Consider the following 119,449-nt stretch of genomic DNA (forward strand, 5'->3'; position numbering starts at 1 on the left):
TGGGGCTCGGCTGAAGCTCGTAGTGACTCAACGCGCGCCTTCTTGGCTACGCGTTTTTTCCTCTTCATTTGGCGGAAAAGCTTCTGGTTGTCTATTTTCTCCACCTCCATGGGACCTGTAGCAAAACACGACATCAGCAACCCGAAGTAAACATATGAACAGAAAGCCGAAGTGAAGGAAAACCTACCCGGGCTCAAGCTCGCCTGGACGAGCTTCTCCTCAGAAGTGAAGTCTTTATAATTCAATCTGAGCTGAGCCAGTGACTGGAGAGCCTTCTTGGTCTTCTCGTCAAGGATGACGCCATGGTCTTGAATGGCTATCCTCCAATCGGTGGGGAAGGGCCACCCCGTACTACTCCGAACTACGAAGTAGTCCCGCTTCCAAGCTGGGACTTTGCTCGGGAGCTTGTGCATGAGTTTGAAACCCGGGCGGGGGGACAAGTAATAGGATCGCCTATGCCCAGGGAGAACGCCCGAAGCGCTCTTCTTTACAACCAAAATTGTGCTAAGGATATCTAAATCTATAGAGAGGGAGCGATCGAAGCAAAGAGAGATGGACCCCACCACATTCCGTATGGAGTTTGGGTGGAGTTGGTCCAAGGTGATGTTAAAGTGTATCAACACCTCAACGATCAGAGGGTGAAGAGGAAGTCGGAGACCGGCTATCAGTTATTCCCTAAAGATCACGATCTCGTTTGGACCATGCTCCAATGGGAAGGTGCCGGTGGGAAGGCTATATGAGAATTCTTTAGGGAGGCGGAACCTGTATATGAGGTCCTGAAGCCTCTCCGAAGTCATTATAAAAGGGCCAAATTGGTCCGGCTCCCAACCTCGGTGGGAGGTGGACGCCAGGTGACCCGAAGCCACCCGTACTTCGGGTGGCTGGGCAGTAGAGGAGCCACCCCGAGCCGAGGTACCCACCTCGGGCTCGTCGATAAGGCTATCTACACTAGACGGCGACATAGTGAACGAAAGGGATTAAACAAATTGAAAAGGAGGGAGGAAGCTCGGGAGGACTCACCAAAAGAAACGCAATCGGACTAGGAGAGCAGGACGAACTGGAAGACCTGAGCTAAGAGACCTTCGATGCGAGCTCAAACACTAACGGCAAGAGCTTTGTGGCGAAGAAAATGGCCAAAGGGCCCCCTATTTATAGCCACAGCTGTGGGTTTCTCGAGGCGAAAGCGATTTAGCGCGTTTTTGACGTCCGCGAAGTCCAAATCGCGTGAGATCCGTGCGTAAACCAGACGCTACTCGAGTCTTTTCTGATTGAACTGGACACCAGACCGGCCCAGCTGGACGGAGCGCGCGACAAAGCAGCATGAAAACCGATGCCAAATCCACCCGGCACATCATGATCTCCCCGCGCTGGGTCATTGCCGCCAGCACAAGGATTCAGGGGCAATTGATGGAGGGTGATTTGGCCCGACCTTGCAGCACGGGTGCACATGGGCGTGACCTTGCTCAAACAGTGACTCAGCATGACAGTGCAATGAGCGTGAGCATAACTCGGAGGGAAAGTCCCACCGAGTTCAGCTCGACAACTCGGCGAGTAAACTACTCGCCGGGAGCCGCCTTACCCGCACCTCCTCCCTAGAGTCAAGGCACTTCGGGGGGTCCCAGGTTCGGGGTGCCTCGACCCCTTTTAAGACTCGAGCTCCTCCCAATGGACCTCGGGCCACTCCTAGGCAAGAATGCACCGATCCTTCTCAGGACACCCCGAGGCACAGACACCTCGAGGCAGCAAGCTCGGCATAACCGGCTACAGGCGGCCTGTCACTCAAAGGACAGCCCGGCTCAAGGTAATTCGCGGGAGGGTAGTTCGGTATACCACATGAGGGCTTCCTGCTCGACCGCCGTACCCAACAAATCTGTGGATAGCAGGCTTGTCCCTCTCGCCGCGCCTGCCACCTTTAGAAAGGTGTCCCGTACCTGACAGACGCGTACCCTGCAGCGACGGCCCCGCGTGTGCCACCTCAGCTTGCCTGTAACGGCTGTGGCAGACTAACAGTGGCGGTTATACCTACCTTGTCAGAAGTCAGAGGGCCTGAAGCAAGGGGATTCAGTTATAAGGGGCTTATTCTCAAGGAACAAGGTATCTTCGAATCACCTGCGTAACCTTTCACTCTTAGCCTTTGTTCTCCTTTTGCTTCTTGCACACAATACTAACTTAAGCATCGAAGTGTTCCCGCCGGGAAACCCCCCAGGAGTTCTTCCTCTTTCCTCTCGTCTCAGGCACCTCTCAGGAGCCACGCGAGTGACAACTAGGAGTGACCGGATTGCGCTACATCAGGTATATATTGATTAAGAACATTAGATTGATATCAAGCAAGTTTAATGGTGGATTTGGCAAATTTTTGGGTGTGGGTTCGTGTTAGGATTAATTTGGATGCTTTAGTGATGATGATGCGACCTAATCAGAGAATCTAAGGTTATAGGACTTAGAATTTCTCTTTTATAGGTTCGTTTGCTCTAGATTATTGGAAAGGTATTGCATAAGTTTTAACAGTCGATCTTGGGGGTTTTATTGTGAGATCTAGCATGTGACTATATTTCCACTTCCTTGATGTAAGGGTATTCTCTAATCATCTTCACAAGAATGTTTATGGTCAAATTTTATTAGTCCAAGCAAATTGAGCATTTGATAAGGCATCAAACAAGGATTACAGTGTCGATATCAGGTATTGTATCAAACAATTCAAATACAGATACGAATATGTATACATTTTGGAAATGTATGGATACAAATGAAAAAAAATATGGATACGCTAGGGAACTACATACAAATTTCACAAACACATTAATAGCAAAATAGTCACAAATAGTATGTAAATACATATAAAATGTATATTTCAATGGTCTATACGAAGAAATATATTACAATTAATATATCAAGATACATAGATGTCATATAATTTTATTAATTTATAGTGCATCAATCAAGAGTTCCAAGACACTAAACTCATGCACATATTATATAGTAATTATTAGATCAATTATTTTTTATTTTACTATTTAAATTCTTTAATATTAAAAAAATCAACTAAATATTAAATTCTCAAATGCAAATTAAAACATCAATTAATAATTTATAAAAATATAATCTTAACTTAATGTGTATTAAATTTGTTAATTTTTTCAAGATATATACTGATGAGGGCGGATTTGGCCCTCCAATGATATTGTGGCACATGGCACCTCGGAACAACTAGGTGACACCCGGAACCACTTTGGCAACAACTTGCCTTATCCAAGTTGAGGGTGTCCCACCTGGCAGCCCAGGCGTGACCTAGCCCTGGCGCGAGCTGGCAGCCTAGCACAAGCACGACCTGGCGGCGTGGCACAGGCACCGACCTAGCAGCCTGGCGGCCTGGCACAGGCACCGACCTGGCAGTCTGGCACATGCGCCGACCTGGCGACTTGCAAGACGTGCTCGCCGACGAATTCGGCATGCATATCCAAACACTCCCACGACCCTTGGAAGTTGGCCCACATGCCGAACGATCTGGAGGGTGGTCAATGTGCATGGCGGTTACCTCCAGGAATCTCATACCAGTTAGACACGACCTCCCGGAGATCTCGGGAGGCGGTACATGAGCAAGGCCTATATAAAGGCACCAACCCCAATGACAAGGGGCAAGTGAGCAAGCAAGCAAGTAAGCAAGTTCTATCTGTCAGACTTTGTGATTTTTAGCTCGCTGTCTACTATGAGAGTACAAACTTAAGCATCGGAGTGACCTCGTCGGGTTAGCCACCCCGGGTCATCTGTGATTTGGTTCCTTGCAGGTCTCCAAAGAGCAACAAAGATCATCAATCCAGCTCGCCACCAGGCAGCTCGGCACCTGGTCAGCCTAGCACCTCACAGGCAGCTAGGCACCTAGGCAACTCGCCACCTGGTCAGCTCGGCACCTCACAAGCAGCTCGCCACTAGGTTAGCCCGACACCTCACAGGTAGCTCGGCATCTGGTCAGCCCGGCACCTCACAAGCGGCTCGGCACCTAGGCAGCTCGGCACCTCACAAGCAGTTCGGCACTATAGTCAGCTTGCCACCTAGCCTGCCCAGCGTGACTCAGCTCGGCAGCCAAAGTTCTCCACTTCGGCCTAACTCATCGGCCTCTTGGAAGCAGACCAAATGACGAGGTACTTAGCCAAAATATTGATACATAACCAAAAATTGATTCTTCAATTGGCGCCGTTTGTGGGAAATGTTACAAAATGCTAAGTTCTCATCCTCCGAAAGGCAAAGTCCTCTTCTTCCAGAAAGCTAAGTTCTACTAAAACCTCTCACTTTCTAGTTTCCATTTTTTATGAACTCAAAGATTATGCAGGAAGTTGATGGCCAACAGACTAAGTAGCTCTATCAACTTTATTTCAACTATGATAAAGCCTCATCAGTCCTCTTCGCGAGGTACCCTCTACCAAGATGAGCTCTTCGTGGCTTCCGCGGGAGTAGGCGGCCAACAGACTGCATGGACGCCCCTGTTGGTCGAGCCTTCCAAGGCTCCCGTGCGAGCTGGTGACCTAAAGTTAGTAGTGCTGCCCCCGTAGGTCAAGCTCCTAGTAGCTTCTTGTAGGAGTGGGTAACCAACGTCACTAACGAGGCTGATGCAGCGCAGGCGTAGCCCAGGTGCAACCTGGGACAGGTATTAGACAGTTTTTGTATGCCCTTAGCTTCAATCCGATTTGATGTACTTTTGTTATTTAGTGGAAATAAATAAAGTACATGTTTGATTCATGTTGTTTGGTTTAATTCTGTGTAAGACCCTAAAACTGGACACTTATAGAGACTTGTGTTAGTTTTAAAGATTCACAACCGTTGGATAAATCTGGGGAGATTTATCCTGCCAAGGCTGATGCTGGTGTGCCACCAAGTGTTGGGATGGCCTGTCTCAGCCACCAGGGTAAGACCCGAGGCACATGCAGTATGGGATTGCTTGAATCCTTGAACCGGACCAGATTTCCAGTGTTGCCCTGGACCTTGGAGACAGATGGGCAAAACTGGAAAGTTACACCTGACCCCTAGACTCGATTATGACATTTCACTAGGTGTCGGATCGGACTGTCTTTGATATGCCAATCAGTGAGATCCTTAGATGGGGATCAAAACCTGGGTATGTTGGGACAGTCTGAGAATTCATCTGAGTGGGTGATCATAGTGACAGGATCAGCCCCTTTGTCGGACAAAGGGTAATGATCGGGAATGCACTCTCCCTGATGGAAACCAAACTGCCGGTAGTTGATTTCAATCGTTGGAATTTTGTTTTCCAAAATTAATATATTTATATATATATATGTACGGTTTCAAATTGTTTGCAAATGGTTTTAATTCCCGGGATCCATGTGAGTGGAGAGTGCGGCACTGTTCCTTGCAGCCGAGGGAGAGGTCCTCTCTTGTCGGGCAGTGCTTGATCATTAAAGGCCGAGAGGTTAAGTGTAAGACCATTTAGGGTAGTACCTGATGGGCTAATCTTGCACCTGCCCACAGTCCCTGGGTTTTTATAAGATGGCTTGGCCCAGGGACCACTTAATGTAAGTGTTGGGCCCATAGGGTCCATATGATGGGCTCAGGGGTTTACTGAGTCTTTTAGTGAATTCGGCTGGGCCGAACCCATGTGGCTGGTGTGTAGATCAATGCTTGGGTCCCACGCCATACAAAGAAGCCCAACTGGGTAGCAGATTGGAAAGTAATTAAACACTGAACACTTAATGGGCCAAAAGCCCATTTCGAGGTGGGCTGATATGATCACCCATCTATGGGGCGAATCTGAGATTAATGTTAGTAAAAGGATTGGGCCTTTAACCCTATCCACTCTTGGAGACCAAATTCAAATTAGATTTGAGTCTGGTAACCTCCTGATAAGATCAGGAGTAAGCTAACTTTATCTGCAGATAGGATTAAGATAGTCCCCTATCCAAATACTGATTTGGATTGGGATAACTCCTCATTTAGGAGGTTTCTTAATCAAGAAGAAAGGAGGAGAAACCCTAAGAGAGAAATATCAGATTTCGAACCACCCTTTTGACAACAAGGGGATACCTCCTGTGAATTGAGATTAGATCTCATTCATACTCCAGAGAGAAAGAAAAGCAGTTCAGCCTTTTCGCCCTTGGAGTTCTCCTCCTGCCGCCGCCATCTACCTCTGCAAGATTCGATCTTTGCAGAAATAGGAAGTCAAGAAACCTGTTCTTGACATCAGTCTTGCAAGAAAGACTGAAAAAGACTCAGTGTTTAGTGTTTCCAGAGGGTTCTTGCGAAGGATCCAGTGTGTAGGACGGATCTTGGTGCATTCTTTGGGCGTGAACACCAACTTTGGGAGATACTGCTTCTCCGGATCAGGTATATTCCTCCCTTTTATCTTTTCGTACAGATCTGGTTTGATTATGGTTCAAGTAAGATCTTTGAATATTGTATTCTAAATCTAGGGAATATGATTCCCAGTTGGGAGAAGGTAGGAAATTTTTGAAATTCGCCGCAACCTTTATGGCGTCCATTAGATGGATCATACCATTCTTTCAACAAGCGCCGCCCTGGCGTGGCCTAGCCTTGGTGCGACCAACGACTTGGCCCAGGTGCAAACTGGCAAGCTGATAAAAGACTTCGGCTCCACATAAGACCTAGTCACCTCTTCGACGTGGGCAAAATCAAAGATCAAGGAGAGTGGACTACGAATCGCTCCCAGAGCCTAAGGGCTAAAATACCACATAAGACCTAGTCGCCTCTTCGGCATGGGCGAGATCAAGGAGAGTGGACTACGAGTCGCTCCCATAGCCTAAGGGCCAAAATACCAAACTAGCGAAGACTTCCTCATCGAATTATTCATTCTGGGCCAAAAGGAGAAATCTACTCCCTTCGCCGAGTTACTTTCAGCTCGGGAGTGGGGGGGGGGCCAAATGATGAGGGCGGATTTGGCCCTCTAATGATATTGTGACACATGGCACCTTAGAACAACTAGGTGACACCCGGAACCATTTTGGCAACAACTTGCCTTAGCCAAGTTGATGGTGTCCCACTTGGCAACCCAGACGCGGCCTGGCACAGGCGCGACCTAGCACAGGCGTGACCTAGCGGCCTAGCCCTGGCACGAGCTGGCAGCATAGCACAGGCGCGACCTAGCGGCCTAGCCCTGGCACAAGCTGGCAGCATAGCACAGGCACGACCTGGTGACCTGGCACAGGCACCGACCTGGCGGCCTAGCCCAGGCACGACTTGGCAGCCTGGCACAAGCGTGACTTGGCGGCCTGGCACAGGCACCGACCTGGCGACTTGCAAGACGTGCTCGCCGACGAATTCGGCATGCATATCCAAACACTCCCATGACCCTTGGAAGTTGGCCCACATGTCGAACAATCTGGAGGGTGGTCAACATGCATGGCGGTTACCTCCAGGAATCTTAGACCAGTTAGACACAACCTCCCGGAGATCTTAGGAGCGGTACATGAGCAAGGCATATATAAAGGCACCAACCCCAATGACAAGGGGCAAGTGAGCAAGCGCTCACACTAAAACACAACGCTCTAGAAATTTTCTCCTTTTTTTTGAATTTTTTATTTTTTAATTCCATGTCACTTTTTAAACAACCAATGAGATGCTTTCTTTCCCCATAAAAAATTACCTAAAATCTCTCGCTCTCTCTCTCTCTCTTGTTCCCAAGAACCTAAATAATGACCTCTCCTAAAATATCTCCCAAACTACCTCCCCCACTATCCCTCACTTTCTCCTAAATTATCTCTAATCCCTATTTAATTATTTATATACGAAATTATCTATAATTCCTATTTATATCCTAAATTTTCTCTAATTCTTGTTTCTCTCCTAAATTATCTCTAATTCCTATTTATCCACTCCTCTATTTTTTATTTATATCTATATAAAGAAAGTTTGAATTAAAAATTTAAAAGTTCTTTAAATATTCTAACGAAATTATATAGTAACTTTAAAATATTTATTAAAAACATAAAAAATAATTATAATATAATTAATTAATAATATTTATAATATAAATAATTTCATATTTTTACAAAATTCACCATTAAATTATGTACTAACAATATAAATTGTGGTTTTTCGGTTATTCAATTTAAATGTTATTCAAATAATAAAAAAATTAACATTAAAAAATAAAATATTATTAAAAAATTTCAGTAACTAAATATCTTAAATAACAATTATTAAAAATAGATAAATAATTATATAACAAAATATTTAATATTATGTAATAACTTTGAATTAAATAAAATTCAAGGAAAAATATTTTAAATTTTTTATACATTATTTAAATATTTAAATAACTTAATATTTTAACTAACGAAATATTTAACTTAAGTAGATTTTAAATAGTTAAAATAATTAGATTATGTAATAAATAAAAAAAATCTTAAAACTAGAAAAAATTATAACATAACATTCAAATTAATAACAACTTAATATTTTACAAAATTAATAACGAAATTATGTAATAATAGTATAAATTATAATTTTATAGATTCTTAAATTCAAAAAATAATTAATATTTTAAATTTAAAATAGTGATATTATTTAAGTAGCTAATTTCATTTATATCAATTAATAATTTTAGAAAATAACTTTTAGAGAATTTAATATTTTTTAATAAGAATTTTAAAATCTTATCTATATTTATTATATATTTATATATGCTAAAATTAATATTTATTATATTTTCAATAAGTATTTATTTTTTATGATAAATTTATTTTCAATAATTTTGTATAAATCTATTTTTGTTTTGTTATTTAACTGAAAATTTTGAAAAATTATTGGAGATTAAACTACTGCTATTTAACTTTTTAAATTTAATCTGTTGTGCTTATTGTACTTTTTGTTATAATAATGTTTCTTAGAGATTCAACTATTATTTGAGATTATACTATTTATTGATTAATTTAATATATTTTTTAGTATTTTTATTAATTATTTATTGTATTTTTATTATCAATATGTTTTCAATAATTATTGGAGATTAAATTATTGTTATTTATTAGAGATTAGACTATTAATTTAACTAAAATTAGTAGTGTTCATAGGTTGATTTAGTTTGGCTATAGGCTGTTTGGCCAACCAAATCAACTTGGTCAGGTTGGGGTGTTGGTCACTCGAAATCAACTGGCCATTATTGAAAACCAATTAACTTGGGTTATATTGTTTTGGGTCAATTTTCAGTTTGGTCGGTTGGTTCAAAAGATTTAAATTTAAATTTTTAAAATTATAGTGGTTGGTTGGTTAAAAATATGGGAATTTTCCTAATTTCTCATATTAAATAGATATATTAAAATATAAAATATTAATATATATATCTATGTACGGTCGTTCGATTTTGGCCAATTTACAAATGGCCAAAGCAAAATTTATCTAACTTGGTTAGGTTGGGGAATTGTTGAACCAAAGCCAATTGGAAATACTAGAAAAACGACCAACTTGAGTTGAGTTGGTTGGATTGGTCGGTTTCATAAGTTTGATGAACAACCCTAGCTAAAATCAATTATAGTTATTGTTGTATTGTAAAAAAAATTATTAAAAATAGTATATAAAATATAAGCGAAAATCTATAATGCGGGAAAGATATGGTATCAGAAGAGTTTTGACTAATCAAAATCCACTCATGAATTTTGATAAATAACACTTGATTGGCCATCACATTTATGATACCAATTAATTGGTAAAAAAATTTTCAGATATCATATCTTTCCCATATCATAGTCAAACACAAAAATATAAATAATTATTAATTTTTTAAAAAGTAAGAAAATATAAAATAATTGTATACTTTTATGTGTTTATATTATTTAGCTTTCGTTTTAACAAATCCCGTGCATTGCACTGATTCCCACTTGTAGATTGATAAAAAGGCATTTGGTTTACTTCATTCTTTTTAGTCCTGAGCGTTAGGGGTGCTCACGGTTCAGGTAACTGAACTGTAGGCCATTTTTGTGAATCAAACCGGTAGTACCATTTTTTGGAAAACTGGTAATCGGAACCGAATCGAAACCAGTTGGTTCGGTTCGCCGGTTTTTCAGTTTTTTAGTTTTTATAATATTTATTATAAAAATATATAATAAAAAATTATAAATATATATAAAATATTATATTTTAAATAATAAATAATATGTAGAAAAAAATTGCCGTCTATGGGAATTGAACCCACGACCACTTGGTTAAAAGCCATGCTCTCTACCGGTTGAGTTAAGAAGGCTCATGGTTATGTATAAAAATGTATATATTATGTTCTGTAACATGGACCAACTTATGCTATCTTCAAGATGAGGGTACGTTAATAGGGTGAGCAAAAAAACAAAGAAATCGAATCTAAAAATCGGTTAATTGAATGAATCGGTTTGGTTTCAATTCAATGCTTTTAAAAAATTGAATGAATCGGTTTTGCTCGCCCTATCAACGTACCCTCAGCCGGTAGAGCGCATGGCTTTTTAACCATGTGGTCGTAGATTCGATTCCCACAGACGGCGATTTTTTTCTACTTAATTGCGGCCAAACGTGATACATTTGGATTACTTTTTTTGAAATCAACGTTTGGCCGGTAGAGCGGATGGCTTTTAACCATGTGGTGTGGAGAGTTCGGTTCCCAATTTTTTTATCCATCCGATCGCAAATCTGCATTTTGTAATCGTCTGTTCACCTCGCGTTGTGGGCCATTTTCCGTGAACAAGCTTCTCTAAAGTCTAATCCAATCCATGGTCATGGATGCTACTCTACAAATCAACCGGTGTTCCCCTGAGCAGGACAGACTCCACTGCCCATCTATGAAAGACGCCATCACAACTCACAAATCAGAATATCCAGCAGCTTTTTAAGTGTTCTTCTTCTTCTTCTTCTTCTTCTTCTTCTTCGAAGGCCAACGCCGAACAGGGAAGAACTGAAGAACTCAAATACCCAGAAAATAAATTTGAAAGGAGACGCAAGAATGTTGGAGAGGCTAGTCCTCTTCCCTTCCCGTTCTTGCTTAGTTTCTTCTACGAAGCAGGATATCCCTTCTTTTCATCTTCTCTCTTCAGTCTCTTCCTCCTCTTTTTGCAGAAAGGCTCTGCTCTCCTCTCCCTTTCGACAACCCAAGAAGCAGACAACCTGGACGGCTCTCTGCGCAAGCTATGAAGTTGGTGGAGGCTACCCAGATGAGGATGTTTCCTTGAAAACCAGAGCACGTGAACAAGGAGACCAGAAATGGGACCCTTCAGACTACGAGGCCCTCCTTAAAGGAGGCGAACAGGTCGCTTCTGTGCTAGAGGAAATGGTCAAATTGGTAAGTTTAATTCCTTTCTTTTCTGGGTAATAAGTTTTATTCAGTTCATACAGTTTCTTTTCTACGTCCATTTTCGAGCATTGACTGGATATCTTGATATAAGGCCTATATAAACAGATAAACCAACGGAAAAAACAAAGCCAAAAGGAGGGAAGGACTTCTTAATGCTTAAGACTGTAGCCGTGTAGTATTTCATTTTAGTTAAAGATTATATTTATGCGGCCTATATGAGTGCAACAATGTAATTCTGTTGAAGACATTTCTGTGTTTTAGAAATACTTAAGATTCCCAATTTTGAGTTCTTTTGATTGGGTAACTTGAAAAAAATTATATGTAATGATACATGTATGTGAATTTTTCAATTTTGGGAGGTTTAAATGTTTATGTTGGACTAACATTCCATTTCTACTGATAAAAAAAATCCATTTCTTGAATCTAGACCTACATGTAGTGATGCACAGCAATGTAAATTTTAAGTTCTCATTTTGTTTTCATGAAAATCTTCAAGGTTTCTTCAAGAAAAGAATGCTGATCTTTGAGAAAAGAGTTAGGAAACGATGTCAAAACTAAATAAATTTCATATCATTTTACACAGAATTTGAAATGAGTCCATTCATGTGTTGTTACTTAAAGTTCATTTGATAATAGTCTTGATTTCTGTTCTATTGACTTTTGTGAGTAAGATAGTTTTGGATTTGAAGAAATGGACTAGTACTCATGTAAGCATGCCATGATTATCATGTAATTGTTTAATATATGTCATGCAGTTGGAGGATATGAACATGGATGAGGCATCAGAGGAGATGGCGGTGGAGTTAGCTGCACAAGGAGTCATTGGGAAGAGAGTTGATGAGATGGAGAGTGGGTTTATGATGGCTCTTGATTACATGATCCAACTTGCTGAAAAGGATGAAGATGATCAAGTACAAATTTAACCCTTTGTTTTGACTATTAAACTTTTTTATTCTTGTTATGTTGATTTTATTTCTAGCTGCTTACTGGAACAACAATAATGATTTTGTATCTGAATTCGTTTGATAGCATCTTTGGGAGGACCAAATTCGACTTCAAACTTTATTTGTGGATTTGCATGTCCTGTAATGCCAATAGTACCGAGATTGCTAATGAATTCTTGAAGAGATTCCCTTCTGCATTTACTGCACAAAATTAAAATTCTAGATGTGTTTTGAGTCTTTAGAGAGATCAACAGGGACAAATTAAATCATTGAATTTATTCTTCCTATTTGGCTTGTATTGTCCATTAAATTGCGATCAATGATTATTGCAAGCAGGCAAGAAGAGTGGGTGGAGAAATAAATTATAATATTTTTGAAGGTCATGGGTAATTTTATACTAGACATGAGAATATCCATGTCAATGTCTTCATTTGTTGTATTATGACATTAAGTATAATGTAAAAACTGATAATAAAAGGATATGCATCACATCTTGGTCTTTTACTTGGGTCACATTGTTACTCTAAAGGACCGCAGAGATTTCTGGTTTCCAGTCCTAGTTGTTTTCTTTTTTCTGTTAATCAAAATATAAATCCAGTACAAACATTGTTGTTTCTTTATTCATTTTTATTTGTTTCCATCCAGCGCAAGTCTCTTTTGGAGGTTATCAAGCAGACAGTGTTATCCCATCTTACAAAAAAGTGTCCTCCACATGTGAGTCTGTTTGGTTTCACTCTTAAGAACTAATAATATTTTTGGTCCAAGGGAAGTTGGAACTTATGATCATATACTTAAACATCAATTGTTATTGTTATGGATTTTGGATTTTAGGTACAAGTGATTGGTCTACTTTGTAGAACTCCTCAGAAAGAAAGCCGGCATGAGTTATTGCGTCGAGTGGCTGCAGGTGGTGGTGTTTTTAAAAGTGAGAATGGCACAAAAGTTCATCTTCCAGGGGCAAATCTAAATGATATAGCCAACCAGGCTGATGATCTACTAGAGGTAAATACTCGACAAAAACTAATGTGCTTCCCTTCTATCATTTGGATCTGGACATTAGGATTTATACTTATCTTTTTGAAGGCTATATCTATCCATTCATTCCAAGATTAGTGAAATAGCCACCTCTGAATATTTTTGAGCTTTATCTTATTAGGGATTTATTTTGGGCAATAGAAATTTGACTGTGACATTTAGCTTATAGAGTGGTAGGTCAAGACTCAAGAAGTAGAATCAAGAAAATGAATCCATGAAATAAAGTTCAAAAACTAGAATCAAGATCAATAATTTAAGAAGCAAGGAGTGATATTTAAAACTCTAACCTTTCTTTTAATGAAGAAAAATAAGAGCATGAATCTTGGCAGATTAAGAGCTATACATGATGTGGCTACTAAGTTTTCAGCTTCATGGTAGTGAAGAGGAATGTTACCTTGTGTGGCCTGAAGCAATCTCCCAGAGTGGTTCAATAGATTTAACAAATTGGTTTAGCTGGTGGGGTATAGGTGCTGCAAGGCTGATCATAAACTCTATGTGAAGAGAAAGCAAGACAACATTGTAGCCTTAATTGTGTACATGGATGATATTGTCATCAAAAGTAATTAGTCTGAAATTAAGCAGCTAAAGAATTTTCTAGTCATCCAATTTGAAGTCAAAGATCTAGGTCTATTGAAGTATTTCCTTGAAAATGAGGTGGCCAAGTCTCATAGGGGTATCTTTATTTTTGTACAGAAAATACATCTTATTATCTCTTATCTTCAAGGTCATTTGACAGTTGGGGTTCAAGCCCTCAAATTCTCCTATGGATCTTAATTGTAAGCCCTCAAATTCTCCCATTGATCTTAATTGTTAGCCCTCAAATTATCCTATGGGTTCAAGCCCTCAAATTCTCCTATGGATCTTAATTGTGCTTGTGCCTGGCCCAATCTGGACCCCATGCCTGAAATATAAGCCTGGGTTGGACCAGGTTTTGGGCTTATGTTTTTAAATGCAAAATATTAAATACATATTATATCAAGGTTCAAAGTATCAACACGATACATCCTGTATCAGGTGTATCATATCGTAATGCCAACCTGTCGATATGCCTTTTTTAAGACTAATCACAAAAGTATCTGTTTTAAATGTTAAATGATGCTTAAACCTTTCCATCCCTATTTTTGAAACAAAAACTAAAAAAATGATATGCGTGTAGTACAAAGTACTGATGCACCCCTTCTGCCGTATCGGGGTGTACGAATACTTTGAGCCTTGTATGATATAAAACATTAAATATATAATATTTCAAACATTACTGTACTTTTTTATGTATTTAATATAACATTTCAAATTCTTTTTCATAAGTAAAATATAATGAACGTTTTAGTCCTTTTTGAATTTTTTTTTCATTGTACTTCTTGAAGCTTTTTTTTATATCATACACCATCATCATTAGCATCATCATCACCTGTGCTTTATCCCAACTATATGGGGTTGGCTACATAAATCCTATTTCACCAATCCATTCTATTTAAAGCCATAGCCATTGTTAAATTATTAGTGCTTAAATCATTCCTTACTACTTCTACCCAGTCCTTTTTGGTCTACCCCTAGCTCTTCTATCCCCTTCCATTTGTAACAAATCACTTCTTCTAATTGGAGCTGTTGGTGGTCTTCTATGCATGTGACCAAACCATTTTAGTCTACTCTCTCTCATTTTACCACTTATTGTTAGGTTTTTGTGGATGGTTTCATTTTTGATCCTTTCTAGTTTTTCCACTCATCCACCTTAGCATTCACATTTGTGCCACATTGATTTTCTGAACATGTTGGTTTCTTGATTTCTCAACACTTTGCACCGTATACAACTCAATTACAATTTCCAAATGATATCATTTTGTTTTTTAAAGGGAAGGAAGGGGAGTTGCTGAACTTAAAGAGACTAGTGCTACAGTTTGAAAAGAAGTCCAATCTTAAAGTGAACTGGGGCAAAAGTTGTGTTGCAGGAGTTAATTTAGGGGGAGAGGAGGTGGATTCCCTAGCGAGATTATTGGGGTGTGAAGTGGGGGATTGGCCATTACAATATTTGGGGCTATCACTAGGAGGGAACCCAATGGTTGATAGCTTTTGGTACCTTGTGATTGAAAGCTTTTCTAAGAGGTTAGCAACTTGGAAAAGGAATTACATCTCTTTAGGGGGTAGGATAACCTTAATTAAGTCAACCTTGGCCAACCTGTAAGGTTGCCAATCTATTTCCTTTCTACCTTTAGAGTACCAGTGAAAGTAGCAAATTGGCTAGAAAGATAATGAGGTACTTCTTGTGGGAACTAGGGGACACTAAGAAGGATCACCTAGTGAAGTGGGAGGTGGTTTCTAGGAGGAGGGATGATGGAGGCCTAGGATTAGGAAATATAAGATTAAGAAAACAAAAGAAAAGTGATCTCATCAGTGTTTGTTAATAATTCTTGGGATTTGGGCTTGAGAAGAGTTCTAAGGGATTCAAAAATGGGGATGGTTGATGTAATCATTCATGGAGAGTGGGAGACGAGAGAGAGAGAGAGAGAAAGAGAAGAAAAGGGAGATACGATTGAGAGGGGAAAAAGATCCTGCTGACTGCCGCTAGTTCTCTATTTATATTAACTTAATAAAAAATAATAGAAATTACAAGTATGCTTCTGGCGGCACACCCTAGAACCAAACTAATAAGAAAAAAAAAGGACAAGTAACTAATTGATAGTATCTTAAGAAGTCAGCCTACTAACAACAACTATAAAGTAACAATTAAATAAACCTTACAACATTCCCCCTCAAGTTGGGCCGAATGTGTCTATCATGCCCAGCTTGTCACATAACTCATTGTGCCGCGAGTATGGAAGCCCCTTTGTGAGGACATCAGCAAGTTGTTCCTTGGAGTTGACATAAGGGATGCAAATTTCCCTTTTTTTCCAATTTTTCCCTTATGAAGTGTTTGTCCACCTCAATGTGCTTGGTCCTCTCATGTAGGACAGGGTTGCTGGCGATGTTTATTGCAACCTTGTTGTCACAGTAAAGAGACATAGGACTATGAACAACAACTCCAAGCTCCCCTAGAAGATTCTTTAGCCAAAGGACTTCAGCCACCCCATGTGCCATAGCTCTATATTCAGCTTCAGCGCTTGACCTTGCTACCACACTTTGTTTTTTGCTCTTCCGAGTTACTAGATTTCCTCCCACAAATGTGCAATACCCACTTGTGGACTTTCTGTCATCCACAGCTCCTGCCCAATCAACATCTGTAAAGACTTCCACCTTTAGGTGATTGTGTTTACTGAATAGTAGACCTGTTTCGGGATATTTCTTCAAGTATTTAAGAACTCTCTCTGCTGCCTCCATGTGTGGTTTCTTAGGAGAGTGCATTAACTAGCTTAGGACCCCAACGGAATAGGCAATGTCTAGACGGGTCATGGACAAATAAATCAGCTTTCTCACTAACCTTTGGAACTGTTTCACCTCTTTCAGAGGTTCACCAACATAGTCACTTAACTTGTGGTCAACATCCATGGGAGTATCTGCCGGCCTTGCATCTAATTTGCCTGTATCCTGTAATAGATCAAGGGTGTATTTCCTTTGAGAGATAAAGATACCCTTTTCTGAGCGGGCAACTTCAATTCCAAGGAAATACTTCAGGGGACCTAGATCTTTCACTTCAAATTTAGATGCAAGGAATTGTTTCAATTTTTGTATCTCTGAGTTCCAACTTCCTGTAATGATGATATCATCCACATAACCAAGAGTCCCTGGCGTTGGTTAAGTTAGATAGGTTTCTTATATCTCCGGGATGGGAGAATGCTTTTAACCTCTCAAAACAAGTGGCTCTCCCAAGACCAGTTTCGGATCATACTCCTATTCAGTTGGTGTGTGGTAAACAAGGTCCTAAAAAGCCCCTTTCAAGATGGAAAATGTGTGGTTTGAAGAGGAAGAGTTGGTTCCCCTTTTGAGTTCTAAATGGAATGATCTCTAGCTAGAAGGTACGAGTCCTTTCAAATTTGCAAAAAAGATCAAATCAGTTAAGGAGACCCTGAAATCTTGGAGGTTGGAAGAAAGGAAGAGTAGATTGGAAGAACAATTGACCATTGACAATCTGGCTTTTAAGGATGAATTAAAGTGGAGGCAAAGGGCCAAGGTTAAATGGCTCAAAGAAGGGGACATGAATTCTAGTTTTTTCCATAAGATGGCAAGTGCAAGAAATAGATTCAATCAGCTCGAGAGATTGGAATTTGAGGACCAGGTGGGAGAGAATGGGGCTGAGATGAAAAATGTTGCCAACAAATATTTCTCAGTTTTGTTTAAGGAAAGTTGGGCTAGAATGCCATTCCCGGTTGATCTTGCTTTTAGGAGGATTTCTGAGTCCCAGCATAGAGACTTGGAAGGCCCCTTCTCAGAGGTTGAAATATGGCAAGTGATTAAGAATATGGAAGTTGATAAATCCCCAGGGCCGGATGGTCTTACTAGTCTCTTTTATAAGAAATGCTGGGAGGTGGTGAAAGAGGATTTGATGAAAGTGTTTCAAGATTTCCACCAAACTGCAGCCCTGGAAAGAAATCTAAATTCCACTTTCATTTCCTTAATTCCTAAAGTGGAAGGGACCACTAACATCAAAGATTTTGGACCTATCAGTTTGCTGAATAGCTTTTATAAAATTCTGGCAAAGGTCCTAGCAGAAATATTGAAAACAGTTCTGAGTACTGTGATTGAAAAAATCAGTTTGCGTTTGTGCCGGGTAGACAAATGCTAGACAGCGTACTGGTGGCAAATGAGTTGATAGACTCAAGGAAAAGGGAAGGTAAATCAAGACTGGTTTGCAAATTGGATTTGGAGAAGTCTTACGACCATGTCAACTGGAAATGCTTGGATCTTGTTTTGGAGAAGATGAACTTTGGACAGAAATGGAGAAACTGGATTAAAGTATGTGTTTCTTCTCCCAAATTTGCAGTTCTAGTAAATGGAGAATTGGCTGACTTCTTTAAGAGCTCTAGAGGTCTCAGGAAAGGGGACCTCCATTCAAAGTTGTTGAGCAGGAGACCAAGAAGAAGAAGAAAAGAAGGAGAAAAGAAGAAGAAAGAAGGAGAAGAGGAAGAAGAATAAGAGGCAACTGAGTTAAAGCCTCAACAAAACTTAGTTTCAGTCGAGTGAAGCTTTCTATTTATACTGTTCTGGCCATACATAACAAAAAGTATACAGAATTACGAAAATACCCCTACGGGTACTAAGCTTGTGTACAGTACATATAATACACCTGTTAACACTCCCCCTCAAGTTGGAGCATAGATATCAATCATGCCCAACTTGTCACAGAGACCTTGATGTTTGGAATAGTTTAGCCCTTTTGTAAATAAGTCTGGAAGTTGGTCTTCAAAGCTGATGTATGGAGTGCATACTTCGCCTGTGATGATTTTCTCTCTGATAAAATGCTTGTCAACTTCAATGTGCTTTGTTCTATCATGTAGTACCGGGTTGGCAGCAATACTGATAGCTGCCTTGTTGTCACAGAGTAGAGTCATGGGTTTACCAACTGGAAAACCCAACTCTCCCAATAGATTCTTTATCCACATACCTTCGGCTACTCCGTGTGCCATTGCACGGTACTCAGCTTCAGCACTGGATCTAGCTACCACAGTTTGCTTCTTACTCCTCCAAGTAACCAGGTTCCCTCCTACAAAGGTGCAGTAACCACTAGTAGACCTTCTGTCACTTTGAGATCCAGCCCAATCCGCATCTGTGTAAATTTCAACCCTCAAGTGTCCATGTTTCTGGAATAATAAACCAGCACCCGGGAACTTCTTAAGATATCGTAGTACTCTCTCTGCTGCTTCAAGGTGGGTGGACCTAGGTGCATGCATGAACTGACTGAGGACACCAACAACATATGCTATGTCTGGACGAGTCATAGAGAGGTACAACAATCTCCCTACAAGCCTCTGAAATTGCTTCACATCCTTAAGTGGTTCACCTTGACTGTCACTTAACTTATGGTTGGGATCAATGGGAGAGTCAGCTGGTTTAACCCCAATCTTTCCAGTGTCCTTAAGAAAATCTAGGACATATTTCCTTTGAGAGATGAAAATACCCCTTTTTGATCGGGCAACCTCAATCCCAAGGAAGTATTTGGCGGGACCTAGATCTTTCACCTCGAACTGAGTGGCAAGGAAGCCCTTCAAACTTTGAATTTTGTCCTTCCAGTCACCAGTAACAATTATGTCATCCACGTATACTATTAGGGCAGCCATTTTACCTTCTACTCTTTTTACAAACAGTGTGTGATTTGACTGACATTGCTTGTATCCCCTCTTCTGAACTGCAGTATGAAATCTGTTGAACCAAGCCCTTGGTGATTGCTTCAGCCCATATAAAGACTTCTTCAACTTGCACACCTTTTGTTCACTTCCTTGAGCCAAAAATCCGGGGGGTTGAGCCATATAAACCTCCTCTTCAAGGTCACCATTCAAGAAGGCATTCTTGATGTCGAGCTGATGTAGATCCCAATTCAGATTTGCAGCAAGATGAAAGAAGGGTATGATCCATCTAATGGACGCCATAAACGTTGCGGAATGGGTGGGCGAATTTCAAAAATTTTCCTACCTTCTCCCAACTGGGAATCACATTCCCTAAATTTAGAATACAATATTCAAGGATCCTACTTGAACCATAATCGAACCATATCTGAACCAAAAGCAAAAGGGAGGAATATACCTGATCCGGAGAAGCAGTATCTCCCAAAGTTGGTGTTCATGCCCAAAGAAGAAACAAAGATCCGCTCCTGCTGAAGATGACACAGCTGTGGGTGGAACGGAACCAGCAGAGTGCGTCCTACACACTGGATCCTTCGCAAGAATCCTCTGGAAACTCTGAACACCGAATCTTCTTTAGTCTTTTCTGCAAGACTGATGTCAAGAACTGATTTCTTGACTTCTTTCCTCTACAAAGATCGAATCTTGTGAGAAGCAATGGCGGCGGCGGCTGGAGGAGAACTCCAAGGATGAAGATAGAAGAATTGCTTCTCTTCTCTCTGGAGTATGAATGAGATCTAATCTCTATTCGCAGGAAGCTTTCTTTCCTTACCCTTGGTTCGAAATCTGATATATTTCTCTTAGGGTTTCTCCTCTTTTTCTTCTTGATTAAGAAACCTCCTAATTAGGAGTTATCCCAATACAAATCAGTATTTTGGATAGGGGATTATCTTAATCCTATCTGTAGATTAAGTTAGCTTACTCCTGATCTTATCAGGAGGTTACCAGATTCAAATCTGATTTGAATTTGGTCTCCCAGAGTGGATAAGGTTAAAGGCCCAATCCTTTTACTAACATTAATCTCAGATTCGCCCCATAGATGGGTGATCATATCAGACCAGCTCGAAATGGGCTTTTGGCCCATTAAGTGTTCAGTGTTTAACTAGTTTCCAATCTGCTGCCCAGTTGAGCTTCTTTGTATGGCGTGGAACCCAAGCATTGATCTAGACACTAGCCACATGGGTTCGGCCCAGTCGAATTCACTGAAAAACTCAGCAAACCTCTGAGCCCATCACATGGACCCTATGGGCCCAACACTTACATTAAGTGGTCCCTGGGCCAAGCCATCTTATAAAATCCCAGGGACTGTGGGCAGGTGCAAGATTAGCCCATCAGGTACTATCCTAAATGGTCTTACACTTAACCTCTCAGCCCTTAATGATTAAGCACTGCCCGACAAGAGAGGACCTCTCCCTCGGCTGTAAGGAACAGTGCCGCACTCTCTACTCACATGGATCCCGGGAATTAAAACCATTTGCAAACATTTCAAAACCGTACATATACATATATATATATATATATTAATTTTGCAAAACAAAATTCCAACGATTGAAATCAACTGCCGGCAGTTTGGTTTCCATCAGAGAGAGTGCCTTTCCCGATCATTACCCTTGTCCGACAAAGGGGCTGATCCTGTCACTATGATCACCCACTCAGATGAATTCTCGGACTGTCCCAACATACCTAGGTTTTGATCCCCGCTAAGGATCTCACTGATTGACATATCAAAGGCAGCCCGATCCGACACCTAGTGAAGTATCATAATCGAGTCTAGGGGTCAGGTGTAATTTTGTAGTTTTGCCCATCTATCTCCAAGGTCCAGGGCAATACTGGAAATCTGGTCCGGTTCAAGGATTCAAGTAATCCCATACTGCATGTGCCTTGGGTCTTACCCTGGTGGCCGAGACAGGCCATCCCAACACTTGGTGGCACACCAGTATCAACCTTGGCAGGATAAATCTGCCCAGACTTATCCAATGGCTGTGAACATTTAAAACTAACACGAGTCTCTAAGTGTCCAGTTTTAGGGTCTTACACAGAATTATACCAAACAACATGAATCAAACATGCACTTTAATTTATTTCCACTAAATAACAAAAGTACATCAAATTGGATTGAAGCTAAGGGCATACAAAACTGTCTAACACAAGAGAGAAGAGGACTCTAATAGAGTTCATTTTGGCAACAGGTGCAAAGGTTTCTGCATAATCAACCCCATATACTTGAGTGAAACCCTTTGCTACTAAACGAGCTTTATACCTCTCCACGGTTCCATCAGCCCCATTCTTAACAGTGAACACCCATTTACATCCAACTGGATCCTTTCCCTTAGGGAGATCAACAAGTTCCCATGTGCCATTCTTATGAAGAGCATCAATTTCTTCCTTCATGGTCTTCATCCATTCTGGTATTGAGAGAGCTTTTGCCACATTCTTGGGAATAGGGATACTGTCAATGGAGGTAAGAAAAGCACGAAATGAAGGTGAGATGTTCTCATAGGAAACAAAGTTGGAAATGGGGTGTTTGGTGGTGCATGACCTAACACCTTTCTTGTGGGCAATGGGAAAGTCAAGATCATTAGCAACAGGGAGGTTGGGAGTCAAGTTACCTGAGTGAGTATGATCTTCCCCCAAGGAATCTGATGGCATTTGAGGTACGACTTCTGGATTCCCCTCAGCTCTTGAACCTGAGTGGCCTTTACGACGACGAGAAAAAACACGGAAAGGTGGAGGGTCAGAAGGAGGAAGGGGAGAAGGAGAAGGAGTAGGAAGAGGAGGAAGTTGAACCAGTTTCTCCTCATATCTACACTCCCCCTGAGGAGAAACAGGAAAGAAGGGCTCATCCTCAAAGAAGGTAACATCCATGGAGACATAGAATTTTCGTGAAATAGGATCAAAGCAACGATACCCTTTCTGAGAGAATGAGTAGCCAAGAAATATACATGAGATAGCACGAGAGTCCAATTTTCCCCGGGTGGGGGAAAGGTTTTGGACAAAACACCGACTCCAAAAAACACGGGGAGGAATAGAAAGAAGAGGGGCCTTAGGAAAGAGAAGTTGATGTGGAGCTTTGTACTCTAACCAACAAGAGGGCATTCGGTTAATGAGGTATGTAGAACAAAGGACGGCCTCAAGCCAAAAACGTTTGGGAACATTCATGTGGAGTAGTAAACCCCGTGCCACTTCAAGAATGTGACGGTTCTTCCGTTCAGCCACACCATTTTGTTGTGGCATGCGGGCACAAGAGCTCCGGTGAAGAGAGCCATGTGAAGCAAAGAACTCCGTGAGGTCACTATGAAAAAACTCTTTTGCATTGTCTGATTGAAATATTTGAATTTCAGTCTGAAATTGGGTGAAGACCATCCGCTGAAAATCTTGGATAATTTTTGGTACTTCCTCATGGGTTCGCATTGGATATACCCAAGTGTATTTGGAATAATTGTCAATGAAGGTAATAAAGTATTTGTAGCCACTCTCAGAAGGTAAAGTAACAGGGCCCCACACATCCGAATGCACAATGTGAAAAGGAAACTCAGATTTACTATTTCTTTGAGGAAATTGAGTTCTACAATGCTTGCTTAATTGACACGTTTGACAAGAAAAATTGGAAACAGACACGGACTTACATATTTATGGGAAAACAACTTTCAATGACTCAAAAGACAAGTGACCCAAATGACAATGCCATAAATACATTTTACTCTTTTTGAACTGACTCATAGACTCTGTAACAAGAAGACCAACCGTATTCTCCAACATATAGAGTCCATCAACCATACGACCTCTACCAATCGTCCTCCCTGAGGCCAGATCCCGAATCACACAATAGGAAGGGAAAAAAGTCACGGAACAGTTTAAGGAATTTGTAACACTACTGACTGAAAACAAATTCATAGGAAATTTTGGAACATGAAGAACATTTGAAAGAGTAAGGCCAAGGGGAAGAGAGAGAGTTCCTTGACCAGCTATGGGAGAGTATGATCCATCCGCTAGTCTCACTTTATCTCTTCCGGAAAGGGGGTGATACGTTTGGAAGAAAGAGGACATACCAGTCATGTGCTTTGACGCTCCAGAATCAATGATCCATGGAGAGTCGAGGTCGTGAGAAGCAACATGGAAAGCTGCGGCAGGATTACCTGATGTGGATGTAAAGGAGGTGGTGGGAGGATCATCCATCTGGCGAATTGTTCTACCATAAAGCTCCAAATGGTCATGGAAGGAGTTGACAATATCCTCTCTTGGGTCGGATCCAGAGTAGTTATGTTGGCCATGTGGTGGTTGAGTCACAGTGGAGGTGGGGGGCTGATTCTCCCGAGTAACCATATTGGCCATGTGGTGTTTCTTGGTACCTTGCTGCCCGGGTCTTCTAATACCATATGATCCTTGCTTCTTAGGTAAATCCTGAGCCCACTTCGGTTTCCCATGGAGATCCCAACAAGTATCTTTGGTGTGCCGGGGCTTCTGACAATTAGTGCACCACAAATTTTCCTTATCTTCTGCTTTCTTCTGGAGATCCCCTCTCTTGAAAGAAGGTTCACCACTAGTAGAGGGACCCCCCTTTGCCGCCAACACAATTGCATCCCCTCTGGTGTTGTTCATCAAGTTCCTTCTGCTCTCTTCAGACTGGACAAGAGCATAGACCTCCTGAATTGAAGGAAGATCCTTAGAACTTAGAATTTGTACTCTGATGGGTTCATAGATAGGATTGAGACCATGTAAAAAGGCAAACACCCTTTGCTGTGAGACACGTTTCTTATACAATTTTGCATCTTCCTCACACTTCCACTCAATGTTTTGGTAATGGTCCAGCTCCTTCCAAACAGTTGTCAGATCAGAGTAATAAACTGATAAACTCCTCTCCCCCTGTTTACAAGTAGATGAAGCTGCTTGCAGTTGATAAATTTTGGCATAGTGTCGAAGTTCAGAATAGGTAGACTTTGCCTTATCCCATATCTCATTTGCAGTTTCAGCCCACATGAAGTTCTTCCTTATTTGCGGTTGCATGGAGATCAAAAGCCATGACATAACCATACTATTCTCCTGATCCCATTTATCATGTTCTGCATTTCCAGAAGGTGGTTCTTTGATTCTTCCATTATGTAGCCAACTTTTCCCCTTGCAGTTATGTATAGTTTGATCCCCCTTGACCACTCTAGATAGTTTAACCCGTCAAGAGGAACAACAGCCATAGGGAAGGATAGATCATTGTTCCCACTCATTCCATTCAGCATTGTGGAGATTCCGGATGTAGCTGAATCTTCACTACTCATGATTCTCAGTTCAGAAATACACAAAACCAAAGCACAGTCTTACAGAGCTGCAACAGTCCACAATAGGACACTTGCTGATTTTCGGCCCCACAGAGAACCAAGCACAAACACTGCAACTGCAGTACTAGGGTTTATCACCTACACTGTGTAGGAGTCCACAGAACACTATACGAACTGCAAATGCAGTGTAACAAGGTCTGGAAGACCTACAGTTCACAACTTTGATACAGCTTCTCAGCCCAAAAAAAGGTCACAGTAGGAGCAGCAATACGAGTGGTGATTCACCACACCTAATCGGCTGATATCCACTTTCCAGGGCAGCCGAACAGTCACTCAAGTTCTAGGGTTCATCAACAGCCCCTTAGAGTGCAAACTAGGGCAACATACAATCGGAGGAAGGGGAACAGTCCCTACTCAGATTCTGGAACATTAACAGTCGTGCAAGAAGCCATAAACAGGAAGAGGAAAAAAAAAATCTCAGTACCAGCAATAGGTAGCGCAGTCATCAGTCATGAACTTGAACTTCCCTTCAGGTCAGATTGTGCTAGGCAGTTCAGTCATGAACTTGAACTCCCCTTCAGGTCAGAGCCTTCCTTCGAACATCTGGGATGGATTTCTACAGTCCTCTTAGCCGTAGCAACTCAGTTACCAGCAAAAATACATGTAGCCGTACCTTTTTTCTGTGCTGGGAAGTTGAACAGTCAGCATACTTGTAGCAGAGCCCTACTCGGCAGTGGAGACTAACCGCAGCACAGAAAAAACTTCCTCTTCCTTGTCTTCGAGCATCAGTACTATAACTCCTTCGCAGCAGAGGAGAGAGACCTCAGCTAGTTGTTTTCTAGGCATGGATGAACCTGCTCTGATACCATGTTGAGCAGGAGACCAAGAAGAAGAAGAAAAGAAGAAGGAGAAAAGAAGAAGAAAGAAGAAGGAGAAGAGGAAGAAGAATAAGAGGCAACTGAGTTAAAGCCTCAACAAAACTTAGCTTCAGTCGAGTGAAGCTTTCTATTTATACTGTTCTGGCCGTACATAACAAAATGTATACAGAATTACGAAAATACTCCTGCGGGTACTAAGCCTGTGTACAGTACATATAATACACCTGTTAACAAAAGTGAATGCTCTGCTTTGGGCTGTAGGATTTGGATAGAAACCTATCTAAACAGAATCTGGCCAGAAGAGGAATTCTGATTCTGAACATGCTATGTGAGCTTTGTGGTCAAGCTGAAGAGGATAATAATCATCTTTTTATATACTGCCCTATATCAGCTGCATTATGGGATCATTTCCTCTCCTATGAAGATCTTTCCTGGGTCATGCCAAAACAGGTGTTGGACCTGTTATGGAGCTGGAATCTGCAAGGTTTCTCTAAGCTGGCTAGAAGTGTGTGGTGGACTATCCCCGCAGCTGTGATCAGTTCCATCTGGATGGAGAGAAACATAAGAATGTTTCAAAACAAAGCAAAGGATGTAGACTGTCTCATCTCCTGTGCTGTGGGAAAATTAGTGTCATGGACTGCAGGTATGAAAGGCTTCCAACCTAGGGTATTTGGAGCTCAGTTGAGGTCCAGAAGTGTATTTGAATTGTAATGAAAGCTGGGAGATTGTTCTCAGTTTTTTTGCTCCTTTTATGGGGCTTATTTGTATGCTCTGTTCCAGTTAATAAATTTACCTTACCTTTTTGAAAAAAAAAATGATAGATTGAGGAAGATGCCACCCGTAGAATTAGAGTAGAATGGGCAAAATCGAGGGGTACATCTAGAGTCTATGTGTGAATACTGCTCAGGTTAAAAGGGGAATTCTATAAAAGAAAAGAAAAAACAGAAGAGAAGAAGAACATTAAAGAAGATGGGTGTGAACATCGGAAAATATCCGGCTGTTCACTTCATGGTTGAGCAGAAGGAGTTGCCACCCATCAAAATATATAACAGGGAGTGATGGACCTCCTAGATTTATATTTCATAAATAAATTTGAAATTAATAGTGACTCCGTACCATTTGACCTGAGTAGAAATCTGCTGAGCTAAAAAATATGAAAGAAAAAAGTAGTTTCTTGAAGAGAGAAGGAAGAGAAGAAGAGATCTTGAAAAGAAAGAGAGAAATAATCTAGCCGCCCCCTTCACTTAATATTTATTTAAAAAATATAAGAGGAGTACAAAGACTACTATTCCCTTATAGGGTGGCAAAACATAAAACAACATATAAAATACTCAAATAAATAATAAAATTTGGACTCACATAACTGCTGTAGTCCCCACTTCCTATCGAACAACTAACATAAAACATCTACTCTTAAAACAACACAAAACTGACTAATCTTCAATACTCCCCCTCAAGTTGGGAGTAAATGTCACACATTCCCAACTTGCGTAGATCATGTTCTAGCTTGTTCTTTGCAACCCCTTCAGTGGGAATATCAGCCAACTGCAACTCTGAAGAGACATAAGGCAGGCAAACTTCTCCAGTTGTTACCCTTTCTCTTATGAAATGCCTATCAACTTTAATGTGTTTTGTCCTGTCATGCTGAATTGGATTGTGGGCAATATTGATTGCTGCCTAATTGTCACAGTATAGCATCATAGGTTCCTCTGCTTTTATCCCAATCTTGCTCAATAGGGATTTAATGCAAAGTAGTTCTGAGACACCATGAGCCATGGATCTATACTCAGCCTCTGCACTTGACCTAGTCACAACTACTTGTTTTTTACTCTTCCATGAGATCAAGTTTCCACCTACAAAGGTGCATACTCCTGATGTAGATCTCCTGTCATCTAAACAACCTGCCCAATTTGCACCTGTATAGGATTCTAGCTTCAGATTTTCATGGTTTGAGAAGAGGATACCTCTGCCAGGGTGCTTCTTCAAGTATGCAAGTATTCTCTCAATAGCTTCCCAATGCTGAACCTGAGGTACATGCATGTACTGACTCACAACACTGACGACATAGGAAATATCTGGTCGTGTCATACACAAATATAATAGTCGGCCCACCATTCTTTGATATCTCTCCACATCTTTTACCAACTCACCGTCCACAACATTAATTCTATGATTTGGATCAATAGAAGTGTCGGTTGGTTCGGTTCCCAACTTTCCAATCTCCCGCAGTAGGTCAAGTACATACTTTCTCTGAGGAATGAAGATCCCATGCTTGAACCTTGCAACCTCAATCCCCAAGAAGTATTTGAGCTCACCAAGATCTTTGATCTCAAGTTCTTGCTGTAATAATTTTTTGAGAGCATCAATCTCCTTCAGATCATTTCTTGTAACCACTATATCATCCACATACACAATTAGAATTGAAACAAGAGCATCTCTCCTCTTCACAAAGAGGGTGTGATCAGACTGGGTTTGTATGTACCCAAATCGGGTAAGTGCCCCTCTGAACTTGTTAAACCAAGTCCTAGGTGACTGTTTTAGGCCATACAATGATTTTTTGAGTTTACACACCTTTTCTTTACCAACATTTTCAAAAAAACCTACTAGAATGTCCATATATACTTCATCCTGCAAATCACCATTGAGGAATGCATTTTTAACATCAAGCTAAAACAGGGGCCATGAATAGGTGGCTGCTAGAGACAAAAGGATACGGACTGAACTCATCTTAGCCACCGGTGCAAAGGTTTCTAGATAATCAATGCCATAGGTCTGAGTATACCCTTTTGCAACCAACCTTGCCTTGTACCTCTTTATCCTGCCATCGGCCCTGTACTTCACAGTGAACACCCGTCTACATCCGACTATCTCCTTGTCCGGTGGAAGATCAACTATTTCCCAAGTTTGGTTTTTAACCAATGCTTCCATCTCTTCTTGCATGGCTGTTTTCCACTCAGGTTTGGAGAGAGCCTCAGTAACATTCTTGGGTATAGACATAGAATCCAGGGAAGAAAGGAAAGCTCGGTAAGAAGGTGATAAGACATTGTAGCAGAGATGGTGTGAAATGCAATGGGCTGTACACTTTCTCTTCCCTTTGCAAAGTGCAATGGGAAGATCAAGGTCAGTGGGATCAGCTGCAACAATAGTGTTAGGTATAGGAACATTATCATTAGAAAAAATAAAAGGCTCAGGCTCAAGGGGAATACCTGGAACTGTATCTGCTGAATCTTGAGCCTCGGAAGGACTGATGGAGAGTGGTGCGGGTTGAGCATGTGTGGAGTCAACCATCGTCTGCCGGTGTTGATATTTCTGTGAGGCTGCCCATAGTGGCTCAGGTAATGGAACTGATGGAGGTGCTGATAGTAAAATTGGGGGCACAAAGGAAAAAGGAAGAGGAACAAACTGTGAGTTCTCCCCAAGACTCTCCCTCTAAGGAGAACCACTCAAGAAAAAGGTGTGTTGAGCAAGAGAAGAGAGGAAGAGAGGAGAGGCAAGAGGACTGAAAGCCCCAAAAAGAATACTGTAAGCGTGTGCAGTAGTTATTGTTTATACTAGTCTGGTCGTACAACATAAAGTATGAAGAAAATTACAAAAGTACCCCTGCGGTACTAAACTTGTGTACAACAACATCTGCCAACACTCCCCCTCAAGTTAGAGCATAGATATTAATCATGCCCAACTTGTCATAGAGATCATGATGTCTGGAATGGTTTAGCCCTTTTGTAAAGATGTCTGCAAGTTAGTTCTCAGAGTTGACATATGGAGTACATACTTCGCCTTTGATGACCTTCTCTCTGATAAAATGCTTGCCAACTTCGATGTGTTTTGTTCTATCATGTAGCACTGGGTTAGCAGCAATGCTTATAGCTGCTTCGTTATCACAAAATAGAGTCATAGGTTTGTCCACTAGGAAACCCAACTCACTCAACAGATTCTTTATCCACATACCTTCAGCAACTCCGTGGGCCATTACACGATATTCAGCTTCAACACTGGATCTAGCCACCACGTTTTGCTTTTTACTCCTCCATGTAACAAGGTTCCCTCCTATAAAGGTGCAGTAGCCACTAGTAGACTTTCTGTCACTTTGAGATCCAACCTAATCTGCATCTGTATAAACTTCAACTTTCAAATGCATGTGCCTTTGAAATAACAAGCCAGCACCAGGAAACTTCTTTAGATATCGGAGAATTTTCTCTGCTGCTTCAAGATGAGTGGACCTAGGTGCATGCATGAATTGACTGAGGACACCAACAACATATGCAATGCCTGGACGGGTCATAGAGAGATATAACAATCTCCCTACAAGCCTTTGAAATTGTTTCACATCTTTAAGAGGTTCACCCTGGCTATCACTTAATTTATGGTTGGGGTCAATGGGAGAGTCAGCTGGCTTTACCCCCATCTTTCCAATGTCCTGAAGCAAATCTAGGACATATTTCCTTTGAGAGATAAATATACCCTTTTTTGATCGAGCAACTTCAATTCCAAGGAAGTATTTGGCAGGTCCTAGATCCTTCACTTCAAACTGAGTGGCAAGGAAACCCTTCAACCTTTGAATTTCATCCTTCCAGTCACCAGTAACAATTATGTCATCCACATATACTATTAAGGCAGCCATTTTACCTTCTCCCCTTTTCACAAATAGTGTGTGATCTGATTGACATTGCTTGTATCCTTTCTGCTGAACCGCAGCATGGAATCTGCTGAACCAAGCTCTTGGTGATAGTTTTAGCTCGTATAAAGACTTCTTCAACTTGCACACTTTCTGTTCATTGCCTTGAGCCAGAAAACCAGGGGGTTGAATCATATAAACTTTCTCTTCAAGGTCACCATTCAAGAAAGCATTCTTAATGTCAAGCTGATGTAGATCCCAATCCAGATTAGCAGCAAGAGAGAAGAGAACTCTAATGGAGTTCATCTTGGCAACAGGGGCAAAAGTTTCTGCATAATCAACTCCATACACTTGAGTAAACCCCTTTTCCACTAAGCGAGCTTTATACCTCTCCACCGTTCCATCAGCCCCATGCTTGACAGTGAACACCCATTTACATCCAATTAGATCCTTTCCCTTAGGAAGATCAACAAGTTCCCACGTGCCATTTTTATGAAGGGCATTAATTTCTTCCTTCATGGCATTTGTCCATTCAGGTACTGAAAGAGCTTCTGCCACATTCTTGGGGATAGGGACACTGTCAATAGAGGTAAGGAAAGCACGGAATGAGGGTGAAATGTTCTATAGGAAACAAAGTTGGAAATGGGATGTTAGTGGTGCACAATCTAACACCTTTCTTGTGAGTAATAGGAAGGTCGAGGTCATTAGCAGCAGAGGAATCAATTTCAATAGAATCAGGAACATCATTGGGAGCTGAGTTACCTGAGTGGGTATGATCCTCCCCCGAGGATTTTGGTGGCACTGGAGGTACAGCTTCTGGATTCTCCACAGCTCTTGAATTTGGTTGGCCTTTGCGACGACGAGAAAAAACACGAAAAGGCGGAGGATCTAGAAGAGAAGGGAGCTAAACCAGTTTCTCCTCATGCCTACACTCCCCCTGAGGAGAAACAAGAAAAAAATGCTCATCTTCAAAGAAAGAAACATCCATGGAGACATATAATTTCCGAGAAACAGGATCAAAACAACGGTACCCCTTTTGAGTGAAGGAGTAACCAAGAAATATGCAAGGGATAGCACGAGAATCCAATTTCCCACGGGTGGGAGACAGATTTTGGACAAAGCACCGATAACCAAATACACGAGGAGGAATAGAAAGAAGGGGGGCCTTAGGAAAGAGAAGCTGATGTGGGGCTTTGTACTCTAACCAACGAGAGGGCATACGGTTAATGAGGTAGGTAGAACAAAGAACAACCTCAAACCAAAAACGTTTGGGGACATTCATATTAAGTAGTAAACCCCGAGCCACTTCAAGGAGATGTCGGTTCTTCTGTTCAGCCACACCATTTTGTTGTGGTGTGCGGGCACAAGAGCTACGGTGAAGTGAACCACGCGAAGCAAAGAACTCCGTGAGATCACTATGAAAAAACTCCTTTGCATTGTCTGACTGAAAAAATTGGAGATCAGTCTGAAATTGAGTGAAGACCATCCGATGAAAATCTTGGATAATTTTTGGTACTTCCTCCTTGGTTCGCATCGGATATACCCAAGTATATCTCGAATAATCATCAATGAGGGTAATGAAATACTTGTAGCCACTCTCAGATGGTAAAGTAACAGGGCCCCATACATCAGAATGAACAATGTGAAGAAAATTCAGATTTATTATTTTTTTGAAGAAAACGAGTTCTACAATGTTTACTTAGCTGTCACGTTTGACAAGAGAAATCGGAAACAAACATTGACTTACACAGTTCTGGAAATACAACTTTCAAAGACTCAAAAGACAAATGACCAAGACGACAATGGCATAAATAAACTTTACTCTTACAGGACTGACTCATAGACTTTGTAACATGAAGACCAACCTTATTCTCCAGCATATAAAGTCCATCAACCATACGTCCCCTACCAATCGTTCTCCCCGAGGCTAGATCCTAAATCACACAATGAGAAGGGAAAAAAGTCACGGAGCAGTTTAAGGAATTAGTAACACTACTAACAGAGAACAAATTAATGGAAAATTTTGGAACATGAAGAACATCAGAAAGGGTAAGACCAAGAGGAAGAGAGAGGGTTCCTTGACCAGCTATGGAAGTGTATGATCCATCAGCTAGTCTCACCTTATCTCTTCCAGAAAGAAGGTGATAGGTTTGAAAGTTAGAGGACGTACCAGTCATGTGTTTTGACGCTCCAGAATCAATGATCCATGGAGAGTCAAGGTTGTGAAAAACAACATGGAAAGCTGTGGCAGGGTTACCCTTTAGACAGTGTATGCCCTTAGCTACAATCAGATTGATGTACATTATGGCATTTATTGTAAATGAATAAAGTACATATTTGGTTCATGGTATTGTGGTGTGTTTCTGTGTAATACCCTTAAACTGGACACTTATGAGACTCGTGTTAGTTTAGAATGTTCACAACCGTTGGATAAGTCTGGGGAGATTTATCCACTAAGGCTGACACTGGTGTGCCGTCAAGTGTTGGGGTGGCCTGCCTCAACTGCCAGGGTGAGACCCGAGGTACATGCAGTGTAGGTTTATTTGAAACCTTGAACTGGACCAGATTTCTAGTATTGCTCTGGACCTTGGTGATTAGTGGGCAAAACTGGAAAGTTACACCTGACCCCTAGACTCGATTATGATACTGCACTAGGTGTTGGATTGGGCTGTCTTTGATCTGCCAATCAGTGAGATCCTTAGTGGGGGTCAAAACCTGGGTATGTTGGGACAGTCCGAGAATTCATCTGAGTGGGTGATCATAGTGACAGGATCAGCCCCTTTGTCGGACAAAGGTAATGATCGGGGATGCACTCTCTCTGATGGAAACCAAGACTGTCGGCAGCCGATTTCAATCGTTGAAATTTGTTTTGCAAACTATGTTTTATATACAGACATATATGGTTTCAAAATGTTTGCAAAATGTTTTAATTCCCGGGATCCATGTGAGTAGAGAGTGCAACATTGTTCCTTGCAGCCGAGGAAGAGGTCCTCTCTTGTCGGGCAGTGTATGATCATTATGGGTTGAGAGGTTAAGTGTAAGACTATTGAAGGTAATACCTGATGGGCTAATCTTGCATCTGCCCACAGTCCCTGGGTTTTTATAAGGTGGCTTGGCCCAGGGACCACTTAGTGTAATTGTTGGGCCCATTAGGAATCCATGTGATGGGCTTCAGGGGGTTCACTGTCTTAACAGTGTATTCGGCCAGGCCTTGTAATAAAGGCTGGGCTGAACCCATGTGGCTGATGTGTAGATCAATGTTTGGGTCCCATGCCATACAAAGAAGCCCAACTGGGACCCACGCATACAAAGGCCCATTAGGAATCCATGTGATGGGCTTCAGGGGGTTCACTGTCTTAACAATGTATTCGGCCAGGCCTTGTAACAAAGGCTGGGCTGAACCCATGTGGCTGATGTGTAGATCAATGTTTGGGTCCCATGCCATACAAAGAAGCCCAACTAGGCAGTAGCTTGGAAGCATACTGAGCACTAAGACTTTATGGGCCTAAAGCCCATTTCGAACTGGGCTGATTTGATCAGTTAAATTAAGGGGCGGATTTGAGATTAGATTAGTAGATAGGATAGGGTCTTAACCCTATACACTCAGAGAGTCTAGATCTAAATGAGATTTAGATCTGGAAACCTCCTAATAAGATTTGGAGAGGGCTGATCTAATCTGCAGATTAGATAAGGGTCTATCCGTATCATTTAAAGGGAATTCAGATCCAAATATGATTTGGATCAACAACTCCTAATGGGATTAGGAGCTGATCCCTTTAAGATTATAAAAGGAGGGGGCGACAACATCATTAACACATCCTCATTTTCAGAGCAAGAGTTACAGAAGAGAGAACATAGCATCCAGTGAGACTGCGCTATTTTCTCCTTGCCGCCTCCTTCCTATCGCCGCCATAACTGCCAGTTCGATCTCCCCTTTAAGCAGGAGCGATCAAGATTAGATCTTGATATCAGCCTTTGGGGAAAGGCTGATTTGAAGTTGTGCTCATAGCTTCCAGCGAATTCTTGTGAAGGGTTCGGTTCGTTGGACGGACACTGCTGATTTTGCTCCAACATTCAGTGTCTCATCTTCAGTAGTAGTAGTCTTTGGAGTTTTTCTTTGGGCGTGAACACCTTCGTTGGGAGATACTCTTTTTTCGTATCAGGTATATCCCTCTTCTGCTTCTGGTTTCAGATTTGGTTCGATTTAGGGTTCAAGATTGATCCTTGAAAATGCAGATTTTCTAAAACAGGGAATGTGATTCCCAGATGAGGGGAGAGGAAATTTTTGAAATTTCGCCCAACTTTCCTGCAGGGTTCGGCCATCCATATGATGGATCTCTCGTTCCTTCATACCTGACGTAGATGCAAATGAGGTCGAGGGAGGAGCATCCATCTGACGAATTGCTCTACCATAGAGCTCTAAATGGTCACGGAAGGAATTCATAATATCCTCCTTCGGGTCAGATCTAGAGAGATGTGTCTAAGTCACAGTAGGAATGGGGGGCTGATTTGTCCCGAGTAACCATGTTGGCCATGTGGTATTTCTTTGTACGTTGCTGTCCGGACCTTTTATTCACATTTGAACCTTGCTTCTTAGTCAGATCTTGAGCCCATTTTGGTTTCCCATGAAGATCCCAGCAGGTATCTTTGGTGTGTCGGGGTTTCTGGCAATGAGTGCACCACAATTTGTCCTTATCTTCTGTTTTTTTCTAGAGATCTCCTTTCCTGGAAGAAGATCCCACACTAGTAGAGACACCCCCTTTTGCTGCCAACACAACTGCATCCCCACCAGGGCTGTTCATCAAATTCCTTCTGCTCTCTTCAGATTGTACAAGAGCATAGACTTCCTGAACTGATGGAAGATCCTTAGAACTGAGAATCTGTACTCTGATAGATTCATACATAGGATTTAGACCATGTAAGAAGGCAAACACTCTTTGCTGGGAGACAAGTTTCTTGTACATTTTGGCATCCTCATCACACTTCCAATCCACATTCTGGTAATGATCCAACTCCTTCCAGACAGAAGTCAAGTTAGAGTAATATACTAATAAATATCTCTCCCCCTGTCTACAAGTAGATGATGTTGCCTGCAGTTGATAGATCTTGGCATAGTGTCGCAGTTCTGAATATGTAGATTTTGCTTGTTCCCAGATCTCATTTGCAGTTTCAGCCCACATGAAATTCTTCCTTATTTGAGGTTGCATGGAGACCAAGAGACAAGACATAACCATACTGTTCTCCTGATTCCATCTATCATATTTAGCATTCCAGAGGGTGGTTCTTTGTTTCTTCCATTAATATAGCCTATTTTCCCCCTTGCAGTGATGTATAACTTGATCCTTCTTGACCACTCTAAGTAATTTAAACCATCAAGAGGGACAACAGCCATAGGAAAGGATAGGTCACCACCCCCACTCATTCCATTCAGCATTGAGGAAACTCTAGATGTGGATGAATCTTCACTACTCATGATTTCAGGTTTAAGAAAACACAACACCCAAAGAAGGAGCATTGCCTCACAGAGCTGTTACAGAAACAGGTCCTTATGACCTTTAGTCTACAAAAGAAAAAACACTTGCTATTGTAGCATACAAACAGGTCCTTCTGACCTACGGTTTCACAGGGAGCCAAGAACAAACACTGTTGCTGTAGCACTTGAACAAGTCTGTATGACCTACGATTTTGTAGGACTCCAAAAGACAAACACTGCAGTTGCAGTACATAACCAGGTCTGTATGACCTACGGTTTTACAGAGATCATATGACCCCCCACAGAATGGAAGATACAAGGTGAAGTTCACCACACACCTAATCGGCAGACTTGGTATAGTACCAACTTCAGGGCAGCCGAACAGTCAATGAGATCAAAGAAAAAAAGGGCTACTTCAGTCCATCAACAGGGTAGCTGAACAACAGTAATACAAAAAAAGGAAACACCATAGTCGGATCTTAGGGCATCAACAGTCCATCAAAGGGTGCAAAGAAAATACAAAAAAAACTCCAGTTGAATACCAGGGCACCCGAACAGTAGATGAACAATACCTTCTTGAACATCAGATGATAGCCTCTCTGTAAAGCAGAACTTTCTCTACGAACATCAGATGATAGCCTCTCTACAGCCGAACAGACAATGGATACGACATCTGGGCTGGAAGATGAAAAGTCTCTATAACTAGAACTCTTTTCTGCGCTGGTAGGTGAAAAGTCAGGCAAGCATCTTCTTGCTTAAGGTCGAACAGCAGATGGATATAGCTTCTGAGAGATGAAGAGACTAACTGCTCGACATTGGAGGATGAACCCAACAGATTTGCTTGACACCACCCTTTAGGCCTGGATGACTTGCTCTGATACCATGTTGAGCAAGAGAAGAGAGGAGGAAGAGAGGAGAGGCGAGAGGACTAAAAGCCCCAAAAAGAATACTGCAGGCATGTGCAGTAGTTATTATTTATACTAGTCTGGTCGTACAACATAAAGTATGAAGAAAATTACAAAAGTACCCCTATGGTACTAAACTTGTGTACAACATCTGCCAACAAGGTGGATTCAAAAAAGGTAACAACCATAGTGACAAATCTGCTCCTCGACACAAAGTCATAACAACAATACCCCTTTTGGTTTTGAGCATACCCAAGGAAAACACATTCTTGGCCTTAGGATCCAATTTCTTACGATGGAGGCCCAGAATGTGAACAAAGGAAACAACAAAAAACCCTCAAGGGTATGTGAAACATCTACCCATTTGGAAAAAGAAGGCTGAATGGCACCTTAAACCCCAAAGTTCATGAAGGAACACGGTTAATCAAGTGTATGGATGTAAGAACTGCACCTCCCTAGAAATGGATAGGAACTAAAGCACACACCATAAGACTTCTTGCCACCTCCACAATGTGTCTATTTTTTCTCTCTACTACTCCATTCTGTTGCGGTGTATATGCACAACTGCTCTGATGAATTATACCATGTTCCAAAAAATGTGGTCAAATCCTTCTCAAAATACTCTCTGGCATTATTTGATCTGAGGGCCTTAGTTCTCACTCCAAATTGTGTGAGAACCATCTGGTGGAACTGTCATGCCAAGTTAGGAACCTCATCACAAGACCTCATCACAGGATCTCATCAAATATGTCCAAGAGTACCGTGTATAATCATCCACAAACAAGAGGAAATAATGATAGTCGCCCATGGAAGGAATATGATATTGTCCCCATACATCAGTGTGAACAACATCAAAAGCAAAAGCACTTCTTTTATTACTTGGTTTAAAAGAATATCTACAAAGTTTTCCCAACTAACAACTTTCATACTCCAAGGTATATAACTGGACAAACTCAAACAACTTTGCAAAAAGAAATTTTAAAGAACTAAAAGAAAGATGCCCCGACCGATTATGCCAAAGCATAATCTGACTCACTGACTTTGATCCACTACTATTGCTATTGCTAACATGGTGGCTCTGATGTCTCAGAATCTCATCCAGAAGGTAGACTCCATTCACCTCACGACCACTCTCAATCATCTTCTTTGACTCCAAATCCTGCAAAACACAATTACCAGGAAGGAAGGTCATTGAACAATTCAATTTTTTTGTCAAAGAACTAACAGAAAGTAGGTTGGTATGAAGTCTAGGGACATGTAAGACGGAAGATAAAGTAATGTCATTGGCCACTCTAACTGTCCCCTTCCCAGCAATGGGAATATGTGTACCGTTTGCTGTAGAGACTCAGTCTCTACCAGAGCATAACTGATAAGAACTGAAAAGGGTAGGTACACTAGTCATGCGCTTAGATGCTCCTGAGTCTATAATCCAGGGATGTCCCTCCTTACCTGAAGTGGATGCAAAATTTGCAGTTGTATATGAACTACCTGTATGAGCAAAAGAGGTGGTGTAGTTGGCTCTTGCACTCTGTTGTCCATCTGAAAGGCTAGAACTAGTTGTATCTTTCTTACTTATAAGCTGTCCAAACCTCTCCAATTCTGTTCTAATTGCTTCTACTGCAATGGATTCCCAATCAGTTTGGGAAAGGGGGCTGAAGAATCTTCTGTAGTGGCCACATTTGCATTTCCCTTCTTATTCTTGATCCGAGCAGGCATGAGATGTGGATGGAGCTTCCAACAAGTGTCTTGGTATGCTTAGGTTTCTTACAATAATCACACAAAGTCCTTATCCTCCCTCCTAGTCTCACTGCTCCCCCTGTCTCCATTCGGCTTAGGTTTGGTTGTACACTTGTACTAACCATAGCCGACTGATCAATCCCGAGCTGTCTCAACATGACACTTATCCTGCTCTCCTCTCCAGAAACAAAGGCATAAGCTTGAGAGAGTGTCACACTCTCCCTAGAAAGGATGTGCTACCTAGCAATGTCGAATTCAGGGTTCAGTCCTGCCAAGAACTCAAAAACCCTATTTTTCTCTACCGGTTTCTGATAGGTTGCTGCATCATTTACACTTTCCCATACCACCGTTTCTAAGTGATCTATCTCCTACCAAAGGGTTTTCAGCATTGAAAAATACATGGCAAGGGGTTTATCTCCCTGTTTTATACTAATCACCTGATTCCTTAACTGATAGGCTCTAACTACATTCTGCTTTTGAGAATAGGTTTCAGTCACTCCATCCCAAATCTCCTTTGCAGTATTAGCCCATAGAAATTTTTTTCCAATGTGAGGTAACATAGAATTACAAAGCTAGGACATTACCATGTAATTCTCCTACACCCATCGAGAAGAATCTATATCAGGTTTCGTCTCCTCCACAATGATGTACCCTAATTTTCCATGGGCACCAATAGTCATCTTGGCTGATTGTGTCCATTCTAAATAATTTGTACCATCAAGCTTTACTGTAGTAATGATTCCAGACTCAAAAATATCACTACTACCTCCAACACCCAGTCCCATGGTACCGGTGGATTTCATCTCAGTACTCCAACTCTCCATCTTCAAATAGGTCAACAATAAGAAAAACTAGGTTGGAGAGCTTCCAAAAACAATTCGATTTCACACACACAGAAACAAACCCTTCCGGAAGAAGAAAACCCTATCTAGAGAGAACTCTCTCCTCCCAGTGCCTTCCAACAGAGAGAAGAGTGAATCGGCCACTCTAGGAGGCCTAGAAAACTCCAAAAACTGAACCGTCCTCTACAGAAAAACAAAAGAAATCTAACAATGCTTGAGCGCCCAAGATTAGATAAAAAATAAAGAGTCCAACTTTTCTAGGACTCTTCCCCGTACTCCAGTTCTTCCTGATTTTGATGCCAAAACGAAGATCACTTTCCTGACGACTAGATCCCACCAAAAAATCCAAGAACTGGGCAATCTATAGAAGATCGATTAGCCCTTTATTACTTCATGTAGTCGGCCGATCTAGGGCTGCATGAGAATGCCTCAAGAACCCTAGCCGAAGCAATAATACCAAGTAGAAATCTACTGAATTAAAAAATATGACAGAAAAAAAGTAGTTTCTTGAAGAGAGAAGGAAGAGAGAAGAAGAAGAAGAGATCTTGGAAAGAAAGAGAGCAATAATCTGGCCGCCCCCTTCACTTAATATTTATATTAAAAATATAAGAGGAGTACAATGACTACTATGCTCTTATAGGGCGGCAAAACAGAAAACAACATATAAAAGACTCAAATAAATAATAAAATTTGGACCCACATAACTGCTATGGTCCCCACTTCCTATCTAACAACTAACATAAAACATCTACTATTAAAACAACACAAAACTGACTAATCTTTAACAACCTGGATAAGGTAGATAAATCTGGGTAAGTTGAGAGAGGGAGAGGGAAGGGGTCAGGCACCCCTTTCTCTTGTCAGTATGAATACTGGATTTCCTTCTTTACTTCAAATCCAAATTAGAGACCTTCTGTACAACCAGACCAATCCCCTTTTGGATGTAGGAGCTTGAGCAAAAGGGTGAGAAATTGCTCCCTCACCCCTTTCTATCAGAACCCTCACCTTCGGACTCAGCTGAATGGTCTGAAGAGAGAGGAAGCACAAACCTCTCAGCTTATTAGAGAATGAGCATATTCTCGTATTTGAACTTGAATGTAAAACAGAATAACAAGATTAAGCTAGCAAAGAAAAAACGATATAGAGAATCAAAGAAAAACAAAGAAACAAATAGACAAATAGACAAATAACCGAAGCAAAACTAGGATTATATTCTAAATATTGAGTTGTGTTTGGATAGGAACTTAGGGATATGAGGTAATCAGTTTTGACCTCTTGTGACCTTGAATGAAATAACGATGCTGCTGTTGGTATTTGTTGAACTGGCAAACTTGAATGCTTTGGTTTAGACGATTAATCAGTTTTATGATGTTTTTTTGAGTAGATGTTTTATGTTAATTGTTAGATAGGAGGTGGGGACCACAATAATTATGTGAGTCCAAATTTTATTATGTTTTTAAGCGTTATATATGCTGTTTTATGTTTTGCCACCCTATAAGGGCATAGTTGTCTTTGTACTATTCTATTATTTTTAGTATAAATAATAAGTGAAGGGGGCGGCAAAATTATTTGCTTTCTTTTCTTTTCAACTTCTCTTTTCTCCTTCTCTCTTCAAGAAACTACTTTTCTTTCATATTTTTTAATTCAGTAGATTCCTACTTGGTATCAGAGCATCAACTAGGGTTTCTTGAAGCATTCTCGTGCAGCCCTAGATCAGCCGATTGCATGAAGTAGTAAAGGGCTGATCGATCTGCTATAGCTTGCCCAGTTCTTGGATTTTTTGATAGGATCTAGTCATCTGGAAGGTGATCTACTGTTCGACATCAAAATCAGGAAGAACTGGAGTACGAGGAAGAGTTCCAGAAAAGTTGGACTCTTTGTTTTTGATCTGATCATGGGCGCCCAGGTATTGTTAGTTTTCTTTTGATTTTCTGAAGAGGGTGGTTTGGTTTCTAGAATTTTCTGAGCCTCCCAGAGTGATCGATTCACTTTTCTCTCTGTTGGGAGGCATGGGGAGGAGAGATTTCTCTCCAGCTAGGGTTTTCTTCTTCCGGAAGGGTTGGTTTCTGTGTGTGATATTAAATTATTTTTTGAAGGTCTCCAATCTATTTTTTCTTATTGTTGAACTGTTTGAAGTAAAATGGAGAGTTGGAATATCGAGATGAAATCTACTGGTACTGTGGGACTGGGTGTTGGAGGTAGTAGTGATATTTTTGGGTATGGGATCAGTACTACAGTAAAACTTGATGGTACAAATTATTTGGAGTGGGCACAATTAGTTAAGATGGCTATTGGTGCTCGCGGAAAATTAGGGTATTTCATTGGGGAGGAGAAGAAACCTGATACAGACTCTTCCTGATGGGTGCAGGAGAATTACATGGTAATGTCTGGCTGTGTAATTCTATGTTACCTCATATTGCAAAAAAATTCCTATGGGCTAATACTGCTAAGGAGATTTGGGATGGAGTGACTGAAACCTATTCTCAGAAGCAGAATGAAGTCAAAGCCTATCAGTTAAGAAATCAGGTGATAAGTATGAACCAGGGAGAAAAACCTCTTGTTGTGTATTTCTCCATGCTGGAAACCCTATGGCAGGAAATAGATCACTTAGAAACTATGGTATGGGGAAGTGTAAATGATGCAGCAACTTATCACAGACTAGTAGAGAGGAATAGGGTTTTTGGCAAGGCTGAACCCTGAATTTGACATTACTAGGCAACTTATTCTTTCTAGGGAAGGTGTGACACTCTCTCAGGCCTATGCCTTTGTCTCTGGAGAGGAGAGTAGGGGGAATGTAATGCTGAGATAGCCTAAGATTGACTAGTCGGCTATGGTTAGTACAATAAAACCTAAGCCGAATGGAGACAGGGGGAGTAGTGAGATTAGAAGGGAAGATAAGAAGGACTTGGTGTGTGATTATTGCAAGAAGGCTAAGCATACCAGGGACACTTGTTAGAAGTTTCATCCAAATCGTATGCCTGATTGGATAAGAAACAAGAAGGGAAATGCAAATATAGCCACTACAGGAGACTCTTCAGCCCCTCTTTCCCAATCTGATTGAGAATCCATTGTAGTAGCAGTATTGAGAATAGAATTGGAGAGGTTTGGACAACTTATGAGTAAGAAAGATTCACCTAGCTCTAGCCTTCCAGATGGACAACAGAATGCGGGAGACAACTACACCACTTCTTTTGCACATACGGGTTATTCATATGCAACTACAATTCTTGCATCCACTTCAGGTAAGGAGGGACCTCACTGGATTATAGACTCAGGAGCATCTGAGCACATGACTAATGCCCCTACCCTTTTCAGTTCCTATCAGTTATGCTCTGGTAGAGATAGAGTCTCTACAGCAGATGATTCACATATGCCCATTGCTGGGAAGGGGATAGTTAGAGTGACTAATGATATAACTCCGTCTTCTGTTTTACATGTCCCTAGACTTCATACCAACCTACTGTCTGTTAGTTCTTTGACAAAAAAATTGAATTGTTCCGTGACCTTTATTCTTGGTAATTGTGTTTTGCAGGATCTGAAGTCAAAGAAGATGATTGGGAGTGGTCATGAGGTGAATGGAATCTACCTTCTGGATGAGATTCCGAGACATCGGGGCCATCATGTTAGCAGCAGTAGTAGTAGTGGGTCAGAGTCAGTGAACTAGATTATGCTTTGGCACAATCGCTTGGGACATCTTTCTTTTAGTTCTTTGAAATGTCTTTTCCCAAAGTTGGTTGAGTCTATTCAGTTATCTACTTTGAGTGTGAGAGTTGTAAGATAGGAAAGCATTGTAGACAGTCTTTTAAATCAAGTAATAAAAGAAGTACTTTTGCTTTTAATATTGTTTTCACTGATGTATGGGGGTCATATCATATCCCTTCCTTGGGGGGATTCCGTTACTTTCTCTTGTTTGTGGATGATTATACACGACATTCTTGGATATATTTGATGAGGTTCCTAACTTGGTACGACAGTTCCACCAAATGGTTATCACACAATTTGGAGTGAGAAGTAAGGCTTTTAGATCAGATAATGCCAGAGAGTACTTTGAAAAGGACCTGGCCATGTATCTTTTAGAACATGGTGTAGATCATCAGAGTAGTTGTGCATATACACCGCAACAGAATGGAGTTGCTGAGAGGAAAAATAGACACATTGTGGAGGTGGCAAGGAGTCTTATGGTGTGTGCTTCAATTCCTGTGCAGTTCTGGGGAGATCAGTTCTTACAGCCATGCATTTGATTAACCGTGTTCCTTCACGGACTTTGGGGTTTAAGGTGCCATTTAGTCTTCTTTTTCCAGATAGGGAGATATTTCATATACCTCCGAGGGTTTTTGGCTGTGTTTCCTTTGTTTCACATTCTTGGCCCTCATCGCAAGAAATTGGATCGTAAGACCAAGAAATGTGTTTTTCTTGGGTATGCTCACAATCAAAAGGGGTATTGTTGTTATGACCCAGTGGCGAGGAGCAGATTTGTCACTATGGATATTATTACTTCTTTGAATCCACCTCTTCTCGAGTGGTTCTCCTCTAGGGGAGAGTTTTGGGGAGGAGAACTCGCAGTCTGTTCCTCTTCCTGTTTCTTTGGTGCCTCCATCAGTTCAGCCAACACCTCCATTAGTTCAGCCAGCACCTGCACCTCTAGTTTCATTACTTGAGCCACTACGGACAACCTCACAGAAATATCAACGTTGACAGATGATGGTTGACTCCACACATCCTCAACCCATACCACTCTCTGTCAGTCCTTCTGAAACTTCAGATTCGGCAGATAAAGTTCCAGGTATTCCTCTTGAGCCTATTATGTTTTCTGATGATAATGTTCCTGTCCCTAACACCATTGTTGCAGCTGATCCTACTGACCTTGATCTTTCCATTGCACTTCGTAAGGGGAAGAGAAAGTGTACAGGCCAGTACATTTCACACCATCTTTCCTACATTGCCTTATCACCCTCCTATCGTGCTTTTCTTTCTTCCCTGGATTCTGTGGCTATACCCAGGAATGTTACTGAAGCTCTCTCCAAACCTGAGTAGAAACCAACCATGCAAGATGATATGGATGCTTTGGTCAAAAACCAAACTTGGGAAATAGTTGATCTCCCCCCAGACAAAGAGACAATTAGATGTAAATGGGTGGTATTCACAGTGAAGTGTAAGGCCGATGGCAAGATAGAGAGGTACAAGGTAAGGTTGGTAGCAAAAGGGTATACTCAGACCTATGGTGTTGATTATCTGGAAACCTTTGCACTAGTAGTTGAGATGAGTTCAGTTCGTATCCTTTTATCTCTAGCAGCCACCTATTCATGGCTCTTGTTCCAGCTTGATGCCAAAATTGCCTTTTTCATTGGTGATTTACAAGAGGTATATATGGACATTCCAACAGGCTTTTATGAAAATGTTGGTAAAGGAAAGGTGTGCAGACTCAAAAAATCTCTGTATGGATTGAAACAGTCACCTAGTGCTTGGTTTGACAGGTTCAGAGGGGCACTCATCCATTTTGGATACACACAAACACAGTCTGATCACTCCTTCTTTGTGAAGAGAAGAGATGCTCTGGTGTCAATTCTGATTGTGTATGTAGATGATATAGTGGTGACAGGAAATGATCTGGAGGAGATTGGTGATCTCAAAAAATCATTGTAGTAAGAATTTGAGATCAAAGATTTTGGTGAGCTTAAATACTTCTTGGGGATTGAAGTTGCAAGATCCAAATATGGGATCTTCATTTCATAGAGAAAGTATGTACTTGACCTACTGCAGGAGACTGGGAAGTTGGGGACCAAACCAGCAGATACTCTTATTGATCCAAATCACAGAATTAATGGTGTGGATGATGAGTTGGTAAAGGATGGGGGGAGATATCAAAGAATGGTGGGCCGACTGCTGTATTTATGTATGACACGACCAGATATTTCTTATGCTGTCAGTGTTTTGAGTCAGTACATGCATGCACCTTGGGTTCAGCACTAAAAAGCTATTGAGAGAATACTTGCATATCTGAAAAAACACCCTGGCAAAGGCATTCTTTTCTCAAATCGTGAGAATCTGAAGCTAGAATCCTATATAGATGCAGACTGGGCAGGTTGCTTAGATGACAAGAGGTTTACGTCAGGAGTGTGTACCTTTGTAGGTGGAAACTTGATCTCCTGGAAGAGTAAGAAGCAAGCGGTTGTAGCAAGGTCAAGTGCAGAGGCTGAGTATAGATTCATGCCTCATGGTGTCTCAGAACTTCTTTGGGTTAGATCTCTTTCGAGTGAGATTGTGGTGAAAGCAGAGGAACCTATGATGTTATACTGTGACAATCCGACTGCAATCAATATTGCCTACAATCAAATTCAGCATGATAGGACAAAACACATTGAAGTTGATAGACACTTTATAATCCTACGTTGTACCAACGGCAGAGAACCAGAAGCGAGTAGATTGTTTCTCCTTCAGCACATGAGCCTCCTGCACTTCCAGTCACAGAAGAGACAATAGGTACTGATACAACCCCTTTGGAGTCATCCTTTCCAGACCTTGATATCCCTATTGCTATTAGGAAAGGAAAAAGGAAGTGTACTGCACATTGCATTTCCAAACACCTTTCTTATAGTTTGCTCTTTCCTTCATATTTTGCCTACCTATCTTCTGTTGCTTTTAACCCAATTCCTAGGTTTGTATCAGAAGCTTTTACTATTCTAGAATGGAGGGATGCTATGAGAACATAATTGATTTCCTACATAAGAATGACACTTGAGAAGTAGTTGATTTGCTTGAAGGGAAGGATCCAATAGGTTGTAAGTAGGTTTTTACTATCAAATATCATGTTGATGGCACCATTGAAAGGTACAAGGCTAGGATGGTTGCAAAAGGTTATACATAGACATATGGGATTGATTATCTTGAGACCTTTGCTCCTGTTGCAAAGATGACTTTTGTGAGAGTTCTGCTATCTCTAGCTGCACACTCAGATTGGCCACTTTATCAGTTGGATGTAAAGAATGCATTTCTAAATGGAGAGTTAAATGAGGAGGTCTATATGCCTCTTCCTGCAGGGATGTACGAAACAGATATGAAAGTGAAGGTCTGCAGGCTGAAGAGATTTCTTTATGGACTCAAACAATCCCCTAGAGCATGGTTTGAAAGGTTTAGGGCTGCTCTTGTTAGCTTTGGCTATGTACAGACACAATCTGATCATACCCTCTTTGTGAAGAGGAGAGGATCCTTGGCCGTTTACCTGATTGTGTATGTCTATGATATTGTTGTGACTGGTAATGATGTATCAGGGATTAATGATCTTGAATCTTTCCTTCATACAGAGTTTGAGATCAAAGACCTAGGGGAATTGAGATACTTTCTTGGCATAGAAGTTGCTAGATCCAAAGATGGGATCCTTATCTCTCAGAGAAAGTATGTACTTGATTTGCTCTCTGAAATAGGGAAGATGGGTGCTAGACCAATTGCTACTCCTATTGATACAAGTCATGAACTCTCTACTTTAGATGGAATATTGTTGAAAGATAAGGGAGTCTTCCAAAGACTACTTGGAAAACTTCTCTATCTATTCATGATTCGGCTAGACATTGCATATGTTGTCAGTTGCATTAGTCAGTTTATGCATGCTCCCAGGGATGCTCACATGGCAGCAGCAGAGCGGATTCTATGTTATTTGAAGGGTTCCCTTGGAAAGGGAATTCTATTTGTTAAGCATGGCCATATGAAACTTGAAGCCTACACAGATGCTGATTGGGCCATAAACATTGATGACAGAAGATCTACCTTTGGGTACTGTAGCTTGTGGCAGGTAATATTGTCTCTTGGAGAAGCAAGAAACAATCGGTTGTTGCCCGATCTTTAGCCGAAGCTGAATACAGATCCATGGCTCATGGAGTTTCTGAACTACTATGGCTTAGATCCTTGATGAAGGAATTGGGTATTGAGCATGATAAGCCAATGATATTATATTGTGATAATCAGGTTCCCTTCAACATTGCTCACAATCCAGTGCAACCTGACAGAACTAAACATATTGAAGTTGACAGACACTTCATTCGAGAAAGAGTGGCTTTTGGAGAGGTGTGTCTACCTTTCATCACTTCTGAAGGACAGTTAGCTGATTTTCTCACCAAGGGCATTCCCAAGGCTAAACTTTAGCATGATACTAGCAAGCTTTGGATGATTGACATCTATGCTCAGCTTGAGGGGGAGTGTAGAGAAGATGGGCCGAATGGCCCATAGGCTGTTTATCCTTTTTTATTTTTATGTTCTTTGCTGTAATGGGTCTAAATCTGGGCTTTATTCTTTCTGCCCAACTAGGGACCTCTTTGTAAATTATTAAAGTTTAACTTAATGAAATGGAATTAGGGGTGTAAGAGAGAAGGTTATGTTCTAAAATCTTTCTATCTGAACCCTAGTTGCCGCCACCTTCTTCTTCTTCTTCTTCTTCTTCTTCTTCTTCTCTCTTGTTGAAACCTGATTTCTGCTACTTCCTTTTGATTTTCTGCAACTTTTTAAACAGTCATTTCTTTTCAAAAGGTTGTTTTTCTTCTAACCGAAAATCAGTTGGAGGTCGAAGTTCGCCGGACAGAAGCTTTGTACAACAACATGAAACCAGCTGGATCCTGCTTTAAATCGCCTCATCTCTCTCTCAAACTCTCTTGCTCTCCTTCACAAACCCTCTCTCTGTTCGTTCTCTATCTCAAACCTTTTTCAAAACTCTCTTAGTTTCTTCCACTCTTTTATCTTTGTGAACTCTTCTCTCCTCTCAGCGAGAGACCCCTCTCTCTCTCTTTCTCTCTGGATCAAGAGACTCTCTACCTGAGAGTCTCTCTCTGCTCTTAGCTCGACGACAAGAGAGCCCCCTACATTTTTCTTCACTTGTCCCTCCCTTTTCCTCTGTTTTCTCTCCACTTCTAAAGACGCCCTCTCTCAACTATTCAATAATCTCTCCCGCAATCTCCCCTTCAACCTTTTTCTCTTCAAACTCCTCTTCTCCGCCTCTTTCAAAAGAATGAAAGACCCCCAAAAATACTTTTGCCGATTCAATTTGGGTCCTCTCTCCGCTTCTCCTCTGATTTCCTTTCTTGGGAATGGAGCCTCCTATTTATAATGGGAAGGAGGGGAAGGTTTTGCCAATTCTCAAGATAGAAGAGGAGTTTTAGCAAGTTTGGGTTTAAAGGGATAGGAGGGTTCAATTATTTGGGGTCCAAAGGATAATTTTGTAATTTTTGGGAATAATTTGGTCATTTGGGATAAAAGGATAATTTAGTGATTTGGGTTCAGAGGGCAAATTGGTATTTGGGGTCCAAAGGGGTAGGCTTAGAGAGCTATTAAGGTAATTTGAGGAATGAAGGGGCATTTTGGTAATTTTAGGTTTAAAGGGTATTTTGGTAATTTATGAATGGATATTTTAGGGAATGAAGGGTATTTTGGTCATTTGACATGATGGGTACTTTTGGGAGTTTGGAAGGAGGGATGTTTTGGTAATTTTGGAAGAAGGGGGTATTTTGGGAATTTGGAAGAAGGGGTATTTTGAGAACCTTGGAAGAGGGGGTATTTTGGGAGTTTGATCTTAGGGGCATTTTGGTAATTTGGTCAAGGGAAATTTGTGTAATTTGGTATAAAGGTAATATGGGAGGAGGGGTATTTTGGTAATTTGGTAGGGGGGGCATTTTGGTGAGATCAATAGTGGATTTTGAGGATTTGGGGGTTGAGACGGGTTTTTTTTGGGTTTCGGCAGGGTCGGAATGGTTTGATCGGTGTTTGAGGGCGAGTTAGGGTTTAGATAGAGGACCGAGCAAAAATCGAGTCCTGACAATGGGAGAGAGAAAAGTAAAGGAGGAAGATGGAAGAAAGGCAAGAAGAGAGAGAGTTCTAAACCTCTCTTCAGTCCCCAATGATATCTTTTATTCTTTTGTTGTAAAAAATAAAGACAATTACTTGAGTGCCCTTACTAGGGCGTCCATCACTAAAGGCAGCAATAAAAAACAATAATAAAAGAAAAAACAGGTCCATAAATAAGGTCCACTACCTACTTACACAAGTCATAAACATAACTTAAAGAAAAATAAAGACACTAGGCCCATCTGGCCCATTCTCACTACATACCTCATTATTGGGCATGTGTACTAGTGTACAACCTTGTAGGCTTGTACAGCTTTGTATTTTATTGTTTCTTCTAAGGACAATTTTGTCCATTCATTATTTAATATAAATATCCTTTTCCTGGGTTGGATCTGCACTGACCAACCGAACTTTCTTTCTCTCGTCGTTGTTTCTATCTTTTCTCTCTTCCTCACGCCTGAACTATCATGTAATACAAGCAATGCTATATGCAGCAGAAGTGTTGGGCAGTCAAGGAACAACATATCCAAAAAATAAGTGTAAGAAATGTGTATGCTGATATTGACGAGTGGAAAAAACTAGAAAGGTAAGGTTAGAAATGAAGTTATTCAAAGGAACCTAGGAGTATCTCCAATAGGTGATAACATGAAAGAAGTAGACTAAGATGGTTTGTCCACATGTGCAGAAGACCATCTATAGCAGCTATAAGAAGAAACAGTCCGTTGCACTTTGAAGGGGCTAGAATGGCTAGGGGCTGACCAAAAAGGACATGGGTTGAAGTAGTAAGAAATGCTTTAAACACTAATAATTTAACAATGGATATGCCATTAAACAGAATGGAATGGCGAAACAGGATTCATGTAGCCATATAGTTTTTTTGATAAATAGCTGATCCCATATAGTTCGGGTAAAGCTTAGGTGATGATGATGATATCCTGACATATTTGTTGAAATTTCTATTTTTTCCCAAAGTTTCTTATGGTATGATTTGTTAAAATATATAATTTATGTATTTTAGATGCGTGTCCATGTGGAAAGGTGTCTATGCAGTATCTGGTGTTATTGTTGGTATTATACCAAAGCAGGTGCACCAAGCATGTTTACTAATCTGATTCACTGGACTATTAGATATTGTATATTTGCAGTATGTAGTGTAAGTATTGAAACACCTCATGAAGATGCAAATTATTGGCATCTTGAAGTGTTATGAGGTAGTGAGTTGAAAATTTCTTTCTGATGTGTTTGTTAGAATATGAAACAATTCTGTGCTCCAGCTTATGGTCTTGACCTCCATTTATGTCATGATTTTATTAATTTGTCTTTTATGCATCAACTTGTTTTTTCAGACAATGGAATCTAGGCCAACTGTTCCTGATCGGAAGCTACTTGCAAGGCTTGTATTGATCAGAGAAGAAGCTCGCAATATGGTGGGGGGTGGAATACTGGATGAAAGAAATGATCGAGGTTTAAGTACTCTTCCTGAAGCAGAGGTCTGTTTACTTCTAATATTGGTTAATAAGATGTAAGATAATCTCTAATTGAATGACATGTTTGGTTATTGCCATTAAATGTAAAATTACTATAACTTACCTATTAGCTGAGAAGATTCAATTCATATTTGATCTTCTGATGGGTGACATTTTTCCTGAACACTACATTATTATTTTGCATAGTTCTACCAAAACCATTACTTAGTGAGATGGCAAAACCCTGGGCTGCTAAGCGTGAGAACGCGGGTTCAAGTCTGAGGGCAAATGGTTAGGACTGTTCCCAGTCTACCCCTCGCAGATAGCTGGGACCTACATTTATAGAACCAAATCCAGATATCCAGTTAAAATACAAAGTGGGAACTGGGCCTCTGGCTGGTGGAGTAATGATCATCATTTAATATTTTAGTTCTCCTTGATTTGGTTGAACTATTACCATTACCAAATACTGTTCTTGTACTACAGTTATAGCCATAGATCATTGTTTCCATTTTTTTCCTAAACCACAGGTGAACTTCTTGTCCAAGCTGGTTGCTATGAGACCTGGAAAAACTGTCCAGGAGATGATAAAAAATGTTATGCAAGGAAAAAATGAAGGTGCAGACAGCTTAGTTAATGGTGAGGAAAATGCTGATAGACAGACAGCAAGTGGAATTGCAGGAAGGGTGAGCTCCTTTTTGCTTACTAGAGGGCATTATCAACTTTGTGGTCATTGATTTTTGTAGGTGATGGAATCTTGAATTCGTAGGTATTGGTATTGCAAAAATAACTGAATCTCTACTTATGATTTCCAGGCTAGCATTACAGGACGTAAACCACTTCCTGTACGTCCTGGCATGTTTCTTGAAACTGTTTCCAAGGTATATGAACTCTGTTTGTTTTATCTTCTTAAATCTTGTTGCTTATGCGCGTGTATATATTTAGCTTTTCTTCCATCTGCATTCTGCAGGGACATACATGACACATCCAGACTGTCTATCTGATAAAGGACAGTCTGGATTTATTGTGCAGTATGTGTTGACCACGTAACCCCCTGTATCCAACTGTATTGCACATTTTACTTTTTCTTTGAACAATAATAACTTTTATTGAAGACAAGAGAGATCAAAGTACATGAGAGGATGTACAGAAGCCTAGAGCATCTAAGGCAGAATTGCAAAGGCAAACAAATGTCACTAAACAAGCTTTCTCTAAAAAGCCCTGATTTTGCTAGGCTATCAGCAACAGTGTTTTGCTCCCTAGGAATCCAGACGAGCTTCAGTCATTAGGTCTAAGATATCCCTAGCTTCAGCTAGCAAGTGATAATCTCCAAGGTCCTCCTTCCTTCTCCCTTAGCCAAACTATAGCATTTGCAGAATCCCTTTTAATGGTTAAAGAGGATAAACCTAGCCGCTTTGCAAAATGATTTTCCTGTAAGTGCAGCCAAGACCTCTGCCTTTGTAGCATCTACCCTCCCGACTGGACTATAAGTCCAGCAGATATTCCTCCTTTCCCCTCGGATTACACCAATTCCTGCCTGACCTGTAGAGCCTTGGGCACTGCCATCAAAGTTTAGAGTCACCACTCCTTCCTCTCTAAAATGTTTCACAATCAACTCAGATCTTGGAGAGGAGTGCAGGATATCTGGAAGGTTGCTCTGAAGATCATTTAAGGAGAGGCCTTTGAGGGGTAGCCTAGTTGGTTTTGCCTAGCAGTGGTGCAGTTTCGAATCCCCCTATTATCATCTCTGTAAGAAAAGAGCTATTGATGTGATGTTGTACTGTTCACTTAAAAGAGTAACAACCCCTATGGGGGTGTCAGGCCGTGATTAATATAAAAAAAAAGAGATGAGGAAGTTGGGTCTTTAGCATTTCTAGATTTATTTATTTTTTTATCGGAAATGGTAACTTCATTAAACAAAACTTAAAATACAACCGTCACCCTAGAGTAGGGGTTTGAGATACAATCACTGAGTCACAACATTGCAGAACATGTTCCCCCTAACAGCCCCCTGTTTAGCTAATGTATCTGCTAATCCATTAGCTGATCTTCTTATCCACTTGAAGTAGACACAAATCTCTCTTGTTAGGCAGATAATTTCCCTCATCGACTGTCTATGTTTCCATCCACCCAAACTATCTGATTGCAGCCATCCTATTACCAGCTTTGAATCCCCTTCTATTTCTATTTGTTATAGTCCCAACTGCTTTGCATATCTTACACCTTGTAGTACTTCCATTAATTTCGCCTTCAAAGAGTCACCCACTCCTATCGGACCCGAGAACAATGCTAAAATTCTGCCTTCTGCATCTCTGAAGACACCCCTGTTAAGGGCCCGAGAATAGGATCTCGTCACGGGTCGGTCCATGGGGTAAACCTCCTGTTTTCCCTTGTTTCTCCCTTTTCTTGAGGAACCTATCTTGGCGCTTTAATGGTGATTTGTTCAAGAGATCACCAACTCTCCTTGCTCTTTCTTGACTAAAATTTTCGATGCCTTTTATTGAATAATATCAGATCCTTAAATAGGAGATTACAAGAGGTAAGAGTCCTACTTTTAGGAAGACTCCTTACTAATCTATACTATTGAATAGATAAGACTCCCTACTAATCCCTACTACTGAAACAACCTTGGTGAGTAGGTCTGCAAGCTGCATGTCGAAGGTGATGTAGGGAAGGCATACTTCTTGAGATGTAACCCTTTCTTTGATAAAATGCCGGTCCACTTCAATATGCATAGTTCTGTCGTGCTGTACTGGATTATGGGCTATATTGATGGCAGCCTGATTATCACAGTACAACATTAGGGGTTTCTCATAAACAATACCCAATTCCTTAAGTAATGATCTCAACCATATAATCTCAACCACACCATTTGCCATGGACCTATATTCAGCTTCGACACTTGAACGAGAAACAACACTTTGTTTCTTACTCTTCCAGGAGACCAGATTACCTCCTACAAAGGCACAATATCCAGAGGTAGATCTTTGGTCATCAACACACCCAACCCAATCAGCATCTGTGTAGACTTCTATCTTCATGTGGTCATTTTTCTTGAACAAAATGCCTTTGCCTGGGGACCTCTTCAAATATGCTAATATCCTTTCAACCGCAAGGAGGTGAGTAGTTCTAGGAGAGTGCAAATACTGACTAACTACACTTACTGCATAACTGATGTCAGGTTGTGTGAGGCAAAGATAGAGAAACTTTCCAACTAACTGTTGAAACATAGCTTTAACTTCAATAGGCTCTCCACCCTCTGCACTAATCCTGTGGTTCTGTTCAATAGGTGTGTCCACAAGCTTAACTCCCAACTTTCCTGTTTCTTCTAGTAGATCAAGAACATACTTTCGTTGAGAGACAAAAATCCCATGCTTGGATCTAGCTATCTCAATGCCCAAGAAGTATCGTAGTTCCCCCAGATCTTTTACTTCAAACTCTTGATGAAGGAGTTGCTTAAGAGACTCAATCTCTCTAGTATCACTCCCGGTTACTACAATGTCGTCCACATACACGACAAGCAAGGTTATGGAGGAACCCACTCTCTTAATAAACAAGGTGTGGTCTGGCTGAGCCTGCACATATCCGAACCTATCAAGGGCTCGTCTGAATCTGTCAAACCATGCTATAGGGGACTGTTTTAGTCCATATAGAGCTTTGTTCAACCGACAAACCTTTCCTGTCTCCGTACCATAAAATCCTGGAGGCAACTACATGTAAACTTCTTCCTGCAAGTCTCCATTGAGAAAGGCGTTTTTAACATCCATCTGATACAATGGCCAAGAGTAACTAGCTGCAAGAGATAATAGTACTTTGATAGTGGTCATCTTTGCTATTGGTGCAAAAGTTTCTAAGTAGTCAATATCATATGTCTGAGTAAATCCTTTTGCAACTAATCGGGCCTTATACCTTTCAACAGAACCATCAACATTATGTTTCACAGTGAATACCCATCTACATCCAACCGGTTTATTTCCTTTAGGTTGATCAACTATCTCCCAGGTATTGTTTTTGATGAGGGCATTCATTTCTACTTTTATCGCATCTTTCCATTTTGGTACTTCCAATGCTTCCTATATTGTTTTGGGAATGAGAATATCAGCAATGGATGCGAGAAAAGACTTGTAGGAGGGAGTCAAATGATCATAAGATAGGAACTGAGAAATGCAGTGAGCTGTGGTGCAACGGCGTTTGCCTTTACGAACTGCTATGGGAAGATCAAGGTCACTGAATGAAGGTGAAGGCTCCATGGTTGGATGTCTCTCATCTGTAGTATCTGTGGTACCTGGATCTGGATCTGCAGAAGGAATTGGGGCTACTGTGGTACCTGGATCTGAATCTACAGAAGGAGCTGGGGTTGCTGTGGTATCGGGATCTGGATCTGCAGAGGGGACTGGGACTGGCCTGCACTGCTGATGTCCAAAGTTGACCTATCTCTATCGTCTGTGATAGACTCTCACATCCTTGCACCTTTGACATCCTTCCCCATTACATCCTTCTTCACTTAATGGGATTGGAAAAGGAACTTCCGATGAGCTACTCCCAGTTTCACTATTCTCCCCCTGAGGAGAAACCCTTGGATAATAGGGTTTATCCTCAAAGAAGGTGATATCCATTGAGACAAATCTTTTCCAGAAGTCGGTTCATAACAACAATATCCCTTTTGAGTTTGGGCATAACCAAGGAAAATGCATTTGGAGGCCTTAGGATCAAATTTGGAACAATGAGGGCCAAGGATTTGAACAAAGCAAGTGCACTCAAAGGTTTTGAGGGGAATGGTAAACAATTCTTTATTAGGGTATAAAAGGGTGAATGGGGTTTTCATGTCAAGAACCCGTGAGAGAATTCGATTGATAAGATAAATTGCTGTAAGAATGGCATCCCCCCAGAAATGTACATGCACATTTGAGGTAAACATAATACCTCTGGCTACCTCCAATATGTGTCTATTCTTTCTTTCAGCAACCCCATTTTGCTTTGGTGTATGTGGGCAGGTACTCTGATGAATAATCCCATGATCAAGCATGTAGGAGGCTAATGGGTTTGAAAAATATTCTTTTACATTGTTGGATATAATAATTTTGACCCCAAATTGGGTTAAAATCATTTGATGAAAGATTCGGGTTAATGTTGGAACCTCATCTCGAGAACGCATAAGGTAAACCCAAGAGAACCGAGTATAATCATCAACAAATAATAGGAAATATCTGTACCCCCCATGGCAGTGGTATGATAGGGTCCCCAAACATCAATATGCACAATTTCAAAAGGAATATTGCTTTTGTTTTTACTTAATGGATAGGTAGTCCTGCAACGTTTTGCAAGCTCACAACTTTCACATTTCAAACTTGTCACTTGAACAAATTCAAATATACTAGGAAACAAACTTTTCAAAGCCTGAAAGGATAAATGGCCCATCCTATTATGCCAAAGCATCACTTGATCAACGGACTGAGAAACAAAGGATTTCTTAGTTTCACTATCCTCCTGATGAGCACTTCCTCCAAGTAGGTAGATTCCATTTGTCTCACGGCCAGTCAAAATCACCTTCCTTGTTTCCGGATCCTGAAAAATACATCGATCAGGAAAAAAAGTTACTGAACATTTATGTTTTTTTGTAATGCTACTAATTGAGAGCAAGTTAGTATTAAGCTTAGGAACATGTAGGACGGAGGATAGGAAAATTGCATCAGACAACTTGATGTCTCCTTTGCCAGAAATAAGAACAAGGGATCCATCAGCAATGGATACCGTCTTTACCAAAAGATAAATGATAGGTAGAGAAAAGTGATGGCAAGCTAGTCATATGGTCAGATTCTCCTGAATCTATTATCCTAAAATGTTCTGTATTACCTGGAGCTGAAGCATGATAAGCTGAGGCTCAATTACCTGATTGAGCAAAGGATGAGGTTGAAGGAGTTGATGATGGCTGAAGAGATGATACTGAGTTACTGACTTCACTTTCCAATTGTGTCAGAGCAGCTCGGACAACAGCTAGGGTGTTTAGAGGAGTGCTTGTCGAGGCTGTTGAGGCTGTACTATCAGTGTTGACAACCATATTGGCATTCCCCTTTTTGTTTCTGAGTTTTGCTGGAACTAGATGTGGATGCAGCTTCCAACAAGTGTCTTTAGTGTGTTTTGGTTTCTTGTAATGTTCACAAACTAGGTCCTTTTTAGCATCTTTCTTCATATCCCTTTCCTTTTCTCCCCCAGGCTTGGGTTTAACTGCTGCCAGGGCAGATTCGAAAGGTTGCTTGCTGTAACATAACATTTCTCCTAGTTTTTTCATTGTGCACTAGGGAATAAGCTTGAGATAGAGTCATACTTTCTCTTGTCAATAGCTGGTGTCTTACAATATCATACTCAGAATTTAGGCCAGCCAAGAACTCAAATACTCTATTAGTTTCAACTTGCTTTCTGTAAGTCTGTGCATCTTTTTGACTCTCCCATTCAATTGTCTCAAGGTGGTCAATCTCATGCCACAGAGATTTCAGGGTTGAAAAATAAACATAGACCTGTTTCTCTCCTTGTTTGAGATTTTTAACCTTACATTTCAGCTCATAAGCCCTAGCAACATTAAGGGGCTGAGAGTAGGTTTCTTTCACAACATTCCATATTTCTTTAGCTGTTTTTGCCCATAAGTAATTTCGGCTGATGTGTGGCTGCATGGAGTTGCACAACCATGTCATCACCAAATAATTTTCTTGAATCCACTTAGCATAAGTGGAATCCACCTTAGTTGGTTCCTTCACATCTCCCAACAAATAGTTCAGATTTCCTCTTCCCCCAATGGCCATCATGGCTGATTGGGTCCACTCTAAGTAGTTTGAACCATCAAACTTTACAGTTGTAATCTGGAAGGTGTTTTCAGTCATGCCACCTGAACCAGTCCCAAAACACCCTCTCCTTGGCCCTTAAACTCCATTCTTAGAAGTTAATTAAAGGGCACTTACTGTACCAGTCGGCCTATTGGGTCTGTAACTAGTAGTAGGACTAGATGAAGAATTCTGATTTAGTAAATGAAACCTCTCTAATTACTGTGACAGTTGTCCTACTGGGTCTTGAGACTGATAACAGTAAAAAAAAACTGATTTAGCTGTAACAGTCCTGCTGAAACAGCTCTACTGGGTCTTCCAGAGTGTAAAGAATTAACTTTAAAACGAGGGAGACAAATTTGATTACCTCCCTGAAATAATAAGTCCTGAATCTCGAGGGTTTTTTTCTTAAATTTCAGACCATACTTCTTAGATCAAGTTATTCTTGTTGCTGATCTTAAGAGAGATTGAAATCTCACCAGGGAAAGAACTTCTGAAATTCTGATCGTCTCTTCCAGTCTTGAAGGCTGATCTCGAACCAAAATTCCTTTGAAATTCTGATAGCCTCCTCCAGTCTTGATCAAGAACTGATATTGATCCTCTTATCATTCTCTAATTCTTCCTGGTTATCAAGGATCGATCCAATCTTTGGACTGCTAATGTATATAAACTCCAAGAATCAGCCGAAGAACTGATCTTTCTATTTTTCTAGCCTTACGCAATTCTCATGTGGTCGGCTGGATCAAAACCACATGAGAAGCCCTAGATCTTGCTTTGATACCAAGTAGTTGTACAAGACTTCAAATATCTCTTAGGTTTTGAACAGAAAATAAAGAAAGGAAGAGAGAAGATGAGAAGAAAAAGAAGAGAGATGGAGAGGGAGAACTCGTGGAGAGGTATTAGAAAGAAGAGAGTGGTTGGAGTGTTTAAAACAGCCACCCCACTCCTTAATTTATATACATAGTTTCCTAATTATAAAAGAACTTTAATGCTTACATGGCAATAAAAGATAAGATTAAAATAAAACTAATCCTAGATAAGATAGAATAAAACTAATCCTACTAGGAAAGATGATCCTAACCAATTTAAATCTAAGTACAACTCTGGGTGTCACGAATACACTTAATGTGGGGTCCACAGTTTCCTACACATATGAAATATCTGGTTGTGTTAGGCAAAGATAAAGAAGTTTCCCAACCAACCTTTGATACATACCCCTGTCCTCAAGAAGTTCTCCACTTTCTGCACTTATTTTATGGTTCAACTCAATGGGTGTGTCAGTAGGCTTTACTCCTAACTTTCCAGTTTCTTTCAAAAAGTCAAGGACATACTTTCTTTGAGAGATAAAAATGCCACACTTAGATCGAGCTACCTCAATTCCTAGGAAATAGCGCAATTCTCCTGAGTCCTTCACTTCAAATTCCTTGTGAAGATGCTGCTTAAGAGATTCAATCTCACTAATATCACTTCTTGTTACCACAATGTCATCCACATAGACAACAAGTAAGGTCAAGGAGGAGTCTGTCTTCTTAAAGAAGAGAGTGTGATTTGATTGAGCCTGTGTGTAACCAAATTTTTCTAAAGCCAGTCTAAACCTATTAAACCAAGCTCTTGGAGATTGTTTCAACCCTTATAAAACCTTTTTCAGTCGGCAAACGTTCTTTCCTGCTTCTATACTGTAAAAACCAGGGGGTAACTCCATGGACACCTCTTCTTGCAAATCTCCATTGAGGAATTCATTCTTGACATCCATTTGAAATAGTGGCCATGAAAAATTTGCAGCAATAGATAGTAGGACTTTGATAGTGTTCATCTTGGCAACTGGTACAAAGGTTTCGATATGGTCTATGTCATAAGTTTGTGTGAATCCCTTTAAAGCCAATCTGGCCTTATACCTCTCTACAGAACCATCATCATTATATTTCACTATAAACACCCATCTGCGTCCAATAGGTTTCTTCCTCTTAGGCTGGTCAACTAGTTCCCATGTATTGTTCTTAACAAGAGCATCCATCTCTACTTTCATCTCTTCCTTCCACTCAGGTATCAATAGAGCTTCTTGCACTGTTCTGGGTATAGGAATAGTAGCAATAGATGCTAGGTAAGATCTATAGGATTCTGAGAGACAATCATAAGAAAGGAATTTGGAGATACAATGAGCAGTGGATGAAGTACAATGACGCTTCCCTTTACGAATTGCAATTGGGAGATCAAGGTCATCTGAAGAAGGAGGCTGAGGCTCAACAGTGTTAGGCAAAGTATCTACAATAGTCGAAGTAGTGGTAGTGCTTGGATCTAGAGTTGTAGGTTGGGATCGGCCTGGATTGCTAAGGATGGGAATCAACCTGCCTCCACTGTCTGTGATACACTCTTAACTCCCTACACTTCTAACAACCCTCTTCACGATACTCCCCCTTAGTAACTTGGATAGGTAATGGAACTTTTGGGGCTGAAATCCCTTCCTCACTACTCTCCCCTTGAGGAGAAGCCCTATGATAGTAGGACATATCCTTAAAAAAAGTAACAACCATGGACACAAAACGCCTCCCTGAAACAGGCTCTTAATAGCAATATCCCTTTTGGTTTTGTGCATACCCAAGGAAAATACATTTAGCAGATTTGGGATAAATTTTGGAGCGATGAGGTCCAAGGATTTGAACTAAACAAGTACACCCAAAAGTTTTAAGGGGAATAGTAAACAGGTCCTTGTTTGGATACAAAAGATTGAATGGTGTTTTCATGTCTAGAACCCATGAAGGAATTCTGTTAATAAGGTAAACAATTGTACGGATTGCATTCCCCCAGAAGCGTATGGGAACATTAGAGTTGAGTATGATGCTTCTGGCTACCTCCAAGATATGTCTATTTTTTCTCTCAGCAACCCCATTCTGCTGAGGTGTACGGGGACAGATGCTCTGATGAATGACCCCATGATCTAGGAGATATGATGCCAAGGGTTTTGCAAAGTACTCCTTGGCATTATCGAATCTGAGAATTTTGATCCTAACTTCAAATTGGGTCAGTACCATTTGATGGAAAGCCTGGGTCAGAGAGGGGACCTCATCTCGAGAGTGCATAAGGTAAATCCACAAGAAACAGGCATAATCATCAACAAATAACAAGAAGCATCTGTAACCCCCCCTCCCCCTCCCCCTCCATAGCAGGAGTATGATATAGCCCCCAAACATCTGTATGCACAATTTCAAAAGGAAGATTGCTTCTTTTATGGCTCAAAGAATAAGTTGATCTATAATGTTTTGCAAGTTCACAACTTTCACACATCAAACTAGACACTTGGACTGACTCAAACAAATTTGGAAACACTCTTCAAAGACCCAAAAGAAAAATGACCTAATTGGTTATGCCAAAGCATAATCTGACTCCAAGACTAAGAAACAAACAATCTCCCAACTTCACTCTGCTTTCCCTGTGGATGCTCAAGCAGGTAAACTCCATTTGTCTCACGTCCAATCCCAATCACCTTGTTTTTAGATCCTAAAAAATACAACGATCAAGAAAAAAAGTCACTGAACATTTTGATTCTTAGTAATACTACTAACTGAAAGCAAGTTAGCACTAAGCTTAGGAACATGCAAAACTGAGGACAAGGAGATGGCATCAGACAGTCTGATGTCTCCCTTGGCAGAAATAGGCACAAGGGAGCCATCAACAATAGATACTTTGTCTTTACTAGAGGATAAACAATAGGTGATAAACGAGGTGGATAAACTGGTCATATGGTCAGTAGCACCTGAATCTATTACCCAGAAGGATCTAGTGTTACCTAGGGCTGAAGTATGATATGGTGTAGCTCTTGTACTTGTGTGAGCAAAGACTGAAGTAGGATTAGCAGATGTAGTAGCCGAAGGCTGAGATAATGACCCAGAAATACCAGCTTCATTCTCTAATTGTGTCAAGGCAGCTCAGATAGCAGCTAAGGCATCTAAGGATGTGGATGCACTATCTGTAATAACTGCCACATTAGCACTCCCCTTCTTGTTTCTAAGTCTCACTGGCATTAGGTGGGGATGCAACTTCCAACAAGTGTCCCTGGTATGTTTTGGCTTCTTACAATGATCACAAAAAATGTCTCTTTTATCTTTCTTCTTCATTTCCCTTTCCTTCTTCCCTCCAACCTTAAATTTTGTTGCTGCTAAGGCTGATTCTATAGGCTGACATGATAACATAACCTTCCTCCTATTCTCTTCACTGTGAACCAATGAGTAGGCTTGAGATAATGTCACTCTCCCTAGTGAGAAGTTGTCGTCTTACAATGTCAAAATCTGAGTTCAGACCAACTAAGAACTCTAACACTCTATTTGTTTCTGTTAGAATACACAAATCAGGGGTATTTTGGTCATTTTGGTTTATCTATTTGAGAGTGAAAGGTCTATTTTATTTAAGTTTAAGTTATGTGTCCCATCACTTATGAGGAACAATATGGTCTTTCTTGTAACTATGTTATTGGAGATAAATACAAGTGGGTCGACTAGGGAGGACAAATTTTCCTCTACTGACCGAACCCTTCTTCTTCTTCTTCTTCTTCTCTACTATAACCTAGGACTAAATAAGGCTTTCACATGGTATCAGAGCACATGTAACAAGTTCAGATCTGCTCGTCTTGCTCTTTTATTCTGGTTTACCTAGTTTTTTTTTATCGCCCTCCTCTCTAGGGTTTTGCAGATTTCTCAAGAACCACTGAGAGACTAAGGGAAAGGTTGAAAAGGAGTGGTTGTTTTTCTCTGTAGGAGGCCTTCATGCCTCCGGTTTGTGGTGCAGTAGCTGTTTGTGGTGATTGGTAGGAAGCTCTCTATTCGATGGTATGAAGAGAGCAGGTTCGGATGAACAGTGTTCGGCTGAGTACAAGTTGGTTCTGTAGAGTGCAGTGTAAGTGTTAGGTTTAATGGCTGAGTGACTTCAGCCCTTGTATTTGGTGTGTGAATGGTTCTGTAGTGTGCAGTACAGGTGTTTGATTTAATGACTGAGTGATTTCAGCTCTTGTAGTTGGTGTGTGAGTGGTTCTGTAGTGTGCAGTATAGGTGCTTGATTTAATGATTGAAGCTTTTGTATTTGATGTGTAATGTGTATTTGAAGAAGTTGGTGGTGCTGAAAGTGAGATAAGTTTTGTGGAAGTGCGTGGGGTTGTGCTGAATATTTGAAGGAGAATTAGTTAAGATGGCATCGATTGGAGAAGGGAATGACAATAAAACAGGCGTTATGATTTCTCCAGATTACCTAAATGTTCAAATGACATCTATTAAGTTGAATGGTGAGAATTATGTGCCGTGGTCAAAATCTGTGGAGGTGTTTTTAAAAGTCAAGAAAAAAGTAAAACATGTGAGAGAGGAGAAACCCTCCTCTGATTCTCAGGGGTTTAGTGACTAGGAACAGGAAGATGCACAAATAATGACATAGCTATGGAATAGCATGGAACCAAAAATTAGCGTGAACTTTATGTTCCTAGATACAGCTAAAGAAATCTGGGATCATGCTAAGAAACTATATTCCGGGCAAGACAATACAACTAGGGTGTATCAGTTGTACCAAGAGTACTTTAATCTGAAGCATGGCAGTCAAAGCTTGGAGGAATACTATGCAAGTCTGAGGAATATCCGAAATGAGCTCAATGTGTATCATCATCTGACACAGGATGTTTAGATTCAGCAACAACAGTGTGAGCAACTTGATGTGACAAGGTTTTTGGTGGGTTTAAATGCTGAATATGAGCCTGTCCGAGCACAAATACTGGGGGGGTCTGATATTCCCTCACTTGAAGAAGTTTTCGCCCGTCTTAGGAGGACATCTATTGAGTCTATAGAGCATTCTTCTCTCTCAGACAGATCTGGTTTTGTGGTGACTAGAGGGGGAAGCCGTGGAAATAGAGGTGGTGGTGGTGGTCGTGGACTTCCAGGTTACCGTGGTGGTCCCATGTTTAACCGTGCTGGTGGCCGGAGTGGAGGTTGGGACCCAGGGGGAGGTCGTGGTAAAGGAAGAAGTAATGTCCCTAGGAAGTGTACATACTGTGGATTAGATGGGCACACGGTTAATTTCTGCTATGACTTACATGGTCCACCCAACACTTGGGCTAACCATGCTATAACTAAGGGTAGTGGTACAACTACTGAAAGTCAGCAAACTGACCTGATCCCCTCCACATCTACTGGTGCTTCTGGGAAGGAGATGGTGAGTGTACCCTGTGCAGTATATGGCTTGCTTGGCTTCCAAGCCTTCACACTGGATCATTGACTCCGGAGCCTCGAACCTTATGTCTGGGACTCCTAATGTATTTTCTTCTCTTTCTCGGTCTTCCACATCTCAAATAGTTACTCTTGCTAATGGTTCTACATCTCCCATCTGTGGTGTTGGTGATGTTGATCTCTCCTCCTTGTCTTTATCATCTGTTTTATATGTCCCCAAGTTCCCCTTTAACCTTATGTCTGTTAGTAGATTAATTAAGTCACTTAATTGTTCCATAACCTTTTATCCCTCTTCTTGTGTGTTTCAGGATCTCAAGACGGGGATGAAGATTGGTGGAGGGCATGAGGCAGGTGGATTGTATTACCTTGATGGTGGTGGCCCTTCAGTAGCTTTTCAGTCGTCTCTTACTCCTCTTCAATGGCACTGCAGACTTGGTCATCATTCTCTCAAGGCTCTGAAGTTGTTGGTTCCTTCCTTGAGTCATCTTTCATCTTTGGATTGTGAGTCATGTTAGCTTGGGAAACATCATAGAGTCTCTTTTAGTCCAAGAGTTGATAGTCGTGTCTTTGAGTCATTTTTCTTTAGTTCATTCTGATGTTTGGGGTCCGATCAAAGTGATGTCATACAATGGCTATAAGTATTTTGTAATTTTTGTTGATGACTTTTCAAGGATGACATGGATTTATCTTATGAAAGATCGCAGTGAATTGTTTTCTATTTTTCAAAAATTTTATGTTGAAATACGTACCCAATTTGGTGTCATATTAAAATTCTTCGCTCTGATAATGCCAAAGAGTACACCTCAATACCATTTCAGCAATACTTAGAGCACCATGGGATAATTCATCAAACTTCTTGTGCCTACACCCCACAACAAAACAGTGTAGCTGAATGGAAAAATCGACATCTCCTTGAAACTACTCGGTCTTTGATGCTTAATATGAATGTCCCAAAGAATTTTTGGAGTGATGCTGTCCTCACATCCTGTTTTCTCATCAATCGGATGCCCATGTCCATCCTTGGAAGTCAATCCCCCTTCTCGGTGTTGTTTCCCACCTTGTCTCCGTTTCCTCTCACCCCGAGTCTTTGGATGTGTTTGTTTTGTTCAAAACTTGGGGCCTGGTTTAGACAAGTTTGATGCACAAGCTACTAAGTGTATCTTCCTTGGCTACTCAAGGACTCAGAAAGGGTATAAGTGCTATAACCCTAACTTTCATAAGTCATTTGTGTGCTCCGATGTCACCTTCTTTGAATCGGTTTCTTTTTTCTCGGATATTGTGGTTTCTTCTCCTTCCCCCATAGTTCCTCTTCCCGTCCCTGTTGCGGATCCCCTTCCCGTGGTTCCCATTCTAGTTGCAGATTCACCTCCCATGCCAGTTACTATTGAGAGGCCACCAATCAAACAAGTGTATACTCATAGAAGAGCACCGGCCCCTCCTCCAATTCAGCCCTCGTCGACAGATCCTGTCATTGCTTCTTCTCCCTTAGACCTTGATCTTTCTATTGCCCTGCGGAAAGGTAAACGCACTTGTACTTCTCATCCTATTTCACACTATGTTTCAGCTGCTCACCTTTCTACTTCTCATCGCAACTTTATATCATTGCTATCATCTGTTTCCATTCCCAAGACTGTCTAGGAAGCCCTTACCTCCCCAGGGTGGCGGCAAGCCATGGAAGAGGAACTCTCTGCTCTACAACACAATCACATATGGGAACTCGTTGCTCTTCCTCCTGGTAAGCATGCTGTTGGGTGTAAGTGGGTCTACATAGTGAAATATCTTCCAGATGGCAGTGTGGGGAGATTGAAGGCCAGGTTAGTGGCCAAGGGCTATTCTCAGTTGTATGGTGTGGACTATATGGAGACATTTTCTCCTGTGGCTAAAGTTGGTTCAGTTCGGGTGTTGATTTCATTAGCTGCTATGTATGATTGGAACAACTGCCAGGGTTTGTTGTTCAGGGGGAGGATGGTAAGGTTTGTAGACTCAAAAAGGCAATTTATGGACTGAAACAATCTCCACGCGCATGGTTTGGGAGATTCAGTGAAGTAGTGAAAGAATTTGGGATGAAACAATGTCAGTTAGACCATTCTATGTTCAGCTATGACTCAAAAGATGGAAAAATCTTGCTAGTGGTGTATGTGGATGATATTGTCATAACTGGGAGTGACAGTAATGAGATTGACAGGCTGAAGAAATTCCTGCAGGACCACTTCAATACGAAAGATTTGGGTAAGCTGAAATACTTCATGGGAATAGAAGTTGCAAGGTCAAGGCATGGAATTAACTTATGTAAAAGAAAATATGTTCTTGACCTACTTGAAGAAGCATGACTGTTAGGTGCTAAACCAGCAGAGACTCCTATGGAACTTAATGTTAAGTTGAGTGTTAATGCAGGTGAAGAGTTTAATGATCTTGGAAGATACAGGAGGTTGGTGGGAAAGTTGAATTATCTGACTATTACCCGACCATATATATCATTTGCTACGAGTATGGTGAGTCAGTTTATGCAACATCCTCGGATTCCTCATTGGGAAGCAGTTCTAAGGATTGTTAGGTACATGAAGGGTGCTCCAGGTCGTTTGTTATACCGAAGTGGAGGGACTCTTGAAATAGTAGGGTATGCAAATGTTGATTGGGCTGGTTCTATGCCAGACAAGAGATCAACTACAGGGTATTGTACCTTGGTGGCAATCTTGTAACTTGGAAGAGCAAGAAACAAACAGTGGTGCCAAGGAGTAGTGCAGAAGCTGAGTATAGAGCTATGGCTCATACCACATGTGAACTAGTATGGTTGAAGAACTTGCTACAAGAGATGGGGTTCTCGGTTGACAAACCCATGAGACTATACTGTGATAACCAAGCTGCTGTTCACATCTCTTCCAACCCAGTCTTCAATGAGAGAACCAAACATATTGAGGTCGATTGCCACTTTGTGAGAGAGAAAGTGAAAAGTGGAGTGATAACCACATCTCATGTGAGCTCAGGAAATCAGTGGGCAGATCTCTTTACAAAGGGATTGTCTCGGGGCAGAGTAGATTATATTTGTGACAAGCTGGGACTATATGACATATACTCTCCAGCTTGAGGGGGAGTGTTAGAATACACAAATCAGGGGTATTTTGGTCATTTTGGTTTATCTATTTGAGAGTGAAAGGTCTATTTTATTTAAGTTTAAGTTCTGTGTCCCATCACTTATGAGAGACAATATGGTCTTTCTTGTAACTATGCTATTGGAGATAAATACAAGTGGGTCGACTAGAGGTGAACTGATTTTTCTAATCTGGCCGAACCCTTCTTCTTCTTTCTCTTCTTCTTCTCTACTTTAACCTAGAATCGAATAGGGATTTCACAGTTTCAATCAGTTTTGTATATGTTGTTGCATCTCTCTGACTTTCCCATTCAATAGTTTCCAAGTGATCAATTTCATGCCATAGGGATTTCAGAGTAGCAAAGTACACTGAGACTGGCTTCTCCCCTTGCTTGAGATTATTCACTCACACTTCAGCTCATAAGATTTAGCAACATTAAGAGGTTGGGAGTATGTCTCCTTCATATTGTCCCAAATCTCTTTGCTTGTTTTTGCCCAAAGGTAGTTTCGGCTGATGTGAGGCTGCATAGTTGCATAGCCAAGTTATCACCAAATAGTTCTCTTGAACCCATTTGGGATGTGATATGTCTTCCTTGGCTGGATTTTTTGTGCCTCCGGTCACATAACCTGATTTACCTCTACCTCCAATGGCCATCATTGCTGATTGGGCCCATTCCAAGTAATTGGTTCCATTAAACCTAACAGTGGTAATCTAAAACGAATTTTCAGTCATGCTACCAGTCCCTAAAAATCCTTCCCCTTGAGTTTTTAACTCACTTCCAGCCTTCTCCACTCTATGTAGAGCACTGACAGGTAAAAAACTCCAAGAAAATAACCAAAAAGGAATTTCTTTTATGCTGAAAATCTTAGAAATCGAGAGAAAAAACACTCAGAATTTATTCACAGCAATGAACAGTCATCAAGAACTTGGTCTTAGCCGATAGTTACCTTCCAAGAGCATCCACAGTCAAAAGTCAACTTTCCAGTTCATCATCAGCCAAAAATCAGTCTTTGAATCCTCAAAAAACTGATCCTAGGGTTTTAAACAAGGGAGAAAACAGCAGGGAATACTCAGATTTATCAGCTGCTGCTTATAGAGAGGCTTAACCACTTCTAACCAAGATCGGCCCTACTAAAGATTGTACCTTTCTCAGAAAAAACATTGATCGCCACCAAGGTTTAAAATGTCAATGTCGATGGAAATGTCGCTTACCAAAATATAGGACATATGTCAGAAATGTTGAGGGGAAATATTGTAAAAATTAGACATTGTGGAAATATTATGAAAAATGTGGAAATATGCAAAAATATTTTGTAAAATGATAAAAGAAGCATTAATACATATTTCTAGACTATTTTCTTATTCCCAACCATTATATAATGCTAAGAAACTAAGATCAATAACAAATTAGTAAATGACGATTTACTGATTTATTATGCATTTTGATGTTTTTACAAGGTTATCTATTATTTTCTTTTTTTATTTTTAATTCTGATTTATTATAAATTTTAATATATTTATTTCACACTAGTATATAGAAATACATTTAAATATTAAAGTTATAATACATTATGTTTTATTATAAATTTAATAAATTGATTCTCCTTTTTGTAGTATTAAGATTATGATAAATTCTGATTTTTTATAAAACTTAATGAATTTATTATGATTTTTAATACTAAATTTATAATAAATTATGATTTAGTATAAAATTTATTAAATTTGTTCTGATTTTTTATATTAAATGTAGAATATGGTTTATTATAAAATTTAATAAACATTTTCTGATTTCAATAAATATTTTAAAAAATACTAATTAGTTAATATTTTATTACTTGAAAAATATTTTATGTTTTATATTATAAAGTAATTAATTTATTCTTTTGTTTTTATATTTTGTTAATTACTTTTATAAATATTTTATTTGAAATATTATATTTTTAATGTACATTAGTCAACATCCTGTCGACATTAGTTGACATATTGTTGACATAATAGGAAAAACTGTATTTTTTTGGTTATTTGGACTGATTTGGTCGACATTTCCGAAATATAGGAAATGTCGACCAACATAATGTAATTTTTATATTACCATCCATTTTCATGTTGGTGAGCCTTGACGTTGACATATGTCGGGTGACATTAGCGACATTTGGCGACATTTGAAACCATGATCACCACCTCAGTTTGAAACCCTAATCTTAGTCGCACCTAATTTCTCTGATTCTTCCTGGTCACTGGGCAATCTCCAAGAATCTTTCAATTCCTTGGGCAGTCTCCAATACTCCAGCAACCTCCAAGAACCAGGCGCTACTACAGAAAATCCAATTCTAAAGAATTCTCATTTAGCCGACCAGATCAAGCTCACATGAGAACCCTAGTCTTTCCTCGCCAAGCTCTGATACCAACTTGAACAAAAGAATCAGAATGTTTCCTGATGTAATTCAGAAAGAAAAAGAAAAGAAGTCAACCTAGGTTTGAAGAGAAGAAGAAGAGAGAAAAGAGAAGAGAGAAGAGAAGAAAGAAGAGAAAGGGGTGCGATTAGATAATTCTGGCCGCCCCTACTAAATCTTATATATATATATATTCATGACTTTACAATAAGTGGAGTTACTCTAATACCCCTACTTAATAAACAAAAGAAAAATAAACAAGGCCCAACCGACCCAACTACCAAAACTGTAACTGTTGAGTTGGGCCTAGTTGTTTTTATTCTTATTTTAAGTTATTTAGTTAGGAAGTTGTTGGGCTTTAAGCCCATTAGTTTATGTTTTTAAGTTGTGACTGTTCAGCTACATTAGTAGCCGCCCTACTAAGGGCATCCTTGTAATATCTCATCCTTTAAGTTAAGTATAAATATAATGAGGGGTTGGCGGCTAGGGTTAATCTAAGAATCCTGGTTGACTTCCTACTCTTTTCTCCTTTTCTTTTCTTCTCTACTGCTGAAATCTTCATCTTCCTCCTCTTTCCCTTCACAAGAAATTCGACTAAATCTACAATCAGTGAATTCTACTTGGTATCAGAGCAGGCCGAAGTTTCCTCGAGTTGTTTTCTCATGCAACCCTAGATCGGCTGACTGCATGGTTATTTAAGAGGCTGATCGAAGATCTCAGGTAAGCCCAGTTTTTTGATTTTTTGGTGGATCTGTGTGCCCTGTAGCTGGTCTAGGGTTTCTCATCAAAATCAGGAAAAACTAGAGAAAGGGGAAGAGTCCTATTTCTGTTGACTCTTCAATTTTGACCTAGGAAGTGGCACCCTAATTTTTTAGGGTTCCTTGGAGTTTTCTGTAAGGGGTGGTTCAAGTCCTGCCTAATTTGGAGGCTTCTAGAGAGAGCGACTGCCTCTTCTCTCTCTTCTCCCGTCCCACAGAAAATGAATCTTTTGTGGGAAGACAGTCTAGGACACCAGAAAGGTGTTGTTGGTTCCAGAAGTGTTTCGTTTGATCTTGCATATTTTAGTTATTTTCTTTACACTTTTTTAGAAGCATGGAGGGTCACGGAGTTGAAAATAAGCTCGGGAGTGAAATGGGACCAGTGGGAGGTGCTGGAGATCTTTTCGGGACTGGAACCATTACTACAGTTAGATTGGATGGTGCAAATTACTTAGAATGGTCACAATCTGCAAAGATGGCCATTGGTGCTCGTGGGAAATTAGGGTATATCACTGGTGAAGAAGTGAAACCCGAAACTAGCAACTCCCGGTGAGTACAGGAGAATTATATTGTGATGACTTGGTTGTGTAGTTCCATGTTGCCCCATATAAGTAAAATTTTTTTATCGGCAAATACAACTAAGGAAATATGGGATGGGGTTACAGAAACCTATTCACAGAGGGAAAATGTTGCTAGGGCTTATCAGTTAAGAAATTAGATTATTTCTACAAGGCAGGGAGATAGACCTATTGCAACCTATTTTTCAGCCCTTAAAACCCTGTGGTAGGAGATTGACCATTTAGAGACATTTGCTTGGGAAACCACTAAGGATGCAGCTACCTATCAGAAACATCTAGAGAAGTATAGGGTGTTTGAATTTCTTGCTGGCCTTAATGCTGAGTATGATATTGCAAGACAACATCTTCTTTCCAGGGACAGTGTTATCCTCTGCCAGGCATATGTCTTTGTGTCAAGGGAGGAGAGCAAGAGAGATGTGATGATGAAAAATTCTGTTTCTGATCAATCTGCCATGGTGAGTACTGTGAAATCTAAACAAAGTGGAGATCGGGGTGGCAGTGAAATCAAGAAGGAAGATAAAAAAGATTTGATCTGTGACTACTGTAAGAAGCCTAAACACACAAGAGATACTTGCTGGAAGCTTCACCCACATCTTGTGCCGACTAGACTGAAAAATAAGAAAGGAAATGCACACATGGCAGTTACTGGTGACATTCCGGCCCCTCTGGAGTCTTTTGCAGCTGCTACAGTAAGGGCCAAACTTGAGAGGTATGGGCAACTTCTGGTGGAGTCCACTCTACTTCCTTTCCTCACACAAGTAGTTCACACTCACTGCAAATTATGTTTCTACTTCAGGTAAGGAGGGACCTCCTTGGATTATAGATTTTGGAGCCTCAGAGCACATGACCCATAGCTCTACTATTTTTTCTTCTTTCCAACTCTGTTCTGGCAGAGATAGGGTCTCCACAGCTGATGGATCCCATGTTCCCATTGCTGGGAAGTGATCTGTCAAGATTAGTGATTCTATTTCTCTACCCTCTGTCCTTCATGTTCCCAGATTGAGCACTAATTTGTTATCTGTTAGTAGTTTGATTAAGAACCTGAATTGCTCAGTAATTTTTTCTCCTGGTCATTGTATTTTGCAGGATCTGGATTCAAAGAGGACGATTGGGAGTGGTCGTGAAGTGAATGGGATCTACCTCCTGGATGTGCTTCCTCCTCATCATAGTCATTGTTTGCCAAACTGAACCAGTTGAGAGAGCTGAGAAGAAGAAGAAGAGGAAGAAGAAGAGAGGAGAGTCTGATGTGTTCGAATGGGCACGTTAAAGGATCAGGATCCCCCTGATTAGTGATGGGACACTCAGTCTAATAAAACACAAGATACAATTAGGCCCAGTTACTAAGGCCCATTAACTAGAGACTCTAATACCCAGCCCAGACAAGAGAATAACAACATATCAGCCGAACCAACACTCCCCCTCAAGCTAAGCATGGATGTCAATCATGTTTAGCTTGCTCAGTAAGTCCAAAAATATCACTATGGTTAGCCCTTTAGTTAAAACATCTGCAATTTGCATCTCTGAGGGAGTGTAAGGAATGCAGAGTTCTCCTGTGACTATTCTTTCTCTAACAAAATGGCGGGCTATCTCAATATGTTCTGTTCTATCATGTTGCACTGGGTTATTTGCAATGTTGATAGCAGCCTTGTTGTCACAATACAACTTGAGAGGACACTCGGTCTTCACTCCTAGTTCACCAAGAAGAATTTTAAGCCACAACAGTTACGCAACACCATGAGCCATAGCTCGATATTCTACCTCTGCACTAGACCTTGCAACAACATTCTGTTTTTTTCTTCTCCATGTAACTAGATTTCCCCCAACAAAAGTGCAGTAACCTGTAGTCCTCTCCCACCGACTCTTGTAGACCATGATTCGGTTCTATTGGAGTATCTGTTGGTCTGCACCCCAACATGCCTGTCTCTTGTAGAAGGTCAAGGATGTATTTTCGTTGACATATATAGATGCCCTCTTTGGATCTAGCAACTTCAATCCCTAGGAAGTACCTCAGTTGACCCAGGTCTTTGATTTCAAATTCAGTAGGTAGGACCTCCTTCAGTCTGTTGATCTCCTCCTTATCATCCCCAGTAATTACCATATCATCTACATAGACGATAAGAGCAGTAAGTTTCCCATTCCTCTTCTTTATAAATAGAGTATGATCTTTCCCGCTTTGAGTATAACCACCTTTCTTCATGGCTCCACATAGCTTCTCAAACCAAGCACGAGGGGACTGTTTAAGGCCATATAGTGCCTTTCTCAATCTACACACTTTTCTGCCAAATTCATAACCTGGTGGAGGATCCATGAATACCTCCTCATGTAGATCACCATTTAAAAAAGCATTCTTCATATCCAGCTGATGAAGCTCCTACGAGAAGTTTGCAGCTAATGAGAGTAGGACTCTGATAGTGTTGAGTTTTGCTACGGGAGCAAATGTTTCTTTGTAGTCAACTCCTTCCTTTTGAGTAAACCCCTTTGCCACGAGTCTAGCCTTGTATCTTTCAATGGACCCGTCCTCCCTATGCTTCACGGTGAACACCCACTTGCATCCAACAGTACCTTTCCCTTCCGGTAGATCTACTAGTTCCCAAGTCCTTGCTTTCATCAAGGCCTTCATTTCTTCATTCATAGCCTCTTTCCACCTTGGGTCAGACACAGCCTCAGAGTACCTAGTAGGAACATGCACAGAAGAGAGAGCAGACACAAAAGAACAATAACTAGGGGACAAGTGTGAGTAAGACACAACATCCGCAATAGGGTATCTGATAGTACAAGAACGAGTAGATTTACGAAGTGCAATTGGAAGATCCAAGTCAGAGGAATTGATAGGATTACCTTGAGTTACTGAGACAGGTTGATCCGAGTCCAATTGGTTGTTGTCATGAGTTAGAGGGCTCTTCTTCAACATTCTACTAGTCTCCCCCTGAAGAGGATCCGAGGAAGATTGGAAGTAGGATTGAGGCTCAAAGAACACCACATCTTTTGTGACATATCTTTTCTTGGTGACTGGATCATAACACTTGTATCCCTTTTGAGTAGGATAATAACCCAAGAAGATTCCCTTTGTAGCTCGAGGATCCAGTTTTGTCTTCTTTGGATCCTTGACATGTATGAAACATACACACCCAAAGACCCTCAGTGGAAGAGAAAAAACAGGGAGATGAGGGCAAAGAACCGAAATGGAGTCTTCATTCCCAAGACCTTAGATGGCATTCGGTTTATCAGATATGATGCAGTGAGGATTGCCTGAGACCAATAGCCTTTTGGAACCTTGTGCTGAAATAATAAAGTTCGTGCAGTCTCCAATAAGTGTCTATTCTTGCGCTCAGCAACCCCATTCTGTTGGGGGGTATTAGCACAAGATGACTGGTGAATCATTCCCGCATCCTCCATAAACAAGTTTAAGGATCTTTCGAAATATTCAACAACATTATCTGACCTGAATTGCTTGACTTTCTTTCCAAATTGTGTTTCAATCATTTTGCAAAATGCCATGGTTACCCGCGGCACTTCATCTCGTGCCTTTAATAAGTAGATCCATGTGCATCGAGAATAGTGGTCGATAAAACTGATAAAGTATCGATAGCCATCCACAGAAACAATGGGAGAAGGACCCCAAACATCAGAATGCACTAAGTCAAAAGGTGCTTGAATTTCATTACTAGAAGTTGAGTACACAGTTCTACACTGTTTTGATAATTGACAGACTTCACAGACTAACTTTTGACTTGACACACCTTGAAACAATTCCGGAAGCAACATTTCCAATGACGAGAACTGTAAATGACCTAGTCTAGCATGCCACAGGTGCAGCTTAGATAACGACTCCACATTAGATTGACCACTAGTAGTAGATGTTTGAAGGGCTGAACTGATGTCTGCATCCAGGTAGTAGAGGCCTCCACGCTCATGACCGCTCCCAATCGTTCTCTTCGTCAAACTGTCCTGAAAAGCACAATGGCTACACCTTGCTCTATGTATCTCTTAGGGCATTAGCTACTGGGACTAACTCCTCTTGGGCCCTAAGGAAAACCCTAGGTATAGGTTCTGCTGTGTTCTACGACTAGACCTAGGGTTTCTTTGCAGTACCAAGATAGAGAGAGAAGTGCGAGACAGCTGTTGTAACCAGGCGAGAGAGGTGTTCTACGACCAGACCTAGAGCTCTGATACCATGTTTGCTGAACTGAACCTGTTGAGAGAGCTGAGAAGAAGAAGAAGAGGAAGAAGAGAGGAGAGTGAGTCTAATAAAACACAAGATACAATTAGGCCTAGTTACTAAGGCCCATTAACTAGAGACTCTAATACCCAACCCAGACAAGAGAATAACAACATATCAGCCGAACCAACAGTCATCATGTCAGCAGGGATAGTGAGTCAGGGTCTGTGGGTCAAATTATGCTTTGGCATAATCGTTTAGGCCATTTACCTTTTTCTTCTTTGAGTCTTTTGTTTCCAAAACTTTTTGAGTCCGTTAGTTTGTCAAGTCTGGAGTGTGAAGGTTGTCAACTTGGAAAGCATTGTAGACATTCATTTAAACCTAGTAATAAAAGGTGTTATTCTTCTTTTGATGTTATTCATTCTGATGTGTGGGGACCTTACCATGTTCCTTCTATGGGAGGCTATCGATATTTTCTCTTATTTGTGGATGATTTCTCACGATACTCTTGGATTTACCTGATGAGATCCCGCGATGAAGTACTATCCTTGGTGAGGCAATTTCATCAAATGGTGCTAACATAGTTTGGAACGAGAATAAAGGTGTTCAGATCAGACAATGTCAGGGAATATTTTGAAAAACACCTTGCCTCATATCTATTAGAATATGGTGTTGTCCATCAGAGTAGTTGTCCCTACAGTCCACAACAGAATTGTGTTGTAGAAAGGAAGAACAGACACATTGTTGAGATTGCAAGAAGCATGATGATCACATCTACAGTTCCAATTCAGTTTTGGGGTGATGCAGCTCTCACAACAGTATATCTGATTAACAGGGTGCCCTCTCGTATACTTGGATTCAGCATCCCATTCAGTCTCCTTTTTCCTGAGGGGGAGATGTTTCATATTCCTCTCAGGGTGTTTGGGTGTGCCTGCTTTGCACATATCCTTGGTTCTCACCACTCGAAGCTTGATCCCAAGGCAAATAAGTGTGTTTTCCTTGGATATGCAGAAAATCAGAAAGGGTATTGCTGCTATGATCCAGTCTTTGGGAGCCGGTATGTTACCATGGATGTCACATTTTTTGAATCCACATACTTCTCAAAGAATCCTTCTCAGGGGGAGTGTTTTGGGGAAGTGAGTCAGTCTATTCCTCTCTCAGTTCCAGTCCCTATGTCTACTCCTATGCTTGACCTTCCTGTGTCACCTACCTTACCACCTCCTTTGCGTCCTGCTTTTCAGCATTATTTACGACAGAGACTTCACAAGGAGGTTGATTCCACTACAACAGAACTCACATCACTTTCTGTCGGTTCCTTGGAGACTCCAGATTCAGCTAACATGGATTCAGGTATTCCTCTTGGTCCCGCTACTATTTCAGTTCCCATTGATTCTACTAATCCTGTTACAGATAACCTTGACCTTCCTATTGCTCTTAGAAAAGGGAAGAGAAAGTGTACTGCTCATTGTATTTCACAGTACTTATCCTATAGTGGACTTTCTCCTTCCTACCGTGTTTTTCTTTCCTCTCTTGACTCAGTGTCTATACCTAAGGGTGTTAGTGAGGCTCTCTCCAAACTTGAGTGGAAGACAACTATGTAGGAAGAGATGGCAGCTTTGGTTAAGAATCAAACATGGGACATTGTGGATCTACCTGAGGCAAAGAGACAGTTGGATGCAGATGGGTTTACACAGTAAAATATAAGGCATATGGAAGTATAGAAAGATACAAGGCAAGACTTGTTGCAAAAGAGTACACACAGACCTATGACATTGATTACTTAGAGACCTTTGCACTAGTTGCAAAGATGACTTCTGTTCGGATACTTCTTTCTCTTGTTGCCTCATACTCTTGGCCCTTGTTTCAATTTGATGTGAAGAATGCTTTCCTAAATGGGGATCTGCAAGAGGAAGTGTATATGGATCTTCCTGTTGGCTTTTACAGTGATGCTGAAAAGGGAAAGGTATGCAGGCTTAAGAAGTCACTTTATGGCTTGAAACAATCTCCCAAAGCATGGTTTGATAGATTCAGAAAGGCCTTGATTGCTTTTGGCTACACTTAGACTCAATCCGATCATACTTTGTTTGTGAAGCGAAGGGGATCTTTGGTGTCAGTCCTAATTGTTTATGTGGATGATATTGTTGTCACGGGGAATGACCTAAGTGAGATTGATTGTCTGAAGAGGACTCTACATAAAGAATTTGAAATTAAGGATCTTGGAGAACTAAGATACTTCTTAGGCATTGAAGTTGCAAGATCAAAACATGGAATTTTTATCTCTCAAATGAAATATGTCTTGGATCTTCTTCCAGAGACAGGGGAGCTTGGAATGAAGGCAATCAGTACCCCTATTGATCAGAACCATAGAATCAATGCATCAGAAGGTGAGCCAGTAAAGGACATTGGGAGATATCAGAGACTTGTGGGTTGGCTGCTATACTTGTGTATGACAAGACTAGACATTTCCTATGCAGTAAGTGTGGTAAGTCAATACATGCATGCTCCACGAGTCCAGCATCGGGAGGCAGTTGACAAGATTCTTGCTTATCTAAAGGGACACCCGGGTAGAGGCATATTGTTTACTGATCATGGACAATTGAAACTAGAGGTTTATACAGATGTAGATTGAGCAGGATGCCTTGATGATAGGAGATCAACTTCAGGAGTGTGCACCCTTGTTGGGGGTAACCTTGTCTCGTGGAAGAGTAAGAAACAAATAGTGGTGGCAAGATCAAGTGCTGAAGCTGAATACAGGGCCATGGCACATGGAGTTTTAGAACTTTTTTGGATCCGTTCCCTATTAGAAGAAATTGGTGTATAGGCAGAAGAACCTATGATGTTGTACTGTGATAACCAGGCAGCAATTAACATTGCCCATAACCCAGTCCAGCATGACCGAACTAAGCACATTAAAGTGGATAGACATTTTATCAGAGAAAGAGCGACTTTTGGAGAAGTTTGTCTTCTATACATTGCTTCTGATCTGCAGCTTGCTGATGTTCTCACAAAAGGTGTTGCAAAGAACAAGCTGGAGCATGATCTACACAAGTTGGGAATCTGTGACATTTACTCCCAACTTGAGGGGGAGTGTTGAGTTGGGCCTAGTTGTTTTTATTCTTATTTGAAGTTATTTAGTTAGCAAGTTGTTGGGCTTTAGGCCCATTAGTTTATGTTTTTAAGTTGTGACTGTTCAGCTACGTTAGTAGCCGCCCTACTAATGGCATCCTTGTAATATCTCATCCTTTATGTTAAGTATAAATATAATGAGGGGTTGGCGGCTAGGCTTAATCTAAGAATCCTGGTTGACTTCCTACTCTTTTCTCCTCTTTTCTTCTCTATTGCTGAAATCTTCATTTTCCTCCTCTTTCCTTTCACAAGAAATTCGACTAAATCTTCAATCAGTGATTTCTACTGTAACATAAAGAAATAAACAGTAAAATAAAGTGTGGGGCTGGAACCACACACACTATAATAACCTATTAACTATCTCTACACTTTTTACTTTGCTCGGGACTCGAAAAACCGACAAGAAATAGGTTGGCAAATTGGCAAGAGATGCCTTAATAACTATAAGTCTTCCCCCTTTTCATAGGTAGCTTTTCTTCCACATGGACAATCTTTTCTCACATTTTTTCACCACCAGATCCCAAAATCTTTGACTTCTTGGGTTCCCACCAAGAGGCATTCCCAAATAGGTAATGGGAAGCCTCTCCAATTTACAACCTAACAGCTCCTTGAACATTTCCTAGAGATAGTCACTTACATTTAAACCCACAATACTGCTTTTAGTGGAGTTAACTCTAAGTCCAGTCACCATCTCAAAACTTTTTAACACCCTTTTTAGGTTGGAGATGTTATCCCAATCAGCCTCTAAGAATAAGATTATGTCGTCTGCAGACATCAAATGAGACACCTGAACTGCTTCCCTACCTACCACGAACCCTTTCAGCAAGTTCAACTCCCTTGTTTTCTGAAGCAAATAACTGAGGAAATCAGCTACCAAATGAAGAGTAGGGGGGAGAGAGAACATTCTTGTCTCAGGCCTCTGTTTGCAATAAAGTAACCGGTAGGTTCACCATTTATCGAAATTGAAAACCAAGCAGAACTTATTGCACCCTCTAATCCATCTGACCCACCTTCTACCAAAACCTCTCAGGCTTAGAATCTCTACCAAGCAGTCCCAATCCACTTTGTCATAAGCCTTTTCCAGGTCCAACTTGATTACCATCCCTGCCTTACCACTTTGTCTTCTTTTTTCTACACATTCATTAGCCACAATCAAGGTTCAAAATATCGTTACGCCTGTGTATCGGTACTTAAAATAACACGTGTTTATATGTTTTTAGTTTTTTTTCAAAATTTGGTTTTTGGGCATATTTTTAACTATTTTTTATTAAAAAGCGGGTGGTTCCTGAAACCCTTGTAAATAGGTGTATCATGAAGTGCCCGATATGATACGATTCGCCTGATACGAGGCGTATTGTATTGAAATTTTTGAACCTTGGCCACTAGTATGCTGTCAATAATCTGTCTTCCTTTCACAAAGGTGAATTGGTTGCTTGAAATTAATTCTTTCAGCACCTCCTTTAGTCTTGTCACCAAAACTTTAGCTACTATTTTGTATAAATCCCCACCAAACGGATAGGTCTGAAGTCCTTAACTTCCAAGGTCCCCTCTTTCTTTGGAACTAGAGTGATAAAGGTCAAGCTGTTACCTTTGTTCACAATGGTCGAGAGGTAGAAATCTGAGAACACCTCCACCAAATTACCAAATCAGACTTGATTGTGTCCCAACACAACTGATGGAAAAGGATAGGGAACCCATCCGGTCCCAGAGCTCTATCTCCATCCATCTTAAACAGTGCTTCCTTAATCTCTTGTTCTTTAAAGTTTCTTTCTAGCCAAATCTTTTTGTCTTCAGACAGCTTATGTCCCTCCTAGCTTGAAGTATTCAAAGGAGTTCTACTAGATCCATCCTTTGAGTAAAGCTGAAAAATTGCACAATGGCTTCTGAAATTTCTCCCTTCTCCTCTCTCTCTCTTTGCCCCACCCTCAATTTTGAGATGTAGTTTTTCCTCCTCCCTGAAGCATAACTATGGAAGAACTTTGAGTTATTGTCTCCCTCCTTCAGCCATCTCACCCGAGACCTTTGTCTCCAAAAGGTTTCTTCCCTTATTATAAGCTTCTCCCTCTCCTTTCTAATAAGTTCTCTTCTGCTTCTACTCTATACATCCAAATTCCCCCAAATCATCTAACTCTTGAATTAGCTTATTTTGTTGAAACCGGAATCCTACCCAACCATCCACTTTGCATTCCTCCCACCAAGAAGCTACTCTTTTCTAAAACTCCTTGTGGGTAGTCCCAGTGATTAAAAAGGCGTACCTAAGGCGTACAGGCAAGGCGCATTTTAGGGTATGTGCCACCTAGGTCCTAGGCACAACCCTTTCAGAAGGCGCACGCCTGGTGTGCGGCTGATGTGCCTTGCACCTCAGCCCAGGCATGCGCCTTTTGAAAATTTGACGCTTTTTTGCTTTTTTTTTGGAGCCCCCAGATCCCCGAGAACCCCCTATTTGGCACTTTTTTGAATTTTCTGACATTTTTTTTTTAATTTTTGCACCTTGCTTCAAAAAGGCGCGTGCCTTGCCTTGCACCTTGTGCCTTGGGCGCAAATTGATCCCTGCACCTTTTTTGTGCCTTGTGCTTTTAAAACACTGGGTAGTCCATACCTTCTCCAACCTGAAAGGTGTCTTTCCTTTTCTAAAAACTTCATTTTGGAATCTGGATAACCACCAGTTAATGATCAGAGATCCAACGTGGCGTGATTGATTGCAAGCAGTTGGGAAAGTGCTCTTCCCAGTCATTGAACAATAGCCTAGAATCTTTGTTTTTTTTAATAAAATGCTATATGGAATGATGGAAAACAGTGATCTGAAGATGTTTTCATTTTGGGTTCAAATTTTGTATCCATTTTCTATATCTGATCCCTGTATGGGGAAATGTCTTCTATTTAGATATAGTAGCTATTGTATGCTACTAGAGGACTGATATGATGAATCTGAAGTCCAGATCATCCATGTAATTCTAGATTGTCCATCTGGCACTTCTCTCATTCATACCTTCACCATATCCTGCCATGTAATAGATTTCTCACATAAAAGATATCCATTGAACTTTTTGCTTTGCCAAGTAATAGAAGACAGAAGGGGAGCGTGGCTTTCGGCATTTGTTGAAGGACCCTTGCATTAAACTTTGCTAGTGAAAAGGGTAAGGTGTTGGGGGCAGTTCTAGTCCTGGAACATCAGCTGCCGTTTATATGGTGTATGCATGTTTATAGTTAGTTATGTATGAATTGATATATGTATTTTTTGTATATGTTCCATCCCCTCATTCTGATGCATCATTCTTCATTGATTTGTTAGGTACTGGGTGGTATTTATTCTGGAAATGTATCTGGCATTACAGCTCAACATCTAGAATGGGTAAGAGTAGCATGTTTGCCATTTAAAATGCTTTGCATACTTATTTTGGATGTCCATGAATTTTGAGGAAAGATGATCAAGAGCTCTCTCTCTCTCTCTCTCTCTTTGGCACCCAGCTTACCCACCAAACCAAAGATACTGTCAATTTCTGCCAACTTCACCAAAAATAAAAAAACAAATTGCATTTATCTCTTTTCTAGACATGTTTTGGTGTTCCATTTTGATGGATAAAGATTTGAAGAGACAATACAGTCCATGCTTAGACATACTGGGATCTGTGCATAATGGGCATCTGTAGGCACCTTTGCTGCATATTTTAATACTCCAAGTTGCTGAAATCTCAGTAATACTGTAGATTATCACATATTTACTTGACACAACATCTGTGACCCCATGAGAGAACACACAGATGATCAAGTTGAACATTTAAATTCCAATATTCCTTTTCTTTTAGAGCTGACTAAGATGTGCCAATAAAAGATGAAAAAGAGAGAAATTAAAAAGAATTTAGAGTTTTTGTCTACTACCCCTTAGAAACACTCATGAGTTCTGTTTTTCTTGCATTCAGGTCCATCAGAAGACGCTTCAAGTTCTACAGGAAATAGCATTTTAGTTTTCTATGGTGGACACCAATGTCTCACGATAATGCTAAGCAATTTTTGATCAACTAGTTTCCTTGAAAAAGAAGAGATCTATAGGATGCCGGGAATTCCTGATCAATTTTCTTTGTCAGTGAAATTCAAGTTGACTTGTATATATGAAAAATAGAGGAGCATCTCATTTGGGTAACTGAAACATATCTTCAATTTCAGAGTTCAGTTTTCCAAATATTATATACATCTTATTTTGTGTCCAAGCATCTAGAAGTGTTTATGACTTATTATATGAATAAATTCCATTTTACGCAAAAAAAAAGAAAAAAGTTATGCCACACACATTCTCCACTGACGTTTATGAGCAGCATTTCATTTCAAAATTGAGTCATACATGGTAATTCATGCCCACCTGTAGCAAATTCTTGTTTGGAATCTGCAGGTCCACGAATCCTTGCCTGAAGTTCCTTCGGAGGAAATCATATACATAATCTACCACCACCCTCTTCAGCATACAAGAATCCTTACTAGCCCTGACCTCGCTGTGTCCTAACAAGTACACTACTCCAGAGCTTCTTGATTTTTCCAAGAATTGGATCTCTTCTTCTCCTCCTCTGTCTGGGACTGCTGCAATTTTGTCATCCTGGTCAAGTCCTTCAAGATACTCCATTCTGATGAATGACTTGAGGTGCTCCATCAACAAATTCTCAAATTCTTCATTCCCTACTCTCCTTTCGCGATATCCATACCTCGCTATGCATCTATACATCTTGTAATCTTTGGGTCCCACCCGCCTAAGTGAAAACCTTTCAGCAGCTGGGACTTTGTTCACTGCCAAGTATTTAACAGAGACAAAAACTAATACAGAGTGTATGGCTGGAAGGTTGGTGAGGAAGTGAGAAAATATAGCTGGAATTCCATGAGTCAGTTCTGTGTAGAGAAGCCCAACACCAGGAACTCTTACAATGCCAAGGTCAGAGCCCAGGTTGTTTAGGTATTGAGTTGATACCTTCTTCTCTACTTCAAAAGCATAGCGTTTTGACTGGACATAGTGCCAGACATACATTACAAAGAAGAGACCCCCAGCAAAGGAGAGAGGAAGATAACCACCTTTATCGAACTTATAGAGCACAGAAGAGAAGTAGAGGAGCTCAAAGGAACCAAAGACAAGAACAAAGAGGGTAATAAAGTGAAGACTGGTTTGCCATATTATTAGCATTATCAAGATTAGAAGCGAAGTCGTAACCAGCATCACTGCAACAACAGCAATTCCTGTAGGTTTTAAGGAGGAAAAATTAATATCAGCTGATTCACGGAAATAACTGTGCATGCAAGTTATGAACACAAGATCTCAAGGCTGTTACCATAAGCATTGCCGATTTTAGTGGTGTCCTTGAACGATGCAGTGACCATGACACAGGCAAACATAAGCAGAAAGTTTATCTCTGGAATGTAGACTTGTCCTTCATGCTTGTGTGAGGTATGGACAACTCGGACTCTAGGGAAGCAACCCAAAGCCACTGACTGCTTTACAATAGAAAAGGTTGCAGAGATCATGGCCTGACTTGCAATGATCGATGCTGTCACAGCAGTCACAAACATAGGCCAGTACACTGAATCTGTCCATGGCATTTGAAGGGTTGTTTATCAGATACCAAACTCAAATTGAAGCTTAAATACCTTGAGGCCCTGAGGATGGAAAGGAATTACCTGGAGTTGATTTATAGAAAGCATCTTGGACATCCTGTGGGAACTTGGACAAGTAAGCAGCTTGTCCAACATAAGCACAGACCAAACATGGGTATACTAAGCCAGTAAACGCAATCTAAGGAGGAAACAATTCCAAAGGAAAATAAAATTATTTGTTAGTTTATCAGAAAAACAACTACCACTCATTGTAATCTATTCTTCACAAGGTAATAGATATTGAGTGAATTCTAAATGAATTAAAAGGTTAACTTACCTGAATTGATCTTACAGAGAAGTGTCCCAGATCTGCAAACATTGCTTCTGTTCCTGTTTCACCAGATGTGTGGAGCTAATGTTAAGTGCAGTTTTATACAAAATCAATATAATCAGATTTTCAATAAAATTGTGTTTGGTGATCAAATAAAGTTGATGTTTTGCTTGATAGATCTCCAATGTTTGGTCCATATGTGAAAGCTGAAAATATGAATGCTTACCAGTCATACAGAGGACAACTCCTCCAAGAGATACCCAAGCTCGTTTTGGGTCTCCGTTGAAATATTGATATATGTACACAGGGTTGAAAGCTTTCAAGACTGATGAATCATGGCGGATCAAGTTGAATATTCCAACGATCCCAATGAACAAGTACCATATCAAGATTGCCGGTGCGAATGTGTATCCTACTTTGTCTGTCCCAAATCTTTGAATTGAGAACAAGATCACTAAGATGGCTACAGAAATCATCACCACGATGTCTGGAAGGGACTCGTACGAAGAAAGATAAATTAGAGAATGACTAGAGACTAAATTATAGACAACATCAGAAGAAGGTTACTAAAGGATATATGGCTCTACCTGTGCTTATACTTTCATTTACTTTCCTCACTCCATCCACTGCTGATAGAACTGAAACAAGGTAAGACTTTCTCAAGTCAGAAAAAGAAAACCCAAATGAAATAGGAGTGAGTCAGCAGCTAGATATGGGTTCTTCTAATTCAGAAACCTCTTCTTGACTCATATGAGGTCAATGTAAGGATCCATATCTCTACATGTGTTGGACCTTTTCATAGTAATTTTAGCAGTTGATACTAAGTTATGCATTAAAAGGTGTCTGAGAAAAAAGAGATTCCTTTGCCACAAGGTATGAGGCCATTGAGTTGAAACTTACCATGGCCAACGTTATGGAGGAGCCATTTGGTTGGGAATAAAACAGCCATCTGGAGGGTTTCTTATTTACTAGATTTGTTAGTCATTTTGATAGTAAAGGGATCCTCTTTGATGCAATAATAGATAGAATTAGAGAGCTAGGGATGCAAATTGCTGTGAAATGTCCTCATGAGCACCCAAAAGATATCCAGATTGCAGTTTAGATTGGGGGCCCAACATACATGATAACTCTTTGGGCTTGTTTTACAAAAATTTACCCAATATCTAATTTTGGACTCTTATGGGCCTCACTTAATTCATAACTGTCCAATATGGGATGAAGTACGTAGCGTTAGTCCGTTAATCACCAACAGTGGTTGTGGGTCCAATATTCACTACCCCCTGAACAGAATCAAGACTAAGGTAGCATTTGATAAATCTGAAATTTGAAATGTAAAATCTAAAATCTAAAATCTAAAATCTGAAAGGTTAAAAAGATATTATTCAAACCTGAAATCTGAAAAGAAGTAGAAATGATTTTCTGCTTTTTAGAGGATCTGAAAAGATAAGATCATTTAATTAAAAATGATATTTATTGATTTATTACTATTAACTAATAATAAATAAAAATATTTTAAGTATTACTAATAAACATATTATGAAATATTCTTATTACTATATAAATATTAATAATAAATATTATTATTTATTTAAATTAAAAGGATATTATTTATAATTTTATAATAATTATTTAGTAGTAATATATTTATTATTAGTAAATAATATTAAAAAATTATTATTATTATTATTATTACTATCGTGATTAATAAATATATCAGTATTGAATAATAATAATAATCTTTTTTGGTATTTTTTATTACTTTTAATATTATCAAACAATCCTTTTAGATCATGAAAAACAGGAAATCATTTTTACTTCTTTTAAGATTTTAGATCCGAAAAATGGCTTTTGAATTTTCATACATCATCAGACTTTAAAGTTATCAAAAGCCACCTTGACAACAAAATTTTGTTTGTATGTGATTGTAATGTACAGAACAACTGCAACCCGTTTATTGGCTGTTGGGGTTGTACAATCTACAGTGTATACATGCTTTCGGGCCCATCTAATCAGATCTCCTTCCATCATGCATCATGCATCACGCATCACGAAAACGTCACTGGTCCCAACCCAAATAACTCAGTATAGATATTTATAGACAAGATATTAGTAGGTGAACGTATTATCAAGAAAATTGAAAAACAAGAACGCAAAAGATATTTTAGAGACTCTGAGCCAATTCAAAAGTATTTTTCTATAGAGAGAGAGAGAGAGGACCTGAAATGCAAGGAGTCAAAATCCCGTCTCCAATAACCATGCAAGTGCCAAGGAGAGCCACAGTAAGTAAAGCTGTCTTGACAAAAGAGCTTCCTTCCATGATTTCTTTGATCTTCTCTGCTCTCTTCGAGAGTTTGTTAGCAGCTCCCAACTTATAAGCAGAAAGCTTCATCTCCTCCTCTCCTTGTTGGCTGCTTGGTATTGCACTTACCTTCACATGTCTACATATCAACGAGTACATAGCAAAAGTTCCACCTAATAACAGTTGTTGAAATTAATAAGAACAAAAACCGAGCCTTCTCAAACCGAGATGGATTTTTCACTTGGAAATAATCTATTAATTAGAAAGCTTTTCACTTGGTATTACCGTCTCCGTTGTCGTTGGCTTGGAGAACTATGAGAACATATTTGATGAGGGGGAAGAGAGTGAGGCTGTAGATGATGAGTGACAGAGCCCCGATTATATGGTTGTGAGTTGGGGTTTGATCGGTGAAGGTGCTCGCAAATACATACAACGGAGATGTTCCGATGTCGCCGAAAACAACTCCGATGCTCTGGAACGCCAGCTTCATTGCAGCAGCCATAGATGCTGCCTGTACGTGAGAGCGAAGCAAGAAAGAGAAGCAGCTCAGAAACTGTTGATATATATATATATATATATATAATCTCAAACAGCAAAACCCAACTTCAAAAAATAAATAACATGATCAAATAACCATGAACCTGAAAGTATTCATCAGAAGTAGAAAAATGAACTGAAATATTATAGACATATATTTCTTTAATTTTAATTTGCTTGCTATTTTGCTAAATCTCAGACCTTGGTTAGCTTGGTTGTGGTAGACATTCCAGAGACCTTAGAGGCCTCTTGATCAAGTGAGTCGAACCTTTGAAAGAGTTTCTGTCGTTTGGATTGGTTTTGGGTAGTTTCCACATCCACTTTCTCTTCTTTGTAATCTACCAAAACAATATTCTTGATCTCCTTTTCCTCCTCCCTCTCCACCATCTCTACCACATTGATAACTGCGTCGTCGTTACAGACTTCTTTCTCCATGGCTACCAGGCAAAGAAGTCCAGGCACAACTGCTCAACTCTCAAGAGCTCCCTCCCTCTTACAGTCTTAACTGTTACTTTGCCAAGAAGTGAGGAACCTCTTCCGTTTTTATAGGCGCTCCCAGTCCCAGAGACGTACCGAGTTCATGGGTCAGCTTGTTCACTTGCCCCCCAAAACTTTTCAAAATGGGCGAGCTTCAAAAAAAACAAAGGGAAAGGGCGACCTCTGATCACTTTTGACACGTGGCAATACCTCATTGTGTTAACAAGATGTTCAGTCATTGACAAGGGAACCTGCTCTGCGGCTTAATAACCTGTTTGAATGCTCAGTTTGTCCTCTTCCAGTTTTCTAATTTGCTTTTTTGCTTACCTTTTTGTGGTAGTCTTGCTTTTGCTTACTCGGGTTACACATTTTTTTTTTTATAGCTATTACTCGGTTTAGACTAAACAACGTGTTTCATGTCACGGTACTCTCCTCCCTGGAAAGTGGAAACTACAAAAAATTACTGAGATGACTCAGAAATCTGAGAACCGTACGATTAGTGCCTGGGTGGGGCCGACATAATTTTGGGCGTGACTCGTGAGATGAGAAGGGAATGGGTGGATTGACCCGTTAACTGAAATCGGAAACAGTCCATCTCTTGATATTAAATTCGTAGTTAGAAGAATATGAGATTTTGTTTCGAAAGCAACATCATGCATATATATATATATATATTAAAACTGGTCGTACCATATCAGAATAGTTATCCTAGAAATCCCCTTCTTAATTTTCTATTTTTTTAAATTTTCTTTTTTTTAATTCCACGTAATTGTGATTAAACCCAATGAAAGGCGTCTTCCGCCCTCCTTATTAATTCGTTTAACAAGTTGGAATGCCAGATGTTTGGACGTGCCAATCTTCTTCCAATTTCAATTCTTTATTTTGATTTTTACTTTTTTTTATTTAGATTTCCTGATTTCATTTGGGTTTTGCAAATAGATTAGGTTTTGTTGGCCATTCTCCAAGATAGAGGCTCTAGCTCAAAGCTTTGATTTCACAATCAAAGCTCCAGTCATTCTTCAAGACAGGTGATGGAGGGTGATTTGGCCTGATCTCATAATAAGGGGACACGTGGACGTGATTCGACATAGGTGATAACTCAACATAACGAGCTCGCTATAACCCAGTCTGACAGCTCGCTACAAGATAATACTCCGTTGCCCCGAGCTAAGACTCTCCCAAGTAGGGAGTACCCCGAGCTAAGATTCTCCCAAAAAGGAGAATCCTGAACTGAAGATACTTCGGGTTAAGCTCGTCAGCTCCCTAGCTAGAATAAGCTCGCTCCTGTCCAAAAACCTAAGAGCCACCTCAGTGACCTGCCTCAGAAGCACCTTGGCATACCACCAGTAGCTCAGTGTAAGGTAGCTCACTGCAGAGCAGCTCGGCGTATCGCAGGGGGTTTCCTGCCTGACAACCGTACCTACCAACCCTAGAGACTATGCCCACGTCTCTCGCCTGGCAGCGTCATGCCTGCCAATCCTGGAGGCTGTTTTTCCTAGCAGGACCGTACTCTGCAGCGATCACCTTCGCCCACCAGCTCAACTTTGACAAATAACGGCCAGCCACTCCAGGCCGTTATCTGACAGCAGATCGCCGCAGCAAAGATTCGGAGGCGGTTGCACCTGACATGTCAGGATACTAGTATATAAAGACCCCGACCCCCAAAGGAGAAGGTATTGCGTGATCATCACTCTAGCTCTTTAATTTCTCTGCAACTCTCCCTCTTTCTCTCCCAGCTTTCAATCCGATTACTAACTTAACCGCCGGAGTGTTCCCACCGGGTGAGCCCCCCGGGTTCCTTCATCTTCTTCCTCGCAGGCATCTCTCGTCCATCACCAGCTAGGAGCGCAGCAGCCACTTCCAGCTAGGAGTGACCAGATCACGCACCATCAATTGGCACTGCCTGTGGAAAACGCTTCGAAAAGCCTTTCTTCACCAAATCTTTCAAGTTCAGTTTCCATGGCTTCCTCTAGCAACGCCGGACGCAGTGCAGACATGAACGCCTCCGGGGAGCAACCTCAGATCCCGACGGTGTGCATTGGACAATTCACCCTACCACTCTCTACGGATGGAGTTCCTACTCTGAATGTGCCCCAGATCATGGCACCCTACCACCTTTGTTGCGTCCAACAATGAAGTGGAGTACGAGGTGTTGATAGCCGGGCTGGCCCTAGCGAGTGAAGTAAAAGCTAAGCACATCGTTATTTGCAGCGACTCCCAGCTCGTGGTCAACCAGGTCACCAGCGAATATGAAGCTCGCTAGCCAACCATGGTCGCCTACTTAGCCAAAGTCAGAGAGGCTCTACTCAACTTCCAGTCCTACTTCGTCAAGCAAATCCCGAGATCCGAGAACGCTGAGGTCAATGCCCTATCCTGCCAGCACAAGCGATAACACCATGAGAACCGTGTACATAGAGAACCTGCCTCGGCCTAGCATTCTCGGGGGAGGGGGCAGAGGAGGTCGCTCCTGTCGTACAAGCAGAGCCGAGCTGGGTTGATCCACTCGCGAGCTACCTGCTACACGAGACCCTCCCTGCAGATCGTAATGCTGCCAGAAGGGTAGAGCGTCAGGCAGCCAAATACATCATGATAGACGAACAGCTGTACTGAAGATCCTACACGCTCCCTTATCTGCGCTACTTACAACCTTCTGAAGTCAAGCTCGTGCTCCGCGACACTCATGAGGGCTTGTGCGGCGGACACATGGGGGGCAGGGCACTCACCCAGAAGGCGCTACGATAGGGATATTATTGGCCAACGATGAAGGCAGATGCAATTGAGTTTGTGAGAAGGTGTGACAAGTTTCAGAAGCATGCCAACATCCACCACCAACCCGCTGCCGACCTAAAGTACCTTACCAGCCCGTGGCCCTTTGCACAGTAGGGGATCGATATACTCGGACTGTTTCCACCAGCGACAGAACAGAGGAGGTTCTTAGTGGTAGTAGTTGATTATTTAACTAAGTGGGTGGAGGTCGAACCTCTCGCAACGATCACGGTGCGAAGTGTGCAAAATTTCTTCTGGAAGAATATAGTTTTCCATTTCGGACTACCCCGAGTGCTCATCTCTGATAACGGAAAACAATTCGAGGACATTAAGTTCCAGAACTGGTGCAAAGACATGGGAATACAACAAAATTTCACCTCGGTGGCGCACCCTCAAGCGAATGATCAAAAGCGGAAGTCACAAACAGAGCCATTCTCCGTGGACTGAATGCACGTCTAGCCCGAGCTAAGGAACTGTGGGTAGACGAGCTGCCCAGCGTACTATGGGCTTATCGAACCACAGTGAAGACCACAACGGGCCAGACCCCTTTCAACATCACTTATGGCACGGAGGCAGTGATCCCAGCCGAGATTGAGGTCCCTACGCTACGCCTGGAAGCATATGACGATGAAGCAAACAAGGATGAACTACGCACCAACCTCGACCTACTTGATGAGGTACGAGACCTCGCATACATTAGGACCGTGGCCTACCAGTAGAGAGTAGCTCGGTACTATAATGCCAAGGTCAAGAAGCGGAACCTCTGCGTCGGAGACCTAGTTCTTCGTAAAGTCATGGTACCTGAGCCCGGTGTTGGTAAGCTCGGGCCAAATTGGGAAGGACCCTACCGAGTAAAGCAGGTACTTGAGGAAGGAATGTATGAGCTCAAAAACCTAGAAGGGAAGTAGGTACCTCAGGCATGGAATATTGTCAACCTAAGGCAATATTACTTGTAATTACCGAGCTGAGTGGACCACAAGTCGCTCCTCGAGCTTTAGGGCCAAAGTGCTGAGCTAAACCTCGACACTACAAGACCCAGTCGCCTCCGTGGCATGGGCGAACTCCAGAAGTGAGTGGACCACAAGTCGCTCCTCAAGCCTAAGGGCTAAAGTGTCAAGTTAAACCTCGACACTACAAGACCTAGTCGCCTCCATGGCATGGGCAAACTCCAGAAGTGAGTGGACCATAAGTCGCTCCTCGAGTCTAAGGGCCAAAGCGTCGAGCTAATAAAAGAACCTCAGCACCATATAAAGACCCAGTCGCCTCTTTGGCATGGGCGAGCTCCAGAGGAGGTGGACCATTAAGTCACTCCCTCAGCCTAAGGGCTAAAATACCGAGCTAACAAAGGACCTCGGCACCATCAAAGACCTAGTCGCCTCTTTGGTATAGGTGAAGGGCTAAGGCACACCCAGCTCAGGTATGAATACCTATAATGGTTGTTACGACATGTAGCCTGTATGTAGACAGGTCAGGCGTATACCCTACAATATCGCTCACTTCGGCAAATTACTCCTAAGTACGGGGTGGCAGTTCGGGGTAACAGCTAAGGAACCCCTACTTCGGTCGTCTAGCTCGATAGTTCAACAGTTCGAAAAAAATCACCATGGTCAGAAGATCAATTGCACAACACTTAACAAAAAATGTATTCCATTATAAAGAGTTCGTTACAAAAGGGGAAAGAAGAAAAAGAAGTTGAGCTCGCAGGGTCACAGTACAAAAGACTACTTGGGGCACTCATCGCTCTTGCCCGAAGCCTCGACAGAGGAGCCAGCCTTGTCATCGGCATTGGTCTCTGCAATGTCGTCACTGTCGCTCTCCGCTTCCGAGTCTGGGTCTTCAGCAGCTTCAAGGGCTACCTCCTTTGTGATTCGCGAGGTAGTGATGGCACTCACATCGAGCTGTGGGAACTCGCGCTTGATCGGCTACCTACTGAGCTTGAAGCCTTTGCAGTAGCCCTTCGCCCCAGCCTCGACCAGGTCTCCCTCAAACTCCTCCGAGCTCTTATAATCCTGGACAGCCTTGACCTTGGCCTCCTCCATGGACTGGAGAAAGATTTCAGTCCGCTCCTTGACATTCACTTCGAGGTTCTCCACCTTACGCTCCAGATCCGCCTTCTCTGACATCAGTGACTCGATAAGCTCTTTTTGAGCTCACACACTGTTCTCCAGATGATGGATCTTGCCGCGAGCTGAATTCAGTTCAGTTTGAGCATCGCAGGACGAACTCTCAACAGCTAAAGCCCGCTTCAAGTGCTGCTCGGACTAGTAAGTCAAGGCGTGCACAGCGGTGTTCACCTGCCAAGAGTATAAATTAGTACCAGCAAAGCTACAAATACAAAAAATCAAAGTAGAACAAGACTTACCACCATGCAGTGGGTAGCTGCCCGAGCTCTGAGCTGAGCAGGCGTTAGTTCATCCCAGCTCGCGACTTCTTCAGAATACACAGCTCCTTTGCTCTTTCAGAGGCTGCATTGCGGGGTCAGGATACTCCGAACTAATCCCTCGCTCCCCGAAGAAGCAACGGTTGTCGTAAGGGCGGGTCCCAAAGATGTCTTGCACGAGGTGGGACCTTCTCCGACTCCAAGTCGATCACCGGAGAAACACTGGAAGGCTGTTCGGGATCAAGGATGACGGGTTCTGGGGATTCAATACGAGCTCTTTTAGTAGCTCGCTTCTTCTTCTTCCCCTTCATCCGCCCAAGAACCTTGTCCGCGCTAAGATGCATGGGAGCTGCAACAAAACCCGACGTTAGCAACGTCAACAAGAATAAAATACCAACTGTCAAAAATAACACTAAACCAAAGACGACCTACCAGGACTCAAGCCGGCCTACACGAGCTTATCTTCAGCAAGGTAGTCCTTGCAGTGGAAGTCGAGCTCTGTCCACAATTGGAGCATCTCCCTTGTCTTCAGGTCCAGCCTAACACCGAAATCCTGAATGGCAGCCCTCCAATGGGTAGGAAAAGGCCACCCTGTGGGATTGCAAACTACGAAATAACTCCGTTTCCAGGTCAGGATCCTATTGGGTAGTTCGTGTAAAAGTTTATAGCCTGGGCAAGGTGACAGATAATAGGTCCGCCTATGCTCGGGAAGAACGCAGGAAGAATTTTTCTTGATTGATAAAATAGAAGAAAAAATTTCAAGGTCCAGAGGTAGACAGTACTCGTAAAAAAGAGATCGTCTCTACTACATTCCGAACTGAGTTTGGGTGTAATTGGTCTATAGTGATATTGAAGAACTTCAGGACCTCGATGATCAAGGGATGTAGAGGTAAGCGAAGACCAGCCACGAGCTGCTATTCGAAGATTACGATCTCATTATGATTGTGTTCCCAAGGGAAGTGGTATTGACCTATTAAAGCCCTAAGTCTATCTACAGTCAGCGTCGAGGGGCCAAACCTGTCCGGCGCCCAACCTCGATGAGAAGTAGACGCCGGATTATTCACGTTCTCTCATGCCTCCCTGGATGAATCCACCTTGGGAGGACCGACCTGAGCCGGGGTACCTTCCTCGGGCTCATCCAAGAGACTATCAAAACTAAGTTGCGACATAACTACGAACTATAAAGAGAAGCTAGGAAGATTCACCAAGAAGAGAGACCGAACTGAAAGAACTGACGAACTAGAAAACTCGAGCTGAGGACTTTAACCGCGACCTCAAGGCGAATGCTAGTGAACTTATGGTGGAGAAAATGACTCGGTCGAGATCAAGAAGATCTGACAGTTCTTGAGAAAACCGGTTGCACAACCCTCGAGGTCGAAATCAGTTTAGCACGTTTTTTAGCGTCCGCGAAGTCTATAGATCGCGTGACATCCGTGCGTAAACCGCACACGACCTGGGTTATACTTGGTTGAGCCAAGCAGCCGAACTGGTCCGACCGACGAACTGTCTGACTAGACGGCCTGAACCTCGAGCCAAATCCACCCATCACGCCGTGAACTCCCCGCACCAGGTCAGGACACCTGGCCCGGGGAGTGGGGAAAAATTGATGGAGGGTGATTTGGCCCGACCTCATAATAAGGGGACACGTGGACGTGACTCGACATAAGTGACAACTCAACATAACGAGCTCGCTCCAACTCAGCATAACGAGCTCGCTATAACCCAGCCTGACAGCTCGCCATGAGTGGCAGCTCGCTACAAGATAATACTCCGTTGCCCCAAGCTAAGACTCTCCCAAGTAGGGAGTACCCTGAGCTAAGATTCTCCCAAAAAGGGAGAATCCCGAACTGAAGATACTTCGGGTTAAGCTCGTCAGCTCCCTAGTAAGAATAAGCTCGCTCCTGTCCAAAAACCTAAGAGCCACCTCGGCGACCTGCCTCAGTAGCACCTCGGCATACCACCAGTAGCTCGGTGTAAGGTAGCTCGCTGCAGGGCAGCTCGACGTATCGCAAGGGGTTTCCTGCCTGACAATCGTACCTACCAACCTTGGAGACTGTGCCCACGTCTCTCGCCTGGCAGCGTCGTGCCTGCCAACCCTGGAGGCTGTTTTTCCTGGCAGGACCATACTCTACAGCGATCACCTTCGCCCACCAGCTCAGCTCTGACAAATAACGGCCAGCCACTCCAGGTCGTTATCTGACAGTAGATCGTCGCAGTAGAGATTTGGAGGCGGTTGCACCTGACATGTCAAGATACTAGTATATAAAGACCCTGACCCCAGAGGAGAAGGTATTGCGTGATCATCACTCTAGCTCTTTAATTTCTCTGCAACTCTCCCTCTTTCTCTCCCAGCTTTCAATCCGATTACTAACTTAACCGTCGGAGTATTTCCGTCGGGTGAGCCCCCGGGTTCCTGTTAGATAGTTGTATGCCCTTAGCTTAAATCAGAATTATGTACATTATGAATTTATTGTAAATGAATAAAGTACACATTTGATTCATGTTCCTGTGGTGTGTTTCTATGTAATACCCTTAAACTGGACACTTAATGAGACTTGTGTTAGTTTAGAATGTTCACAGCCATTGGGTAAGTCTGGGGAGATTTATCCTGCCAAGGCTGACACTGGTGTGCGGCCAACTGTTGGGGTGGCTTGTCTCAGCTACCAGAGTGAGACCCGAAGCACATGTAGTGTAGGATTAATAGAACCTTTGAACCGGACCAGATTTCCAGTATTGCCCTGGACCTTGGAGATAGATGGGCAAAACTGGAAAGTTACACCTAACCCTTAGACTCGATTATGATACTACACTAGGTATCGGATTGGGCTGTCTTTGATGTACCAATCTGTGAGATCCTTAGCGGGGGTCAAAACCTAGGTATGTTGGTACAGTCCGAGAATTCATCTGAGTGGGTGATCATAGTGACAGGATCAGCCCCTTTGTCGGACAAAGGTAATGATCGGGGATGCACTCTCTCTGATGGAAACCAAAACTGCCGGCAGCCGATTTCAATTGTTGAGATTTTGTTTTGCAAAATATATTTATATAAAGATATATATATGTTATGGTTTCGAAATGATTTGCAAAATGTTTTAATTCCTGGGATCCATGTAAGTAGAGAGTGCAACACTGTTCCTTGCAGTCGAGGGAGAGGTCCTCCCTTGTCGGGCAGTGTTTAATCATTATGGGCTAAGAGGTTAAGTGTAAGACCATTGAGGATAATACCTGATGGGCTAATCTTGCATCTGCCCACAGTCCCTGGGTGTTACAAGGTGGCTTGGCCCAGGGACCACTTAGGGTAAGTGTAGGGCCCATAGAGCCCATAAGATGGGTTTCATGGGGTGCACTGTCCATAACAGTGTATTCGGCCAGGCCTTGTAACAAAGGTTGGGCTGAACCCATCTGGCTGATGTGTAGATCAATGTTTGGGTCCCATGCCATACAAGGAAGCCCAACTGGGCAGCAGTTTGGAAGGCTAAGTGAGTACATAACCTTAAATGGGCCTTAAGCCCATTTCGAACTGGGCTGATTTGATCAGTCAATTAAAAGGGGCGAATTTTGAAATGGATCAGCTAATAGGATTGGGCCTAGACCCTATCCACTTAGAAAGTCCAAGATCTAAATGAGATTTAGATTTGGAAGCCTTCTAATTAGATTAGGAGATGGCTGATCTGAACTGCAGATAAGATAAGGGTTATCCCTTATCACTTAAAGGGACTTCTAATTCAAATATGATTTGGATTAGCAACTCCTAATGGGATTAGGAGCTAAGCCCTTTAAGATTATGAAAGAAGAAAGGGGTGGCAACAGTTAGTGAATGATGTTCAATTCTCTTCAGAGCTGAAAATCACAAGAAGAGAGAATTCTGCACCCTGCGAATACTCTCTTGTCGCCTCCTTACTGCCGCCGCCTTTACCTTCAGTTCGATCTCCAGTTCTTGGGAGAAATCAAGATCTGATCTTGATTCCAATCTTTTGGAAAAAGATTGGTTGGAGCTATACTTACAAGCCATCCAGTTGATTCTTGCGAAGGGTCAAGTTCTTTTGGAAGAACATTGCTGATTCTGCTCCATCCTACACTACGCCATCTTTAGTGGGAGCAGATTTTGGATCCTTTCTTGGGCGTGAACACCTCAATTGGGAGATATTGTTTCTCCGTATCAGGTACGTCCTCCCTCCTACTCCTTTTGGTCCAGATCTGGTTTGGTTCTTGATTCAAGATTGATCTTTGAAAAACAAGTTTTTCTAAAAATAGGGAATTCGATTCCCTGCAAAGATGGGAGAAATTTTTGAAATTCACCCAATCCATTCCACAATACTTGGGCGTCCATGTGATGGATATCCCATCCCTTCAGTTCCTTCATCTTCTTCTTCGCAGGCATCTCCCATCCGTCGCCAGTTAGGAGCGCAATCACTTCCAACTAGGAGTGACCAGATCGCGCACCATCAACAGGTAAGGTACAAAACTTTTCCTCTATTATGTATATGAGGAACTACACATCTTGAAGTAACACCTATCATATGGTGGTACAAGAAACATACACAAAGACTTTGTTAAGGTTTGAAGTCTTTTTTTGGATACCATAACAGGGGCTCCGCCCCATTGTCCCTTTCAACCTATCCTTGAATGATGAAGATCTTTTAATGTTTTACATGAACCATAGAGATGAGTTTCTAGATATCCACCTGTTACTGTTAGGAATTTTGCTTAGACAAAGTAGGAGTTTCTACTTATACTTTCCTTTTTAACGTCCCTTTTCTCACTTCTCAATTTTCTTCGGTCCTTTACAAGCCAACCAATGACTGGAACAACAACAAAACTTGCCTAGATTTCGTTCAGAATGGCCATTGGCCATTTTCCGATTAATTGGGCATGGGCAATTGGAAGTAATTGATTGCGCGTATAGACCGTTTATACATTCGGGTAAGGATGACAAAGTAAACATGTATTGTTCATCCGTTGTCAATCCATGTAAATGGGTTAATAACTTTCTATTGGATAGACCGGTCCGTACTTCCATTCAAACCGTTTTTCAAATCCATTCTCCATGTTTGAGTCAATTAAACAAAATTTTAACGTTCTTAGATAAAAAAATTATGGTTTAATTTTAAAATTCATTATTACATATAAAATTAATTTCCATTAGAACCAATGCAATTTATTTAACAAAAATGTTTTTATTAATAAAAATTAGTACTTCAAAAATTCTAACTTCATAATTAATATACTTACAAGAACTAATAAAATTAATAACATATAATAAAAATTAATCAAGCAATAATTAATAAAAACGAATTTACTAATATATTATTAAATAAAGTTCAATGGCATTTATTAAACAAAATTAGTATTTAATAGAAAATAATAAAATGTCAATTTATTATTATTCCAAAATAAAGTTAATATAAAATAAAACTAAAATTAAAACTATTAATAATTAAATTCCAAACAATTCCATTAATTTTATTAAAATAAAATTTGTTAAAGTTCCATATATATATATATATATATATATATATATATATATATATATATATATATATATATATAAGTGTGTGTGTGTGTGTGTGTGTGTGTTTGTCCATGTGAGCATGTCTCTCCTTTGAGAGAAGCTATTTATCTATTTTCTCCATTTTTTGTATTTTTTTTTAATTTCTTTTGTTTTAAAAATATAAAACAGTAATATAGATTAATAAAGCTATACACTATTAGAGAGAAACCTTTAAATTTTCCAAGGCCTCTTATTCTAATGCATGTTATTATTACATTTAAAAGAAGATAGAGAGAGAGAGAGAGAGAGAGAGAAAGAGAGAGAATAGTATAAATCAAGATTTTTACAACCGAACTAGACAACGAATTGGTTAGAGGTCCAGTTTCTAGGTCGAATGGTCCGATCGTTCAAACTGAATGGATGACCCATTCTGACAAAAAAAATAATAATAATAAACGGCAAGATCATTGGGCAGTTCAAACGGTTTGACCGCCAAGGTCAACGGTTTTTGGTGAAATAACAGTTATGGGGTAAAATGGAACCGATCACCTGACCAATTCCCAATTTTTCCGATCTGGTCCAGTTTTGAAAACCATGATATAAATAAAATAATATAAATAGTTGTGGTTAAACAATAAAAATTATTAATTTAAAAATTCACTAAAAATAAATATTAACAAAACTTAGTAAATATTAAAAATGTGTTTCAATTCCACTTAAACGTCCAACTTAATAAACACTAATAAAAATAAGAAATTTAAATATAAAAATATTAATTGATAGTTATAATAATATTATTAGATAACTTATGAGTTGAGAACTTAATAAACGGTAATCAAAAATATTAATTGATAGTTTTAAAATACCAACAATTAATTAAAAATCAGAAAAAAAATTATAAAAAACCTAAACATAATTAAAATACTAAAAATAATTAAAAAATATTGAAAATTAACAATTAATTAAAATAAGGGTATTTACTTAAAATAATGAAAATACTAAAATACAATTAATAGTATTTTACTATTAAAAAATAACAAAAATTATTAAAAAATACCCAAGCCAGAAATTATTAAAAATTAATGATAACTAATTGTATTTTTAATAACTATGGTATTTATTTATTTATTTAATTATTTTTACTGAAAGCAAATGCAAATTAATTTTGTAGTGACTAATATGCAAAAACAAATGATGAAAATATTGGAAATTATTTTAATTAGCAGTAATTATAATTTAAGCTATAAATAGTAAAAAATTACATTTAATTACTTTTAGCCAAGAAATTAGCAATATTTCTGAAAATATGATAATTTCCATAAATCACTATACTTTAAATAGATATAGTAATTTAATAATTATAAAATTTTAACAGCTAACAACATTTTAATAATTAATAATAAAAAGTAACAAATCGTTTATAACTTAACCTAACCCGACTAGGTCTATAAATTTGCAAGCTCAAGCAAATATTTTCTTTTGAGTTAGGTCTAGTTGAGATATGCACCGTGCTCACACATTATCAGGGATAATTAGATCTGAAGTCTAATTGGGTATCAAACTTTTGGGCCTAAGCTAAACCACCCCTAATAAGCTCAACTTGGAAGTTATATGCATATATGGTAAATATTATTATATAATATTTAAATAACAAATTTTATATTAAAAAATCATAATTTTAAAATTAACACAGGGCTCTTTATCAACAAAAAATGTGCAAGCCCAAGCCCGAGCCCAACCCTTATATAAAGCCCAAAGCTCAAGCCCGAGCCTGAGCCCAAAGCCCGATTTGTACACAAAATGTCTTAATTTTAGTATACTTTTATAAACTAATATTATATTAATTTAGTAATAATTTAATAAATTAATAAACTAATTTATATTTCCTAATAGTAAATTGATATTTATTAATAATTTAAGAAGCATATATATATATATATATTTATTTATTTATTATATATAACATAAGTACCTTTTTATATATGTAATAGTATCGGGTTGGGCTTATTTGAGAAAGCTCAAGCTTGAGCCCATGAGCCTAAAATTTTGTCCGAGCCTAAAAAATAGTGGGTCAGGAGCCGGACCGTCGGACTACCTAGCCCATGAATATGTCTAATTGTATATATCAAAAATCATATGAAATAAAAATTTAAACATCTTCATTTTTTTTTTAAATGGACCTCTTATAGCTTGGCTCGGTTTGCGGCTTGGCCTGGCCCAAGGCTCGACCCAACATGACCCGATTTACACCTCTACTTGAACTCGTCCAATACTGGGGACAGGGCGGGGAAATTCGAGGATTCCCCATCCTTGATGAGGAGTGGGGTCCCTTGCCCCTGAACCTGCCTGACATTGAGGAGTGGTTGCCTTGCCTTGAACCCGCTTGACATTGGGGATGGGGCGGGAATGTGGTAGAGTGTCTTGATAATGGGGCAGGTGAAAGAATGGTGAGATCCATCATATGGACGCCAAAAGGGTTGCGGAATGGGTGGGCGAATTTCAAAAATTTCTTGTCATTCTTCCAACTGGGAATCATATTCCCTGAATTTTCTAGGATTTATCTTGAATCAAAACCGAACCAATTCTGAACCAAAAGAGAAGGGAAGGGATATACCTGATCCGGAGAAGTAGTATCTCCCAACGTTGGTGTTCACGGCCAAAGAAAATCCCAAGAACTGCTCCCACTGAAGATGACACAGTGATGATGGAACAGAATCAGCAGTGTTCGTCCCACGAACCAGATTCTTCTGAAGAACTCGATGGAAGCAGTGAGCACCACACACAATCAAGAACTTTTCTTGATCTTCCCTTACAGAGAACTCGAACTGGCAGTAGATGGCGGCAGCTGCTGGAGGAGAAGGCTAGAGAAGAAGATGGCGAACTGCTTTTCTTTTCTCTAGGGTTTCCGAGATCCTATCTCAAGAATGCAGTGTTATCTGCGAAATCCTTTGGGTTCAAATTCTTGTAATTTGAATTCTTGTTTCTCCTCTTTTATTTGTGATTAAGAAACCTCCTAATCTCATTAGGAGTTATCCTAATCCAAATCTGTATTTGGATAAGGAGTCTTCTTAATCCACCTGTAGATTAGATCAGCCCACTCTTGATCTTATCAGGAGGTTAACATTTTCAAATCCTATTTGAATTTGGTCTCCATGAGTGGATAGGGTTAAGACCCAATCCTTTTTGGCTTAACCTAATCTCAGATCCGCCCCTTTAAGTGACTGATCAAATCAACCCAATTCGAAATGGGCTTTAGGCCCAATATGTATTAAGTGTTCAATAGGCTTCCAAACTGCTGCCCAGTTGAGCTTCTTTGTATGGCGTGGGACCTAAGCATTTATCTACACATCAGCCACATGGGTTCGGCCCAGCCTTTGTTACAAGGCCTAGCCGAATTCACTGGAAAGCCCAGTGAACCCCTTGAGCCCATCACATGGACTCTATGGGCCCAACACTTACACTAAGTGGTCCCTGGGCCAAGCCATCTTATTAAAACCCATGGACTGTGGGCAAATGCAAGAGTAGCCCATTAGGTATAACCCTAAATGGCCTTACACTCAACCTCTCAGCCCATAATGATCAAACACTGCCCGACAAGAGAGGACCTCTCCCTCGGCTGCAAGGAACAGTGTGCACTCTCTGCTCATATGGATCCCAGGAATTAAAACCATTTGCAAACATTTTGAAACCGTACATATCTATATATCTTATATATAAATTTTTCAAAACAAAATTCCAACGATTGAAATCAACTGCTGGCAGTTTGGTTTCCATCAGAGAGAGTGCATTCCCAATCATTACCTTTGTCCGACAAAGGGGTTGATCCCGTCACTATGATCACTCACTCAGATGGGTTCATGAACCATCCCAACATACCCAGGTTTTGACCCCCTCTAAGGATCTCGCGGATTGACATATCAAAGATAGCCCAATCCGCCACCTTGTGTAGTATCATAATCGAGTCTAGGGGTCAGATGTAACTTTCCAGTTTTGCCCATCAATCTCCAAGGTCCAGGACAATACTAGAAATCTGGTTCGGTTCAAAGATTCAAGTAATCCTACACTGCATGTGCCTTGGGTCTCACCCTAGCGGCTGAGACAAGCCACCCCAACATTTGGCAGCACACCAGTGTCAGCCTTGGCAGGATAAATCTCCCCAGACTTATCCAACGGCTGTGAACATTCTAAACTAACACGAGTCTCATTAAGTGCCCAGTCTAAGGGTCTTACACAGAAACATACCACACAACATGAATCAAACATGCACTTTATTCATTTACACTAAATGTCAAAAGTACATCAAAACTTATTAGAGCTAAGGGCATACAAAATTGTCTAACAGCAGGGATAGGGACGCCAGTGCCCTGCCCTGAATCCACCCGTTGTCATTCCTATATAATTGTTAATTATTAGTGAAAATAATAAAAATGTTAGTTTTTGTAATTATTTTTATTTATTTAAAGTTAATCAAATTTTCATTTAAAAAAAATAACAATTATTAAAATTAATATAAATTATTAATAAAACTAAATTTATTAAAAAATATTTATTCATATTAAATTAACAATAATTATTTTTCTTAAATCAACATTAAATAAAAATACAATTATTAAAATTTTAGATATTAACAATAACTTTGAATAATTTTGGTTAATTAACAAAAAATTTTGATTATTAATCTAATATTAATTAATATTAAATAAAATTATTAAATCTTTCGGACTTTCCCGTGCATCACACGGGTAAAAGTAAAAGCATTCATGTTGTTAAAAAGACGCTTACTTTAATGAAAAGGTCTTTACTTACCCCTATAACTTCAGGTATTTACTAAATCCTATCATATCTTTCTCACATTACTAACCACCCACCGCTTGATCTTTCAATGTTTGGGGTAGAGAATGACGTTTGAACTTTAACATCCGTTTGAACATGTTAATCAAAAGAAAATGAAAAAAAAAATATATATATCGATTTTGCCCCCTCCCCTCCCCATGTTTTGTTTAAAAGTTGGGTAAATTACAAAGACACTTTGTATTATGAGGTCGGTGACAAAGACCTCCTATAATTTAATTTTCAATGTTAGATAAAGACCTTCCTCAGTTAGTGTTCCGCCAGTTAATTTTAAAAAAGATTTTCATCCAATTATTTTATGTTTTTTAAATGCCCAAATTATCTTTTTTTTTTCTAATTTATGTTACCTTTTGTTTTAACTTATAAAATCATCTTTTATTTTTTTTACTTGTCTTTTCCATTAAAGTTAACGGAAATGGCTACGGTAAGGACAATGGTGAATGTATCTAGAGTTTTCAAAATCCATGCCCAACCGGTGAATGTCTCTTTTTAAATAACTTGCCAAAGATTTTTTTTTCCCTTTCCAACGATGAATGCCCCTTTTTTAATTAACTTATCGAAGATTTCTTCATTTTCCAGCAACAATCACTGGTGAGATGTCAAAAGTATTTTCTGACGAGAAGCAATAGAGGTATTTTTGGGTCACTTTAGTTTTAAGAGAAAATGGGCATGAGAAAAGAAAATAAAGTTTAGAGGGGCATTTTAGTAATTTAATACATTGGGGGTCTTTATCACAAATTAAAATATAGGGAGTCTTTTATCACTGACCCATAGTACAAAAGGGGTCTTCGTAATTTACCCTTAAAAGTTTGATACGAGAGGATTTATGCCCTTTTACATTTTTTACTCGACTAGTAAAAGTGTTCGTGCTGCATGTGATAATGTCAAATAATATCCTGATCAAATCTATGAACCAAGTAACGAAGACATGGTGTGTTTAGTGGCTTTAAATTTTGTATTCCATCATCAACAAAAATATTTCTTATTTATTATGCTTGTTTTGTATTGTATGATATATAAATATAGATTATCAGGGATTTATGCATTGTAGGTTGACCCATCTTACCCAAACACTTGGATCATTGGGCCTGACAAGACAAACAACCCCTGGTTCCCCTAGCCTCACCTTGGTAATTGAAAACTATGAAGTGAAAATTTTATAAATAAACACAGTAGATTGTGATCACATTGTGATCACAATGTAGCTTGTCATGTAAAGCAACCTAGCAAGTCTCATATGGATAGAGACAACAAAAGTAAAGAAGTTGTGGCACGAGAACCAAATGTACATCATCTAACATAATTGAATTTGGAAATTTTGAAAGGCTTGGACTGTGGATATTGTGCAATGTATTTAATGAAGTTTACTTCTCTATAACAGCAAAATTGTGATAATGGAGTGGGGTTTGATACCAGTATGTCACCACCATTCTGAATTTACAACAAACTCTATCTACAATTTAGGTAAAAAGAACCATAAAGCTCTACTGCTGCATTCGGGATCCTAAAAAGTCCTAGAAAGATAGTTCCAAGATCTGCAATCTTGACGAAAATGACTCCAAGCTCACAATAATTTGAACCAATAAAAAAGAAAAGGGAAATTAATAGAGCATACATAACGAGAATGCTAGTTGAAATATCGATAAATGTGTTGAGATTGGAGAGCATGTGAAGCTTCAACAACGGATGCTGCTCATTCAACACCGCCAATAGGCCACTTGCAGAGTTCGCCATCATCGCCATGGAAGCAAATATTGCACGTTCTCCTTCCTTTTATAGGGTTTCATCTTTGTTCTTCTTGTATTTTCACAAGACTAATAATTGATAAGATCGAAGCATGGAATTTTAGGGTTCGAATGAAAGTTTGAAACAACAATATCAGAACCTAGTACCGATGCCACGTCCTATGGAGTCCCAATGGAAGAAATTGAAAGAAGAGAAAATTCCTTATCTTTTCTAGTCTGGTTTCATAGGTTTCTTCGGGATCCAACAACCATCTGGAACCATGTCTTAAAGGTAATTTTTTAAAATAAGCATAAATCTTATGGTAAATTTCTTTTTCTCACTATATCCTATGTGATGGATCTGAGAAAGAGTGGATCTAGTTGAAATAACTACCGAAAGCAGGGGCACCTTCTCTCCATTCTCAGGCAGACCTCATCATCATCAAAGCTCACTTTTCACATGGAGTCCATTTGCAGAGAGGACTAAGGAGGCGACTTGAAGAGGTTTGAGATCGCAAATTTCATTCAGCATCCCCACCTCACCTTCACCGTAATTGGTCCATACATTGAATTTGGACCGACCCAAATTGGTCCAAGACATTCATTGGATTAGATTGGACCTGATCCATTTATAATGGACTCACATTGGACTAGATTGGATTGAACCAAATCCAGTCCAATTGACACCCCTACCATTTAAAAAGTCACGTCACCATTCTCAAATAGAAGTGCAAACAATTCCTTACAAGTGGTGAATTAAGTTTACAAACCACTAGAGGGGGTGTTTTAATAATACACGACACGTGAAACTATACTATAACGGTATTGGTTGGTGTCCACTTGTCTGTTCATGACTTTGTACAATGTAAGCTCTTGAAGTCGCACTAAAGGAACAGCATTTTGGAAAAAAGCCAGAATGGTAAAAGAAGAAAAAGCAAAGAAACTGGAACCAAGCAAAAGTCTAAGACTGGTCCCCTCCAGCTTACCATTAAGTAATGAAAATGAAGATAACTAGTTAAACCTTCCCTAGTACAAGCTATGTGAAGGGTCCCGACTCTCAAACCTTTATTATATTTTGAAATTAATTTGTTATTTATAAAAAATAATACTGTAAAATATTGGTGATGATTTCTAGTTTAAGCAGCAGTCCAGACCAATCCATCAACCCCACAATTTCTGGGCCTTGCTGGTTTTGTAATCCCAGTATGACCCATAATATTTACAATAGCACATACTATACGAAAATATTTTATAAGAAAAATCTCTGGTGTCGAAGGACTTTTGACCAATCAAACCCCCTTCCCCTATAAATTTGATAACCAGCTTTGATTGGGAATAAGTTTTTTTAGTATCATAGTCGAACCCTATTCCATATTAGCATTATTTTAAGAAAAGATGTTTCATATCTTATCAAGTAGGCAGCTAACCATACAAGATGCCCTATTTCTTCCATGCATGCGGAGAGTTGATGTGGCTGATCCAAACCATCCACTTTAGCCCACCTGAAAACACCAATCCTATATTACGTACCTTGGTTGGTGGTTTTTCCAAGTAAAATTAACCATTTACAGTAAATTTTAGTATAAAATTATCCATAAAAGGTTTTATTTGAGCACATGCCAGGGTCTTTTGAGTCTAAAATTTGTTCCATAGGTAACTCTTTGTTCAGGAAGTTCAATGAACAAGCTAACTAGTAAAATATTCTCATGTTATAGCATAGTATTTTCTCTTAGATGTATAACTTTTTCTATATATTTATATTATACTAATAAGGGTTCACGTGCAAACGTACGTGATAATTTTTTATGATGATGATAGCAAATGATATTTGCCAAAATGTTTTCTATATTTTTTTTTGTATTTTTATACTTTTATGTGTTTTCATCTTTTTTAATTTTTTTATTATTTAATTATGACATCAAGGGTTTACACATTTCACCCAAAAAGCTGAATTTTTTACTTATAGCCAAGCATGAAATAACTCCATTTTTGGGTTGGTTTTAAATTTATATTTCATTTCTATTGTCTACAAAATGATTATTCTTTTGTGACACACTTTTTAATATTAATATTAATTTGATCAATCAATATAAGATTCAATGAAAGAATGGACTAATAGCATAAATATAAGACTTAAAGAGAATTGAAAGAGGAGAAATATAGTAATTTAAATTACATTTTGTGCCCCCAAAATTAGAGAGGGACCAAATACAAAAATAGGGGTGTTCTAGTCAAGAATAGGAATCAATGAATATTAATGGGAGTTAATACCTTAAATATAAGACTTAAATGAGAGGGGTTTGAATGAAGAATAAATGGTTGTTGAAATTACATTTCTATCCTCATAATGAGAGGGGGACCAAATTCAAAAATTGGGGTATGTTAGTCAAACAAAAGTTTCACACTTTTAATAGTAGTAAAGATAAAGATATAGATTTGTATTTGTTTTCTCAATCATTTCTCATTAGTTTTAAGTTGTATATTCCATGCCCATCATTAATAAAATTATGTCTATTTTATCATACTTATTTTTTTAATATGACAAATATTTAATAATAGAAACATGTCCAAATTTTTAAAATTTTCTTTATCTTTTTGTATTTTTATATTTTTAAATTTGTATTATTTATTTATGACATCATAAAATCATCTATTTGACCCAAATGGTTGAACTACTAACCCACCACTTGGATGGAAAATATGATTTTATTTCTAAGTTTATTTTAAAAATATAAAATTTCATTATATTAATAGTTAGGGTTCATTACTTATATATACACTATATATTTGAGAAACTACTTATATACCTTAAACTTTTAAAAACAACTTATATATATCTTGTTGACTTTTCCGGGATCAAGTTTAATAGATTAAATGTAAAAAGACACAAGTATCCTTAACTATTCATTAAATTTTCAAAATATTCCATTTTCATTCTTTTTCATCTTCTTCTTCTTCAACATTGCAAACACCACTGCTAGAACTAAGTTGAGTGAATAAAGAAAAATAGATTATTTCTATGTTTTCATTGTAGTGATGCAATAAGCCAAACCAATATGCCCTTTGTTTTATGCTTCTTTAGCGCCCCATTGTCTTGATGCACAATGTCACTTGAAACTTGGAACTAGGGGTGTCAATGGACCGGTTTCAGGTTAGACCTCATCCAAATTGGAAGTGTTATGGACGGACTAGACGGTCCTAAAAATGATATGGACTCGAACCAGTCTGAACATGACTCGTCCATGCATAGAATGGACCGAAAGTGGACAAAGCCAATTAGTTCAAATAAGTCCGTTAGTCTGTTCATTTCATTTGAAACTTCGAAGGCTAGGGCTTGGCGACACCATCAGTCCATCCTTAGAGTCTAAAGATTGAGTGAATTTTGGTGATATTCTCCTAACTTCGGTGATAGTCGAGACGATATTTCTTTATCTCTCTCTCTCTCTCTCTCTCTCTCTCAAGTGATTTATCATTATTTATTTTTTCTCGCCCTCTCACTTTCTCCAACGATAGCACTCCTCCAGTGACAACACTCTGGTGGTAGTCTCAGTGGTATGCTTTTCATGGTTTTCTCATGTCCAATGGAAGCTTGGGGTGTACCTATCATGGTAGTCTCATATTTGGGGCTATCAACGGTAGAAAATGTAAATTTTATGGACTTTTAAATGTGGTTTTGTCTTTTCTTAGCTTTAAGTGGGGGTACCTTTGGGTTTTTGGGTTTTTTGGGTCTATTAGGCTCAATTTCATTGGTCCGGGTGTTCTAATGGGTCAGGTAAGGGGTTGGAATCAGTTCCTACCCTCTTGAGGTCCTCAGGTTGGGATTGCTAATGTGGCGATTCAATTTGATGCATCGAAATGGTATCTTTCTAGTTTAACAGTCAAATGGATGAATTATGATGTGAAATTTGACGTGCCAGGGTTTTTTGGGTCTTTGGACATAGTGGTGATGTCTGATTGGTCAAATAGGGTCAGGATGATTGAGATCTATGGCTGACAAGTTCGGATCAATGAGATTTGTCAAAAAAGGATCTTGGTTTAATGAACGGTCAAACGTGGGACTTTTGGGATGAAAATTGGTGGGTAGACACTTTTGGTCATCCTAAATCTGATGGAAGCTACGAATCTTTGATTTGATGAATGGATTAATAGATTTAGTCCAGATCAAGGTCTTAGCATATGGTTTTCCAATCAATGAGAGGATCTAAAATAGAATCTTACTTTTTCAATGGTCAAATGGAGGTGTTTGGTCATGAAATTTGATGTGCTAGGGATTTTTGGTCTCCAAATACAATGGTAAGGTTCGATTGGTCATATAAACTTGGGATGATGGATGATAAGCTCTAACTAATGAGATTTATTGATATAGGATCTAGGCTTGATTGGGGGTCAAACGGAGGAATTTTGAGCTGCAATTTGGTGGATAGGCACGGATTAAGGTGTGGCATCAAGCGGATAGTTCTAATCTAAGAAAGATATGGTCGATCTTGACAATCGTTTAGGGCCATCAAAATGGGATGTTGGTGTTTTTGTGGTTAATCATCGTAGATTTGTTGTGGGATTCGTTAATTGATTGGTTTCTAGTGATCTTGAGGTGATTGGTGTATTGGATTTGATTTTGAGGAGTTAGAGTTTGAATATCGCATAGATCAGGGCCATTAAAAAGAAAGTTGGCATGATGAATGGTGAATCTTTAGAGTTTAGTCCTCAAAATTGATGTGTAACTAAGTTATAATTTTCCAAGTCTAGGAGTGGTGTCTGATCGGATGTTGAGTTGATCTCAAGGTTCTTAAGGTCAAAGAAGGGTATTTTGGGGTTTTGGAAAGTCTTAAGTTTCCCAGTTTTTAAGGTCTAAGAGGACGGTACATAAAGGTAGTGTGAGGGGACCGAGTAAACATTAGGTGCTAACAACTACCCCTCTTTGTTGGAGGTAGCAAGTTGTCGAACAACAAAGATAAAGAAGTACTCAAAGATTTTTGTGAGGGGTAAGAGGTTGCAAACCGGAATTTTGCTGCTAGAATTTCAGTCAAGGTTGAAGTTAATGTAGTGCAAACTCTTTGCTTGGAAGGTGTTATATCCCAAGCCTTGGATGGCAATTGTAACTATCAAACAAACATGAGAAAAACATAGTGGTGCCATCTTAAAAATAGCTAGCATTAGTTGATGTTTGATTTTTTATTTTAGCATGCATTGGTGATTGAATTTTGATTTGAATTTTTATGGGTTTTGATTAGTTATTTGATTTATGGATTTTGATTTTTTATATGAGTTTTTAAGGGTTTTAATTTTTGAAAATATTTGATGGAAGTTTAATATGGATTTTGATTTTTGAAATCAGTTAATTGGTTTAAATATTTGATGGAAGTTTATTAAATTAATATGAATTTTGATTTTTTTATTTGAGTCTTATAGGTTTTCATTTTTGAAATTAATTATTTATTTTAAATATTTGATGGAAGTTTACTAATTGCATATGAATTTTGGCTTTTGATTTGAGTTTCTCTAGTTTTTGATTTTTGATGTTTGATGTTGAAATCATTTTAGGAAACTATTTTGAAAACTTGACAAAGGTCTTGTGATGCTATAGTGTATGTTGTCATTCTGATAGGTAACAAGAGCCCTTCATATAGGAATTACTTGCCCATTAAAACTTTGATAATTCGGGTGACGAAAATTGTGAGGTGCAAAGTGTACGATGTTAAAATAAGTGTAATGCCCCTAGTAATGGTTTTGATTTCTTAAGGATGGTTTGAGGATAAGGTGGTCTGGTCACAACTTATCAAGGTTTCTGTGGTAGACATACATGCATCGGTGGCAAAAGATTTTTGAACTCTACAATTGCTTTTGTGAATGCTCGAACTGAAAGTTATTTTTTTTATGAGTGATTTACCTAAAGGTAGCTCACACGGGACTTTTTTATTTGGATTATGCTAAGAGAATACTTTTAATTGATTTCAAGATTTTGCATAAAGGCAAGCCACACAAAGTGATAGATTTTGATGGATTATGATGGGTATTTGATTATACCCGAAGGAAGATTGCACAAAATGAGAGATCTTAATGAATTTCGATAGGTATTTGATTATGCCCAAAGGTGAATCACATGAAGCAAAGGTCACATGAAACAAAAGTTTTTAATGAATTTTTATGGGTATTTAATTATGATTGAAGGTGGATTGAGAGATTTTGATGAATTTTGATGGGTATTCGGTTATGCTTGAAGGTGGATCAAGAGATTTTGAGGAATTTCGATGGATATTCAATTATGCCTAAAGGAAGACCGAACGAAGTGAAAGTTTTTAACAAATTCCGATGGGTATTTGATTATGCCCAAAGGCAGATTGCATGAAGTGAGAGATTTTGATGAATTTCAATGGGTATTCGATTATGACCGAAAGTGGATTGCATGAAGTGAGGGTCGTACGAAGCAAAATTTTTGATGAATTTTTATGGGTATTTGATTATGCCCGAAGGTGGATTGCACGAAGTGAGAGATTTTGATGACTTTTAGATTATGCCCAAAGGCAGATCGCATGAAGCGAAGGTTACACAAAGCAATTCTTTTTATGAATTTTGATAGATTTTACAATTTTTGAATGATTTAGATGAAAAAAGTTGGATGATTAATGACTTTTGGATTTAGACAACTTAGATGAAAGCAACTTGCACAGAAGGATTATGAAAGAAAATATTTTTAGGTAACTTTTGATTTGGATTAGGTGCATGCCAAAATTTTAGATGAAAGATTTTTGGATAATGAAAGAAATTTATATGAAAATTCTTAAATGGTTAGGATAAAAGACTTTTGGATGATTTTAGGTTTTCGGGAAAGCTTTTGGATGATTTGGAAAAGATTTTTGAATGCTTTAGAAAATATTTTTGGATAAAAGGAAAAAAGATGTGATTGATCTTTTCATTTTGTTTTCATTTTTTTGATGGTCAAAACTTTCTTTCGACAAAACAATGACACTCAAAAGAGCCCGCCTACCCTTAATGGGATGTGAGATTTGATGACAGAAGCACTGTTGGTTTCAGGGATATGCATCTTAAAAGTGTTAGATGCTAATTGGAAATTCACTTCGGGAAAATATTCGAGCAAGAGATAGTTGCCCCTTAACACAGAGATTGAATTTTCACGATTTGTTGAATCAAACTTCTTATGCTTTGATATTCTTGCCCTGAGTTTGGAATGCATATTTTTCTTTTTTTTTCACATCTCTTGCCCCTAATTTAGTGTTTCCAAGTCCGACTTCTTTTTTCTTCTCTTTTTTTTTTTTTTTTTTTTTTTTTTTTTTTTTTTTTTTTTTTTTTTTTCTGGGGTGCCTACACTTGATTCTGTCATTGTCAGCGAAAAAAGGTCTATTCAAGGTCAGCTTGCTAATCTCTCAAAGATCGAGGAGGTCTTATTAGATGGGATGAAGCATAACTTAGAATAGGATTCAAATTTGAAAGATATGAGGCTCAAATATTCTTTTAACATAGGTTTTATATGCTTGATTTGACAAATAGGGCTTTTAGCACACATTTTGTTTTGCTTTTCTTTTTTCTTTTTATTCCCTTGGAATGAGAAATGCTTTTCATGTTTTTCAATGTCATGAGCCATACATCTTTCTTGATCCAAGAGGACTTTATGTTAGAGTGAAGAATAAGGTGGGGGTAAAGTGAAATTAGAGAATTAACATTCAACCTTACTAGTTTTTTTTTCTTTTTTTTTTTTTACTTAGTATAGGGGCATTTGAATATTTGACATTTGTCTCTTTAGACCAAGGTTTAGTCAAATAATAGACTCAAAGGGTTGGTTGGTGGATCAAAGACAAGGTAATATGACCAATAGATAGCCTCCCGTCATTTATTGACTGTATGTATGACTCATGAAATGAAATATAGGTCAAGCTTGTTCCTAATTGACCACTCAAGAGAGAATTATTATTGTGGAAAATGTTAGGGCCCTTTAGTGAGTTTGCACCTAGTTCTTTCTATTTCTTCATGTTTTTTCTTTCATTTTTTTTTATTTTTACTTTTTTACCCTTTTGATTTATGCATCTAGGAAACTTTGGGATTTATCAAAGAAAGGTTTTGATGAATGGCTTAAATGGGTTGACTATCATCTAAATGAATGATAAGGGACCAAGGAAAATGATCGGCCAAAAATGCCCTCTAGTCCTTTCTTTAATCGATCAACAATTGACAGTGGTTTTGATGCCTTGATTTATGCTGATACAGGAGTAGTTGTTACAAGTTGACTAAATTGCCCTTATGCCTTTAGTGCCTGTGTTATCTAGGGCTTGTCCCCTTTTTCAATTATTTCCTTATTTGAATTTCCACTTGACAAGCAATTTCTCATAAGAACATATTGATGAAACTTTTTGCAAATTTTTGATCATCAAATCTAGACATTAGAAGGATAAATTGAACCTAGTTCAATTTGTTGTTTTGTCGGGAGTAAGCATTGAAAAATAACTAAGTACCCTAAACTTTAAGGTACAAAGAAAAACAAAGTTCAATGCAAATGTGCTTTAGGCGGAAGCATATCCATAAGCTTGAGTTTAGGATTGTATTGGCCATCATCAATGAGGCATTGGATAGCATACTTTAGTTGCCAGCATTCATTGCTCATGTCCTGGTCCTGATGGTAGGCACAATAAGCCTTCTGATTGAAATTCTTTAGATCCATAGAAGGTTTTCAAGACAAAAAATGAAGGTATATTTTCTCAACCAAGATGGGCAAAAGTTGGGAAGGTTAGCAAGGTAACAGGTTGAACTTCTTCACTTCATTCTTGAATGGTTGAGTTATTGGTGTAGGATTTGAAACAAAAATTAGTGATGTTGCTCATGTCCGGGAGATTAGCCAATCAACTTTGAAGGTTAGCAGGTTAACAGGTTCACTACTTTTTGAAACTCTTCAATCTCTTGTTGGATTTTGAATTGATCTCTGGTAGGTGTAGTCATTAGACTTTAGATGGACTGCAAACATGCATGCAATGAATATTAGTGAAGTAATACAGAGATGCTACATGCAATGCCTAGACTATAAGGGTGTGTACCTGGGGGTGTCTCAATAGAAAGCCTAGGGTTTTTAGGAGAAAATTCTAAAAGGTGTTTATTTAAGTCCTAAACTTTTACTTTTATTTGATTATCCAAGTTGCACCCAAGTGTCACTGCCCAAGCTACCTATGTACCCCTTGTAAGGGATCAAACCACTCGTAGTTCTTGAAAATGTTACAAATTTGATTACATATTTTAGTTTATGTTTTAAAGGATATTGTCTGGCATCGATTAGATCTTTGGTGCTACCTTTGAGAATTGTGCAATTGTTCATTGAGTGTTCCTGTCTTTGGCGATAAGCGTAATACTCATCTAACTTGAAGCTCTTTGGTAGAGGGTTAGGAATTGGTTTTGGTGGCAAAGGTGTTTGAAATCCATTCTCAATCAGTTGAGGAAGTAATTAAGACTACAGAGGGAGGGGAGTGAATCATCTCTTGATTTTGAAATGATCAATTAAAGTTTGACGTTTTTGCATTGAAGAGAAAGGTTGATGTATGGTGACAACTACAGTCGGTTCTTTTAGTTGATTTGTGGATGCTAAGTGGATTTTCTTGTCCTTAACTCCCCATTCGATGTGAACACCAACTTCTTGCAATTGATTAAAATCTTGGAAAACTTTTCCTATCATTAACGAATAGAAAGGTTCTCTGAGTGACTTGATGAAAATCTTAATTGCATCATCCTCTTTCATGGGTTCTTTCACTTTGATAGACATAATATCTCATCGTTTCAAATACATAGAGAAGTTTTAATCTGGTCCTTAAGTAAGGTATTCTAGATCACCCCATGTTAGTGATGAGTGGAAATCAAAACTATCAATAAATTATTCCACTAATTTGTTTCTTGTCTTCTGAGTGTCTATGTTAAGCTGTGTATGCCAATCCAAAGTGGATCTTTTTAAAGGAAGGGGAAATCCATCATATGAATGACCAAACCATGCTAGATGGTTGGGCGAAATTTCAAAAATTTTCTTTTACCCTTCCAGGAATCGTATTCCCAGTTTTAGAAAAAATGCTTTTCTTAGGATCCTTCTTGCATTGAAACCATACCAAATTTGAAACCAATAGAAAGGGAGAAGTATACCTGATACAGATTCCACAATTGTAGCTCCCAAAGTGGTAGTTCATGCCCAAAGAGAACACCAAAACCAACTTCCACTGAAGATGGCACAACTTGAACTGAAGTCGGTTCAACAACAAAACATAGTTTTTAGCAAAACTGTAATCCAACACCTTGGATCGAACAAGGAAGGTGAGAATGAATTGAATCTAATATTTTCTTGTAAAAATCAGAATTCAAAACTGATTTATATCAATTCAAGAACCGGAGTTTGAATTAGGGTTTTTGGGGCAACAAGAGCATAAAGAGAGAACTAAGAGCATAATGATAATTGGAGCAGTTCACCCTCCTCCTTTTATAAGCCTTAAGGACTACAACTCCTAATCAAATTAGGAGGTTCCTAATCCAAATCTTTATTTGGATTTAGACCCTCTTAAGTGGATAAAACTTATCCTCTTATCCAAATGGCTGATCTAAACCCATATCGAAACCTATATTCGCCCAAATCACATGACTGCTTAAGTTGTCATGTGACACCCTAATTAATCCAGTTAATCATGGGCTTTAGGCCCAATAAGCAAGTGACTCACGTCCCTAGGTAGTTGCTAGCCCATTTGGTTCTCTTTGTATGGCATAGGACCCCAACAATAACCTCACATAAGCACACATGGGTTCGGCCCAACCTCTATGAAAAAGGCCTAGCCGAATTCACTGTCAAGTACAGTGAACCCCTGAGTCCATCAGTATGGGCTCTTAATGGGCCCAACATTTACATTAAATGATCATTGGGCCCAACATTTATAAAGGCCCAAGGACAATGGACTTAAGTGAGATATAACCCATTAGGTAAAATAGCCCTAAATGGTCTTTCACACTTAGCCTCTCAACCCATAATGATCAAACACTACCCGACAGGGAAGGACCTCTCCCTTGGCTACAAGGTGCAGTGTTGCATTCTCTACTCGGATGGGTCCCAGGAATTAAAACCTTTTGCAAACCTTTTTCTTAAAACAAAATATATATTTTTGTATAAATATATTTTGCAAAACAAATCTCAAGCAAAGTTGAAATCGACTGCCGACAATTTTGGTTTCCATTAGAGAGAGTGCAGTCCCGATCATTCACTTTGTCCAACAAAGGGTCTGATTTTGTCACTATGATCACCCACTCGAGTGAATTCTTAGACTGCCCTAACATACCTAGGTTTTAACCCCCAAAGGATCTCACAGATTGGCATATCAAAGACAGCCCAATCCGATACCCAATGCAATACCATAATTGAGTCTAGGGGTTATGTGTAACTTTCCAGTTTTGCCCACCAGTCTCCAAGGTCCAAGGCATAACTAGAAATTGGTCTGGGTTTAGTGTTTCGAACAAACGCACACTGCATGTACTTCGGGTCCAACCCTGGCAGTTTAGGTAGGCTGCCCCAACCTTCTTGGTAACACATTAGTGCCAGCCTTAGTAGGATAAACTTCCCCAAATCTATCCAACGGCTGAAAACATTCTAAATTAACACAAGTTTCATAAGTGTCAAGTTTAAGGGTAATTACACAAAAATACGCCAATTATAACATTAAACAATTATGTACTTTTATTCATTTACAATAAATGTATCAATACATTAATTTGATTGGAGCTAAGGGCATATATTGTCTAACACCTTTTAGGCTCTTAGAAAATAATTGTGCTAATAATCTTTTATCAGATCCATGTTGAAACATGTTCATACAATAAAGGAGGATGTGAGCTCTAGGACAACTAGATTCATCATACTTGTGGAATTTTGGGATTTTAACCTTTTAGGAACATCAAGGTTGGGGTATGGGCACAAAACATTAAACTCAATTATCTCTTTTGGTTGGGATACTCGTATGTCCTTCATGTCTACCATCATCTTGGCCAACTCTTCTTGGTAGAGCATAATTAACAATTCTTGCTTGGCAAGAAGTTGATCAGAGACTTGCTTCATTACGATCCTGAAAGGGTTCTATCATTACTTAAATGTATTTGATTGGTGTTGTACCATTTTATTTTAGCCTAAAAGTTAGTTGTCTCAAGGGTTTATGTTAATAGTTCTATGAAGGTATCAATCTAGGTTGTAAGTGGTGAGAATAGATTGTTGTGGACTAAGGGCTGCTTCTAATGGTGCAATGACATGCAACATGCAAATGATGAAGTGCGGGCAAAAACCATGAAAAACCACGATAAAACCGACTTGCCCTTAGTATGCACCTAGAGCATCGAGGCTACTATGACTAGGCAATAATGGGTCAAGGGTAAACTTGACTTAGAAAGGGTGTAGGGTGCTATGGATGAGGTTGAGGTAATAGACTTGGTGTGAAGTGCTAGAGTTGATGTGATTCCAGAGATGTCGATTCTACAGTGGGTGCGGCTATTGATTGGAAGGGTCCTAAGAAGGATAGTTATGCGGGTTATTAAATAAGATAGCTTCCTCGAAGGAGGTCAATGGAACCAAGTAAGGATGTGTAGGGATCTATGGACAAGTAGACTAGGTTATGTAAGGGGAACATCTTAAATTAGTGGACCTCTGTTGAAAATTGGGACAAACATTTAGAAAGTGAAAACCAAGGTCGAGCTTGAAGTTGGAAAACAAATCCAATGTTTAAAAGAACTTTGAAAAATCTTTTGGGGTTTGAGCGAACTTGATTAACTTTGTTGATTTTGATAAGATTGAAAGAGTATTCATGGACTTTGATATTTTCTCAAGATTATGGAATGTTGAATTTTGCAATTGACTAGACATGACTTGAAATTATGTGAGTTAGGATTTGATAAAGAGACTTTATTTGACAACCCTTACAATAGAATTTGATGGTTTGATAATTTTATTTCACTTTGTTTTATGAATTGTTCCTTTATTGTGTTTTTGTTGACTTGATAGATTTATATATTAGATGATTCTGGAAATAGATTTTTATTATGAGTTAGGTATTGGGATTTGATGTCATTTGGTACATTTGTTCTTTCCCCTCATTTTATTATTAATTTTGGGACTTGGGCAACTAGTGTTGTAATTGGGATCAAGTTTTAATTTAGAAGACTTTTAGTTCTAGAAAATTCTCTTGGGTTTTGGAAAAGCTTAAGACTAGAAGGAAATGTCAAGAGTAATTAGTTCCTGCACCATGTTTATGAAACAACAGCATGTTTTATGTTTCTTCCCAAGAGCAAACTCATTGGGTAAGGGATCTCTACACCATATGTGTACAAACTTTACATCCCAGAGTTTTGAAGGTATAAAGGTCCAAGTGGCCTTTTGATGTTATTTCTCAATAGTAACTTATAGAGTCAAACATCTACTTGGCCTAAATTTAGTTGAGGGAATGAAGTATCCTTTGATACTAGTCAAGGGAGGTTAGACCCTTTACCATATATATCTACCAGATACTCCTGGAGTGGGTCAATGTGACATTTTAATGCTACTTCTCAAGAGTTAATTTCGTAGAGTCATGCATCTACATAGCTAAGAGACAGACACATGACAAGTAATAAAAGGGGTCAAAATGGCCTTTTGATGATACCTTTCAAGATTTGAGCTCATAGAGTCATGCATCTACTTAGCCAGGATTGGGAACAAAAACCTGGAGTTGGAACATGGTTATTTTAGATGAGAGTTTCATATTTTGATAATTGTAGTTTTGATTTTTATCTTAACTCCTAGATTTCTTATCCTTAATTTTTTATTATTGTATTTTGAATCTTAAATGAAATTTGTAGATTTCATTTTGATTTGTTTTTTTATTTAATTATTTTTGAATTTTTTTCTTACATTATTATTGTTATTTGACTTTCATTCAAGATTTTGATATGTTAAAGCTTACTTGGGATCTAGCTTAAACTTGGATAACATTTGGAAATTTGGGCGTAAGTGTTTCCTTTGGTTATTTTTATGGTGTTTTAATCTCTTCTAATGGAAGATCAAATCTTATTTTTTTGTTGTTTTTTTAACGGGTTAAAAAAGTCAGGGTTTCATTTTTTATCCTACTTCTAATGATGGCAACCACATAGTGCAACACTCATGGTGTCCTAGTCCTAATTACACTATAGTTCCTCTAGCCTACTTTCATATAAGGCATTTATGTATGGGTATTCTAGGTGTGACGCATGGAGTTGATAGGTGGGTTCTAGACTCAAAAGTTCTAGTCAAGTTGCTAGCCTTCAAACCTCTACCCATGGATAAGTGGGCTTCTTTGATTAGTGGCTAGTTTGAAGGTTTTGGTGGAACTTTTGAGGACCAAAGTCCAGAGACATGCACCTACTATCCTTCCTCTAATAGGTAAAATGGGATTTTGATTCTATTTACATGAGAGTGTGTGAATTGTGAGTGTTCAAGCATGCAAGAAAAATAAATAGGAAAGAAACAAAGAACAAGGGGAGTATATAGCCATATGTTCAAATTTACAAGCAATCCTACAAGTATCCAGGTGGCCACATTTGGGGATCTAATAGAAGCTAAGTTCTCTTGATGTATTTTAACAAAAACAAAGAAAAGGAAAGAGCAGAACAATAAATAAATATAATTTACTCTTACCAAAAAACAAGGATAATCACATTTAGTTATAGAAAAAGAGAAAACTACAAATTCTTAGAGATTACCAAAAGAATAGAGGGGGTGAAGAAAAAACAAGGGATGTGATTTAGGTGCAATAAGACTGAATTAAAGTGCGATGGATAGGTTTTGAGGTGCAATGAGCAGGTTCTAGACTACGATGAGCAAGAAGGAAGATGCGATGAACAAGTTTTGAGGTGTGATGAGCAAGAAGGAAGGTGCAATGAGCAGGAAGGGAGGTGTGATGAGCAAGTTCTAGAGTGCGATGAACAAGAAGGAAATCTGATTTTGATGTTGAAGTCTATGATTGGACTAAACTCAAGTGCAATTTTGTAGTTTGGGGTTGTGGAGGATTAAGAGAATGTGTGATTTGGCTATCTAAAATGCGATGAGACTGAGAGAAGGTGTGGTTTTGGACTTTCTAAGTTGTGATTGTCATAAAGGAAACAATGATTTTGAACTATTAGGCTGTGATGGGATTGGAAGGTGCTGCGATTTTGAACTTCTAGGTTATAATGAGATTGAGAGAATGTGTGATTTCAAATTTCTGGGTTGCGATGGGTTGAAAGTAATTGTAATTTCAAATTTTTGAGTTGCGATGGAATGAAAGGAATTATGATTTTGAATTTCTGGGTTGTGATGGGTTGAAAGGAATTACGTTTCTGAGTTGTGATGGGGTGAAAGGAATTGCAACTTTGA

At 39.8% G+C, this 119,449-nt stretch overlaps 2 protein-coding genes and 1 non-coding gene across 4 annotated transcripts; 1 reads left to right on the plus strand and 2 right to left on the minus strand.

Annotated features, from left to right (window-relative positions):
• Window positions 1-10,134: 10,134 nt before the first annotated feature.
• TRNAK-UUU (transfer RNA lysine (anticodon UUU)) lies at window positions 10,135-10,207 on the minus strand. Its single transcript has one exon. It is a non-coding gene; the product is annotated as a tRNA-Lys (tRNA).
• Window positions 10,208-10,563: 356 nt separating this feature from the next.
• Window positions 10,564-81,860, plus strand: LOC104586281 (protein PEP-RELATED DEVELOPMENT ARRESTED 1, chloroplastic). Of its 2 annotated transcripts, XM_010243453.3 has the most exons (10): window positions 10,564-10,944; window positions 11,047-11,269; window positions 12,037-12,192; window positions 12,871-12,939; window positions 13,057-13,227; window positions 50,418-50,561; window positions 51,068-51,223; window positions 51,353-51,418; window positions 80,945-81,004; window positions 81,573-81,860. In XM_010243453.3, exons 1-10 carry the CDS (start codon window positions 10,934-10,936, stop codon window positions 81,615-81,617), a joined length of 1,101 nt encoding a protein of 366 aa, XP_010241755.1. In that variant the 5' UTR covers window positions 10,564-10,933; the 3' UTR covers window positions 81,618-81,860. The 2 variants fall into 2 exon arrangements, with proteins under 2 accessions (XP_010241755.1, XP_010241754.1); XM_010243452.3 differs by having other exon boundaries at window positions 10,565-11,269.
• A 112-nt stretch (window positions 81,861-81,972) lies between these two features.
• Window positions 81,973-86,916, minus strand: LOC104586302 (potassium transporter 5-like). Its single transcript, XM_088896585.1, has 9 exons — window positions 86,592-86,916; window positions 86,139-86,364; window positions 85,772-86,026; window positions 84,142-84,192; window positions 83,781-84,041; window positions 83,561-83,613; window positions 83,308-83,422; window positions 82,962-83,216; window positions 81,973-82,869 (listed from the first exon to the last, which is right to left on the minus strand). The coding sequence occupies exons 1-9, from the start codon at window positions 86,823-86,825 to the stop codon at window positions 81,986-81,988; spliced, it is 2,334 nt and encodes a 777-aa protein (XP_088752711.1). The 5' UTR covers window positions 86,826-86,916; the 3' UTR covers window positions 81,973-81,985.
• Between the last annotated feature and the right edge of the window lie 32,533 nt (window positions 86,917-119,449).

Source organism: Nelumbo nucifera, chromosome 1 (assembly GCF_055504915.1).
Source record: "Nelumbo nucifera cultivar China Antique chromosome 1, China Antique-T2T, whole genome shotgun sequence".
NCBI classification, from domain to species: Eukaryota; Viridiplantae; Streptophyta; class Magnoliopsida; order Proteales; family Nelumbonaceae; genus Nelumbo; species Nelumbo nucifera.

Excerpts from the sequence above, each read along its gene's own strand:
- LOC104586281 (XM_010243452.3), top strand. The coding sequence starts at position 10,934 with ATGTTGGAGAGGCTAGTCCTCTTCCCTTCCCGTTCTTGCTTAGTTTCT. Across the intron at positions 12,940-13,056 it reads CAAAAAAGTGTCCTCCACAT|GTACAAGTGATTGGTCTACT; the intron begins GTGAGTCTGTTT and ends TTTGGATTTTAG. Across the intron at positions 81,005-81,572 it reads CAGCTCAACATCTAGAATGG|GTCCATCAGAAGACGCTTCA; the intron begins GTAAGAGTAGCA and ends TCTTGCATTCAG.
- LOC104586302 (XM_088896585.1), bottom strand. The coding sequence starts at position 86,825 with ATGGAGAAAGAAGTCTGTAACGACGACGCAGTTATCAATGTGGTAGAG. Across the intron at positions 84,042-84,141 it reads AAATGAAAGTATAAGCACAG|ACATCGTGGTGATGATTTCT; the intron begins GTAGAGCCATAT and ends AGTCCCTTCCAG. Across the intron at positions 83,423-83,560 it reads TCTCTGTAAGATCAATTCAG|ATTGCGTTTACTGGCTTAGT; the intron begins GTAAGTTAACCT and ends TTTCCTCCTTAG.